Source organism: Leptidea sinapis, chromosome 3 (genome assembly GCF_905404315.1).
Source record: "Leptidea sinapis chromosome 3, ilLepSina1.1, whole genome shotgun sequence".
NCBI lineage: Eukaryota > Metazoa > Arthropoda > Insecta > Lepidoptera > Pieridae > Leptidea > Leptidea sinapis.
Genome location: NC_066267.1, coordinates 140,250 through 262,145, shown reverse-complemented (window position 1 = coordinate 262,145; position 121,896 = coordinate 140,250). Strand labels below are relative to the sequence as shown.

Sequence of the window (121,896 nt, the reverse complement as noted above, 5' to 3'; positions counted from 1 at the left end):
AGCATTTTATGTTTTTATGCTATTGTGAGTGACCCTAAGCCTTACAAAAAAAAAAAATATTGAAAATTTAGTGCGGGGTTAAATTCTATTTTTAGTGACCTACTTGATTTTGTTGAATTTTTCTTGCTGACTGTACTTCATAGAACTGTCGTCATTCGAGCCAGGTTGACCGGGTCATACACACATCAGAGCGCTTTTTTAATGGCAGCGCTTTTCAAATAAGTGCACTCCGTCCCGCAAAAATCTTTGCTGGTGCTAGCATTCAATAGGGACAACTACACTACTTATCTTCCAGCACTTGGGATATTATGTACCTGCTTTTATAGACAAGAGACATGGAGCAGTGGCTCCGCTAATATTTCCACAGGGTTCTATTATCGGTCGTTTCTTGTTTCTTATATATATTAACGATCTACCGTTTGTGGTAGATAATAGCCATGAGATTGTATTGTTTGCTGATGATACTTCACTTATTTTTAATGTGAAGTGACGTGAACACTCTCAAAGATAGTGCGTTGGTTTGAGACGAATAATCTGCACTTAGACAGTAAAAAAACAAAGTGTTTACGGTTCATTACACCAAACACAGTGGAGGTACAAACCAACGAGATTGGAACTTGTGGACACTACGGTCTGCTTGAGTATCACGTTAGATAAAAAGCTTCAGGGGATCCACATATTGCCAACTAGCAGATAGACTCCAGTGGGGTCCTTTACACAGTAAGCCGGCTAGATTATGGGTACCACAACGGCGCCTATTTCTGCTGTGAAGCAGTAATGTGTAAACATTACTGTGTTTCAGTCTGAAGGGCGCCGTAGCTAGTTACTGGGCAAACGAGACTTAACATTTTATATCTCAAGATGACGAGCGTAATTGAAGTGCCGCTCAGATTTTTTGAGTTTTTCAAGAATCCTGAGCGGCACTGCATTGTAATGGGTAGCGCGTATCAATTACCATCAGCTAAACGTCCTGCTCGTCACGTCCCTTATTTTTATTTAAAAAAAAAGACAGCTCTGCAGCATATGCCGTTAGAAAGATTAGAGAGAGAGATGACACGAATGTTGCGACCGCTAGATTAGTGTACTTCAGTTATTTTCACAGCATCATGACGTACGGTATTTTACTGTGGGGTCATGCTGCTGACATTGATATAGTGTTGCTCTGCAAAAGAGAGCTGTTCGTGCTATATATCAGCTTGGTTATAGACAGTCTCTCAAAGAAAAATTTAAAGAAATAAATATTATGACTGTTCATTGTCAGTACATTCATGAAAATTTAATATACGTTCACAAAAATCGTCAACTTTTTGCTCTTAATAGTGATTTTCATTATTATAATACTAGAAATAAGGGATTGCTTGTAACTAATTCTAGTAGTCTTCATAAGATACATAATAGCTTTAAGTGTAAATGTTTACACTTTTATATTAAAGTCCCAGCCACCACCAAAAAAATGGCTCTGTCGTAAATCCTACTACTCCACAGCTGAATATCAAGTGATCGGACAGCCTGGGACTAGATAATGATTATTTTATAGCGATAGAAATGACTGTACAATAATGTATATTTTTATTGAAAAGAGCGCAAAAAAAGAATGCTGGGAGAGGTTTTTGCGCCGCTTCTTCTCTCTCAGAGTGCCATTTGTTTCCGAAGCGTTAGTAGTATCTAGTATATTAGAAATGACATCAAAAAGAATTCTAAAGCAATCAATATTAAAAAAATACATACCTTTTTAATAGTCTAAGGTCTGATTTGGCACGGTCAGACCATCGGACGGTGCGTTGGTGTGGGTGGGCACTGCACCAATCGGTCCGCTATCGTACTCGGTGTGGTCCGGATGGCAATAATAATAATTTTGTGCGATGTACCATCGAATATGGTCCATTACCGGACCGGTCCGATGGTTCGGACACACCAAATCCGACTCACTTGGAAGCGGAAATCCTCCAATATATATTACGGAGGATTTCCGCTTAAGTTGAGTTAGCGCCAGGGGCGTGCATTCAATATAGGCAAATAAGCATAGCCTACCTCAATAAAAACCTAAATTAAAATTATATAGCACTAGTGTTATAGATAACTTAGTTTAATTTGGTTCTATTAAATAAACCATTAACCAAACTTCCATTTAACACCCACCCAAGGTATTACCTTAACCTTTGGTAGGCAGTATGACAAACTCATATTAGGAGCGACTCCGTTACATAGAAATTAATTAGAATTATTAGTGTTTGTCCATGGTTATACGACTACAGTACTGTTTACATATCACATTGAAACATTTTCCAAAAACATGTTTACGCAATTTAACAGCATAACGTAAGGTAGCCTACTGGCCTATTACTGGCTCACCGTGTAAATCTTAACGGATTATGTCGCGACTCGCGAGGTATACACTTAAACCAACGATCCCATATCTGTCTCACTCGTTCCCAAATTGCAATAGATAATAATCTGTTTCGTCTGCTGCAGAGATTAGTGCTTTGCCATAATATATTTTTTTATATCTATAATTTTAGGTAGGAATTTTTGAAGTTGTATAAAAATTCTATCCTATACCTTCCAGTACAAACATCTGACTATATCTTCTTCTATGTATATAAAAATGAATTGCTGTTCGTTAGTCTCGCTAAAACTCGAGAACGGCTGGACCGATTTGGCTAATTTTAGTCTTGAATTATTTGTGGAAGTCCAGGGAAGGTTTAAAAGTTGAATAAATATGAAAGTGTTCGGAATTAAATAAAAACAACAATTTTGTTTTTCCTTTGATGTGTCCCCCGTCGTCCGATATTTGTTTTATACGAATATGGACATATTTTCTATGAGAGAATTTATTGATGCACGGTTCGACAGTTATGCTGTGAAACAATTTCATTATGACAACATAATGCATATTTTACGAAATAATTCTTGATGTTATGAAATATTATTGACAAATTAATAAAAAACATTATTTTATTTATTATATACGAACTAATATATTAGAACAACGTCTGTCGGGTCAACTAGTATAAAATAAAAGAATGCATATGGGTACAAGTACATTATCTTACATTTCAAGGGCTTTTTCAATGTAATTTGAAAATGGCAGGGCAGATCCAAATTTCTTTCAGAATTTTGTTTTTTGTGAAAATAAATGCCAGGCATGTATTTAATTTAGTGACTAGAAATGCGATTCGAGGTATTTATATGGTGTTTACACCAGTCATAATATTCGGTAAAAAGGTAAGAAGGTAGGTAAATAAAACAAAAACTTTATTTGAACATAAAAATTAGAATATAATCATTTTCAGTAATTATTTAAAATTATACACTTAAAGTACATTTATAGTAAAATTCAATAAAAAAAATACAAGTGCAGATGAAATACAAAAGAGAAAATATTGTTAAATCGTTGGTTAAATACTCGCTCTTATTAAATGCAATACAAAAAGAAATGTTGATACATGACAAAATCAACGATAAAGTCACTCGATACTGACAAAATAAGGATTGAATCACATTCAAAAATTATCCACTAGTGACTATATAAACTTTTCTTAAACATTTGTTCATTAGCTAGGACCGCTCGTCTAACACATGTTTATATCAAGATTCTATCTAGGTAACACTTGAATACACAAATGTTCCACAGAGAATACACAAATACAAAGTCCTGTAGCGGCCCCAAATGCACTACAAGTAAATGATTTCTCAATTTCAATTCTAAAGAGGTTTCACTCTTTATTGACATCCAAGACACACGCAGGTGTCACACAAGAAACAATAGTGATACAGCATACTTCATAACCTTGATAAGCTATGATGATCATTGTACTGACTTACACATATATTGCCGTTGAGGGATTTCAGAATAAAGTGTTGAGCGGCAGTTCAGTCTTCATGGGAAGCCTATGCACATACTCTATCGCATCTAAAAAACTTTTGAGCTTTCAACATAATTTCTTTACCAGAAATAACGATTTTTTTGCGTTATTTGTGCGCAAATTTGTATAACCGTTTAGGCTGGGCACAGACGATAGACGCGTTAGGGTTTTTTTTCCGTTCGGAAATAATGTGCGCCTTGTTGAATATTTTTGATGTAAGCAGAGCATTCAGATTACCTAATCCGGTATCCGAACGTTTACGCCCAGTTTTACGGTTCCATGTTTGTGCCATAGTCAATGTATCTGAAGTCTTAACAACTAAAATGATTCGAGCGAACAAACGAAAGGGGGCAGTGTACAAAATTTACATCACATCCACTCGATACATTATAAAGCATACAATATGAAAGCGGCGGAGCATATTGAAAATCCACAAGAAATTATGTTTGTGAACAAGATGACAGCCAAGAGTGTCGCGCGTACATGCAACAACTTCAATGATACTCTCTAAAATGTAATCAAGCTTAAAAATACATTTGGAACAAATGTATAAACTGAGCTAATTATACTTATTAGTTTTGTTTTACATACACATAATGTTACGTAACAGTATAAAACCTACCTAGCAACAAGCGAGCGTCGCGCTCGACTCGCGTACTCACTAACATAATATTAATATTAACAACTGGAATCTACGAAAAATACTAGGAGTCAAATCGTTCCCGAACGCAATAATGTAGTGTTAGACGAACTTTGATATTGTTAAATAGTTCCCTCTAAAAAAAGTTATTATTATTAGTAAATCTTTGGTTTATATTAACCTCACGTTTATAGTAACATCATGCGCTGGTGACGTCACACGAGCGGCCCGCTCGCTCTCTCGTAGGCGTTACATTCTCATAATATTTTAAGTAATTAATCACTTTTTACATACTCAATGAACGTAAAATGAAAACAAACCACCTAACTATGACAATAGTAAACATTACACTAGTTGCGTTATTAATAATTAATGTTTACTGATACATTTACTGTCCTAATGCTTAAAAGTAAGATTTTATTATAATAATAAATTATGTTTATAGTATAATATATATGTATAATGTAGCTAACGCCAATTCGCGAAATAGATAAGTTTATATACTCACAAATCTTACACATTATATAAATATAAATTGAACCGATGGTTTGGGTGGACATCTATATGTGCATGCCGTCTGTTAGGTTGTCTTTACTGTTATCATTCTAAATGTACACTGTCCTCCACTAAAATGATCATAAATAGTGATTACAGCTAAAATTAACAACTGTTATACATTATACATAGATTATAAACATTTTAGATAAAATAAATACTTAAATTGATTCACAATAATTGGTTACAAAGAGTAGTACTTAAATGGCTACATATCGTTACTGTAAAGTGTTGTAGAAAATATATGAACACAAAGAGAATATTTAAAACATTGTATACAGTGATAAATGGATTAAACATATTGTGCTAGCCTTTACTAAAATTAAATAAATACTCACATACAGCACTTTTTACTGTGTGTATGTAAAAGGAATTGTTGCTTGTGGTGCTTTGAAAAGTTTATAAAAAAATAAATATCTCATTGTGACCATTTGAATACTTAATGGAATGATATTTAGTTGTTTGTTTATACTTTATAGTTAACAATAGGCCTGTAAACTCATGCATCACTACTACAGCTCAGCACTAAATATGGTTCCTCATGTGTTTGGTCCGTAAGAGAGTGAGTATATAAGCACATGTGCCGTCTGCAGTCAGACACATCCATAGAGCATCACCTCAACCTACCTTGTACACTCAATCATCAACATTATAATATAAATACTATAACATCCCACTACTTTCCTACTTCATACATGTCAATACCAATTAAACTTTTGTATACTTATACAGCTTAATCTCCATTAAAGACACATTGTATGGTCATACATTCGAACGATTATTAGTAATATATTGTAATGTTGTGTGAGAATTATATGTAGCTGATATAACATAATGGTTCGCGCAAACTGACTGTGGCAACTAGACCGAGCACAACCAAATTCAACACCAAACGCACCTAGCACCAAAATTTAGAATTGAACACTAGATAATATATAGTACAAGGACTAGTAAAATGAGTCAATGAAAATATAATAATAGCTGTATTTCATATCTATGGACTTTTTGTTACAAACAACACAAAATTGTGTTCTTGAAACTGAATTGGAGGGTAGAAATCAATTTACTTTCTATAGAAATGAAAAATTGAAAATATTTTACTTGACAAACTTTTTAATAATCAAACGGTATCTATAATGGTAAAATTATTGTAATTTAAGCAATGTATGTAAAAATATGTCCATAGTTAGAAATAAGCGTTTTTTGGATTATATTACAGAGGGAGAGAAATCGGTTTTAGTTGCTCACAGTTAGCGAGAGAACGCCTGAAGCGTGCTTGCGTCGGCAAAGCATTTATAAACAGAATATCTCGTATCAACATACTGATATGAGTCCTGGTCTCTGTGAACAGTGCGAGAGCAATCAGTTGATTGACGCTTGTGTTGGAAATATAAATCAAAAATCAATCAGGATATACTGTGGATCTAGTGATATCTAATATAGTAATGCAATGAAACGTTTCATGAAGAGGTAAAGACATTAAAAACGTCCCAATAGCCCGGGTGATGGTATGGGCGTGTTACGTTTCCCGTTCGAGCCACATGGGTGTTGGTTTAGTAGAGGCCGCAGCCGCGCAGGTTGTTGGCGATGATGACGTCAGTGACAGCGTCGAACACGAACTGGATATTGTTGGTGTCGGTGGCGCAGGTCATGTGGCAGTAGATCTCCTTGGTGGTGGACTTGTTCTTGGCCTCGAACTGTGCCTGGATGTACGCAGCCGCCTCTCCGTACTCTTGTGCACCTTTGTGTGAACATCAACATGTTTTATATAAGCACCAAATAAAAAGAATTTTCATTGAATTGATGCAGCACGATCTGAGGAGTGCGACAGACTCGCCTTGTTGCCGGACGTGTGTTTTGTTTTCTTTATTCCTGATTTTATATAATGTTATTTACGAAAGAGAATAATTTAGTTACATCGTAAAGTATTTTGAAGTGAGTGTTTGTTGTTAGTGAAGTGTGACTTCTTTTTAACCGACTTCAAAAAAGAGGAGGTTATCAATTCGATCGGTATTTCATTTTTAAGTACATATGTACATCGATTACTCTGAGATTTATCATCCGATTTACGTAATTATTTCTTTGTTCGATGCGAAATAGATGCCGTCCTATAAAAATTTTACATAGTTTGGCCCTCGTTTTCACTTTATGAACATTTATATGAAAATTTTTGTCTACCTGGATGACGTGATTGTTTTCTCTGCACGGCTTTTTTTGGAGTTTTCATTCAGGAGGATTTATTATTAACTAACACTAACACTAAAACGAAAAAAATAAGTGGTTTATTTATTTGAATATCTATATAATATAGGTCGCCCGGAATATCTGTACGAAAAACTGAAATGGCGCCATGCCTCAGAAACAAGGTATCCCATCAGAACAGGAAATATTCCAATTACTATTCCCCCTCACCGCACTTCCGCCTTTCGTGGTAGTTTTCGATACGCTGCCACTAAGTGTTGAAACAATATACAACCACGAGTTAGGAATAGTTGTTCCATATATAGTTTTTAAATTAAAATACAAAAACTATTTAGTGAACTATCAAAAAAGATTTACAAATAGGTGGCAAAATAGTGTCACTTATCTTAAAACTGGTAAACTGAATATATATATATATTTACTGAACTGGCTTTATTTTATTTTAATTTTATATTGTAATCGCAACGTTTGTATTATTTGTTGTGTATCAAATTTGTTTTCAACGTTGGTTTTTCTATGTATAAATGATTTGGGTAGGATTTCAGTTTTAAGTAAGTGTCATGCTGTAAGTATATAAAAATTTATCAAACGATTCTAAACCACAGCGCGAGGTCTCGTAATGGGCTACACTGAAAACCAGCGCTGTATCATTTGCTACAGCATACGGTGAGCGATGTCGATGATTGTATTGTTGATTATATAATTATTTTCACTGATATTAATTTACTCAGAGCAATATTGTTATGTTTTACTTTAAGGTGTATAATAAAACTATTTAAATTAATTTGTTTGATGTGAAACAAAAATATGTCTATGTCTATGTCAATTACGTGGTTGAAAGATCGGAAAGAGTCAAAATTAAATAATAAACTAAAACAATAACGTGCAAATCGACGTTTTATAAGTTCGGTAAAGCTCTTGTGATTTCTCTGGTGATAAAAGATAGTATAGGCCGCGGTGATCACATATCGTCCGGAGATACGAATTGTATGCTCTTTATAAAAAGAACCAGTAGGTATTATCCAGATATACATATAAAACGGTATGTATCAGAACATGTAAAATAATCTCGTTTATTCTATTATTACACAAAGGTAAGCCACAGCTTAAAGACTTGTAAAAGAGAGAAACAAGTACAACTCTTGTAACACCATTGGAATCACAATAGCGCTGCCGGCGTTTTAGGTGTGAGAATGCATTTTTTTTGGAGTCGCCCATAAGCACTTACGGCCGTTCCCAATATACTATCTACAGATAGATATAAAGTAATACCTTCTACTGTCAGTAATTATTAGTTGTCAATAATCTGAAGTTGTCCCAATATACCTGATAAGTCATTCTGAATTGCAATTTCCATACAAACTTCTATCGCTGGTAAGCTATACGTCGTCCCATTGGCAGACAACGTGTACGGATAAGGTGAGTTACCGTCGATAAGTTTATTGGGACAGAAAAGTCAACGATAGTTAAGATTTTTATCTCAAGTAAGAGATAGACTGAATATTGGGAACGGCCGTCAATGGTGATGATATCCAATTATGTGACATATCTCTCCATCTCATCTCACTCACTCCATTACTTTAGTTTCCTAATCATAGTTAAAGTTTAAAATTGGAGAAGATTTAACAAGGTACGTCAGTAGGTAATTATTTCTTCTGTGGTCGCTTTCGCTTTTCCCGATTAGCCGATTAGATCAACCTTACAAACATCCAGAATAATATAACTAAATAGATATTTTTGTAACTAATTTTGTGTGCTATTAAAAATCACCTTATAAGCGGGCAGATTAAGTACATATTACTTTACAAGGTTTGAATAAGTGAATCTTCTGTAGCAGTAATATTTATTCTGTGCCCATAACAACTGGGTGGTAATATTAGAATGTGCCTGTTGGTACAAGAGTAGTTCATATTTACCGGAGTACTCTGGGAAGCAGATGGTTAGCGGAGACTTGCGTATCTTCTCCTCGAACAAGTCCTTCTTGTTGAGAAACAGAATAATGCTGGTGTCCGTGAACCACTTGTTGTTGCAGATCGAGTCGAACAGCTTGAGACTCTCTTGCATACGGTTCTATGGAAGCGAAACAAAACAAATTACTAAGGTACAGAGCTATCATACCGTAAATTTTATATTACTTTCACATGTAGACTAAAACGGCGCCTATTTCTGCCGTGTTTCGGTCTGAAGGGCGCCGTAGCTAGTGAAATTACTGGGCAAATGAGGCTTATCATCTTATGTCTCAAGGTGACGAGCGCAATTGTAGTGCCACTCAGAATTTTTGGGTTTTTTGATAATCCTGAGCGGCACTGCATTGTAATGGGCATGGCGTATCAATTACCATCAGCTGAACGTCCTGCTCGTCTAGTCCTTTACTTTCATAAAAAAGAAAGATACCCAAGAAGCAGCTGATATCACACATTCAGTTTGAGAAGCACATCATCAATAAAGTGACTAAATAGTTACCGTTGTCTCGTCTTCGTGCAACACCTGGTCGTACTCGGACATGGCGACACAGAATATGATCGCGGTCACGTCTTCGAAACAGTGGATCCATTTTTTTCTTTCCGACCGTTGACCGCCCACGTCAAATAATCTGAAACCATTTGATGACATTTTAAAACAAAGCTCATTCAAATTTTATGGCAGTATTATCACCAGAGCAATTATCCCACCAGTGGGAGGCTAGATTATGGGCACCACAATGGCGCCTATTTCTACCGTCAAGCAGTAATGTGTAAGCATTACTGTGTTTTTGTCAGAAGGGCGCCGTAGCTAGTGTAATTACTGAGCAAATGAGACTTGACAATTACTTATATCTCAAGGTGACGAGCGCAGTTGTAGTGCCGCTCAGAATTTTTGGGTTTTTCAATAATCATGAGCGTTGAATTGTATTGAAATGGACAAGGTGTATCAATTACCATCAGCTGAACGTCCTTCTCGTCTCGTCCCTTATTTTCATAAAAAATATTGAACTACGGGTATATACATACATAAGTATTAATTTTAATTTCCTTATATTATACAATTCACATGCACATACAAAGTTTTGCTGATAGGAACGACGTTTAGAGTACGCATGGGTCGTAAGTTATGGTATATTCTGTTCAACTCTCACGTTGATTGTATTTGACTGTCATACGAGAATCGTGTAATGATGATTGCTTTCGTCTAAATACGCACGCAACTACCTATGACGTTCAATGTCAAAACAAAATTCAATTATAAATAAAAAACTCACTTCAACTATAAACCTACACAATCATAAATTAAAAATCTTCAAAAACTGTAAAGGAAAAACAGTTTTGATTTTAATGGAATAGAACATTTTGGCGAACGGGCCACCTGGTGGTAAGTGATCACCGCCGCAGAGATTCTCTTGCAACACCAGAAGAATCACAGGCGTGCTGAAGGTCTTTTAAATGTAGGAATGAAAATAAATTTCATAGTTTGGTTATATGCAAGGAAGGAAATCTACCCTGTACAATAATATTTTTTTTTTAATTTGGCGGCCATAGGTAGATAAGGTCGAACTGCTAGGAAACGTAATAATAGTCTATCAAACATTATTGAAATCGTCAGTGAGCAATGTTCTAGTTCTCATTGTGTGTCACAAGCCTTGTTGTGGCTAACAATTGCCGCACAAAAGAGTCTGTGTCATGTTACGCCTGTTGAAATGAATCACAGGTCAAGTGGCACATCATCGAATTTGGTATGGCTAGATCATGGTCCGGCGTCGTTCTCGGTACGGTCTGAATGGCGGCATACCATCGAATATACCGAGGTAAGCCCTGGAACCCTCAAGGAAAACGCAAACGTGGCCGCGAACTGAAAATTGACGAAGCGAATGACATTGGAAAGACATTGAGTGAAATTAAGACTGATGGTCAGGACCGATCGCTAAAGAGATGCACTGTGGATGCCTTCTGCCCCTACTAGCGGATACAGAAACTTAAGTAAGTCATCGAATATGGTCAGGTACCAGACCGTATCTATGGTTCGGCCGTACCAAATCCATCATGTGTCAACACAGGCCACAAGTATTACCGCAGGCTAACACGAGCCACAATATATTTGATAGTAATAATTATAATTAAATATATTATAACTACACTAAATATAGTATAGAAAGTTCGCGAAGTTCTGAAACCGTCTCTCGCACATTAGGACATCTCTTAATGTATAAAGATTACATTAACTTTGATTATGCTCGTGTCAAAGTAATATTCGTACTCAACCTACGAACCGCTTTCATATAACTTGAAAACGGTAAACAGGTAAAGATATTACTATATGTATCTCTTAGTGCGACACAATGTTCTCGCCGCTAAATATTATAGATATAGCACAACAAGGGCACAATATGTTATTTCAACTTGAACTAAGATTAAATGGAACTGAGATAATTTAAGTTAGAAATTTAGTTGAAGTTGCATTGTATCAAAATAATAACCAAAGTTTTCGTAGACATCTTACTATAACATTATCATACAGCGAGCTTTAAGTTAATTGAGTAATAATAACAAACAATATCAACTTAAATTGAATTACATAACATTGTTGATTTAAATATATATACATATATGTAGAGATATAGTAATTATATAATATAGAGAATAATAGAGTAAATACTTGTACTAACTTGAAATTGAGGTTTTTGAATGAGAAATGCACTTCTACGATTCCGGTGGTTTTGACTCTGGTCCTCAGGATATCTTGCTCGGTGGGCTGGTAGTCCCTGGCGCCTAACCGGTCCAAATCGTCCAGGAAACTGTTAAAGAGATACCATTATATTATTAACACTTTCGTGAGATATAATAGGCTTTATTTGTCTAAAACGGGCAAACTCACGGTTTGTCCGAATGACTTTGAATAACGAGGGTCTTTTTACGGCAGTTCCCAATATACTATCTACAGATAGAGATAAATTTATTATCTTCTACTGTCAGTAATTGGCAGTCAATAATCTGAAGCTGTCCCAATATACCCGATAAGTCATTCTTATCGCCTTATATTTGGACGCGTGAATTGAAATTTCCATACAAACTTTTATCGCTGGTAAGCTATACGTCGTCCCGTGGACAGACAGCGTGTACGGATAAGGTGAGTGAGTTACCGTCGAAGTTTATTGGGACAGAAAAGTCAACGATAGTTAGGAATCTTGTCTCATGTAAGAGATAAACTGAATATTGGGAACGGCCGTTAGACGGTGTATCCATAGATAGAATGGACCTAAGCAGAGACCTATAATATGCCCTTTTTTATTGCTGATACTTCAACAAATAATTAATACAAATATTTATTTGTTAATTATATTGGCATTGTTGTCAACGATATAGTCAAAATTTAGCATATTCTTTGTTTATTCTAAGGTATTAGCTTTATACCAAGTTTATTTGTTATTGGCCAAGTGTTATTAATTTATGCGAAGTAAAGTTATTCCAAATTCAATTTTTTTTTGTCTTCATCTTACAATTCTTACTAAAGAATTACATGACAGTGAGAAGTAATTTTAAACTTGCAGTAAGACAGCTGGTAGAATATAATTTTATCACTAGTTTACACACACACAGTACCAAGTCCTGCTCATTGTCGGTACATTTATGAAAATATAATATACTTGTAATAACAATTAAGGCCGGGTTGAACCAACTAACTTTAGCAATAACAATCATGTAAAAGTACCGATTAAGCAAAAAAAGAGTTGCACCAACCCAAGAATTTATAGATGACTTCTTAACTATAATTGGGCTGTAACCGTCCAATCTTCGCCTTATCGCCGTTTTGAATTTCTTACTAATAAGAAATTCAAACTGTAAAAATTCTCCTTAACATAATATGAATATCTTGAATATAACTATATAAAATGGCCTAATAGGTTGTTGACTGAATTAGCGCAGGTGATCTACAATTGTGTACTGTTGTTCTCTGATAGAACTGGTGTATGTTCATAACCTTTAGCGTTGTGTTGAGTGTTGTTACGATATGTTATGTCATTGACAGTCGCTATGGTACATTCATATGAAATATATCAATGTACAGTGCCGTTTACAAGGAACTGTGGAAAAACAATTAACAAAAAAACAACAGACTTCAAAAACACTATTCCAAAACAATAGATATAATATGCATTATGATATTGCGTATTTTTATACAATCTAATTTATTAATCTAATTCTAGTAATAATTAGATAAATATACCGACGAATTGAGAACCGCCTCCGTTTTTGAAGTCGGTTAAAAAGCTTCCTTAGGGGGTTATCGTCGAAGAAAAATGGTGTACTACACCCATCCCACAGACCGGCAACGCTCATGTGATTCCGTTGATGTTTCGGTAATCACATACCATAATTTGACCAATACAGCCGAGTGGTTAGCGACCCTACCTACGAAGCTAGCGGTCCCGGGTACGATTCTCGCTAGGTGGAAACATTTATATTATGAATATGGATGTTTATATGTATTTATATATGTTTAAGTAAGTATATCGTATTAAATATATCGTTGTCCTGCAACCCATAGCAAAGGCTATGCCTAATTTGGGCTAAGATAATTTGTGTAAGTGTGTCAATAAAAAAAATACCCGTACGCCAATTTGTCCTCCTATTACATAAAACGCAACATTTAATGCATACAAGAAATCTGCACTGACTTCGAAGTATTTGAGCCGCTCGTGCTTATTGGCAGACTATACAAAGCCCGATTCATTCTAAGCTGTATAAGTCAAACACATGACGCGTTCTACATCTAACAAGTCCCATATCAATGAATCACAACATTCCGCCATCAGTGATCAAGGCCGATGGACACTTACATCACAATGGCGTGATAGCACTATTAAAACGTGTTATCGTAAAAACTAGGAATATCTAGAGCGAATCGCTTCATGCTGACGAGGATTATAAACTAAGCTTCAAATTGTTTATGATTTGGTGAAGCATTTGAAGTGTCCTACCAGTGGGAAGCTCCTTTGTACCGGATGCCGGCTAGATTATTGATACCACAACGGTGCCTATTTCGGCCTGAAGGGCGCCGTAGCTAGTGAAATTACTGGGCAAATGAGACTTGACATCTTATGTCTCTAGGTGAATAATCCTGAGCGGTATCGCATCGTATAGGGCAGGGCGTATCAATTACCATCAGCTGAACGTCCTGCTCGTCTTGTCCCTTATTTTCATAAAAAAAGTACGGAATGAGTTTCCTTGTGCGGTATTTTCAGGACGATACGATATGGGTACCTCGAGATAAGGAGCATCCCACTGGTTATTGTATTATCATAGCAATTAAAATAAGAAGGAAATTCCAAGAGGTAACGAGTGAGTTTTACATAGACTAACATTATAATAATAATATCAAAAGAACATCAAATTTATCATAACATTATTATTAAATGAGATAATAAACATAATATTATCTCCCGGAAAATGGCAACCTTTTTAACCACGACGTCAATAGCCCTATTCATCACGGCAATTAAAATAAGTATTCCGATCGCAAACAATAAAATATTACGCGGTAAGAGATGTCATTAGCGCTGGTTTGCAATTCGTTACTAGTTGCACGTGATAGACGGCGCGGCCGTACAGTGGGTAAGCGTATTAGACGACACGCAACCACTTGAAACACCTCACCCATCAGTCGTAAACTGTATGACGAATCTATCTCAATGACACCGGCTCACGGAATTGAAATTGGTGAGTCAGTGGAAGGCCTCATCTCGCTTTATAGCTATGTAAATTTATGCTTACAGCAATGTATATAAGACAGCTGTTGTGCCGATATTACTTATGTTTTCATCACGGGCGTTCGTTGCTTTCACAACAAAATCTTTTTATTTTTTTAAACCAAAAATATATTTGAATTAACAAGATTAAAAGGAGAATCATCAAAGCCTCTAAGTATATTTCTAGTATTGCACTGGCTGTTGAGTGTAAGTGACGTAATGAACACCTACCACTGCAGGCGAGAATAAACATTACCCAGGATGCAGGACTTCACACAGTCGTAAACACCATCACACTAAGGCACACAAAAACCTATGTCTGGTCTAATTAGGTGCTAGCAATATTTTTTTGCCGATACGCTATTAACGATAAAAATATCTCTTTTAATTATTTTGCAGTTTGTTCTCGATGAAAAACAGTTCAAGTTAAAAAAAAACAGTCAATACTGTTCTTACAAATCAAAGGTATATTTTCTTCAAATGGTTTTTTAAAAGGATTCTTCTCAACATAAGCAGCTGTACGAATCCGTGGCCGTGTTAATAATGTAAGTGATCCAAAACTTTTTTTTAGAGAAATGAAAACAATATTTTTCATGGAAGAGGAGATCGAAGGAGCTTACATAGGGGTTATCTGATGGTATGTGATCACCGTGGTCTATACTCTCTTGTCACACAAGAGCGTGCAAACTTTATAAAGCGTACAATCAATGCACATATCAATTCGAAACCACTTTGCTACGTGGCGGGCCAGATAAAAATTCAAATATTTTTATTCCAAATAGGATGTGGGACTTATTGAACATCAAAAACTACCACCCATTCCAAAAAAAATGCCCCAGACCTGAGAAGAATGGGCGCGCAACAAACTCAGCGGGCTTTTTGTTTCATCATAAAATATGTTTACATAGTAATATTGTACAATTAAACTTATTATTTAATAGCCTGAGGGCGGTGGCTCCATTCCCAATCTGTGGCATCATTAAGAAATTCATTTATGTTATAGTAACCTTTACCACACAAACGTTTTTTAACAATTCTATTGAACAATTTGTTATGTTTTTTAAAGTGATAACCCCCCTCACTTCTAGGATTAATACACAAATAAAATTTGACAAACAAAATTTTATGAACGATGCGGGACTCGAACCCACGACCAACGGCGTTCCGTGCCGGTGCTCTAACCAAATGAGCTAACCGTTCGAGTGACGTATCGTCATAAAATCTTGTATGCTTTGTTCAATTGTATTGAATATCGTTATACTTATATTTTGAACATTTTCTGGGATCTTGTTGTAAAAGCATATACATCGCCCCACAAAAGACTAATTACTAACTCGACTTAGCCGAATAGTAGGCATTATAAGTTTGTGTCTGTTCCTGGTACGGGGATTCTATGGTGAGTCAACTCTATAGGTAGAATACCTATTGTGCGACCAACGCTTTTGTTTCCTTTTTTTCATGAAAATAAGGGACGAGACGAGCAGGACGTTCAGCTGATGGTAATTGATACACCCTGCCCATTACAATGCAGTGCCGCTCAGGATTCTTGAAAAAGCCCAAAAATTCTGAATGGCACAACTGCGCTCGTCACCTTGAGACATAAGATGTTAAGTCTCATTTGCCCAGTAATTTCACTAGCTGCGGCACCCTTTAGACCAAAACACAGCAATGCTTACACATTACTGCTTCACGGTAGAAATAGGCGCTGTGTCCATAACCTAGCCGGCATCTTGTGCAAAGGTGCCTTCCACTGGTGACTAACTGACGACTAACGGTGGTACTTTATTGTGGTTTATGGTGGTACTTTATTAATTTAAAGCGAAACGGCTTTAAATTAATAACCACAACAGCAACTTGAATTCTCGATTGGCAATCAAGAAAATGTTCACCAAGAGCACTAGAACAACGACGTGTTGGCGATTGGCCAAGAATTTCAATGCTTCGAAAACGAAACCAGCCGATTTGTTAAGTTATTCGTTATTCCAATCGTTACTTCAAGTATATGATGGTCCTAACTTACAAGAGTAAAGTTTAAATACCTCTGAGAGAAATATCTTATTTATAAAATGTACTTATTTGAGAAAATCTGTATTGGGAGATAGCGTTACGCAGTTTAAAGTTCTTTTAAAAAATTCACCAAGAGAATATCTGTACAAACGAAGTATTCAGACGGAATTGGTAATTATCAACTTCAAATAGATCCCATCAATCGCAAAGGCTTTGATGTCCCGTTAAACCATTTTCCACAAATTTTAAAACGATCTGTGCAGGTAATTTTCTGCCTGAATCAATGAGAATTTAACTATTGAATTCCGGAAAGGGAGGAGCTCAGCGTGCCTTGAACTATTTCTAATATTTGACTGCACAGTTTGTTACATAGTTCACCGAAGAACTTAGTTTTAAAGTCTTCTCCGATATTTAAAAATCAATCATACAATCGCAGTTACGAACTACGAAGCACTGTCTGCGTTGTTCGCGTGTTATTGTCGCCCGTATGCAGAAGCTACCTAGGGTGCTGGTAGCTTGTGAGCGACAACGACGTATCGTCCACTCTTGCGTAGCACTGTTGTTTACAAACCTGATTCTCAGTTCTCACTCAAAACGACCGCGATGGCTTCTCGCCGTTGTTTCTTGCTGATTTTTATGGACAAGTGTATAATTTGAATTACCTACCTATATTGTAGAAAATGTATAAGTTATTTGCAGCCCGTTTAAACAAGAGAATAGAAACAGAGATAGAGAAGCACCAACCAACTGAACAAGCAGGATTTAGAAAATGTTTTTTTACAGTCGATCATATCCACACTTTGGAACAAGTAATTAAAAAACATCAAGAACATCAACAACCCTTATATCTAGCTTTCATTGATTATGCAAAGGCCTTCGATTCTATATCCCATGATAGCTTATGGCAAGCACTGGACCATCAAGATATCCCCAAAACTTACACTAACATCTTGAAAGACATCTACAAGAAAAGCATAAGCCGTGTAAAATTTGACAGATTGGAACCAATTATCTAAATATGTAGAGGCGTAAAACAGGGAGACCCGCTATCACCTACAATGTTTATATCAGTCCTACAAGATATAATGATACATCTAGACTGGGATCAAAAAGGCATTAACATAAATGCAAAAACTCTGAATAACCTTAGATTTGCTGATGTAGTAGATATAGTCCTCTTTTCAAGATCAGCTAAACAACTAGAAGAAATGATATCAGAGCTATGTGAAATAAGCTACAGTATAGGATTACAATTAAATACAACAAAAACCAAAGTAATGTCTAACACAATCCAAACTCCTATTCAAGCTGGGAATTCAAAGACCTTAGAATATGTAGATAACTATATATATCTAGGGGAAAATATTTCATTTAGCAAATCCAGAAACAAAGATGAAATTGACAGAAGGATAAACATGACATGGGGTAAGTTCTGGAGCCTAAAAGAAATAATGAAATCAAAACTTCCCTTGAAATTGAAGAAGAGAGTTATGGATGGAAAGAAGCATCATGAATATAAAGCTGAAGGACAAGAAAAGATCAGAAAACATCCGCAATAAAACAAAAGTAATAGATGCCCTTCAACATATGAAAAAACTGAAGTGGAAATGGGCTGGTCATGTGGCCAGATCAATAGATGGACGGTGGACAAAGCTAGAGGACGCCCTAAGGAACGATGGATTGATGAGATCAAAAAAATTGCTGGAGAAAACTGGACTCAGAAAGCAGAGTCAAGAGCAACCTGGAAATTTTTGGAGGAGGCTTATACCCACCAGGGGCCTTAACTATAAAAATATTATTTAAATGTATATATTTCTTATTTTTTTATATTATTATGTTAGTTAAGGAAATAAAAAGGCTTTATTATTATTATTGTAGAAAATGTAATGCTGCTTAGGTACTGAAGCATACACATAATTATATAAGTTACCTATTTGTTATTTATAATAATTAAGTATATATAAATTAAGTATTTGTAATTTTAAATTCCTGTAAATAGTTTTTGTAATACAGGCGATATCTGTTAAAAAACGTGTTACTACTATTATTACTTGTATTTCTAGCTTTTAATGTACACTGGTAACATTCAACTGTAATAATTATGATAGTAACAAATTTTTTATTTGCGTATAAACATGGTATGTTACGATGGAACAATCTTACAGTTTCACATGTTTCGTCATGTTGAATTGGATGCAAATTCAAAGTCTTTTATTTCATGTTGTCATTTCTAATATAGGTACTAGATATTACTACCGCTTCCGACACAAATGACTTGAATATTTAATTTGAATTCGTTAGTCGGCATTTTAAACTACAAAAAAGTGAATTTAGGCAAACCAATCCAAACAAGTAACGTAACTCCTAAAAGTTTTACAGGATCGTATGGTAATGGGGAAACCATAAATAATTAGTAAAGTTAGAGACGGGCACGTAGGCGTTGTGCGCCGTTCTCGGCACCGCTGACGTCAAGACACCGTCAACATAAAATGGGTCACAAGGATGAATTACATTCGGACCAAGTACTCGAGATTCGAAATTCATTATACTATCATTATACAATAATATACTCAATTGGGTTCTAGTTGAAATAACACACGTATTATTTGAGCCAACTATCGTAGAGGAAGTTATTATTACATTGATATGTACAAATGATTATAGTTTTCTGGTTGCCGCACTTTCTTGAATACATTATAGTCGGAAATGTGATTCGAGATCAAAAATGTAAGCAAAGAAATGTCATTGTCAAAATGACAATTCAGAGATTATCAACATTTTTCTGGGTAGTTTTATAATAAACTTATTTTGATTAATAATACATAAAACATAAATACATATATAAAAAAATTACAATGTCTTTATTTGATAATGGTTACCAAACATAAAATAAATAACTTCCATATTATATTCGCTCTCTGGTTAGGGGTCTGAAGAGCTTGATGTGGACGAATCGGAATTGGTTACTTATATAAAAATTTTATCTTCCGCAGCCAACTTGTCCCCAGCAAAAGTTTGATAATTCGATTTTTCTCTTTTTACGATTTCTGGTAACTGAGCTTTTATCATATTATTTTCTTCATACTTTATATTTTTGGAGCTATTCAATAATTTGCAATTTCCGTCGGACAGTTGTGGGGTTCGATTCTAACCTTTGGGATTGGTAAGAGAAATTAAAAAAACGAACTGGATTTTAGCTTTGGCAGTCTGCCCTTTAACCACTTTTCATAATGAGCGAATTTTTCAGTGTTTTTTTGGATTCCAACATTAACAATGCTCCATCTACAAAACCGTCCTCGCTGCCTATATGAGATATTCTAAGACGCACTCTAAGGTTTTTTTTTTATTTGAGTATCAAACCACATTTTCAATGTTGCGTGACTTGTCGCGCTTGCGGGTAGCATATTTAAACTTTATTTATTTTAGGACGATTCTCATCGTGTGTAAAAATCAGGCAGATCAGGATCGGAGTCAACAGTTTGAACAATCTTAAATAATTATAAATATTTTAATCACAACGATAGTCAGAAACCGAATGAACAAAACAATATTGCGATCAGTCATACCTGTCACTACGACCAACATTTTTTATAACATTATTTACGTTTTTCTTCTGTAGATGAGCCAAAAGTTTAGAGCTTCTATCTATTACCAGTCTAAGCAAAGTTTGCACAATAAATTTACATTTTAATTTTTGGATGTTTTTATGATATATTACAAAGAGAAAACGTTGTGCAATATTTAATTATATGTACTTATATAGACGACACTTATAATTTTAAAATGGTATTTTAGTATATTTCAACGCGCACAATGGAAACGGTTTTAATTTTTTGTTGGCAATACCGTTGTTTACATTTTTGATCTCGAATTATATTTCCGACTATAGTAAGCTTGTAGAGTGTCGAGGCCAAATAAGTGGCTTTGAGTTTCTTGCGTCTTGACAAGTTTCATGTAAGATAACAACTTTTCCTAGATGCAGTAAATTCCATAAGACTATTTGGAGAAAAACAATTCTCGATTCAAAATCAGAATATTCTGAAATAAACATAATACAAATGAACACGTATAGGGTTTTCAATTCCATCATTTGGTAGCTCTTTCTGCTTTTGTGTAGAAAGGTGCGACTGTTATCAGTTAAATACAAACGTCATGCAGAACAACTCTCGAATCCTGGGTTGCAATATCAAAGTACCCGTGCAATGGAAATAATAAGAAAATATCTATTTAATTTCTTAGTGCGATATTCAAGATAGTTACAGAAAACTTCATATTTGCAGTTACAAATACAAAATTTTAGTAACAATGTCACAAATTTCAATACGTTTACAAAGTATTTTAATAAAATAAGGAATAGTCGCGTCAATCAATACTATTCGATTGGTTTTATGTTATAGGTTGGGTAGAAAACGAGATTTAATGCGACATTGATCGCGGGTCATTCACAAAAGGGGCCGTAAGCATTGAAAACCAGTGAGCAGGTGTTTGATTGACCATACATGGGCCCAGGTTGAGACAGACAATAATATATTTTATAATTTTAATTACATTTTTACATTCAGTTTGGGACTAAAAATAAAGTGCTTTCAATTGGGCAGTGGAAATTATTTAAAAGAGCACATGCAATTTTTAAATCTTTCATGAGATGTGCGAAAGCGCGATTAAAACACTATGAGCTGGAATTAGAAACAAGACTATGAATAAAATTGGTTATTTAAATATTATATTCTCAGCATATTGGCTTTTTGTAAGTAAAGTAGTCGATATTAAGGTTTTAAAATTTTGCCAGGTACTTACACGCGGTCAGTAATACCGACTTGATATTGAACAATAAGTACGGTCTATAAAGTAATAGCTCGCGAAGTAAATTACTTACAATTGTAATATATCTAAATAAACTCTTTATAATTTTAGCTAACAATCATAAGTTCAGCATTTTTGTATGACAGGATTCAATTGATTGTCCATCAGTTAAGAGTTAATACTATTAAGGAACCCTATTACAGTAAAACCCATGCAAAACATTGTTTATTTACTTTAACATTTGCTTTAATCAAATATTTGATTTGAAAACTGTTATCTCCATTATTCTCTTTTCTCATTCATATTCCTTTCTTATGGTGATCCAACCATATCCAACCGATGAAAAACTTCTACAAAGACAAAAAGGTATTTTATGATTTTTAAAAGCTTTTTAAAATATTACTTACTTTAAATTTTAGCGATATAGGTAAACGATCTATAGATAAAAAATTGACTGGAGAAATATAATACAAAATATTTAAAATAAATGATTCACTCGGGGTATAGAAAAAATACCAAAACAAAATTGTTTTTCAACTGGTTCTCTTTTTGTAGCTTATTAGTGTTTCAACATAAATAAGTACTATTGTACTTATTTATTGTTGGCCAACCAAATAAAGATTTTGGGCCAACCCAAAATCTGAGCTAAATATATTCTAGCCTAATTTTGCTGGCTAGTTACACACATAATACAATTAGTATTCATAAGAAATTAAGAAATACGTAATGACGAGACAAATTGGCCAGCTCTGGTTGCGCAAAAATAATAGGCATTAACAGTACTAGGAGGAACTTATTATTATATTTTACTATTATAATGTTGGGATAAATATTATAATTGCCTATAATAATTTATTGTTCAGCACCGCGACGATAATCGTCAAACGGGAGCTACTGAAAATCAGTGCTGTGACCAATTGTCACAGGTAACCTGAGTAGCATCCCTTTTGACACACACTGCCACACTGCTATATAATATATTGGGATTTATTTATTACTAGCTGACCCGGCAAACGTTGTTTTGCCATAAAAAATATTTTTAGAGTTAGACCGTTTCTTGGACATTTCAACATTACTTTATTTTTCTAAAATAAACTTTACTTAAGTTACTACTTATTACATCAGTTACCTGCCAATAAAAGCCCCTTCAAAATCGGTTCAGCCATTTCAGATTAGCAGGAACAAACAGACAGACAGGCAAAGATTGTAAAAAAAAATATTTTGGTGTATGTACCATATATTCATATACATGTAGTAAAAAACTTTATTTATATGTATAGGTTTGTAAAATATGTTCTATGTTAGTTTTAGTGATAATTTTTCTTATTTGTGTAGCAATGTAATGTTTCATGTGTGAGTCAAATGAAAGATATTATTAATATAAAGTTATCTAAATGTAACTCTCAAATATGATCGCAGCATTGATCGCGCGTCACCCACAATCGGGGAGGTTTCTGCTACAGAGTCAGCGAGTATATGTAACAGGTCCCGGGTGCTCGACTGGTCGCATGACACTCGCAGCGATCAATACCCCGCCGCGCCGCCGCCCACCGACCTAGCTCGCAGGGATTCGACAGGCCATTGTCATTTCACTTCTTCATCAGCGCGTTCAATAGTCGAATCAACAACGTAACTATAACGTACAATGTTACCTTAGAAGGATTATAAGGCATTTATTTTCTCAAAATTGATTCCTTTAGAATTTTTGATGTCATTTCTAATATACTAGATACTACTACCGCTTGCGAAAGAAATGGCGCTCTGAGAGAGAACAAGCGGCGCAACAAACTCACCCAGCATTCTTTTTTTGAGCTCTTTTTAATAAAATATACAATATTGTACAGTCATTTCTATAGCCATAAAATAATCACAAACTGTCCGATCATTTAGATATTAAGCAGTGGAGTAATAGGATTTACGACAGAGGCACTTTGTTATAAAACATTTAAATTTATTTATAGATAATGCCTTACCAGTGGCTGGGACTTTATTATAAAAGTGTATACATTTACCCTTAAAGCAATCCCTTATTTCTAGTGTTATAATAATAATAAAAACGCGTATAATTGGACGTAGTTCCTGCAAAACGTTCCAAGCCACAAATTATTATTAATTAATTATTAAATTTCGTTTATTTCAAAGATTACATATACATTTTTTAGTGGTTGAGACTTCCCAGTAAGTTGTCTTAGGACACTTGTATTGGGAATATCGCGCAACTTCCTTAGCAGATAACTTTTTATTTAGTAAACAATATAAAAATAAACAGAAATGATTAAAAACCAAATTTTACAATTTACAATTAATTGTGTGTGTGTGTGTGTGTGTATGTGTGTGTGTGTGTGTGTGTGTATGTGTGTGTGTGTGTGTGTGTGTGTGTGTGTGAGTGAGTGAGTGAGTGTGTGGATGTGGGTTTGAATTAGACCTTTGATTGGGTCCATCTATGCAATGCGTGTGTTTATCATGTCAGTCTGATCAGAAGATTTTCCACTTCATCATAAGCAAGACAAGTTAGCCAATTATTTAAAGCTTTTCTGCATAGATGTAATGTCATAGGATATATATTTATGACACGATTTATTTTATTATATAAGAACACTGATTGACAGCTAAACTGCCGTTCAGCAAAAGTAGTGCGAACAGTAATGGTATCTGCTACTTTATCATTTCTTCTACTGATCAATTTGGCGTGATCTAGCGGAAGTGACTTGTGGACGGCTGAAATGATGTTAAGAACATAAAGTTTCCTAATTGTCAAAAGATTACAAGTCAAATAGATTGAATCAGTTGGAAATCTTAAAGGTTTGAAGTACATGACCTTGAGAAGTGATCTTTGAGCTCTTTCCAATTCTAAGAGGCTTATCTTAGTTGCACCGCCCCATACCGGGATGCAGTAGGTGATCACTGATTGAGCCAAAGCGATGTATATTTTATTAAGGACTGTGCTATTCATAACGTGCCGCAGAGTTTTAAAAATCCACATAAGTTTTCTCAACCTGGTTATGACCAGTTCGATTTGGGAATGCCAACTTAACCTTTGGTCAATCAGGATGCCGAGATATTTGGTACAATTCAACTTTTCTATAGAGGGACAATTACAATTCAAATCGTGTGAGTTGGAGCATGAGTGGATTCTGATATAGAAGTCTTGAACGGGCTGGTATCTGTCATGTGGAGAGAAACATATATAGTTTGTTTTTGATATATTGAGTGACAATAGATTTTGGTTTAGCCAATTCGAGACTCTTTCAAGGCCCATCTCAGCCTTCCTCTGTACGGCTTCCCACGAGATACCAGAGAAAACAATGGCTGTGTCGTCAGCATAAGTGAATATACTCGCCCCGTCGATCTGGAGGTTACATAGGTCGTTAATATAGATTAAAAAGAGTGTCGGGCCAAGGACGCTGCCCTGCGGTACGCCAAATTTCACATTTTCCTTTGTGCTGTGGTATAGGTCATCCTTAACTTCCTGTATTCGGTCATTTAGGTAGCTCTCTAGGAGAGAGAGGGCTTTGTCACGACTGCCCAGGCCCTCCAATCTGCGCACAAGAATGGGAATAGAAACTGTGTCAAAGGCCTTTTTTAAATCTAGGAAAACTGCGAGACATTTATTGCCCTTGTCCACTTCTCTTACTATAGTTTTTGTTAATCCTAAAATTGCGTCTTGTGTGGAAACACCTTTTCTAAAGCCATATTGACAATTAGAAATAATATTATATTTATTGAAGTATTTAAGAAGTCTATTGTTAATTAATTTTTCTATTATTTTTGAAATAGCAGACAATACAGAGATAGGTCTATAATTGTTTACATCAGTTTTAGTCCCACTCTTGTACACAGGAGTAACAATGGAACGCTTTAGAGAGGAAGGAAAAATACCTGATTTAAAGCAGAGATTAGCCAATCTTGTTATAAGTGGGATCAAGTAATCTTTAGAGAGCTTTAGAAATTTCGTTGAAATTCCGTCCCAGCCAGGAGCGCTTCTAGAGTCAAGACTCATAAGTATGCTGTTGATCTCTTCAGTATCAGTATCAAGTAGTACAAAAGAAGATGAATGAAAATGATGTATAGAGGGACTTTGGTAGGAGTCAGATTGCTCAATAATTGTTTTAGCCAGCTTTTGTCCATTTTCAACAAAGATTCTATTAATCAGATTTACTGAGTTTTGTGGGTCAGGAGTAATATTAAGTAGCTCGATGTTTTTAGTTTTAGGAGGCTTATAATGAGTTATTTCATTTATAGTACTCCAGAGAGCTCTAGGGTGTCTTAGGGACTTATTTATTTGATCTTTGTTGTATTTTATTTTAAGCTTCTTTATGAGGTTAGTGCAATAATTTCGGAAACGTTTGTAGGTTAATTTTAGAATAAGACTCTGTGGGTTTAATCTCAGTTTAATTTGCATATTGTTTCGAAGTTTGATGCAACGCAAAACTCCGGGCGTTATCCATGGCTTCAATATTCTTTTCGACAGTTCGGATCCGGCAAACTACAGGCCTATTGCTATTACCTCCCTACTCTCCAAAATTATGGAGAGCATAATTAACCGCCAGCTCTTGGTATACCTTGAGGGTCACCAGTTGATCAACGACCGGCAGTACGGCTTTCGCCATGGTCGGTCGACTGGCGATCTTCTGGTATACCTAACACACAGATGGGCGGCGGCTATTGAAAGCAAGTGGGAAGGCCTGGCAGTTGGTCTGGATATAGCGAAGGCCTTTGATCGTGTATGGCACAAGGCGCTCCTCGCAAAACTTCCATCATTTGGGCTTCCTGAGAGCTTATGCAAGTGGACCTCCAGCTTCCTCACTGGGCGCAGCATACAGGTCGTTATCGACGGTTATTGCTCGAATCCCAAGCCCGTGAACGCTGGAGTGCCCCAAGGCTGTGTGCTATCTCCCACGCTGTTTCTTCTGCATATCAATGATATGTTGGACACCGCCAACATGCATTGCTATGCAGACGACAGCACTGGTGATGCCGTATACACGGGCCATGCAGGTCTCTCTCGGGAAAACGTCGACCAGTGCCGGGTGAAACTTGTGTCTTCTATCGAGTCCTCTCTCGAGAAGGTCGCGGAATGGGGTAAGTTGAACCTTGTCCAATTTAACCCCCAGAAGACTCAAGTTTGCGCGTTTACCACTAAAAAAACCCCATTTGCCGTATCACCGCTCTTCGAGAACACTTCCCTTAAAGCCTCGCCTAGTATCGGAATACTGGGTCTCGAAATCTCGAGCAATTGCCAATTCCGTGGCCATCTGGAGGGCAAAGCCAAACTGGCTTCAAAGAAACTGGGCGTCATAAATAGAGCACGGCAATACTTCAAGCCGGCCCACATTCTAGCGCTCTACAAAGCGCAGGTCCGGCCTCACATGGAGTATTGCTGTCATCTCTGGTCTGGCGCACCCCAGTATCAGCTCGATCCATTTGACCGCGTGCAACGTAGAGCAGCTCGAATTGTCGGGGACTCAGTGCTCTGTGAACGGCTCGATCTCTTGGCGTTGCGTAGAGACGTCGCTTCATTGTGTGTCTTCTACCGCATTTATCACGGGGAGTGTTCCGAAGAGCTGTTTAACCTGATTCCCACGCCACAAGTTACGATATCATCCCCACCATCTGGATGTGTGGCGGTCCTCCACAGTGCGTTTTCAAGGAGCTTTCTTCCTCGTACCACGAAGCTGTGGAATGAGCTTCCTTGTGCGGTGTTTCCGGGACGATACGACATGGGTACCTTCAAGAAAAGCGCGTACACCTTCCTTAAAGGCCGGCAACGCTCTTGTGATTCCACTGGTGTTGCAGGAGAGTGTGGGCGGCGGTGATCACTTAACACCAGGTGACCCGTACGCTCGTTTGTCCTCCTATTCCATAAAAAAAAAAAAAGTGTGCGATATCACTGAGAGTTTAGTGTTTACTTGGATAGCAGATTTGATCATTTCTACTAAATAATTAGAAAATATAAATTAGGGTCATTAAATATATTTAATTTAGTAACGTTAGTGGATATAAGGGTGCGATATGCTTTGTTAAAATCAGTAGTAGTTTTAATCTTGCGTTTTGACTTTTTTTCATATGTGCTCGATATAGTCAACACCACCATGTTGTGGTCTGTTACTGTAGTATTTAGTACAGCTACATAAGCTTTATTTTCATTCTTTTCTAGTTTGAGAATGACATGATCGATGCAGCTATTCTCTCTCGTGGATGTAGTATGGCCCGGTAAGAGACCATGAAAAGATAGTACATTTAAATATTCAAGCCTATTCCTACGTTCATGGGCTTTTTCAGTCTGAGTAGGTATAAGGTCAATATTTATGTCGCCTAGAATAAATATATTTCTGTGATGCGTGATAGATTCAAGACATGAATTGAGAGAAGAAATAAAGTTATCAGCTTTGTTGTAGGATGGGGATCGACAAATTCCAAGTAAAGTATAATTAGAGGTCACAATCTGAAGTCCAGTTGCTTCACAAAGAGCTAATTCTAGTATTTGGACCTGCAAGTTACTTTTTACATAAACCACCACTCCATCATTTTGATTAAGTAGTCTAACTGTATGATAGGAAGTATAATTTGTCAAAAGAGGGATTGGTTTAGCTAAATTTAGTCTGCATTCAGTTAGGATTAGAATATCAACTTCAAAGCTAAGTTGCGATAACGTTATCTGGATATCATCAATGTTCTTGTATATACTTCTAATGTTTTGAGTAATAATATATAAGTTATTGTGGGAACTACTTACATTTTTAGATAGATCTTGAATATCACATTTTATTGAGGTTGCAGTTTGTATCTCATCTAATTCGTGCAGATTATTTAAACTATCCATAGTGAGTTAATTGTGAATGGTGGTCATAAGACACTGATGTTCTATGTGTGGCCATTTTAGTGTATAATATAAACATGCATATGAGAGTGCTTTTGTTGTGTGATATCTGTGAGAGTAGTTGGAGTGTAGTTATATATATTGACTTTTTACCTTACATAATGCTTTTTAACTTCAGATTAAGATTGTGTGTTTTGAATGTCAGTAGATTAAGTTGTGGGATATATGTTATATTGTGTGTGTAGTGCATGTGTGAGTTATTATTACACAGTAGCAATTTAACATTAATAATATTGAATATACTAGATTTAAAATTAAAAGTGTCCGTTTGAAATTTAATTAATAAAAGTCACAATATATTTTTCTGCAAATCTACTAGACACTGCTCTGATCTTATTATGATTTGTTTATCTCCTTCTTTTTTCCGGAGGAAAATATTGCCATTAGCCACAAACATCACATTTTAAAGAATTCGTGTTTAAAGTTTAATAAACATTGGTGTATTCCATACAAGTGGGTTGGTCTACTAAGTCATGGTGTCATTTAAAGAGTGACAGTAGCGCTGCCATTTTTTGTCAGTCGGTTAATATAAATCACGTGACGTAATTGTGTTTTTACATTAGATTTTTTTCGTAAACGTCACATTTTTATTTTAGTTAACCCGACGTTTCATGAGCTTTCCAGGCCTCGTTTTCAGAAGGACAAGAAAACACAATTACAAGCGTTTTTATCCTTTAAAAGTGATTTATTTAAATGTGTAACACAAAATCACAGAAAATACAGATATTATTATTTATTACACTTGAATTTTTATCTTAACTTATCTCGCTCGTAAAATTACTGCAGGTACTTTACTCTTTTTTAATCTATACTTACTACAAAATAATACTCTTAAATTATTATTTCTATTATAACATTATCTTTGTCTTTGGTTCTCAAAACGCATTTAATGCATCCAATTGTATTGTTTGAAATATAACTAATTGTACACTATTATCATTAAGAGATAATTTTAGCTGGCAATTTTCATAGTACCCGTACGTACATAATCTTTGATACATTCCATTCCGTTACCAAACATTTTAATAAGAACTTCAGTGTAAGATGTTGAGATACATAAGAGAACATAACAGAACACACAAATAACTAAAAATTTAATTTAATACACCTTTACTTCACGGCACCGACTTCAAAGCTATCAATATGTAGCACATACAAAGAATAGTATTTTATTAATATTAAAGGTAAAGGTTTATTAAATTAAATTTTTAGTTATTTGATACTTTTCAGTTTTTGAAGTCGGTTTTTTAAAACATAGTTTTATTTTATTTTTAAGTTTTTAGTGTTAGTTAATAATTATAATATATAATCAACCTGAATGAAAACTCCTAAAAAACGCCGTATGCAAAAAACAATTATATCATGGAGGTACACAAAAATTTCCATAAAAAATGTTCACAAAATGAAAACTTGTAAAATTTTTATGGGACCAAATGGCATCTATTCTGCATCGAACTAAAGCAAATTTCGTAAATCGGATCATAAATCTCAGAATAATCGGTGTACATATAAAAAAATCCAATCGAATTGATAACCTCGTCCTTTTTGAAGTCGGTTAAAAAATAATTATGCAGTTTTCTTTCCCCTTTTACACAACTTTTTTTTTGCAACCAAAAAATTAAATTGCTAGAAATTAACGGTACAACTATTGGTTATTTATACAAATTAGCCAAGCTTAGTAACAATCTCTTTAGACACGGAACCGTTCTCAAGGCACGTTCTCCCACGAGAACAATCCAACTACCTTCCGCAGTGGTTTTCAGGTCGATATGATATTATGAGTATTTTAAAAAACCTATTACAAATTTCAATTATAAGCCCAACCGCCATGAATCGTTTGATATTGCAATGAAGTAATTATTATAGGCGACGGTGATAATGTCCCATCATGTGACAAACACTCGTGTTTTTTTTTTATGAAAATACGAGATGACGAGACGAGCAGGACGTTCAGCTGATGGTAAGGTCATACGCCCTGCCCATTACAATGCAGTACCCAGGATTCTTGGAAAACCCAAAAATTCTGAGCAGCTGCGCTGGTCGCCTTGAGAAATAAGATGTCAGTCTCATTTGCCCAGTAATTTCACTGGCTACGGCGCCCTTCAGACCGAAACACAGCAATGCTTATACATTACTGCTTCACGGCAGAAATAGGCGCCGTTGTGGTACCCACAATCTAGCCGGCATCCTGAGCAAAGGTACCTCCCAATGGTGTTTACTTATTCCATTAAAAAATGGTTGAATGTACAGCCTAGATTAACATTTCCTTAGTCACTATTCACTCTACAAAATTACATGACAAAATCACCTTTTATAACAAACAATTTAGATATTTCAAGGTTTGCCACTGCATCTGTAACACCGCAACGCTTATATTTTACTTCTACACAACAATGATTATCGACAGACGTTGTTAATAAAATACTGTTTTTTATGAATTTGTCAATATTTCATAACATCAAGAAATATTTCGTAAAATGAACACTAAAAATGCTCCCTGTTGTTATAATGAAACTGTTTCACAGCAGAACTGTCAAACCGTGCGTCAATAGATTCTCTCATAGAAAATATGTCCACACAAGACAAATATTGGAAATAAAAATAATTATGGGTCCCAAATCGAAATAAACACTATACTATCTCGTAAGTTTGACTGAACTGCACTCCATGAAGTAAAATAAAATCTGTTCATTAGTTTAGGAGTTCATGGAAAACAAACACCAGGACACATGATTAATCTAAATTAAGATAAGATTTTATCAAATGAGAAAACAGAAACAAGAGGTGATAAACTTTTGAATAGAACACGAGATTTAACCGATCGAGTATAGATTGCATCACCAATCGAATACAAATTTGTTGAACACGATAAACACGACACAGATAGCATAATATACAATTTTGTGACGGTACTCGAAGAAATTATTATATATTCCCAGCATTTCACACGGTTAACCAAATAGCTGTATCTTTATGAGACGTCAAATAATATTTCGCTGTACGAAATACAAGAGGGTAAATATCCAACGGAATATATAGCAAATTACAAGACAAAGCAAAGTGGCGCGACGCAACGGACGAAATCATAAAATAGGATTATCGTGAAAGGGTTTGTGGCGCCGCCGACGCGCGATACGGCTCACAGCATATTACGGAAATGGCATTACATATTACAACAATTTTACTTAATCCTCTATATTTAGTTTTTCCATTTAAGTATATACCTACTATATGTGTTAGTAACAAAACAAAATAGGCAATAATGCGTACTTTTTGGAAAGGGAGGACAAATGAGAATGAAAATTACCTCATGCTGATAAATGATAAGTGATAACTGCCACCAATTCTGACCTTTAAGACAAGTGTATATAATGCCGATCTTGAATGCTAAGGATGAAAGTTCTTTCGACAATCAGGTTGTAACTGGATGTAAGTTACAACCTGATTGTCGTTACAATCGCACTGTGGAAAACACTCACCCTAATGTTGATGATGATTTCAGTTTGTAAAACAATGTCTTAAAAGATGATATCACAAATTAAGCAGGGAATCTGGGCAAGGAAGAAAATGTTGTTTCTAGTCTCTATGCTGTACATGACCAAATCAATCAAAATTTAATAATTGCTTTAACTAACGAAACAATGCTTTGCATATCATTAATACGCAATGCCATTGTACAGCTAGTTAGTGGTATTACGTACAACAAGCTGCCCCTATACTTGAGGTGACTAACGGTTTCGAAATGTGCATGCGGTTCGTACATACGGGGATTGTGACGCAATATAATTGCAAGGGACATGATCCAACGAATAGCAATTTTCCAAGCGTTTGAGCACAATTTACGTAAGAGGCGTTCACGAGACATGTCCCAAGTCGTTGTTTTCCAATTATCAATGCATAAAGTTGAAACTACATATCTGTAGACTGTTTGCTGGCAACTCAATTATAATGCTCTTTTATTTTTGTTATGTTACAATTTAAGGAATTATTTTGTGCCTCTACTTCTACTGTGCGCACGTGTTCGTTGTGAGGATTATTAATCTAATAAAATAATAGTTTAAAAAAACTAAAAAACACGCTTTTTATAGAAAACCGAAGTAAAAAATAGAAAATAAATTTTAATAAATTTAAATTAAGAATAGTGTTACAAAAACATACAAACATACAGGTGAAGCTAATAAAATTCTCGTGTCGCGGTGTTTGTAGTGAAACTCCTCCGAAACGGTTTGATCGACTCTCATGAAATTTTGCGTGCATATTGGGTAGGTCTGAGAATCGAACAACATTTTTCATCCCCCTAAATGTTAAGGGTAGTCCACCCCAATTTTTTTTTAATTTTCTTTTCATTACGATAAAGCATTAAAAATAGATACAACTTCAAATTTTCGCCCTTCTACGATCTACAATTATTTTTGTATCGCGATTTTTATATTATTCTGTTCCATCCACAAATCCGCTATAAGGTTGCAAGATGACAATCGAATACAATAATTATAGCACCTACGATATATTTGGTAGGTTTGAGAATCGGTTGCATCTACTTTTTATACCCCAAAATTTATTTTAATTACTTTATATGGACTATATGAATTATATATTACTTAATTACGTTATAAACAGCAAGCACATCAACCATTTCATCAATACCAAGAGTCCGCTGACATGGACGGCGCAAAATTTATGCCTTTATTATAGATACGATGTGCGACAAGTACTTATTCTTTATTCTCTTGGAGCGACAGAGATAGAGAAAGAATTTGCTGCCAACTTCTCTGTTTGTAATAGTCAAACTACACAAGTAGTCATACCATTTATCGCTCAAGATTTTTTGCAAATAAAAAGGAAGTGTTCAAATGCGTCGATCATATAAGAGGATACTATAGGACATTAAAACGAAAATTGTTTTATTTTTTGAAAACTTTAAGCATAAATATAGTTCTATTAAGTAAAATGTAAAACATATGTATTTTTTTCAGCAGGCTTTTTAAATTTACAGTATTTTTTCATGGTGAAAAAATTTCTGAATGTGGCACTATTTTAATTTCTTATTTTGAGCTAGCTCCTTACTGGATAATTATTTTGGAATAAAATTTAAGTCATTCTATAGGGAAATTAAATTTCAATACACTAAAGCCGCATTATTTGAAAAAAAAAACATTTAATTTTTAAACAACAAAATTCTCTATACTACTGCGTTCGATTGCTCGACATTGCATTTTTGTTATATATAAATCTCCATATAAATCTTCTTAAGTGTGATGCGAATAATCCATGAATGAAGCCAATACCAGTTGTAATAATGTTCAACCATTTCAAATAAATACGTTCACGCAGTGAGTCACGACGATTCAAAGCTCAATGATACATAAGGAGTTCCTTGTTGCAAACAGCATCCGACACGATTTATACGCGCATAAAATCAAACAAGAGCAATCCTATCGGGTTACTGCGGAATATCGTTGATAATGACGGGCTCAAAATCGATAACACTACGTAATGTGCGGTTTGCGTGGGTTGTGCTGTCGAATATAATATGTGCGTTAAGAGAGGTCCTACGAGATTCATTCAGTTCGCTCTGAAGAACTCTTCAAAATTTATTAACCATCATTATAATATTAAATAAAAGGCATTTATTTTCTCAAAATCGGTTCCTTTAGAATTCTTTTTGCTGTAATTTCTAATATACCTACTAGATACTATTACCGCTACGGAAACAAATGGCGCTCTGAAAGAGAAGACGCGGCGCAAGGAACTCTCCAAGCATTCTTTTTTTGAGCTAAATAGTCATAATCTAATCCCAGGCTGTCCGATCACTTAGATATTCAGCTGTGGAGTAGTAGGATTTACGACAGAGCCATTTAAAAAAAAACATTTAGATTTATTCATAGGCAATGCCTGAACAGTGGCTGGGACTTTTTTATAAAAGTGTATACATTTACCCTTAAAGCTGTTATGTATCTTATGAAGCCTACTAGAATTAGTTACAAGCAATCTCTTATTTCTAGTGTTATAATAATGAAAATCACCATTAAGAGCAAAAAGGTGACGATTTTTGTGAACGTATATTAAATATTCATAAATTATCTGACAATGAACAGTTTTACCCGCGATATATACTCACTTTGCAAATAATACACTAGATACAAACTGCTGTGGTTAATACATATTCATAAGCTACCAACTATAGAACTTTCATCCCCCCTTTTCAACCCAAAAAGGTCTAAATATTAAAAACGTTAGTATTATATTTATTTCTTATCAAGTGCCTAAATAGAAATTTTCATGTTATCTTCGATAATGACGAACTTTCATACAAACTTCCACCCCTTATTTAAACCCCGCCAAGCCTATATCCTTTGTCTATCTGTGTACTCAATTTCATCAAAATCGCTTCAGTGGTTTAGGCGTCAAAGCGTAACAAAAAACTTACATTCACATTTATAATGTAGTTTAGCAATGAGAGAGAAAAACGCAGAGCAAAATAAGAAGACACATAGTTACTTTCACATTTATATTACCAGAATATATTTTGAGCTTACTTCGCGCATATAACACACATTTACTATAGTTGTGGTGCCATACAATATCTGAGAGCTAGGAACAGGAGCGTGATACTTTTTATAATTTAAACACCGCGACCGATACGACAATGATATGTCACTAAAGTGTGACAGAGAGCGCAAACACGCCACGAACAATACGAGGGGCGTTTAATAAATAGTGTGAATGGGGTCAAAACTCTTTATTGTTTACGTTACCAAAGAAAGTAAATACTGGACAGTAAAGCTGGAATATTGATAAGATTAAAAATCAATCTCAATTGAGTGCTTACCCAAAAAAAAAAAAAAAAAAAATAAATAAAGCAATATTTGTCGATGAAACGTGACTTAACCACTATGATCCAGAAGCGATATCATTATGAACTGGAAGAGACCAACATCTCCAACCCCTAAGGCGAGTCGTTCAGCCAAGGATCGGAAAGATCATTTTCCCAGTAATTTCACTAGACAAACCGAAACACAGTAATGCTTAAACATTACTGCTTCAAGGCAGAAATAGGCGCCGTTGTGGTACCCATAATCTAGCCGGCATCCTGTGCAAAGGAGCCTCCGACTGGCAAAGTGTCTGATGACATAACTTAGTTCCGAGCAAATATAAACTCTTTGAGAAGGAATTGAATAGAAAATGTTGATTCACGAATGATAATCAAATACCCATCACCGTGCTCTCTCTTCTCCTCTCCATGAAATGCTTTTCGCCGTCTAACCTGTCCGCTCGTTATCGAAATCAGTCGCTTAGGAACGTGCTGTGATTGAGCCACATTTCCCCGTACGCCGGATGAATCAATCTACGCGCACATACTAGCCGGAGTTCGTTTGATTGATCCATTAATTAGTCGATTAAAAGGTTGTTTACGATTGTGATTAAGTAGTAAATCCACCACTGCATATAAAACTTTTCGATATGTGATGTTGATAACTTATAATGCCTAGTACTCGGCTAAGTCGAGTTAGTAAGTGTTTTGTGGGGCGATGTATATGCTTTTACAACAAGATCCCTGAAAATGTTCAAAACAAAAGTAGTACAATATTGAATTGTTAAAAAACTTTTGTGTGGTAAAGGTTACTATAACATAAATGACTTTCTTAATGGTAGCCCGCGTAGTTTGTTGCGCCCATTCTTCTCAGCTCTGAGGCATTCTTTTTGGAATAGGTGTCAGTTTTTGACTTTCAATAAGTGATGTCACATCCTATTTTGAATTAAAATATTTCAATTTGGTACTCTTAAATCCATAGACTTGGAATATATTAGCGTATACACGACCTGACAACTCGATAATGTGTGACCAATTTAGATTTGTCAATGTGAGCGTTAGCTAGTGGTTTAATATTCAAAATAAACTAAGGAGCTAACTTCAAGCGTGGCTGACTCTTTACGAATTGTCAATCAAAATCGGTTACTTGTCTATATCTCCGTTAGAGGTGTCTCTCTCGCACGTTTTGTTTATAGATAGTGTATTGTAAGTCCATTGCTCAAAGCTAAGTCAAAACGGTCAATCTGCACTTCGCAACCCTTAAAACACGCAATAGGTACCCGTCAAGGAATTGAAAATGGAATTGCCAAACACATGCGAGCCTCTGATGACTTGTAATTTTTACAATTTACACCTACGTGTTAAAATTTCGTAACCCTATTAGAGGTTTCAGATGCCTATTGTTAGTACTTATTTAGCGTCTTGAGATGCGTAAGTTGGAGCAAGTGCTCGTAAGCCTCATAGAACTTTCTAGAGAAACTATTCGAAAAATACATAACTTCTTTCGGTTTTCTAACAAAATTATTCTGAATTTTCTTCTTTCATAGGCAAAAGTGCAATCCTACTAATATCATCCCTTTCTTGGCGTGTGTCCGTGCAGAATGGGATGTCACTATGCCAACTTAATGGCTGACAGGCTTGCCCTGCATGTTTCAGGTTTTTATATATATGAAAATAAGAGACAAGACGAGCAGGACGTTCATATGATGGTAATTGATACGCCCTGCCCATTACAATACAGTGACCATCAGGATTCCTGAAAGACCCAAAAATTCTGAGAGGCACTACAACTGCGCTCGTCACCTTGAGACATAAGATGTTAAGTCTCATTTACCCAGTAATTTCACTACATACGGCGCCCTTAAAAAATTTATTGAGATAAAACCTTTAGTTGCGATTGCAACGGGCAACTACTAGTATAATACAAACTTTTTGTTCCAATCGAATCAACGCAGCGTTAAGTTACGACATAGCTGAAAACGTAACACGGCCGCCCCACTGTTTCTTCTACTTAGACCTCCAGGAACTTTAGTCATCACTAGTGCGATATACGCAATGGCCAACGCGCGCCGTTTCGTGATGATGCCGGGGCCTAAGCCTCTGCCTTTACTGGGAAACTCTTGGAGGTTCGCTATAGGTCAGAAGCCGTGGCGGACCCGATCATTGGACACGACACTGTGGACGTTACGAGAACTAGCCGGCGCCGGTGGCGCAGCAAAAGTTGCCAAATTGTTCGGACATCCTGATTTAGTGTTCCCGTTTTGTGCCGACGAAACTGCTAAAATATACAGGCGTGAAGATGCACTACCCCACAGAGCTGTTGCGCCTTGCTTAAAGCACTACAAACAAGAGCTGCGAAAAGATTTCTTCGGAAACGAACCAGGTTTGATTGGAGTGTAAGAGATGATTCATTTATATAATTATTGGAAGACCAAATTCTGATATTGTTTGTGGTGACAATGTACTTTTAGCGTTGTTTTCTTTTTTCATGGGCTGATTTCATCGGCACTTATTTGGTAACTGACATTTTTATGGAAGAGGAAAAGGATAAACAAACGCACTGGTAACTAGATGTTCCAGGTGATTTCGGGAGCGTTGCCGGCCATTTAGGTTGAAGTGTTTTTTGGTATTCATAATAATATGTATACAGGTAAATGGACATTTTGAATTTATGTGGAAGAGTTTCTTGAAATTGTGGGGGCTTTCTTGGTTAAATTTAAGTTTATATCGTTTGGTGACTATAAGTACAGCTTCTGCGTCAGTCGCAAAACATTTAAACTTTCCAGCATGTTTATATTGAATTATTCCTTTTTTTATCTCTATATATATATAATGAAAATGGTCTTTGTTTGAGGCTCAATCATTCCAAATTTATCCTAGATGGTTTATGGCAATTATTTTTGAAATTCCAACGTTCCTTCATTAATTTATTTCCTTTTTAAATTCGCCCAGAGAAGCGGGCGGCAACGGCTAGTTAAATAAATAAATATACCTTTTTCCCGGTTGTAACTAGTTGGTACATATTGTAATTCCTAATAAATTTGGTTTTCGTAAACAGGCACGGTGCTCCGTGGTCTAAGTTTAGATCAAAGGTATCAAAGTCGCTAACAGCTCCGGAAGTGGCTAGATCAAGCGTACAATGCTTGGATGACGTCGCGTCAGATTTTGTTATCAAGTAAGAACATTATTTAACTTAACTATGTCAATTGTTGGTAACTCCTAATTACAATATCGATTAATTTGATACGAGTTAAATATCTTTGCAATAATAACTTATCACGTTAATGCAGAATATAAAAGTATATACAAAGGAAAACGTTAAAAGGTGGAATTACACAAATAAAATTTTAAAACAAAATTATGAACGATGCGGGACTCCAACCCGCGACGACCTCGCGCGTTCCGTGCGAGCGCTCTTCCAACTGAGCCAGCCGTCAACAAATCAAAATTTGCAAGAGCGACATCTCAAGTCAATTTCCTAATATGCAAATATTGGGGTTGAGTAGGTTATCAATTACTGTAAAGTAGATCCTGTAGATAAAGCCACAACCTGAGAGTTGAACAAAGCATACAAGATTTTATCAACGATACTTCGCTCGAACGGTTAGCTCAGTTGGAGAGCGCTCGCACGGAACGCGAGAGCCCGCGGGTTCAAGCCCTGCATCGTTCATAAAATTTTGTTTTCAAATTTTATTTGTGTAATTAATCCCAAAAGTGAGGGTTATCAATTTAATTTAATATAACAAATTGTTTAAAAGGTGAAATTTTTAAATTTACGATACAAAATACGATCGCGTTATCATTACAATTTTATGACTGTGATAGCTGCATATAATGTTATTGTCGCATAGATAACAAATTATCGCCTTAAGGTATACATAAAGAGTTCAATATACCGAGTTCTCACTCAGAGCATGCATATTCATCTCATCTACCAACAACTTAGCGTATAACGTACACAGATGGCGAGAATCACAGTTTAATGGTTGCATCCGTTTTATCAACTGTGTCTGCATTTGGTTCATGCCATCCGCAGTGTTTGAGTCACTGCGGAAAACAACAATCTCGTTCAATGAGCGAACGCGAAACGGAGCGAGTGTTTGTTACGCGAAAAAATTTAAGATTTATCTCAGTGATATATTCAAACAAATAAATAGTAAACATTGTACACGTTGGCAATTCATTTTGTATCTTTTGCAGAATGGAACACATGTTGGATGAAAATAGAGAACTACCGAAGGATTATCTTACTGAGCTTTACAAATGGGCGCTTGAGTGTAAGTACTAAGAGTTACTGAAGGATTTAAAAAGGAGGATGGCGAGAATGGACCCACATAATTTAAAAATTAAGGAATCATCGTACAAGTACCAGTTTAAATTAATTATAAACTAAAGTTTATACAAAAAATATTGACGCAAAGATATGGAAGTCAAAAGATATAAATTATTATAATTTATTAAAAAATAAGTAATCTTGCACTAACGAAACGTTTTCCGCAATTGACACATACATTTTTTTTGACATGACAGTAATTTTTTTAAGGATATTCCGACACCATCAAACTATCTATACCGACTCAAATCAGTATTTCAGTAGTAATTCACAATTAGATTCAATAAGATAATTATCGTTTTTTGATACTAAAATCAGTAGGTAAGAAGTATCTTTAAAAGAATCAATACCTGCATGAAAAAAGAATGGATTGTGAATCCTCAATTATTAGCTGTTGGTCAACCTTCGACATGTATACTATATTATCTCTTAGCAGACAGTAATTAGGTATAGACATACAACAGATACAAATTATTGATTGAATTGATTGATTAATAAATTTAGGTTATATTTTACTTTTAGGTATATCTCTTTTCTCCCACTTTTTTAGACTTACTTACGATTGGCTTTTTTCTTAGTTTTGTTACGTTCTACAATTATTAATAAGTTTCCACGATGTACGCCACTTCTTTCAGTGGGTCCCAAAATACATACATTCTAGTCATCCTCCTGTACTCAATATGTAACGTATATTAACATGTTAATTGTTGTAGCTGTTGGTGCGTGGGCCTTAGGTACCAGATTGGGATGCTTAGACGAACACGATACTACTGCAAAGGAAATTATAAAAAACATCCACGGGTTCTTTCACAGCGTGCCCGAATTGGAGCTATCAGCTCCTTTATGGAGACTGTACTCTACTGCTGCATATAAAACTTATGTGAACGCTTTAGACTCGTTTCGAATACTTTGTTTACAACGATTCACTGACAAAGGAGTCTGCGCACACGTGTCTAAGACTTATGGCGAAAAGGCAGCAAGCATATTAGCATTGGATTTGCTTTTGGTTGGAGTTGACACCACCGCTGCTGCCGCGGCAAGTTCTATTTATTTGTTATCAAAAAATATCAGAGCTCAAAAACGTCTCCAAAAAGAGTTAGATGGACATTTTCCTAGTGGCCGAAGTTTAATCAGCAAAGATTTAGATCAACTACCTTATTTGCGTGCATGCCTCAAAGAAGCCCTTAGGTAAGTGAAAATATTTACCAACTAAGTGACCTATATTCTCTATTGATTTACGTAAATTTTAGAGGTTACATAATATGGTAAACTTTGAAGTTTTTGTTTATTTAAAAATTTGTTTTCTTTTTTTGCAAATAACGTTAGTGTTAAGGAGATTAAATTCCCTAAACAATGACGTAAATTTTATTTCAAAATAATTACGCTAGCTATGGAGCTAACTCGGCACAATATTTTAATATGGTCAACAACTATTTTCACCATGAAAAACTACTGTAAATTTTAAAATCCTACGTCAATTTAGTACCTACCTACATTATTATGTAGATTGAAAAAAAAAAAACTTTTTCCATTTTATGTACTTCATAGAACTAGATTTTGTAATTAGTAGTAGACATTGTAAGATTCTTTATTTATTTTTCGGCATTAATGCCTCAACGAGAATCTTACAATCAACAAAGTTAACTCTCACCACGAAACCCCCGGTACCTCGTCCGCCACGTACTAATGTGTTTTCGGTTTTTCAAATTCAAGTTTATTCAACGTTTTATAAGGTCTGTAACGCTCTTCTCATTCCTCTGGTGTTTATGAAGAGATTATGATTATTACTAAATAATGTCCTATAGAGTCGTTGTGTTTGCCTTATCCTTTATTATGCGGATAGTAATAACATTGTAACACTGCGCAAAACACGTAGATAGCCCACACTGTTGTACAGAAAGCTAACAAACTTAGATTCATATAATGTTTTATTCAGTGGCCGAGGCGGGTTCGCAATGCAGACACTGAACAACTTAAATCTTTTGCAATTTAAAACCCACCGCATGAATAACTCAACTTTGGTGAAGAATTTCAAAAGCTAACATTATTTTTAAATCTCTTTTTCGCGTGATTTACAACGAAACACGTGACCATAAACAGACGACGTCTATGTTTGGACATAATACTTATATTATACATAGATTGTTTGTTAGTAATTTTGCAAAGTAAGCTACACATTTTAATATAGCTTTTACTTTTTTTACCATCAATATCAAGAGGTAAATGAGAAATCGTGAAACACACTCACAGGAGTCCTGAATGATTTAAAAAAGCTTTGGGTTAAATATTTATATAACCCAAAGCCAAAGCCGCTAGAAGTAGAGTATTTTATACTTTTTGTAATAACTTAGGATTTGGAAATACAGTCCCACTTAAATTAACTATAGTGTATATTTACAGAATCAAGCCTGTTATACTAGGAAACGGAAGATGCATTCAGTCTGACACTATTATATCTGGCTATGAAGTGCCGAAAGGAGTAAGTAACAATCTTGTATATCTTAATATATATATAAATTACGTGACATGTTGTTTGTCCGCGATGGTATCCTAAACTAATGAACGGATTTTATTGGGGATTCCTTCATGAAGTGAAGTTTTGTCCAACTTGAGAGATAGGATAGTTTTTATTTCAATTTGGGACCCATAATTATTTTTATTTTTAACATTTAGTTTTGTATGGACATGTTTTCTATGAGAGAATTTAGTGACGCACGGTTTGACAGTTCCGTTATGAAACAATTTATGTTGTGAAATATTATTGGCAAATTCCTATAAAACAGTATTTTATTATCTACAGAACAACGTCTGTCGGGTCAGCTAATATATATATATTCTGAATCTCGGAAACGGCTCCAACGATTTTAATGAAATTGAATATACATGGGATTTCGGGGGCGATAAATCGATCTAGCTAGGTTTCAATTTTAAAAAATTGTAGTTTTATCCGTGTTTAAATGAGAAACATCTACAATAACATTAAAATACAAAGGTAAATTTCGTCACTATATACAAGACTATAATAGCTCAGATAGGACATTGGGTGATCCGGAAGGCAAACCCCGGTTTGAATCCAGATGTCATATTAGTTTTTTTTTCTTCAAGCTTTGTACCTTCTTAAAAATCCGAGCAAGACTCGGTCGTCCAGATGTTAATGATATGTATTAATTGAAAAAAAAAACACAAACAATAAATTACACTTTTTTATAAGACCTAATACCAGACCATAACTTACCTTAGCTATTCAACAAAGAATCTCCTACGAGAAATTTTAGATTAGCAATAATGCTGTTATTTCAGCAAACAGGGAATACGCTTTATAAAATTTTCAACATTATTATCTATGTATATAAAAATGAATTGCTGTTCGTTAGTCTCGCTAAAACTCGAGAATGGCTGGACCGATTTGGCTAATTTTGGTCTTAAATTAATTGTGGAATTCCAGAGAAGGTTTAAAAGGTGAATAAATATGAAAATGCTCGGAATTAAATAAAAAGAATGATTTTGATTTGTCTTTGATGTGTCCCCCGTCGTTCAGAAACAAAATTAAAATAATAGTTTAAATTGAATAAAACTAATTAGTATTTTTATATCTTTCTAACTTTCTCAGGAGGTAAAAAATAAACTTAATTTTAGCTAACTTTAGTTGGTATATTAACTATCTATCAGATTATTTTTATGTAGATTGATAAATCCTTAGTTTTCTCACAAATTCAATTTCTGAACGCATTTTGTTTTGAACGAATTTTGTCAAAAAATAAAGTTTCTGAACCTAGCCGAACCACAAAACAAAACAAAAAATAATAGTTTATCAGAAAGCTTTAAATTGGTTGACAGACTGTATCATAACTGTGTGTGTCTGTCAATATCAAATTGAAAACTTATAAATAGCCAGTATTTCAGGAAAATTCTTTTTGTAAGCAAGCAACATCATGTGTAATTAATCGAAAATAAAATTTTTAAGTTTATTTTATACAAAAATGTAGGTCTTTTATTTATCGATTGAGGCAGTTCGAAGTCTGCCGGTTCAGCTAGTAACGTAATAAAAATTAAAAACGCTCTTCGCAACGTTCAAACAAATTTTTGAAATAATATTCAGAACAATAATATCTGACCTGTTTGAACGCCGCCATGTTCGCGAGCCTTGGATGACGTCACAAGCTACGCTCAGTGTTTGTTTACTATTAATGTTACCAGATACAGTAGTTTTATACCGATGTTCAGTATTAATAAACGTTCAAGTCATGGAAAAGCTTGAAAAAAATTGCCGGCGTACAAAGTACACATGTCAGAAGTGAAACCTGCATTGTTCATGAACCTCGAACCTGCATTTGAACTCCTGGTACAGGTTACAGCGTAGGATAACACATGATTTCAACCGCTATGAAAGACATTACTATCACCGCTACTATATTTATGTTCTCTCTTGGTGTCCATGTAGTAATACGTCGTGCGCTCATGACGTCATCGTCGGAATACTATTACGGTATACTCACGTCATACATATGACAATATATACTTCAACTAAGACCGCCTGGTACCACAACCCTGTATAATGCTTCCTACCTCATTTTCCCCCACGTTAAAACATTTGTTAGGTATAAGCCTTGCACAAAATAGTAAAAAAAGACCAGACATAAATACATTTTTTTCTAATGTGACCAGAAAGCTAGAATAATTGGACTATTGAGAACATGTTATGATTGAAAGTGATGAGTGCCATTGCGATGCCGCTCAGAATTTTGTGCTCAATCTGGAATCCTGTGCTGCATTGAAACTGAGAAATCAGTTAAAAGATTAACCAATGGCTACCTAGTTATAGAATAACTATTAACATATAATAGGAATTTTAATTCACAACAACTACATTTTTTTCATATCTAGTACTTTGCAGTCTCACGTTGTGTTCCCGCATTACATCATGTCAAATGAAGAGCGATACTTTCCATCCCCTGACCATTTTGTACCGGAGAGGTGGTTGAGAGGGACGAACACTCCAAATGATACATTGAAATGTATAGATGACAGTTCAAGACATGAACATGAAATGGCATTACATATTTGTAAGAGACAGAGAGAGATAGGCATACATCCGTTTGCATCGCTTCCCTTCGGCTACGGGCGGCGAATGTGTATCGGAAAAAGGTTTGCTGAAGTCGAACTTCTTCTGCTGTTGGCCAGGGTATGTGCGTTACTTCATTTTCTTTACCATTAATAGTCTAAAACAGCTAGTAGTTTTTGGCTCACCTTTTTTCTATCTGTCTAATGAAAATAGTAATACTTAACTAGGTTCTATATTACCGTAACAAAAGTAAGGATTTTAAAATATTTTTTTATGGAAAAAGAAGACAAATGAGCGTACGAGTCCCTTGATTTTAAGTGCATAAAAGGAATCACAGGAGCGTTGCTGGTCTTTAAAAAATAAGAACGCGCTTTTTTCAATGTACCCATGCCGTATCGAGGTAGACACCGCGCAATAGGTCATTCCATAGTTTGGTTGCACGTTGACGAGAGGAGAGTTGAGAAGAGGAACCCCAGACATCGAGATTATGTGGATTTCCTTGTGTCGTGTGTTGTTAGGTACTCTAATTTTGGAGTTCCAAATTTTCCTATGAAGATTCATAGTTATGAAGAAGACTGTAAAAGGGGAAAATGTGAATTTTGAAAGTCACATATGAAGACACCTGTCTACTTCCCACACTGGCTTAGATTCTTGGGCCGTTAAATGTATAAAATGCTATGTCATAGAATATAAAAAGCTGAGCTGCATGATTTCCGCAAGGATCATTCCAGTGCTTTGTAAGAGTACGGAGTACGTGGCGGCACATAATCAATTCTGTAACAGGCAGGGGTGATTACCCACCACAAGTGAAGACCATTTTCTTTCGTTGACGTCAGACACTTAAAAACATCAAGACGTTACCAGAATTACGTCTGCGAGAGGTGATTATTTATCTCAACTTACAGGTATTCATGAATTACGACGTATCATGGCGACACAACGAGCTTACGTATAGTGTCACCCCAACGTACGTGCCCAACGAACCACTGCAGTTTCGACTCGATCGAAGGGTGCCTAGTCAAGCTTCCAGCACCGTGACACTAAAGTGACGGTAGTTATGAAATAAACATAACATGACCCTCTCAGCGTTCATGTTGAAGTCTCATTTAATATTGTAATCATGTTAGGACGTTTTATAAATGCCTATTATCTTACCAAAATTGTCCCAATATAAACTGATTTATTGATTTTTTTTACCTTCATATAATAATATGTAGCTGTAATATGTAGAATATAAATATATTGTGTTTTAGGCTTTTTAATTTAATCCAACTACATTTTTTGTACATTCTGGGCACATATCTTGTTAGTAAGTGTTCGCGCCATTTCCTTAAAATGCCTAACCTTAAGCGTGAAGGGTGAAGAATGGGAACCACTTCATTCGTCAGCTTATAAAGCAAGATCGGCAGTGTTCGAATGAAACTTCGATTCGATTGGTATTAGCAGAGCCGCCTCAATATAATTACTAACTAGTAATCTAAGTGTTGTGTTTCGTATGTGAACAAGTGAGACATTTTGGAGCACTAAGAGCAGAGCAAGTAAGCCCCCTAGTGGTGTAGTCACGTTTTCTAGTTTTCTTCATATATTTATTTTGTATACCCTCAAAAATAAAAACTAAAAACCTACGAACAATTCGAGTTCAGTGCACAGGTACAGCAGTATCAATTAGTATAACAATAAAACATCACTCACTATTTGGCGGAGTCGTTCAGCTGGTACTCGTTGGAGCGTCCGAAGCACTCCTGCACGCCCGCGTCTGCCCACAGCCTCTTCATGGCGGCGAGCAGCTCCTCGCTGAACGGCTCCGTGTCCTCCATCCGTTGGATCACGTCGAACACCATCTTGCCATCGCTCTACAACAACGATGGTTTTATCATAGATAATTTATACGTCTAGATAGAGTCTCTTGCTGTTAGACAACCGATAAAAACAGGCCAGGTTTTATATATTAGTGTGCGTGACAAGCTACGTCTTACACTAACGATTTGTATGACAGTTGGTGTTAGTGTGCGAGAATTGCTCAAAATAGAGGTTATTTCTTAATTCTAATTATTCGATGTATTCACAACAGTCATAGTTTATCTATACGTATACATGATCTAAGGTTTTATACATGAAAGAGATGGAACACAGGCAAGAGGCTAACGTGACTGAAGCTTTTGAAGTGGTGAAACGATTGTTTCTCGAATCTCAATGGGCGATTGCCCATTGAGATTCGCAACACCAGGGGACAAGAGATGTGTTGTCGGCCTTTGAGTTGGGACAATGCTCTAACGGCCGTTCCCAATATTGAGTCTATCTCTTACTTGAGATAAAAATCGTATTACTATCGTTGAATTTTCTGTCCCAATAAATTTATCGACGGTCACTCACCTTATCCGTACACGCTGTCTGTCAATGGGACGACGTATAAGCTTACCAGCGATAGAAGTTTGACATATCGGGTATATTGGGACAGCTTCAGATTATTGACAGCTAATTACTGATAGTAGCAGGTAGTAATTTATTTCTATCTGTAGATAGTATATTGGGCACGGCCGTAAGTAACAACCGACTGTCACTGTCCTCTTGCATATGTCGTTAGCGTTCAACAATTTAATTGATTTTATGTTTTTTTATTAATTCCTTTTCTAAAGTGAGACTAGCCTATGTTACTTATGGCGTAGACACGATAACGATGTATACGAGATATTTTTACCATGCTACTACTAAACATGAAAGTATATGAAGTTCATTTTAGGTAAGTTTATACGTTACTACTTGTTCTGCACTTAACTAAAACTTTATATGAAAATATTTTCACTGAATTAATTAATATAATCATAGTTAAAAAAATGTTAAACATCGGTCACGATCATTTATCTTGAGTCGGTTTTTTGTGCTGGTAACATCTTTAAACAAGCATTTAGGTAACGGATTTTTATCACGCAGTTAAGCCACGCCCACACGTTACGATCTTTATTTAATTTATCGCCTTATAATTACTATCGTTCAATTGCGCAGAACGAACAGTGCGCGACCGCTTATAAAATAACAATATAAATCGACCGCCCAAAGACCTTATCTGTCAGGAAAAATTGATGATATTTAAATTGCAACCAACTTATCTACTATTATGCTTCAACAAAAGCGAAAGTTTTACATAACAAATGCGTCCAAGTCAATAACAGTACACGATAACTGTGTTCAGCTGATGGCTGATAGGCAGATAACGACGACATCGCACCGCGCCGCGTCGTGTCAACATAGCTTTAGCGGTGATAACATAATCTACATGTCCATGTTTGATGTTCCCACAATTTACCTTGAAAGGTGCGTACAGACTGGTGAAATGTAATATTTTTTTAAATGAAAATAAGGAACGAGACGAGTAGGACGTTCAGCTGATGGTAATTGATACGCCTTACCCATTACAATGCAGTGCCGCTCAGGATTCTTGAAAAAGCCCAAAAATTCTGAGCGGCACTACAACTGCGCTTGTCTACTTGAGGCGTCAGATGTTAAGTCTCATTTGCCCAGTAATGTCACGGCTACGGCGCCCTTCAAACCGAAACACAATAATGTTTACACATTACTGCTACACGGCAGAAAACGGCGCCGTTGTGGTACCCATAATCTAGCCGGCATCCTGTGCAGAGGAGCCTCCCACTGGTATCTAGCCGGCATCAAATGTAACATTCTACCTTTCATTGCATATTCGCTCCAAGCGTGGACGGATAGCGCATTCACTGCGAACCTCCCGCGTACGTCTGTAACCGCCATTCCGCCGCGAACGCGCCAAATGACGGGTCGCTTCGCGCGCGGCTTGTAATGCAAGAAGCGTGCGCATGGAATGTACATTTCGCATTCACAATACACCAAAACTATGAGAAATTGTTACAAAGTGTTGATACCTTTCATGATACATTGCAGCGATGTTTACGACGAATTCTTTCATTGCATGGTACGTTACATATTATGTTTCACCAATCTGTAGTCTGTACGCACCAACAGACGGAAACAGCACTCCCATTTATTATCATAGTTATTCGTTAAATTTAGTGGCCATTTTTTTCGACACAAACGTTCTCCACTCTTTTTTCCTTATTTTTTAATCCCAGATCAGAATAATTTCCAAATAAGATCAATATCATCATTTACAGTGCATCTCGTTCTCATTATCGTTTTGCTTTTTCTTATTTATTATTTGTAAGTGCTAGGAATAAATACCCAATCCTATCAAAAAATTTTGTTCGAACGTTAAATTTATGAAATTTATAAATATTAACAATGAAGATTTTTCTTCAATTAATTTAAATTAAGTTATTTGACAAGGGAGGACAACTCTTGCAATATCATACAAAATAGGCAACATTCACCAAATATAAATGTTACTGCTATAGATAATCATAATATAAAGCTCATAAATATTGTTCACCAGAATATACAAGGTATCTCAAGTAAGAAATTAGAAATTGAACTGTTTTTGAGCTGCTGTAATATAGATATATTATGTATTACAGAACATTGGCGTACGAGGCATCAGCTCCAGTTTAGTTTTAGAGAACATAAAGTAGTCAGTTCGTTTTGTAGAAGTAGGGCAATACATGGAGGTTCCCTAATTATTATTAATAATAGATTAAAATGTAAAAATAGAAGAGATATTGTTAATCTCTCTATAGAACAACTAATTGAGATAGCTTGTATAGAACTAGAGCAATTTATTATTGTAAGTGTATACCGCCCCCCCACTGCATCATATGAACAATTCCAACATAGAATGGAGGAGGTACTATCAAAATTTAGCAAAACTAGCAAGTCAATTATAGTGTGTGGAGATTTTAATATAAACTTGCTTGAACCTTCGGCCAATTGTACTAGCCTTATAAATTTATTTCAAAGTTTTAATTTGTTCAATGTATTTTGGGAACCTACTAGAATGACTTCTACAACAGCAACCTGTTTAGATAATATTTTTACAGATGTTACTATTACTAGTAAACTCATAATTAATAATCTTCAGTCCGACCATAGTGGGCAACTTATAATACTAAATACAAGATTGGACAATGTCAGACCAAAAAAGGTGACGATTATACCAGTTACAGGTAGCCGTCTTGAGAGGTTAAGAAATAATTTGGTAAATACGATACCATTTTTACACTGTGGTGAAACTGCTAATTTTCACTACAACTTAGTCTTCAATTCCTTCTGTGAGGAATTTGACAGGATTTTTACTCCAGTAACGGTGACAGTAAACAACAAACATAGTTTTAATGATTGGGCAACAATGGGTATCCACAAAAGTCGTAAACGCTTATATGACCTTTATTATGAGAAACATTACAATAATAGTGAAGAATTTAAAATATATGTAAAAAAATACTCCAAGCTCTTTAAAATAGTTTGTCATGAAGCGAAAACACGTTTCATTGCAGATAAAATTAAAAACAGTAATAATAAAGTAAAAGCGACTTGGAGTGTAATTAACAATGAAACTGGTAGATCGAATTGCCGTAACACCTCTATCTGTTTAAATATTAATAATCGCGTTATAAATTCGGAAATAGAAATTGCAAGTGAATTTAATAAATACTTCTCCGAAATCCCGATTGTCACGACCAAATACCTTAACTCTTCGCCAAAAGCAGCATATGATATGCTTAAATTACACGTACCAGTATCTTCTACTGACTTGAAATTTAAGTATGTTACAGGAAGCGATATAATAAAAATCTTCAAATTAATTAACCTAAAAAATACAAAAGACCTATGGGGCCATTCGACTAATATTGTTAAATACATACTTGACATTAAAGCACCTGAATTAGCAATAATATTTAATGAATGCATAGATGAGGGTGTGTTCCCTGACCTCATGAAATACAGCAAAGATATACCTTTGTTTAAATCGGGCAGTTCTTTTGACCCTGCTAATTTCAGACCTATTTCAGACCTATTTCAGTGCTGTCTGTTTTTACTAAAACTTTTGAAAAACTTTTGCTTCAACAGCTACAAATGCATTTTTGTAAATTAATGAACAAAAATCAGTTAGGTTTCACTAGGGGCTTATCAACAATTAATGCGGGTACTAGACTCATTGAGCACATCTTTGACGCCTGGGAAGAGTCACATGATGCATTGGGCATTTTTTGTGATTTGTCAAAAGCATTTGACTGCGTCCACCATGAAACTTTGCTCCTAAAACTAAAGCATTATGTAGTGAAAAATAGAGCCCTAAATCTGTTAAAATCATATTTAAGCGAAAGAGTTCAGATAGTCGATGTAAATGGCAAACGGTCTTCGGGTAAACCTGTGGAAATAGGTGTTCCACAGGGTTCTATTCTCAGTCCTTTCTTGTTTCTTATATATATTAACGATCTACCATTTGTGGTAGATGATAGCCATGAGATTGTATTGTTTGCTGATAATACTTCACTTATTTTTAAAGTGAAGCGACGTGCGGATATTGATGACGAGGTAAGCAATGCACTCTCAAAGATAGCGGAGGTACAAATCAACGTACTTATATATGACCAGAGATTGGAACTTGTGGACACTACGGTCTTCTTGGGTATCACGTTAGATAAAAAGCTTCAGTGGGGTCCACATATTACCCATCTAGCAGATAGACTCAGCTCTGCGGCATATGCAGTTAGAAAGATTAGAGAGTACACGAATGTTGCGACCGCTAGATTAGTGTACTTTAGTTATTTTCACAGCATCATGACGTACGGTATATTACTATGGGGTCATGCTGCTGACATTGATATAGTGTTTGCACTGCAAAAGAGAGCTGTTCGTGTTATATATCGGCTTGGTTATAGACAGTCTCTCAAAGAAAAATTTAAAGAAATAAATATTACGACTGTTCATTGTCAGTACATTTATGAAAATTTAATATATGTTCACAAAAATCGTCACCTTTTTGCTCTTAATAGTGATTTTCATTATTATAACACTAGAAATGAGGGATTGCTTGTAACTTATTCTAGTAGGCTTCATAAGATACATAATAGCTTTAAGAGTAAATGTATACACTTCTACAATAAAGTCCCAGCCACTGTTCAGGCATTATAGGCAGGCTATAAATAAATTTAAATGTTTTATAAAAAAATGGCTCTGTCGTAAATCCTATTACTCCACTGCTGAATATCTAAATGATCGGACAGCCTGGGACTAGATTGTGATTATTTTATAGCGATAGAAATGACTGTACAATATTGTATATTTTTATTAGAGCGCAAAAAAAAGAATGCTGGGAGAGTTTCTTGCGCCGCTTCTTCTCTCTCAGAGCGCCATTTGTTTCCGAAGCGGTAGTAGTATCTAGTAGTATAAGAAATGACATCAAAAAGAATTCTAAAGGAATCAAGTTTGAGAAAATAAATGCCTTTTATGTGTTTATTTAAAGCTTACGCCTGTTAACGGTCTATTAACAATTACATAACTTTATTTAGCCTTTACTTATTATATAAACTAGGCAAAGCCCGTACTATGGGTACAAGACAACGATATATTTAACACAATATACTTAAACATACATAAATACATATAAACCATCAATGACTCGGACATCCATATTCATCATAACAATCTTTACACCTATCGGGATTCGAACCCGGGACCTCTAGCTCAGTAGGCAGGGTCCCTAACCACTGGGCTAAATGGGTCGCCGAAAGTACTTTTAACATCCGACATACCTACTCATTTCATTCTTCAAACTGTAAAGCCAAGTTTACCGAAGTCCAGTGAAAAAATTTTTATAAATTTAAAGGTGACACTATACACATTATTTCACTCAATCAGATAATGCTCTGCTTACCACCAAGAATTACTGCTCTGCCACTTGTATTATATATAATCTTTATTGATCAAAGTACAAATAACATTAGATTCACCAATGTTTAGTAAGTAGGTTCAGGCAATGACCTTCAATTATATATAGTCGAGTAACATGATCAAAATACATTAAATTCTGTGTAATATTGAAATTGAAATGCAATGAGGAACAAGCCGATCCAGCCGATTTCATGAATAAGAAATAGACTCAATTGCTGACATCGATTCAGCTTGCGGAGAACACGCTACCAAAAACTATTGATAAAAACAAACTAACTTAGGATATTTTTTATGACAATAAGCGTACATTACAATGCAGTGCCGCTCAGGATTCTTGAAAACCCCTAAAATTCTGAGCGGCACTTCAATTGCGCTCGTGACCTTGAGATACAAGATGTTAAGTCTCATTTGCCTAGTAATTTCACTAGCTACGGCGCCCTTCAGACAGAAACACAATAATGCTTACACATTACTGCTTCACGGCAGTAAAAGGCGCCATTGTGGTACCCATAATCTAGCCGGCATCCTGTAAATATAAGCCTCCCACATTAAATGCCCTAAATCGCCTCTCTGGGTCTGGGACTTCCCAAAAATTATGCCCCCGGGAAGCACGGGCAACATATAATATATACTAATTACGACATACTCACGACGACCCATATGGCCCAGTGGTTCCATGCCTACTGAGCTAGAGGTCTCGGGTTCGATGGTGGTAGGTATGTAGATAGTATTAAATATAACGTAGTCTTGCATCCATAAAAGAGGCTATGCCTAGTTAGGGGCTAGACAATTTGTCAATATTCATATTATACTCACGTTTTTTCACTCGTGATAATGGAATTGCAAAAATAAGGTTAACGTGTTTCCCGACAAACAATTTAAAAATAGCAACGTATAATTTATTACTATCATTCGAGACGGGGGTACATTTCACTTTAACCAGAATTTTTCGTATTTTCGGAAACTATCTCTGGTTAAATTTTCTATCCACCAGATTTCTATAAACTGGTTATATATACAGCTACATACATAGGTTTTAATAAAACCATTGATGTACCTCGTCGCTCCTTATACTAACAAAAAATCCTAATTGCCCTTTGCTAATTGATCGATACTCAATAATAAATTAGTAGTTAGTATATCTTATATCTTTATACGGGCAACTCTTGTATTTTATACATAATCTGAATCTAGGAAACGGCTCCAAAGATTTTCATAAAATTTAGTATACAGGGGATTTCGGGGGCGATAAATCGATCTAGCTCTCAATTTAAAAAAAATATTTTTATCCGTGTTTTAATGAGAAACAGCTACAATGACATTAGACAATTTTAAAAGACTATAATAGCTCAGATGGGACATTGGTTGATCCGGAAGCAGAAGACCCCGGTTCGAATTTTCCTTCATTCTTAAAAACCCGAGCAAGGCTCGTCCGAATATTAATAGTGATATAAGGCTTTTCTATTGAAATTAAGATGAACTCATTACATAAACAAACAAAATTTTATGAACGATGCGGGACTCGAACGGTTGGCTCAGTTGGTTAGAGCACCGGCACGGAACGCCGGCGTGGGTTCGAGTTCCGCATCGTTCTGGATGATGTTGTTACCGGGAGGTCTGCTTGATGTGTTTTTATTATTATTATTTCCTTTAAAGTTAAAGTTATTATATATTTTATTTCATGAAATGCTAACATAATGCCTCTATTTATTTATGGTATGTGTGGATTGATGCATCTACTATACTCAATAACTCTTGTGTTTATAAGTATGAATTTTCTTTTTTTTTTCTTTTTTTGACTTACTCATGTAAGGCTTTCAGTTTTTGATATTTGAGTATTTTTGTTGCGTCACTTTGCATATATTGTAATTGAAATGATTTGTAAAACAACTAAAATGTAAATCTTGACTTAAAAGGGTGGCAATGAGTTTCTTGCTACTTCTTCTCATTAGCTCAACCCTTTACGAAGTAGCGGTAAATTCAATAAGAAACAATATTTTTATATATTTTTTTGACATTCATAAGTGTCATTTCTGTGACCTAAATGAATAAAGTGTTTTTGAATTTGAATTTGTTCATAAAATTTTGTTTTTCAAATTTTATTTGTGTATTAATCCTAGAAGTGAGGGTTATCACTTTAAAAACGTAACATATCATTACATAAACTTTACGCATAAACAAAGGTACTTGGGATAGAAAGTTCCAAACACATATAGATTGTGTACAAATCATAATTTGTAAACACTTTAATGTTAGGAGCACGTGCCTGATACTTTTAAATGTTCGCCTAGTGCAGGGGTGCTCAGACTTGAACTGCTGGCGATCTACCTCAAACTTGCTAGACTACGATCGATCGACTCTGAGAGGCTTTAAGTATGTGTGATGAAGGATTGTTGTCTACGTAGAGTATCACGATGACATAGATATTAGTTTTGGCTACAATAATATGCATTTTTTAGTCAAGGTAAGTGAAGGTCTTCTCTAAAATATCAATGAAAAAACTCATAATTATTCAAAATTGCGAGTTTATTGATTCTTATAAAACAAACGCATTCTAGTATCTAAAGTTCTAAACATAATGTACGGTGATGGTACGTAATTACTAATTTCCGATTTTAGTGACGTAAAACAAAATCTGTGAATAGTTCTATATCGGATTTTTTTCTCGAGATCGACTCAAAAAGCACACGCCAGCGCCCTGTCGATTGCGACCGACCGTTTGAGCACCCCTGGCCTAGTGTATGGCGATACTAAAATTATCCACTCCCAACGAATCGTCTAATTGAACCTATTACGTTACATCATAAATCCATGATTTCGTAACTGGCTCACATTTAGCCTCCAGCACAATCATATTATTTATTTTTTTTATTTATAATGTCGTATCTGGCTCACCTCTCGGTCCTTGTTCCCGTACGTGATGCCGAGGTTGGGCATCGCGCGCAGAATCGCCACCAGCGACTGTATCGTGTTGCTGTACACCACGGGCCGGTACTGCTTGAAGTCCTCATTTGTGAAGCCGCTCTCGTGAATAATTCTGAGGGCGAATTACACACGTTTATATCCTCATACAACCATAATGGATTTATGAATAAACTAGCCGTTCCCGCCCGCTTCGCTGGGCGAATTTTAAAAGGAATGAACGTTGGAATTGGAAAAATAAGTAGCCATAAATCATCTAAGCCATATAGCCGAATGGTGAGTGACCCAGACTACTAAGCTATAGTTTACGGGTTCGAATCCCGGTAGGTGCAATCATTTATATAAATTAATAAATTACAAATATTTATTTATTACAACAAAATATATAATATCAGTGTTGGGGTCTCTTTTTAAGCAAAGAGTTGCCTGTAGGAGGAGGCTCCGCTCTTCCATAGCAAAAACATAATAATTAGATGTAACAATAAACAAGTTGACCTTAACATAAATATAATTAATTGACTAAGGGAAAGAAAACTACAAACAATAATAACACTAAAATAAATAAAAATTGATTTATTTGTAATCTAAACTTAATGTGCTGTGTGTGTGTGTGTGTGTGTGTATGTATGTACATGAACGTGTGTGTGATTGTATGTATTGGTGACTGTGTGTTAGTTTGAAAGAAAACTTAAAGATTTAACCCCTTATTCATAATAGTCTGCTAACTTAAAGCATTGCTAATTCTCACTCCGTCTTCTTCTATTGACCTAAATCAGAATGAGAAAAAACACTCCTAAGCGGCTGTTTAAAGTTAGCGGACCATTATGAATAAGGGGGTTAGTAAGTAAGTAGAAGTATAGTAAGTATTATATGATAAATATGGATGTTTGTTGCCGAGTCATGGACGTTTATATGTATTCATGTCGGTATGTTTAAGTAAGTATATCGTATTAAATATATCGTCGTCTTGCACCCATAGTCGAGGCTATGCCTAGTTTGGGGCATGACACACACAATATGGATCCTTTACAATTCTTTTTGATGTACTTGATACTAACTACCGCTTATGGCGCATGAAATAAATGGCGCTCTGCGAGAGAAGAAGCGCCGTAAGAAACTCTCCCAGCATTCTTTTTTTGCGCACTTATTAATGAAATATACAATATTGTACTGTCATTGCTATTACTATAAAATAATCATAATCTAGTCCTAGGCTGTTTGATCACTTATATATTCACCTGTGGAGTAGCAGAATTTACGACAGAGCCATTTTTTAATAAGACATTTAAATGTATTTATAGATAATGCCTGACCAGTTATTCTTAAAGCTATTATGTATCTTATGAATATATAGTTATAGGCTGTAACTACTATATGACTATACTGTAATTTATAGCACCTACCTATTTGATTAAGTGAATTGCAAGTTTTTAATAAAATACTCTTTGAAGAGTTCACACGCATAAATTATAATTTGTAGCTGTTTTATTGTAAAAATGAAACGTGTAATACTTGAAAACCTTTGTAATTTACAAAATTCAAAACTCTTGGTGATTGAACAATCAAACTCCAATATCGAATTCCACCTTCGCACGACACGCCACTAGTTAGGATATTATCCCCACCATCTGGATGTGTGGCGGTCCTCCACAGTGCGGTTTTCAAGGAGCTTTCTTCCTCGTACTGTGGAATCAGCTTCCTTGTGCGGTTTTTCCGGGACGAAACGACATGGGTACCTTCAATAAAAGCGCGTACACCTTCCTTAAAGGCCGGCAACGCTCTTGTGATTCCTCTGGTGTTGCAAGAGAATGTGGGCGGCGGTGATCACTTAACACCAGGTGACCCGTACGCTCGTTTGTCCTCCTATTGCATAAAAAAAAACATTCGACTAGAGCTAGACAATGCTAAATCGTAGACTCGAACGTTGACTTTAGATATGCATATGTTGACTTAGATGATATTCGAATATCGAATGGTATCCTAACGCGCGTGTCGAATGTGCCTACAGAATCTGCATTCCAATACGTCAGCCTTCTTTTCCAAATCCGTACAATACAGATTAAAGATCAAGCTAAAAATAACAACACGTCACCTCATAGATGGTTTAGAAAAATTGCCCTCCGCAGATCGGTTATTGAAATGCCAAAGGCAGGAAATTGACTACAACATCAAAAGCTCGGCTTGCCAATTTAGAACTGCGTTTGAATATAGAAATTGGGTGCATGAGTTTTTTAAATCACTGCATTCTCTTTTTGCACATGACGCGTTGCTAGTATGCACAAGCACAAGAAAATTGATTTTGTTGCCATCAACGCGGCCAACTTTCCTTTAATTGCGAAAAAGTAGAGTAGTTACCATCTCAATTATCCTGATAAAATTATCTCGGTTTGTTACTTGGTTTTAAAATCAATGCTTATACTGCGCAGCAATGATGTTGCGATCATCTAACAGATGCGACTGTGTGAAATGTATATTTAACAGTCGCCGTAGAGGCTCCAAGAAAAAAAAGCGGCCAAGTGCGAGTCGGACTCGTCGATAAACGGTTCCGTAGCAGCAAGTAACATAATATAAAATATATTTTAGTTGAGTTGAGAATTTATATTTGAGCTGATTGAATGAAAGGTACTAGAACTCGCTCAAACCAATTTTGAGTGAAAGTTTGAAAGTGTCTCTCGCGCAAACTATTCAGTTAAGAAAAAAATAATATTAGAAACATCAATATCATTTTGAAGACCTTTACCCCACACGTATGGGTTTGATGAAAAAAAAATTGTGTGAAAGTCTTAATGCGGTTCAGAACATACATCTACTTACCAAGTTTTAGCAGTATAGTTCCTATAGTTCCGGAAATAAGTGGCTGTGACGTACGGACGGACAGACAGACAGACATGCCGAATCTACACTGGTTCAGTTTTTTGCCATTTGGCTACGGAACCGAAAAAATCGCAAACATAGCCGCCCAAAGAAGTCCTGGAGGAATACAGTTCGGGATGAAAATGTACCGTAGGTGCTCTTTGTGTAAGCTAAGGGAGATGCGATCATAAGTCAATTAAAGGCCTATTCAAACATGAGCGGTATTCGTTCACTCTAGGTAGAGGTAATATCGCGTGGGTTTCTCCCAGGTTCAAGTTCCGTGGCTAGAGCGGAATATTTCGGTGTTGTCTGTTAAAAGGCATAAAAGGCATTTATTTTCTCAAAATTGATTCCTTTAGAATGTTTTTTGATAATTTCTTATACTACTAGATACTACTACCGCTTCGGAAATAAATGGCGCTCTGAGAGAGAAGAAGCGGCGCAAGAAACTCTCCCAGCATTCTTTTTTTTGCGCTCTTTTCAATAAAAATATACAATATTGTACAGTCATTTCTATAGCTATAAAATAATCACAATCTAGTCCCAGGCTGTCCGATCATTTAGATATTCAGCAGTGGAGTAATAGGATTTACGACAGAGCCATTTTTTTTATAAAACATTTAAATTTATTTATAGATAATGCCTGAACATAAATAATAAATAAAATTCTTTATTAGTTTTAACAACAGATACTTGAACAGTGGCTGGGACTTTATTGTAGAAGTGTATACATTTACCCTTAAAGCTATTATGTATCTTATGAAGCCTACTAGAATTAGTTACAAGCAATCCCTTATTTCTAGTGTTATAATAATGAAAATCACTATTAAGAGCAAAAAGGTGACGAATTTTGTGAACATATATTAAATTTTCATAAATGTACTGACAATAAACTGTCATATTTATTTCTTTAAATTTTTCTTTGAGAGATTGTCTATAAACAAGCTGATATATAGCACGAACAGCTCTCTTTTGCAGTGCAAACACTATATCAATGTCAGCAGCATGACCCCATAGTAATATACCGTACGTCATGATGCTGTGAAAATAACTAAAGTACACTAATCTAGCGGTCGCAACATTCGTGTACTCTCTAATCTTTCTAACTGCATATGCCGCAGAGCTGAGTCTATCTGCTAGATGGGTAATATGTGGACCCCACTGAAGCTTTTTATCTAACGTGATACCCAAGAAGACCGTAGTGTCCACAAGTTCCAATCTCTGGTCATTTATAAGTACGTTGGTTTGTACCTCCGCTGTGTTTGGTGTAATGAACCGTAAACACTTTGTTTTATTACTGTTTAAGTGCAGATTATTCGTCTCAAACCAACGCACTATCTTTGAGAGTGCATTGCTTACCTCGTCATCAATATCCGCACGTCGCTTCACTTTAAAAATAAGTGAAGTATCATCAGCAAACAATACAATCTCATGGCTATCATCTACCACAAACGGTAGATCGTTAATATATATAAGAAACAAGAAAGGACCGAGAATAGAACCCTGTGGAACACCTATTCCCACAGGTTTACCCGAAGACCGTTTGCCATTTACATCGACTATCTGAACTCTTTCGCTTAAATATGATTTTAACAGATTTAGGGCTCTATTTTTCACTCCATAATGCTTTAGTTTTAGGAGCAAAGTTTCATGGTGGACGCAGTCAAATGCTTTTGACAAATCACAAAAAATGCCCAATGCATCATGTGACTCTTCCCAGGCGTCAAAGATGTGCTCAATGAGTCTAGTACCCGCATTAATTGTTGATAAGCCCCTAGTGAAACCTAACTGATTTTTGTTCATTAATTTACAAAAATGCATTTGTAGCTGTTGAAGCAAAAATTTTACTAAAAACAGGCAGCACTGAAATAGGTCTGAAATTAGCAGGGTCAAAAGAACTGCCCGATTTAAACAAAGGTATAACTTTGCTGTATTTCATGAGGTCAGGGAACACACCCTCATCTATGCATTCATTAAATATTATTGCTAATTCAGGTGCTATAATGTCAAGTATGTATTTAACAATATTAGTCGAATGGCCCATAGGTCTTTTGTATTTTTTAGGTTAATTAATTTGAAGATTTTTATTATATCGCTACCTGTAACATACTTAAATTTCAAGTCAGTAGAAGATACTGGTACGTGTAATTTAAGCATATCATATGCTGCTTTTGGCGAAGAGTTAAGGCATTTGGTCGTGACAATCGGGATTTCGGAGAAGTATTTATTAAATTCATTTGCAATTTCTATTTCCGAATTTATAACGCGATTATTAATATTTAAACAGATAGAGGTGTTACGGCAATTCGATCTACCAGTTTCATTGGTAATTACACTCCAAGTCGCTTTTACTTTATTATTACTGTTTTTAATTTTATCTGCAATGAAACGTGTTTTCGCTTCATGACAAACTATTTTAAAGAGCTTGGAGTATTTTTTTACATATATTTTAAATTCTTCACTATTATTGTAATGTTTCTCATAATAAAGGTCATATAAGCGTTTACGACTTTTGTGGATACCCATTGTTGCCCAATCATTAAAACTATGTTTGTTGTTTACTGTCACCGTTACTGGAGTAAAAATCCTGTCAAATTCCTCACAGAAGGAATTGAAGACTAAGTTGTAGTGAAAATTAGCAGTTTCGCCACAGTGTAAAAATGGTATTGTATTTACCAAATTATTTCTAAACCTCTCAAGACGGCTACCCGTAACTGTTATAATCGTCACCTTTTTTGGTCTGACATTGTCCAATCTTGTATTTAGTTTTATAAGTTGCCCACTATGGTCGGACTGAAGATTATTAATTATGGGTTTACTAGTAATAGTAACATCTGTAAAAATATTATCTAAACAGGTTGCTGTTGTAGAAGTCATTCTAGTAGGTTCCCAAAATACATTGAACAAATTAAAACTTTGAAATAAATTTATAAGGCTAGTACAATTGGCCGAAGGTTCAAGCAAGTTTCTATTAAAATCTCCACACACTATAATTGACTTGCTAGTTTTGCTAAATTTTGATAGTACCTCCTCCATTCTATGTAGGAATTGTTCATATGATGCAGTGGGGGGGCGGTATACACTTACAATAATAAATTGCTCTAGTTCTATACAAGCTATCTCAATTAGTTGTTCTATAGAGAGATTAACAATATCTCTTCTATTTTTACATTTTAATCTATTATTAATAGTAATTAGGGAACCTCCATGTATTGCCCTACTTCTACAAAACGAACTGACTACTTTATGTTCTCTAAAACTTAACTGGAGCTGATGACTCTTACACCAATGTTCTGTAATACATAATATATCTATATTACAGCAGCTCAAAAACAGTTCAATTTCTAATTCCTTACTTGAGATACCTTGTATATTTTGGTGAACAATATTTATGAGCTTTATATTATGATTATCTATAGCAGTAACATTTATATTTGGTGAATGTTGCCTATTTTGTATGATATTGCAAGAGTTGTCCTCCCTTGTCAAATAACTTAATTTAAATTAATTGAAGAAAAATCTTCATTGTTATATTTTTGTACATTAGTACTAATACATTCCCCAATAGGGGCTTGTATGTCGATTATTTTACAATTTTGCCCAATAGAGGCATGTTTATTAAATAATACTACAGAGGAAGTAGTTTGTTGACTAAGACTATAAGCTACTAAAGTAGCCAGCTGTCGCTTAACTCTAAATGGTAGGTATAGGTTACCATTGGTTATTTTCAGTTTATAATTAATGAATTTATTTGTGTCAAATAAAATTAAATTTTCATTGTTGTGGAATGTCGCATTATACAAAGTTGTATTTAATTTAAATATTTTTCTATTTTGCTCCTGTGTCAAATCCGAGGAGTATGGGAATGTACACATCATCACTTTAGATTTTGTGTTATTGGAAATATTAATTAATTTTTCTATATTTTTAATTAGGTCCTTATTTTCTAATATTATGAGAGTTATTACCAAACATTTACCTATGATCGTTTTTTCTTTTAGATTTATTTTTGGTATGGAATTTATGAGGTTATTGAAAGTTATATTGGGTTTACATATATTTATCAACTCACAATTCTTTGCAACTGCATTATTTAATAAAGGTCCAAACCCTTGGCCAATTTTGTCTGAAAATAATATAAACCTACTTGATGCACTTGTATCCATACTTTGACTAGTTTTTAATGGGGATACACTTAGGTCTTGATAATTTTCTAATGAATGTTTATTAGTTGTGCTGGAGCAGTGGCACATATTATTATTATTATTATTGTTTATAAAGGATTCAAAGCGTTCCATGTTTTCATTGCCTAATTTAATTAAGCAATCAGCCTGCTTTATATGTTCTGATATTTGCTCCTGCGCTGAATTATATTTTTGAGTAATGTTTTGCAACATTGTTTCTAGAGAAGATATTTTATTATTTAATATATTTGTATCAATTTTATGTATTGCATGGGACTCTGTTAATTCTTTATTATATTTTTGTAATTTTTTCAGCAACTCTTGGTTTTTTGACCTAATTTTGCACAATTTTTGGCCTAGGAATTGGTTATTAAGGAGTTTGCTACTTTTTGCTATAAACCTTTTGATTTTTAAATATTTCTTTATCTTTTTATGAGAATTTGTTGTAATATAATTCTTAATATTAGTGGAGCTTTCATTTGTTAAATCTACAGTTACCATGATTTGTTTTTGAAGCAATTCAGACTCAAGTATCTTTATTCGACTTAAAGTCCATTCATATTCAGAACTACATTTGTCAAATGAATTAATGATTTTATGTAAGCTGTCCCTTTCTAAGGTTAAATCTAAACATTTTTGGTGCATGTCTGCCAGCTCGGACTTAAGAGAAGAGTGTGTTTTAAATACTTTTTGGATCTCCAATTCACACTCTTCCCATTCATTTAAAAGTGTTTGACAAAGATCCTTTGACTTCTTTAGCTCCTTAGCAGCACAGCTCAGCTTGTTTTCCATTTCTTTCATGGTAGCCTTCCGGGTTTGCATAGTGAGACTTGAAGTCTTGGGAACTTGTAGGCAGTAGTTAAGTAACTGTCAAAATATAAAGCTATGTATAATCTTGTTATAATAGTGTGTGAGAAGAGGATACAGGTTTACAGAATCTAGAAATTAACTCTAAAAGTGCAGAACACAATGGTTTACTATGATTAATTGCCAATTAGATTAGTTACTATATTTTTCCTTGCTATTATTAGTATGTATAGTGTAAGAAGGATGATGGTGAATAATGTATGCGGCAGTTGATGTTGTGGTCTTCAGCTCAGCTTCCACGTTTTCGTCAAGTTGAGAGAGACAAACAGGGCCAATGTAGTGAGTATGAACGTAACTCACAACTGTGAGTAGTGTAAAAGTGTTATAAATTGTATATAGCTACGAAACGAACAACGCACTACAACACTAACAACTATTAGTTGTAAGTAAATAGAACAAAAGACTTCCCTCGTTTTTGTTGTTTGAATTTTGTAATATGACAGTTGGGCCGGTACAACTAAGTTAGTATTCCATTATCTTCTTGAGATTATTGCGATATTCCACACTTATTTTATATAATTTATTACTTTAATGTACACAATAGCAAATCAAGATTTATTGATTTCCAATATTTCTAATTATTTAAAATAAAATTAAAATCAGCTGTTAATTTTACGTCTCAGTGCCAGGGTTGCCAACCTAGCATGTTGATGTCGTGGATCCAAATTATTTTCTTACCGGGTGGCTCAAATAAAGCTAATAAAAGTAAAACATCCTCTTCATCGCTGTCAATCATCTGCTAAATTTAGATGCTAGGTAGAAAATACAACGTGCTTGGCGTGCATATTCTTTTGCTACACAGAAATTGCCGGCAAAAACTTCTCACCTTCTTGAGCGAAACTCGATAACCGCACGGTAATGCGGGTAGGCGGAAGTATTCATAAATTATAAAAAGAAATAGATCATCATAAAACCTGAACATCAAATAACTGAAGGTATACTTAAAAATGAAACAGACAGAACTACGATGAATAATATACGTCGGGTGGCTCGTTAATTAAGAGTGTTGTACAAAGGGATAAGAGACGCTCTGTTAAGCAGAGTTTTTAAGTTACTTGAATTTATAAAACGTCACTTTTAGTATCTTTTTAATATTACATAATTAGATAGAAAGCCCTCATATTTTATTCATACTAATATTATTGTAAACCCGAAAGTAACTCTGTCTGTAATGTACCTCCTGCACGGCTACACTATTATAATGAAATTCCCTCTAATATATTGTGACTTTGGAATGTTTCATTGCGAAAAGTTGCATGCTAGAGCCTCATGAATAGACAGTATGTGGTATTTATAGCGCTCTATGGCAATGCTCGTGTATTTTATGATTCCACCAAAAACCAAGAAGAATTTATAATAGCTACATTATTTTTGATTAGGACTCTGCATAATATATGAATATCACCAATACATTATTATTCGGAGAGAGTGCAGAGCTTCTACCCATTAGCCAATATAGGCATTTACACTTAAAGTTCACTTGGTCTCTTTCCATCTTTACGTGATTATGCCATGTTAAGCGTCTCTCCACGTGGAATTCTAGTTATTTTACACTGTCTAAGGCAAATTGCTGTTACTTAAGCAAACCAGAGGACAGTTTTCTTTCCTAAGAGTGAAGGTTGCGTTACAAGTTCTGTTTTTGTAGCCAGTCTGAAGGGGCGTCCAGAATTTCTCGTGTTTTTCACATATGTCAAAAAAGCAATATCATCTAAATACGTGTCAAAAGTAAAGCATGTGAGATAGGCAGATCTAATGTGTAGATACTGAACAACACTGGTCCAAGCACGATCCTTAGCTCACAACAGTTTCAAAAAGGTGCAAGGAATCTTGACCTGAACTAGCTTAATTTAATACTCTACCAAAAGAATAAGACTCTTAGCTGTGAAACACTGGGTGTGGTAGATTCATAATAAAATTGCAAAGCAAGGTTGCTTACGTACCATACTTTGCCAATGGCCGCTGATTAGCTTTTTTTTCCCTCGTAGCATTGTATAACAGAATACTAAACGCGATGTTCTTGTTCAATGGTTGAGTGTGCCTTACGAAGGCTAAACTGATGATCTGGGACACTACCGTTCTCATTCTTAACAGTTTTTAGTATTTTGAGAAAACTTCTAACTCCTTTCCCATAACTTTGAAGAGGTCTAGAAAAGGTTTATTGATCTGTATGAGGCTAATTCGTGGTGGGAAGCTTTCCGTCTTTATGAATCAATGCTTTGAGACCTTCGCAGTTTTGGGTAAGAGACTATAAAGGTCGTATTTAAAAGTTGCTAATGGATGCCGATGTTTAATCCAGTCACATCAGCAATTTTCTTTATAATTACTTAGTTTAATTTTACTTATTATTATTGGATTACGGTTTGCAATATAACAAAGCGAAAACTATAATTATGGTTTTCAGACCAGGTATAGGTCAGTGCTTCCCAGGTGTTCCTAGACCCTTCAGTCATAGTATATTTATAGTAGACGACGCCGACACAATATGACGCATAGTGTCTTGTTGAAACTACTTTTGTTTTCCGTAGGGAAGGCAAAACTGATATGATGTTATGTACCTACTTTTACTTTATTGCTTACTATTTTTTTTAAAGCGGTTAGTTCTGATTTTTACCCACACCTTTTCCGAGTCCTTTGCACGCAAATATAATTAATGTCAGTTAGTTATTCGCCGGGCGTTATACCGCAGCTACCGTTCGTTTGCGCCTCGTTTGGTAATTAAAGAGAGCCCGTCGACCGCATTACCGAGCACTCCGCCATCTTATAACCACCTCTGAAGTTTACCAGTTTCATCCATCAGTGATCGCTAGTGACCCTGAGATCGATACCAGAGCATCCAGAGTACACATCAAGAGTATCCTCCTTTTCAACCATTAAAAGATTCACATTTTTAACAGACTTCAAAAAGGAGGAGGTGATCAATTCGATCGGTATTTTTTTTAATGTATGTACACCGATTACTCTGAGATTTATTATCCGATTTCCGTAATTCTTCTTTTGTTTGATGCGAAATAGATGCCATTTGGTCCCATAAAAATTATACATAGTTTGGCCCCGTAGTTCTCATTTTATGAACATTTATATGAAAATTTTGGTGTACCTAGATGACATAATTGTTTTCTGTTTACGGCTTTTATTTGGAGTTTTCATTCAGGGTGATTATATGTTATTATTAACTGACACTAAAACGTACTAAATAAAATGACTTAAAACCTAACAATAGGTAACACATATAAATAATAGTATTTTATTAATATTAAAGGTTTGAATGAGAGGTGTATTAAATTAAATTTTTAGTTATTTCATACTTTTCAGTTTTTGAAGTCGGTTTTAAAAAAAATATACTACTTACATATTTTTTTCTTCGAAGTTATTATATAGTAAGTTATATTTAAAACCACCTCCAACCGCACCGCATCAATAATATAATTAGTATAATGTAGGTATATGCATATTATATAATATTATAATCACGATAAAATATTTTGACGTGCAAATTTTGTCCATTGTACTTTATTTAACTAGCTACTTCTCCTACATATAGGTATCATCCTAATGTTATATTACGTATAGAATTTAATAAGGAATAATTAGTTGACTATATAAAGTCTAATGGCCTTTTTTGTCCAAATGCTAATTAAATTTAAAAGTTAAAAATGATTAAATAAAGTGTGACGGATTCCGACTTGTCATAATATTTTTCTCTTGGTGTTACGTTATCTATAGGTATGTATATAAATTAAGTTTTCTCGTAGCAACGAGATATTCTTAAGGTATGTAAATGGTTGAACATAAACAATACGTAAGTATTTAAACTTATCACAGCAAGTGTTCCTATTTTTGAGTTATAGTTTTTTCCTTTCAGCGAAGGATATTTTTCGGGAAAAGGAAGTCCAAGGATCAAATCAAATTATTTTTTATTTGGAGGACTCTGTAAGCATTGAACCTATAGAGCTGATTCTGGTCTGAAATTGTAACAATTTAAGTCTAATTTAAGAATGCGGGTGGATTTAAAAAAGAGAGTTATTGAAATGCCAAAAGCATGCAATGAACTAATATCAAAAACTCAAATTGCCAAAATATAAATTGGCCGTTAATCAGCGTATCGCCTATGTAATACATTTTAAGAGCACGGACTAGTAAAAAAGAAGGACTCCGCGCCGTGATATTAGCAAGCACCTTTATGCTAGTGTGTGTGCGGTTACGGGGTATACCAGATACACAATTTTTTCTCCCTTAAATAATCATATATCCAAGTATTGTTTTTAAACATTTTCACAACGCACGACGGCATTTTTAAAATATTTTATTGCGACGCAAACTGATCTGCCTGTATTAGTGTAAGTGTATATTTACAAGTTTACCGGCTTGTTTTGGTGCCTCACTGTTATGTAAGGTGACACGGAATCCTTCTTATTTTACTCGTCCGTGTTTAAGAGATGAGTCTTGTAAAAATGCTATGGCCACATAATAGGGCTGCGACACTTGAATTGTGGAAGCTTACGTGCACTTAATGTTGTGTGGAGCACTCTTAACTTTACGCATGAACTTCAATGCTTATCTTCAACCGCAAGCACTATTCGGACGATAAGGTGCAAGTTCCAAGCAGAAGTGCTTTAGACAGCAAAAAAAAAAACAATTACTTACATCCCTAAAACACAGTACAACCCTATCGTACTTCAAATAGAAATCTGTTACCTCATCATCTACACCGACCAGTGAGAGGCTCCTTTGCACAGGATGCCGGCCAGATTATGGGTACCACAACGGCGCCTATTTCTGCCGTGAAGCAGTGATGTGTAAGCATTATTGTGTTTCGATCGGAAGGGCGCCGTAGCTATTGAAATTACTGGGCAAATGAGACAACATCTTATGTCTCAAGATGACGAGCGCAATTGTAGTACCACTCAGAATTTTTGGGTTTCTCAAGAATCCTGAGCGGCACTTTATTGTAATGGGCTGGGTGTATCAATTAAAATTAGCTGAACGTCCTGCACGTCACGTCCCTGTCATAAAAAAAACCGATCCTCTCAGTTCAATTGACAGCGATATCTTAAGATTGAATCACCAATATCGTAGTATTACACATTATTAGGCGAGATTCGTAAAGCACAAGAGAGCCATGCCGGGCGAGGACAATAGGGCTGCGTCACTCGAGAGGGCGGAGGGTCTAACGTGCAGCTGCTCACGTGCCTCGTTACAGCAATCAAGCTGTTGCGCGGAGCACTTCACCTCACCTCGCGCTAATAATGCGGCGACTGTTTCAAATAGCTCGTACTTTCAAACTCATCACACTCTTGTGCTGCTATTTTACGTTGCAGCTTATTTAAGTCTGTGTAATTAACACGAACATGTTATGAAAACATTTTTAATGTCCAGTAATGGCAAAAATATTATTGTATAATATAGAGTACCTGGACGATCTCTCGACGCTCGGATTTTTAAGTAGGTACAAAACTTGAACAAAATATAAATAATAGGACATCTGGATTCAAACCGGGTCTTCTGCTTTCCGGATCACCCAATGTCGCATCTGAGCTATTATAGTCTTGTATATACTGGCGAAATTTACCTTTGCATTCTAATGTTATTGTAGCAGTTTCTCATTAAAACACGGATAAAACTTATTTATTTTTGATTTTTCGCCCCCGAACTACCGACTACCTATAGGTATGTAGTATATATACTAAATTTCATTAAAATCGTTGGAGCCGTTTGTAATATATATATATATATATATATATATATATATATATATATATATATTTACAAACGGTTATACATATATATTATATATATTTATATACAAGAATTGCTCGTTTAAAGATATAAGATTTTATTTTTTGTCGGTATTATAGAAACCGAAGAACCTCGGGATTTTCTCTCGTGTAACTCGGATCTATTCAATGTTTTTTTTTTTAAATAATTATGCTTTCATCTTACTTCACGCGAAACTCTGATGGAATTCTAATAATATATCTTTATGGAAATTTGATTCACGTCAATGCACGTTCCTATGCAACGTGAGTCTCACCTAAGTGCCCATTTTACCGCACGTTCCGTTGCACGGTGAGTAATTTATAACAGGCTTCCTAAATAGAATTTTTTGCAATTGAGTTGAAAAAATAATTAGGTAGCAAATGTTACGTTCCCCATAATATCTTTTCTTCGAACAATCGATTTTAGCAGAAAAAGTACGTTTACATTGACCCAACAATCACCAGCTTCTAGTTATCGCTTAACAAACAATCGTGTTGACAAACGCAAATATTAGCCTTAAGCGTGTGACTACGTGTCTGCTTAATCAAAAAAAAATATTACATTTAGCATGAAATTTTGGTACTTTATTTGCTTCTAAGGCTAGGAGTAGGAGGAGAAATAAAAAGATAAAAAATAAATTTGGCGACCTCGATGTTGGATTAAAATAAAATTTAAAACCAAAACTTTAAAACTAGATCTGTTCGATCATTAAAATCTCTGATGAAATGATGATCTGAGTTCAAACCGGTGCGAGCCTGATTGGTTTTTATCTTTAGATAAATAAAATATTTTATATAAAATTATATGAATACAATTATTATGAATATTATTACTTAATAATTCTTTTACTATTTTGGCACAAATAATATAATGGTTTTAGAAATCATAAATATATAATTACATTACATAGATAGTAAATCTTATCAATAGATTTATTTATTGACGACCCATATAGCCGAATGGTTAGTGACTCTGACTACTAAGCTTGAGGTCCCGGGTTCTAATCCCGGTAGGTGCAATCATTAATATGATGAATATACTTTATATATTGAATATAATGTTTGTTTCCGAGTCATGGATGTTTATATGTATTTATGTATGTTTATGTAAGTATATTTTATTAAATATATCGTTGTCCTGTACCCATAGTACAGGCTATGCCTAGTTTGGAGCAAGATAATTTGTGTTAAAGTGTGTCAATATTATATTATTATTATATTTAAGATTATTATTGGTATAATTATTTTATTTATTGGGGTTTTAATTGGTGTTGCTTTTTTAACTTATTAGGGCGGTTGTTTATGACTAGATCAGTTCACAGAAGCCTTTCAAAAAGCCTAACACCTGAATACCTGAAGATAGTAAGTAATAATAACACTCTTAGCTGCGATCTTCTAAATTTTGGAGTGCCATATCGCTCTACTGCATTTATTTTCAAAGTTGGGGCGATCCCAGCATTGAGAGTCAAATCATCGCCGCTGACGCGTTTCTCTGACACTGATTGAGTGATACTGAGAAGTTGTTCGTAATAATATGTCATATGGACCACATAGGACGTCAAAAGAAAGAGTGTGACTACCTTCTGAACTGTCTTCTCAACCCAGGAATGTGAATCTTGCCAACAACATACGCGCTTGCTCATCCATCACTTTGACTTAAGAGGAAATATTAGCCGAGACCTTTTTTAGATTAAACAATTCTAAAACAACATTTAAGTATGTAATGTGTTTAATTACTTAAACCATTTATTGCATTAAATTAATTTGCATGCCTAGTTAAACCTGGCATGAACATGTGAAACTGTAAGATTGTAGGTACCATCGTAACATACCGTGTTTATACGCAAATAAAGAATTTGATTGATTGATAAGGACACTGGCAGCTCCGACTAAAAATCGTGAGTAAAAAACTCATAAATTAGGTTTTCGTTCTTGGCAATTTCGAGAGTTAACCAAACCTTATTGATAGTTTGGAAACTGTATGGGAAGAAATTATTCTGTGTCGAACTATTTTTATTTTCTGCTTATTGTTGTCAGCTTTGTACACTAGGCCTCTGCTTGCGGCTTATAATATTAAGCCTTTTAAGCACTTCTTGAAGTACCTACTCTAGCACTTACAAAAACAAAAATATCAAAAAAGCAAAGAGGTAGAGTACAGTGAAAATGATAATATTGATCTTATTTAAAAAGAATTTTCATCTAGGGCAAGGTTCGGGAACAGGCTGGCCGCGATAGGTCGAACGTGGAACCGCCATTAATTTTACTTGTGTTGTATAATACTGAATTTTAGTTGAAACGATACAATAAAAAGGTAGCAATGAATTATAACCCGTCTTTTTTATTCTGGACCTCGTAAAAATTTTCCCATAGTGTCCGGACTCCACCTTAAACTACTTGCCGACCCCTGATCTAGCCACTAGTTTTTCCTCTAATATTGTTTATTTGTAATAAATAACTAACTTTAATATTGCAATTGGCTCACGCCGTTTTGTTAATGTATAAAATAAATAAACAAGTTCATTTATACCTTTCTAATACGATATATATATTATATAGTTTAAACATAATCCCTACAAGGGGGATAATATTTTTTAGAGCATGACTTTTTAGGGGTCAGGCATGGCAGGCGAAAGAAAAGATCTAGCCCTGATAATGTGTTGGTCTTATATCATTTATACGTTTATATATAGACTGTCACACTTGTGAATATGTAGAATATAATATGACGTCATCTTGTTACGTATCTTGTCACGCACACTGAAATATTATTCCTGGCCTGTTTTTATCGGTTGTCTAACAGCAAGAGACTATCTAGACGTATTAATAAACTAAGGTTTTGGTCTCGAAATGTGCTAATGCACTCTAGGTATTTCTGCAGTTCTTGTATATAATCTGAATCTTGGAAACGGCTCCAAACGTTTTCATAAAATTTATTTTACAGTGGATTTAGGGGGCGATAAATCGATCAATAGGTTTCAATTTAACAAAATCTAGCTTTATCCGTGTTTTAATAAAAAACAGCTACAATAACATTTAAACACAAAGGTAAATTTCGCCACGATATACAATACCATTATAGCACAGATTAGGTGATCCAGAAAGCAGAAGACCCCGGTTCCAATCCAAATGTCCTATTAGTTTTTTTTTTCTTCAAGTTTTTTACTTTCTTAAAAATCCGGATTCCGGATATTAAGGCTAAATCGAATTGCTTAAGTAGGTACCCGATGTATCTTCGGTACTACTAGATGTAACATTACAGGAAATCAAACTATAAATTATTAAAAAATATTATGATGAGTCAGCTATAACGAGCTCGGGAAACACCAGTGAGTCACACTCTACTAAGTCGATTATTGGTTTCGTTGATACACCGTAATCCAGCACTAACCGATGTAATTAGAAATTTGAAATGAACAACAAATATTAATTAACTATTAACAAATCAAATTTGATTTACACAAATAAAAATTGAAAACGAAATCTATGAACGATTATTAAGCGGAACTCGACTGGGCCAACCGTTCGAGTGACGTATCGTTGATAAGTCTTGTATTCTTTGTTCAACTCTCAGGTTGTGGCTTATCTACAGGATCTACTTTACAGTTGATAACCTGCTCGACCCCAATATTTGCATATTAGGAAATTGACTTGAGATGTCGCTCTTGCAAATCTAAGCAGCGAGCGCTCGCACCGAACGCGAGAGATCGCGGGTTCGAGTTCCGCATCGTTCATAGATTTTGTTTTCAATTTTACTTATTATATACTAGCGGATTAATAAAGCGTGCAAGAGATCAGCAAGATAGAAATGATAAGCGTATCTATTGTTACTGTAACTGCTTTTGATTGATAAGTCGTAAAGAGTCAGCCAAGCTTGGCATTAGCTTCTTTGTATTTTTAATATTATACCACTAGCCAACGCACACATTCATAAATCAAAAAATTGTCTCACACGTTACCGTTCTGTCAGATTGTCTATATCCCAGTCTAAGTTAATGGTCTTAACAAGATAATTTTTCTACAATAGATAATAGATAGTATTATAGATAATACAACTTATTAAAAGATTATATTAAGATACCAATGATATAAAATGAATAATACTTATCCAACAGATAATTGCCAATTATTGATACATTATTATACAATTATTATGGGCAGATAATACTTAAATACATGATAAAAGAATAACACCAATGTTCATTGTAATTATTGTCTTGATAGAAATAAATATCTAAATCCAATGAGGTGATAGTAATTATAGTAAATTGTTCAGCAAGGCTTAAGGTTATATTTCACCGGGACACCATGGTGGCCAACCAGCCGCTAAAATAAACAAAATGTATACAGCTGAACATGAAAACACTTCTTTTTAAGTTACTAAATGTTATTATTAAGATAGCGATGATCTCACAGACAGACCATCAAGATAGTTTTGTGGGACCATTATTTTTTTGTTAGTTATTGTAATGTCAAAATGGAGTAAAACATTAATGAATTGGTCACACAGGTCACATGAAATGGAAAAGGGACCTTTCCATAGATGGGTGGACCAAATAACAACTGTGGCAGGCGGCACATGGACTACAACTGTGGGACAATTTATTGGGAAAATGGAGGAGGTCTTAGCCAACAATAGGCAAACAGACAAGAGATGTTATTTCTTTACTTTTGGAAAAATAAATTTATATTCTCAAATATTTCCAATTACATAACAATTCTGCACATATACAAAGTTATTAACATTGTAAGTACATACATTTTCTATTTTCCCTACCTATATTTTGTATCAGCCATCATCGGAAGAGTATGGAGAAAGTCAATGTAAGGCTATTTGTAGTGATTATTTGCCAAAAACTAAATTTTAAATAACAGAATAGACTTCTGGCCACATTCACAATGAAATCAATTGAGATGTTTGGCCATTCAGAGTATCAGACATAGATGGGTTTACATTTAGATAATTTATACACCTAGATAGTCTCTTGCTGTTAGACAACCGATAGAAACAGGTTAGGAATATTGGATTAGTTTGTGTGACAAGCTATGTCTCATTGTGCATGATTGTCTCAAATTAGAGGTTAGTTCTAAATACAATTTTTTTCAATGATCTAAGGATTTACAATAGATAAAGGTATGAATGAAATATAATTATGAGTAAAGTTAGATAAAAAACCAGTAACATGTGCTGTATCTCAGCCTGCAATGGGATTCTTCAATCATATGGAAATTAGCAAAACAATATGATATATAGCTAAATTAATGCTTATGTAGTTACTACTTACTTCATCTGTTTTACTATTGTGCTTTTTCCTGACTCTCCAGCACCTGAAAAAAAAAAACATTAAATAAATATATAAACATTCTAAGTGAAGTTTTGACGAATTTCAAGCTGACAAATATTCCAATCTTTTGAACTGTTCAAAATGAAAAATAAATCTAGCATATATTTTATATATATTTGTTGAGAGAAAGTGGCAAGACAAGCAAAAAATTCACAAGCAATGGTAGATGATAAGCTTTTCCCACTGTCATTGCATTGCCACTTGGGATTCTTGGTTGAACCCAAAATTTAGAGCCACATCGCAATTGTGTCTGTCACTTAGAGAAGATGTTGTCTCATTAGCCCAATAATTTCACTACCTATTCAAGTTCTAGACCAAGTTTTTATCGATAAATAATATTACAAGCCATACATACTTAATTATTATTAGAGATGTGCCGATCATGACTTTATAAAGATCAGTCGACTAGTCAGCCAAGCCGAATAGATATGTTTTTTAACAAGTATAATTTAATTATAGAAACTGATTACCAAAGAAAAGTTTTCGTTAGATTTCGAATCTATACGAGGGCCACACTGAAATAATCGGGAATAAGAAAAACCACATGCACAGTATAGGTAAATTGTATTTTATAATTTTTTAAAGTATTCTCCGTTCAACTTAATGCACTTTTCCATTCGTGCAAACCAATCATTAAAACAGTAGTTCCAGTCTGAAGTTGATGTTGACAAAATGGCTGATTTGTACACTTCCACAGCTGCTTCGGGGTCTTCAAACCGTTGACCGCGTAATAAATCTTTCATTCTAGCGAATGTAAAGAAATCGTTTGGGCTCAGGTCAGGACTGTACGGAGGATGGCCCATCAGCTCAACGTTTTCCTGCTTCAAAAAAATCATTTGTATTCCGAGCCGTATGGGAGCTCGCATTTTCGTGATGTTAGATGATGCGACGTTTTGGGTTATTTTTTCGGAGTTCGGCTATCATTACTGGCAAACAAACCGTGATGAACCACTCAGCGGTAACCGTTCTGCGATCCTGTAAAGGAATTGTAGCAACATGCCCCTTTTTCGAGACAAACGTAGCGACCATTTTCTTTGACACGCTGCGGGAGCGAACCACTTTCGTTGGTTAGACCTCGTCTTCAAAGACCCAAACTTCTGACTGATGTTTTCTTTCAGGTTCGTATGAATAAATAGTTTTTTACTACTTTTATAAGATTTATTCCAACATAGACATTTAAGATCTCCAAACCATATATCATACATATCAAATACCTTCCTGCTGCAATAGAAACTTGCTGTTTTTTATTGCTAGCTAGCAAACATAAACCATACAAAATTGAATGATTGATTAGTATGAGCCAAATATAAAATTTTAAAAATGTCTTCATAAGTTTTATTTTAAATACGACTTTGACTGATATATAATAAGTAACATGAGCCTGTGACTACCCCTTGTGTATGTGTCCATAGATGTAAAGTGTAAAATAATTTTTTCATAATTTTATTCTCTAAAGTCATTGATACAAAATGCAACCATCAAAAATAAATTTTCACCTGTGAAAAAGCAATGAAAATCGCAATATTAAGTTTCAGAGATGTGCACTAACAGAAAATGGTAAAAATTAGAGCTTTTATTCCTTTCTGCCACTTCCATATGAGTAGTAATCAACACACCTTAACCACCAGTGGTTCTTAAGGAACTTTCTACCACATATGGCCAAATGGATGAAACTAGATTGACTGCACAAATACCTAGAGATGATATGTGGAAAAGGGGATGTATTAACAAGGGGACCACGTTAAGAGTACTACAAACAAGAGAACATGTATGAAGGATCAAGGCAATATGTCAACCATTGCAAATGGAAGTCCATAATCTTTGTCTACCCCTCTAGGAGACAGTGTGTATGTTCTTTCATTGTACCTACACTATATTCTACTGGTTAACTGAATGCAAACATGCCAATTCTTTTACTATACCATATAATAATCCTAAAACTAGCTGAAACCGATCACACTTACTCAATGTTATAGTAATGGTATTCAAAAAATCTATAAGAAATAAATTGAAAAAAATGTTTTAGAATCAGTAGAAAAAAAAACAAAAAATAAGTAGTATATTACTTTACTACTACACATGATACTCATTATCCATTATAAATTCTGCTTTGAAACACCCAAGTTGTAATAACCTATTATCATCTTATCATTTAAGTAAATATCATATTGTTTTTTAATTTTGTTAATTTTAACGGTTATACCAAAAAAATATAAAAAGGAACCAAATATGAATATTACATTATTGCAAAAGTCTTGTTAAGCAGCAATATTCTGTACACAATTGAATCAATGAAGCGAAATGTCTGATCTTTGACCTGTACTAACTCTGTACCACCTACACTGAGACAGATTTAATTGCAATCATTATACTTATTTCTGTATGATGTAGAATACATACAATAATGGATAATGATGCCTGATAATATTAATTGTTACATAGAACTTAATTTTTTGGTTGTGGTTATTACAATATATCTTCTTCTTCATTTGCCTCTCCATTGCTCGAGGTCAGCAGTCAGTTTTTTAAACTTCTTTTATCATGGCTCCTCCAATCTATGGATAAAGAGAATATATAGATATCCATGGAGGAGGCCTTTGTTAACAATAGGCAAACTGACAAGGTTGTTAAATAATAAATATTCTAGGTTATGTAAAACATTGTAAGTCTTGTCTGAATAAAGGCTTATATTATCATCCATGCCTATGTGGAATAGTTCTTAGACTGTCTTGATGCCATTACTACATTATCTACATGGACTTATATTGATACTTTAGTTTTTACAATGTTAGCAACTTAAACATTACCCCCTTATTCATAATAGTCCACTAACTTTAAACAACCGCTAAGGAGTGTTTTTTCTCATTCTGACTTAGGTCAATAGAAGAAGACAGAGTGAGAATTAGCAATGCTTTAAGTTAGCAGACTATTATGAATAAGGGGGTTATGATTTATTGTTATATTATTATAATTAGTAGGTATTCGAATTATAAGTCCGTGAGATTGATTATGATAAATTCATGAACATTTTTATTAAAAGCTGTAAAATTAAGACATAGTTTGTAGCAATATTGTAGTCCTTCAGCTAGTTTAGTTTAAAACATGGGAAGGAATTAATCCAACTAAGCAAGCTACAATGTAATGTGTAAGAAGAATTATAGAACAGAAGAGACCTTTGTTTCTTTGTTAAGCACACTTATCTCTGAATCTAATCAGAATTGTAGAATTCTTATTGCATATAACAGATTCATATAATAATAATAGTAAAGTCTATATATACCTCTGCATTATTCTAAAGAATTGACTTTTGTGAAGAAAATTGTAAAAAAAACATTTGATATGTTTCAACTATGTGCATTTGTGTAATGGAAAATGTTATACCTAAAGTTACAATGAGTTTTTGTGTGGCAAAGGTGTATTAAAAGTCACATTGAAACACTCTGAATCATACATGTATAGGGCTGAAGTTTTTGAGAAGCATAGTACTTGTGGCAGAAAAGAGGGGTAAAGATTAATAAATACATATTAATTTTAATTGTAGCTTTTGTGTGCTGTGTTACTCTACCCTAAACTCTTGATCAAAATGTGACTGATTGGCTTTATTTATTTAAATAAACAGAATGAAACAGAGAAAGAAATAGTTAAACTAAGAAAACACATTAAAATCAGAGTCATATAATTATGAAAATGGAATGACTAATATTATAGAGCTCATTAAAATAATGACATTAGCAATAATTAAGAACATTAATCTGTAATGACTGCATATAATGTTATATTTTATTCTATTAAGTTTTAGTAGAATACAGGTTCAATTGATATTCATTTTAATATTATTAAATAGAAAGCTTAAAAGTGAATCATGTGTGCTAATTTTATTGTTTATTCAATCAATTTAAAGGTGTCTATTGTATAAAATGTATTATTTCTAGTTCTACTTAAACATAATCAGCAGTAAATAGGTATTTAACTCAATATTTTACAGGAAGATTTTGATCTTTTAATTAGATTATACTTTAGAGTAAAATAACTATTTCAAATATGGAATGTAATATTAAAGAGGCCCACAATAATTAACTTCTAATTATAATGCCAACATACTTTCATTTTAACACGAAACACTACCTGCATGTCAGAATACTGATTAGATTGGAGAAAGCCTCAACAAATACGTACATATCGTATGTTAAGTAAACCTCTTGTGACCTACACGCAGAAAAAGACGTCAGGGTTAACGATTTTATGTTATTCTTTCATAATTTCGCATAATATATCATTTCAATAGTGAATACGTGGGTGCGGTCGTAGCTCATACATCGGTAAATTTATAAAATAAAACTGTTTGTACCTAACAATAACAGCTTAATATCTTTAGAAGCTTGGATTCCATCTTCTTTCAAGTTCCTTTCGATCTGTCGGCTTCGAGCAGCCGCCGCGCGTTCCTCAGCCGACTGAGTGCAACCCATGTCGGCAGCTGTTTCTTAACCTAGTCCACCTTCCGCCCCGACTCCAGAGCCGGGCGCGCTTTCACCGCTCCCTCTGCATACGATCCACAAGCACCCTGTCTCTCCGGACCAACCGGAGCCACCCTACACGGTGTTATCTGCTAACCCAACACACCAACTTAACTACGTCACTCGACACTTTGTTAACAAATTAATAGCGCAATAGTTGTGAATTCACTTTATATTAACAATTTGTTATAACACACTCCACTGGAACTCGTATCGATAGTGTAAACTTTAATTGATTTTAGGAATTCGAACGAGATAATGGCCGCCGGATGACAAGCACCAGCTACTCTCCGTGACGACTGACAGCGACCGCGCCCCGCTCGACTGACATTCGGATACGATCGGCTTACTTCGTTCCCCCTCGCTCACACATGCGTGAATGTTAATGTTATGTGAAAGAGAATGAAATCAAAAGAAAAACCATAGACAGAAAAGCGCGCCTCCATTTAAAAAGGAGGCTTATTTTACTTTTTTTTAAATTACATATTCTACCTCTTAACTAAACAAAATGTAACGTCTGACAAATTTTATAACATAAGATATGAAGGCGGATTATATAAATCCACACTAAGCATAAAATTTATTAATTTTAGTACTTAGATTAAGATTTAGTAATACTCAGGCATTAATGCTGTATTGACGGACGAAATAAAATAGATTTTGATTAGAATGTGTATAATATAATATTATGTATCTACATAATATGTAGGTGGATCTATAATATTGTTCTCCTTGAAAAAATAGTTTAGTAGTTTATTATTGAAGTTATAATAAATAAGTAAGAATAGCTCCGCTGATACATCATTGAACTACCACACTACCACAACTTCTACAGTGTTCTGTGACCACAACGTACGTTTTGTTGAGTAGGTATTTTTGGCCATTAAAATATGGAGTCTGCGTAGTAGCGACCTGTCAAATTCAAATTCAAATATTTTATTTAAAATAGGATGAAAAGTCAGAAAGTACCACCCATTCGAATTCAAAAGTATGCCTCGGACCTGAGAAGAACGGGCGCATGAAACTCATTGTTTTTATAAAATATGGATTACAATGGCGTATTATCGTAGAGTAAACATTTGTAATTAAATAGCCTGAGGGGGTTCGCTCCACTACCAGTCCGTGGTATCATTAAGAAAATCATTAATGTTATAATAACGTTTTTTTTTTATTATTTATTAAATTTTATCAATAACCCATACTCGATGTTGGACATGAATTTGGCAATAGCAGCAAAGAAAGTAAAATCTTTAATCGTACCTCGAATTTATATTTTCAATCATCCAAATATTTCTTACATAAATAATACAAGAATAACTCCAAAAGAAAAACAAAATTTAAGGCACTAACAATAGGAATTTATCTCACCTAAAATTGTGACAGTTTTTAGGGGCTAAGTATTAAATGGTTTTGTATTGAAACATTCCAACATTTTTTTATAAAACAAAATTTATTTGCTGTACTTTTCAAGCATTTACTCTCGTTATTTATTTTCTGCGATCTCACGAGAAGGTCATTTATGCCTTTGCTGTAGAACTGTGGATACCTGTACTCAACATATCTCTGTGAAGGTATTTTATATTCTATGCGCATCATTCAAACCGGCGAGCAGTTTCAAGTTGCCGGCCTGCAACACGCAAGTTCTGGGCATTGTCATAAGATGCAGCCGTCCCTTTGTTTCTTCTGTATTTCACTGATATGTTGGATGCCTCCAAAATGCATTGTTATGCAGATACTACAGGAGATGTCGTTTACATGGGACATAAAGGTCTCTTTCGGGAAGTCACTGACAAGTGTCAAAAATAAATTGTAACTTCTATTAAGTCCTATCCTGAGTTGGTCGTGGAATGCGGTTAAATCAATTGGCATTGCGTAGAGATGTCTTTGCCTTTTTTATGCCTTTTAACATGTATCACAAGTAGTGCTCCGAAAAGCTTCTAGAACTGATTGCTGCCGCTGAATTCCACCACTACACGCTTGGATATCATCCTCACCATCCACGCCACACATGCGGCGTTCTTATATTAACATCCTTGCGCGGTGTTTTCATGCCGATACGACATCAGAACAGGAGAATGTGGGAAGCGTTTGTCCTCCTCTTTCACAAAAATATAGGTCCTGTAAAAACGGTTAAAACGGTATCTTGAGCCTTGTGAGTTCTTGCGTTATAATGGTGAAGATTGGCTAAAGAGATGGGGTTGTCTCACTGTCAGTTACACCATTCGAATTTCAGTACAATATACATCTGCTGCTGTTTGGCCGGATCTGAGGAAGTTGTAGTGAACTACACCGTGAAGTGACCACCTAACAGTTACCCTCAAGTTTCATCTGGTTGAGCCATTGCGATATTCTTTTGCTATTGTCATATAGAATCCAATTTCAACAAACATTTCGCACCAAAACCCTTCATTCCTGTGCCCGTTCAACGTGGTGGGGCAAAGGGCACCCATTTAATAATTGATCTTTATTTAGATTATTCGCTGATCTTCCACGGGGATCATTCTTCAAGATTAAGTTACCACCACGGAAGTGATAAAACTAAAAACGCACGGTGAGTTCAATAACCGTATCCTCCCCTATCACGTTGATGTGAGCAAAGAATGTATTTACTTGAACGAGATGTGGTCTCCTATGCATTTTGCGACGACTAATAATCATTGTAAAATTCAAAGTCATTTGTTCTGTGTATATTTTATTTCAGTACAATTATTTTATAGGTTAGTTAATTAATCGTTTACTTGTTAGTGTTGGTAGTTGGTGAACTAGGTACCTTCTAAGCACTAGTTTTTTTATTGTAATTTTAAAATCTACCATTTAAAGTGTCGTACCTACTTTATTATTTAGTACCTAAGTTATTGTACAATCTAGAAGAGGAAGAATCGAAATGAAAATCTGTGCAGATATTATACATATATAATACAAAGTCATGGTTATCCTTCATCTCAAAAGCCCAGTTTCGTACAATAAGTCACTAATAAATATTGGGAACAACAAGAGGTGTTTCGCACCTATTCCTACAGGTTAATCTCAAGACCAGAATCGTTTTTGGTTCATAACAAAATGAAAATAAAGGAGTAGAGTTTTTAAACACTGGAATTATTACAAGCTTTGAATGCAGACTTTTTGATAGTTTATTTTTAATTCTTTTTTTTTAATTTAATATTTATCGTATGTTCCTTCTAAATACGCTGTGGATTAATCAAGCATTTATTCAATAAAATATGATCGCTATCAATAGTTATCGTGGCTTATCATGGGTTAAAAATTACAGTAATTATTTTTATTATTTTGTATTTGATTTTAATGTGTTATAGAATGAATCAATACATTGTAGTTTTTGAATTGTATGTGAAGTTATGAATGAATGCTTAGCCTCTGATATGCCAACAGCAATGCTGAAGAAATGATCTACCGAATCCTAAAGTGGCCGTGGAAGCTGCTTTGTATAGATAAAAGCTCCCGGGAAAACAATGTATAAAACATTCGTACGAAATGGATAAAATAAAAAATACGTCACTTAAAGTCATATTTTGAATAAGCTGGTTAGTGGGTACTTCAGTATAGGAGAGGTAGAAATGATTAAAATATCTCATAGTTGTATTATATTATAACCATGATCCGATTACAAAGCAACAAGCAGCTTATTTGCGTCATCGGAGCCCTTCATTGCAAGTCGATAAGGTGCGGGAGGGGGCAGGGGTGGAAGTGCGCGCGCAAATAAGATAGCATAAGGAAAGCTTTACCAAGGAGCAGTAGTTTTATATCCTTGGCGGCTTGGATCCCGTCCTCCTTTAGGTTCTTCTCGATCTGCTTGCTGCGCGCGATGGCGGCGCGCTCCTCGGCGGACGAAGCGCAGCCCATAGCGATGGCGCGAACGGCCTGGCTCGCTACTCGCGGCAGAACCGTACTCTTTGCATTATCTCGACTCGTGATGGCGCGCAGGTCGCGCAACGCACGCGCTACTTCGCGCACGCGTGCACTGTCACAGTTCTAGCAAAGCGCTGTGTATCGCGCCAAAATCCACACTACGTGCACTTTTTATCATAAAAGATACAAAGGTCGTCAAATCGACCTTCTTTTGAGCTGCCCCAGCAGAGAATGACAAATCGCGCAGGCTCTGCAACGTCAGAACTATTGCGCATGCTCGACGCGGCCTCTATTAATTAAGGAAAATACTTTAACCTCTTTGGTTTACAAAGCGACCGCAGACTGTTGGCCATATTATGCCAATTGACTACTTGACTCCAAATTATATTTAAAATCTATATTTATTTATATCGATTTTATTCCTAAGAATAGTTTTTTTTTTAAAAACAACAATGCCTAACTATATTGACAATACTTAATATATTTTTTTCAATAAAGTAAAAACTATCACTAAGGAAGTGTACTAAGAGTACTGGTAGAATTTCCGCCTTGAATAGCTAGGTAGTGTAAGAATCAATTGTATACCTACACAATTTATTACTATAATTTGTATAATTTATCTAGATCGGTTACATAATATTTGTCTATTCTTTATTGTTCAGAAGTTTTTATTTTTATCAAACGATAAAAGAATAACAGTTGACGTTTGTAGAAAACAAACGTCACCGGTAAGCCTTAAAATGTTTAAAGCTGGTTGCCAACTGATTGTCGAACCGTGCACACATGCACCAATAAATCTGTTATTATCGAAGACATCCTCGTTTTATTTGTGGAAATTCGAAGTGATATTACATTTCAGAAGTGGGATCAATAAAATCTACTTGTAATTTCCGCGCCAAAGCCATTTTGTGGTGATAAAAAAATTGAAGATCTTTTAGTGGCGAAAATATGAATAGTGATTCCGATCGTATGACACCTACTCGTGAACAACGCCGTAGAAGAAAATCTATGGTTACGAAGTTTAGAAGTCGGAGCAGGAGTCATTCAACGAGACTGAGGCGTGATCGCAGATTTCGAAGTACGACGCGTGGCAGAACAAAATCAGAGGTTCATGTAAAAAGAACACAACGTCGTCGTCATTCCAGTTGAAGTCAAGGTTCGGACGAGCTTCGGCACAAACGGAAACGGACACGTACAGTCCGTTCACCGCATGACGAACATGGTGGCAGTTCACGCGATGAATATTCTTGACGACGTGCGAGGTCATCGAGGGGCCATGGTACACCGAGTATCGGCGCGAGCAGACGTCGATCCAGAAGCATTTCACCAAGACGTACACACGTGAGTCGTTCCGATTTTAATGATAGTACTACGCAGTTATTATTGACAAAATTGATTGAATCTATTTCTAATAACCGTTCGGAAGGAAAGAAATTCCCCATGTTAGGAAATGTTATTCCAGAGTTTGATCCCATGATCAAAGGCCAAACTATTAATTCTTGGCTTAGCAAAGTGGAGGAATGTGCACGATTATATAAGTGGGGTAAAGATCAGATAATTCACTATGCACTTCCCACACTGAGTGGCGTAGCAAAATCATGGTATCAAACACTGCCGTCAATGTCGTTTTCATGGCCTGAGTGGAAAGTTAAACTGTTAGAATCCTTTCCGCATAGTGATGATTACGCTGAATTGTTGACAGAGATGTTATCCCGAAAAGCTAAATATAATGATTCGTTGGAACTATATTATTATGATAAAATAAACCTTTTGAACCGTTGCGAGATGAAAGGAAAACGTGCAGTGGACTGCTTACTACACGGCATAGAAGATCGATCATTGAGGTTAGGAGCTAAAGCTGCGAAATGTAAAGAGCCAGAACAAGTATTGGAATATTTTCAATCGATCAAACAACAACCACGAGATTAGGTTAAAGACAATGACAAGAAACCTACCGTTACAAATGTTAATTTGAATCAAACGACAAATTTGAAAGTTAGCCGTCCGCGCGAAAATACAGGACCCGTAGTTTGTTACAACTGTAATGAAACTGGCCATTATAGTTTCAGATGTACTAAGAAAATACTCAAATGTAATATTTGTAATAAATTAGGACATTTATCAACTAATTGTCCGAAATCACCAGCTAATGATAATAATAAGTCAGATTCCTCCAAAGAAAAGTCGGTTATGAAATTAGATACGATTAGTACAAGTAACGACAAATATTTAGTTGACCTGAAACTGAATGGCCAACCTCTAAAAGGATATGTGGACTTAGGTAGTCAGTGTACTCTTATACGTCATAGCGAAGCAGAAGCGTTAGGGATTCAGTGGACAAATAATGGTCATTTACCAGTTATGCGCGGCATAGGAAACCATGTTGTTGTACCATTAGGTAAGGCTATTGTGCAAATAGACATTCATGGTATTTCAGAAACAGTCGAAAGTTATGTAGTAGATGATACAGTTGTCAAGCGCGCAGTGTTAATTGGGCATAGCTTCACTGAGCAACCGGGAATCGTAATAACAAAAACAAGCGACGCATTAATCTTCGAACGGAACTCGCCTGAGAAATTATGTTTACGGCTATCTGAAGATATTTCGATCCCCCCAAATGACATGATAGTTATAAAAATTATTTGTGAAAAAGATCGTTATTCCGGTACATTTTATATACATGGGTCCTTACGCGGATATCCGGGAAAGGAATATTATTTGATGCCTGGTGAATATACTATGACTAATGGGACTGGAGTCGTATTAGTTCGTGGTTTATCTAAGACTCCCATAAGGCTAGAAAGTGCCATGTTGATAACGCGAGCTTTACGCACAAACGATTGTAAAAGAGTAAACGTGTTGGATTTTAGTAACTCAGACTTAAATAGTTCACTCAGTGTTGGTAATGACCTATCTAAAGATAAAGTTGAACGTTTGAAGGAGACTTTACTGATGTATAATGAATGTTTTTCCACCAACTTAAAGGATATAGTCTTTACCAATATAAAAAAAATGGAAATTGAGTTAACCGATTCAACCCCTGTAGTGTATAGGCTATATAGGTTATCCTATCCCGAGCGAGAACTGGTTCGATCAATGGTTAAGGAGATGCTTGATGCGGATGTCATATGTGAATCCAATTCCGCTTCTTTTGGTTAAGAAGAAAACTGGAGACAGAGTTGCACACCGACGCCTCAAAATATGGCATTGCAGGCATTTTAATGCAGCGTGGTAGTGACGGGCTTTTAAGGCCCGTGGCGTATTATAGTTGGAAAACTACTAGCGATGAACAAAAAATACACTCCTATGATTTAGAAACGTTAGCAGTGGTATCATCATTGAATAGATTTCGCGTGTATCTGTTGGGTTTAAAATTTAAAATTATAACTGACTGTAATGCGCTACGGACAGCTATGACTAAACGAGACTTAGTGCCGAGAATAGGGTGTTGGTGGATTCAACTCCAGGAATTTGATTGTGAAATCGAGTATAGATCCGGTATAAAAATGACGCACGTGGACGCCCTCAGTCACGCTCCGGTAACTGAGCCTGAAGTTACTGCTAGACCTCATGTCATTGATGTGCTTGTTATCGAAGAAAAAGATTGGATCGCGACAGTGCAAAGTGCTGATGAAGACGTTATGAGAATTAAAGAAAGTTTATCAAATAAATAAACACAGTTTATTGCGGACGTCCACAGAAATTACCAATTAAAAGGCGATCACGTATACAAAATAGTGGACAATGGTGTTAAGTGGCTAGTTCCAAAGTCCGTTAGGTGGCAACTGCTACGAATGAACCACGATGACGTAGGTCACTTCAGCTATGAGAAAACATTAAAAAGACTAAAAAGTTCATTTTGGTTTCCTAAAATGCGTCGATTTACTAAGAAATGTGTTGCCGCATGTCTAGAATGCGCTTACCATAAGACATCCGGTGGAGCTAAAGAGGGAATGCTGCATCCCATTCCCAAACCTGATATCCCCTTCCATACCCTGCATGCCGATCTCTTGGGCCCGTTCGTTCGTTCGCGGAGAGGAAATATATACCTGTTAGTAGTAATCGACTCTTTAACAAAGTTTATAACTATTAAACCGGTCAGAGACACAAAGACAACCACGGCTATACGTATATTTAAAGAACATTTTAGTTATTTTGGGGTACCTTCGCGACTAATTACCGACCGCGGAACGTGCTTTACGAGCGCAAAGTTCAAAAGATTTACATCTAGCATGGGTATAAAGCATATTTTAAATGCGGTGGCGACTCCGCGAGCGAACGGTCAGGTGGAGAGGTTCAATCGGACGATATCGGATGCCCTAAGTACCAAATGTCACGGCAAAAATGACAACACTTGGGACGAATATGTCGGCGACGTTCAACTGGGGCTAAATACTATGATTAACAAAACAACCGGTAAAAGCCCATCTGAATTGTTATTCGGCTATAAAGTAACGAACACGTCAGAAAATATATTAAGCGATGTCATTAATGAGACAATTGAGCGAGTTAGTGGAGATGATATGATAGAGTTAAGAAATAAGACTATGGATAAAATTGAGAAAGAACAGAACGTAGCCAAAAATCGTTTCGATAAAAGAAGAAAATTACCTACAAAATATAACATAGGTGTTATTAGGATAGAAAGGACGTTGTTCGATAAGGATAGATTAGGGAAATCCAAGAAATTAATACAAAAATTCCATGGGCCCTATAAGATTATCAAAATTCTACCCAATGATCGATTTTTAGTAGAAGACACCCCTCTTACTAAAAAGGGAAGAAAAGATATGAAAACGTAGTCTCAATCGATAAGATAAACCCATGGTTAAATTTTAAAGGAGTAGATAGCGAAAACGACAGTGACGAGGATGATTGTAATAATACTCTAAATAATGATGTAAATAAAGATGATGTACATAGACCGAACAGTGATTCTAATTAAGAACTCAACTAAAATTTATTGATTAGTTTATAAATAGATTGAGATAGATTATACATGTATATTTTATGATGGTATGGGTCACGAGTGAACAGTGCATAACGTAACGATCACAGATCGCGACAGACTATACTAGAATCTGATTATTGCGGCTATTAACAACGAAAAATTAAAAACAAAAATGAAAGAGAGCGATAGTTTTCATTATACATGTGTAATCACTGAAAGCATAGGTTGTGAGCAGTTAGTGCTTCACGCATAGATAACTGCAGATCACGACAGACTGTGCGCGATTGCGAAAAGGGATTATGACCGTGATTGAGATATGTTCTGAGCGGACAGTGCCTCTTAATTGCACAGATGTTCGCAGATCAGAACTATAGAATAATAAGTAGAAAATGAATGAATTGATAAAAGTGAATGAATTGATTTAACAATAATGAAAGAGAGCGATAGTTTTCATTATACACGTGTAATCACTGAAAGCATAGGTTGTGAGCAGTTAGTGCTTCACGCATAGATAACTGCAGATCACGACAGACTATGCGCGATTGCGAAAAGGGATTGTGACCGTGATTGAGATATGTTCTGAGCGGACAGTGCCTCTTAATTGCACAGATGTTCGCAGATCAGAACTATAGAATAATAAGTAGAAAGTGAATGAATTGATAAAAGTGAATGAATTGATTTAACAAAAATGAAAGAGAGCGATAGTTTTCATTATACATGTGTAATCACTGAAAGCATAGGTTGTGAGCAGTTAGTGCTCCACGCATAGATAACTGCAGATCACGACAGACTGTGCGCGATTGCGAAAAGGGATTGTGACCGTGATTGAGATATGTTCTGAGCGGACAGTGCCTCTTAATTGCACAGGTGTTCGCAGATCAGAACTATAGAATAATAAGTAGAAAGTGAATGAATTAATATATGAATATGAAGTGTCATACTATTTGATTGTAACTATTAGGATACTGAATAAATTAATTAATGTAAGTTAATATATATTTAATTATTATGTTATATAGTGTAATTTCAAATAAAATAATATCAAAATATGTTGTAAACCATATGCGAGTATTTATATATATATTAAGTTTCAAATCAAAGAAGAAAGTATGAGAACGAAACTCTAAAAGTGCGAGGACTCACTTTAATAGGATGGCCGATTGTAAGAATCAATTGTATACCTACACAATTTATTACTATAATTTGTATAATTTATCTAGATCGGTTACATAATATTTGTCTATTCTTTGTTGTTAAGAAGTTTTTATTTTTATCAAACGATAAAAGAATAACAGTTGACGTTTGTAGAAAACAAACGTCACCGGTAAGCCTTAAAATGTTTAAAGCTGGTTGCCAACTGATTGTCGAACCGTGCACACATGCACCAATAAATCTGTTATTATCGAAGACATCCTCGTTTTATTTGTGGAAATTCGAAGTGATATTACAGTAGCGTATACCGAAATAGCTGCCAGCACTTGGGTTTCTAGGAGGTCTATTGTGGTGGATAGTTCTTTGTACATTCTAACCGCTTCAGGGCCCCATGAGCCAAGTGTCTTGACACCAAACGAAACAAAGATTAAGACTCACTGAGATTTACAAATTTGCGTCGTTTGCTGTCTTCGGCAGTCGAAGTAGCAGTCCCAGCACCAACTGAAGCAGTTTGCAGCAGTTGAAGTCTTGCACTCTTCGAATGATTGTGATGCTTCGTCGGTCCATTCAATTATTGTTTTATCACGTTTCTTGACATGGTGTAGGTAAGCGTTTAGCGGAGCTTGTATTGATGCAGCATTCGGTATGTGGTCACGATAGAAATTTAACATGCCTAGAAATCTTCTTAAACCTTCTATAGTTTTCGGTTTTGAATATTCGGTAATGGCTTTAATCTTCTCTTCTGGTGGCTGTATACCGTTTTTTGATACGATGTATCCAAGAAATTTGACTTCCGTTTGGCCTAAGTTACACTTCGCGGTGTTGATAGTGATACCGTTTTCTTCCAATCTTCTAAGAACTGTTCTTAGGTGATCGCGATGCTCGTTTGCTGAGGCTCTGAGCAAATCGTCGATGAATGGGAAAACGTAGTCTAATCCACGGAGCACTTCGTGAATAAATCGCTGAAATGTTTGTCCCGCATTCTTCAGACAAGGACACATGCGAGGAAATTCGAATAAACCCATTGGTGTGATGATAGCGATATGAGAAGGAGCCTGAGTGTCGCCGCGAGTCGCGTCCCACACCAGCGCCCTTTCCCGTGCCCAAGCCACTAAACTCTAAAGTATTTCCATTCGCTTCCATACGTGGCTGGCAATACCGTTTAGGTCTAAAATCGGCAAATGCCCAACGAATATGAAACGATTTATAACCTAGGTCCTAAAAAATCATTAAGAGAAAAATTTAAAGAAATAAACATTTTGAGTGTTTCATCTTAATACATTTTTGATAATATTCTGTATCTTCATAAGCACATTGAAGTATTTTCTAGAAACTGCGACATTCATAATGTTAACACGAGGAACAAACATAAACTTGTTATGCGTAGTAGGCAGTCGGTTGTGTCGAGTTAGTAAGTCTTTTGTTGGGCGTTGTATATGCTTCTACAATATGATCCCAGAAAATGTACAAAATAAATGTGTTACGAAATTTAAAATAATTGTTAAATAACGTTTGTGTGGGAAAGGTTACTATAGCATAAACGGTTTTCTTAATGACACCACGGACTGGGAATAAAGCGAACACCATCAGGCTCTTTAACTATAAATGTTTATTGTACGATATCACATTGTAATCCATATTTTATATGAAAAAAAAAGCCCGCTGAGTTTTTTGCGCCCTTTCTTCTCAGGTCTGAGGCAGTCTCTTTTGAATGGGTAGTAGTTTTTGACGTTCAGTAAGTGATTTATAATCCTATTTTGAATAAAAATATTTGAATTTGAATTCGAATTTCGTCAATTGACATGCAAAACATGTTATAAAATTGTCTAAATACCATCACTACTGTTATACTGAAACATGTCGGATTTCACAATGCTATCATTTATATTTATAAAAATTAAATTTAAAGATATTATGATACAAGACTTAAAGAATTTAATAATTCATTTACTTAGTACCTATGTATAATGTTAACAAATTCAATGTCATAAAAGTATATTAATTTTCATATATTATCTATTATCACATAGACTAATTCATAATAATAAATCATTTTGTATTGAAAAATTCATTTAAACTATAGAAGCACCTATTTATTAACCACTGATGCAGTGTTCTTTTAAAAACTTTTAAAGGTAAATTTTTCAATTCATTAGGCAATTTATTATATATTTTCATAGACATGCTGTAACATTTTCTACTAAAAGATGCAGTTCTACAGAAGGGAATTATGAGTCTATGTATTTGGATACCTTGTGTTTAAAAACCTTCTGGCTTTTTTTTGTATAGAAATCACACATATGTTTTTGAACAAATAGGCTTATCTCATAACTGTATAGGCATGATACCGATAGAATTTCTCCAATTTTTTAAATAGGGGTCGACAAGAATCTAGGGGGCCAAATAATTTATACGTCTAGAAAGTATTGCTATTAGACAACCGATAGAAACCGGCCAGGAATATTAGCTCAGTGGGCGTGACAAGATACGTAGGGATTTGTATGACACTTTCTGAAAACACTATCACACTAGACATATGTACCAGTACGGAAACTACCTACAAACGTTCGAAATGACACACTCACACAAACATGCGTATCGACGAGGCCCCTAAGCAGTTTTCGAGGTCAATACGAGTCGAGTGTCACGTTGTTATTTGTTTCCGCGATCTTTTTAAAAATAGCAGCGTATTGCGTGGTATACGGTTATTTGAACTCTGCTCCATTAAACCTCCAGTTTTTGTTTTTTAAACTATAAATCAGTGTAGTATATAATAATGATTTATTTTTATATTATTATAATTAGTAGGTATTCGAATCATAAGTCCGTGAGAGCGATGTGAGTATGATAAATTCGTGAATATAATTCACAATTTACACTAAGATGGCGGCTGCAATATTTATTATCATTTTTTATGTGTGTGGTTTAATGGTTTTCTAAGATGTTTTTTATATTTATTTATTTTCGACAAAAATACTTACCCACATGTGTTTGTCATGGTTTTTGTGAGTGTTGAAACCAATACCAGCTAGTGCTGCCAAAATGAAAATTCAAGATGGCGGTTGCAAAAAATTATCACGTGAGAGTTCTCTGTCATACGCTGAGTATTTCTTCTCCGCCTCTGAGAATTTCTTTGAGAAGTAACCGAGTGGTTGCCAATTATTTTCGATGTATTGTTGTAGGACGGCACCGACTGCATTGTCAGACGCATCGCAGAATATTGCGATAGGGGCATCATGTGATGGGTGAGCGAGTAAGGTAGCTTTAGATATGCTATTCTTGCACTCTTCGAATGATTGTGATGCTTCGTCGGTCCATTCAATTATTGTTTTATCACGTTTCTTGACATGGTGTAGGTAAGCGTTTAGCGGAGCTTGTATTGATGCAGCATTCGGTATGTGGTCACGATAGAAATTTAACATGCCTAGAAATCTTCTTAAACCTTCTATAGTTTTCGGTTTTGAATATTCGGTAATGGCTTTAATCTTCTCTTCTGGTGGCTGTATACCGTTTTTTGATACGATGTATCCAAGAAATTTGACTTCCGTTTGGCCTAAGTTACACTTCGCGGTGTTGATAGTGATACCGTTTTCTTCCAATCTTCTAAGAACTGTTCTTAGGTGATCGCGATGCTCGTTTGCTGAGGCTCTGAGCAAATCGTCGATGAATGGGAAAACGTAGTCTAATCCACGGAGCACTTCGTGAATAAATCGCTGAAATGTTTGTCCCGCATTCTTCAGACAAGGACACATGCGAGGAAATTCGAATAAACCCATTGGTGTGATGATAGCTTTTTTCTCTATGTCCTGTTCCCTGGTCTTCAATTGTTGGTAAGCGCGGTTGAGGTCGATTGTGGAGAATATTGTTTTGCGAGACAGATGATGGGTGAAGTCCTTGACTCTCGGAACTGGATAACGATCGGGTTTGGTTATGCTGTTCAATCGTCTATAATCACTGCATACCCGTATATCGCCATTCTTCTTAGGTACTATATGGAGTGGTGAAGGCCATGGACTTTTACTCGGTCTGCAGAGTCCTTGTTGCATCATGTTTTCAAATTCTTTCTTCACTATTTCATAACGATGAGGTGGAATGGGACGAGCACGGCAATGTAATGGAGGTCCTTGTGTTTCAATATAATGTTTCACGTTAATTTTTGGCGATGATTGCATCGAAGTTAATCTCGTGGTACCGGGGAATTCAGCGAGTATCGCGTGGTACGGGGCCTGTATATCGATACTTCGTACTGTGGGTAAGGTCGTTGACATTATTGGCGCGTTGATTTTAAGATTTGTGACGGTATCAATTAATCTTCGATTTTTTAAATCTACGATGAGTTGATGGTGGTTGAGAAATTCGGCACCTAATATTGGTTTCGTGACGTCAGCTACAATAAACTTCCACTTGTATGGTCGACGGAGGTTGAGATCGAGTTCTAATGTTTTTTCACCATAAGTAGAATGTGACAATTTATTGCAAAATACATTAAACAATGTTTGGTAAGAGTATCCGTAAAGCTAGTCCCGCGAGCTCCTTACCAACCTATATCATCGTGGGGGAAACCTGACATCCCGTTCCATACTTTGCATCTTGATGTGTTAGGACCATTACCTGAATCGAATGGGTTAATGATTGATTCTTTTACCAAGTACTGTTTGTTATACGCTGTCTATAGGCAGGACGCTACCGCACTCATCCGTACGTTTACTAACACCGTCTCTCTATTTGGGGTCCCAAAGCTTCTTGTAACCGATCGCGATAGGATGTTTGAGTCCACTGACTTTGTGGGCCTTCTTTCTCAATTTGGGTGTGAAATTCACTATATAACGCCCGAAATGCATAACGAAAACGGGCAACTTGAGAGATACGTAAGAACTGTTCTATGTGCCGCTTTTATTAGATCAAAACCAATCGACGGAGGGCCTCGCGTCCGAAGTCGTTAATTTTGATGAATCTGGATAACTTTTGCCGATCGCATGGTCCAGTACCGGCGACGCATCTTTCAAATGTCTGCCTTATCAACTTTCGATGATAGTTTCTGCGACTACCATGGTTGTCACGGGTAACGGGGAATCAGGGTTCGATTCCGGAGAGGGAGCCTGAGAAACGGCTACCACATCCATGGAAGGCAGCAGGCGCGCAAATTACCCGCTCCCGGCATGGGGAGGTAGTGACGAAAAATAACGATACGGGACTCTTACGAGGCCTCGTAATCGGAATGAGTACACTTTAAATATTTTAACGAGGAACAATTGGAGTGCAAGTCTGGTGCCAGCAGCCGCGGTAAATCCAGCTCCAATAGCGTATACTAAAATTGTTGCGGCTTAAAAGCTCGTAGTTCAATATGAAAATCCTATCGCGGTGCTCTTCAATGAGTGTCGAGATGGGCCGACAATTTTACTTTGAACAAATTAGAGTGCTCAAAGCGGGCTCAAAATGCCGCTTGAATATTTCGTGCATGGAATAATAGAATATGATCTCGGTTCTATTTTGTTGGTTTTCAGAACTCCGAGGTAATGAATAATAGGGATAACTGGGGGCATTCGTATTTCGACGTTAGAGGTGAAATTCTTGGATCATCGCAAGACGAATATCAGCGAAAGCATTTGCCAAAGGTGTTTTCATCAATCAAGAACGAAAGTTAGAGGTTCGAAGGCGATTAGATACCACCCTAGTTCTAACCATAAATATGTCATCTAGCGATCCGCCGACGTTACTACAGTGGCTCGGCGGGCAGCTTCCGGGAAACCAAAGATTTTGGACTCCGGGGACGCTTCGGCGGGCGCGGTTCGAATATTCGCGACGCGCGTGCGTCTCGTGACGCGCTCATGTCGAGTGCGAAGCGAGTCGAGATCACGTAACATAATATTTTGTTACACACAGAGATCGTTCACGTATTTTCTAAATATAAAAACTATTACCCTGAACGGTGGATCACTTGGCTCGCGATGAAGAACGCAGTTAACTGCGCGTCATAGTGTGAACTGCAGGACACATTTGAACATCGACATTTCGAACGCACATTGCGGTCCGTGGAGAAATATCCAGGACCACTCCTGTCTGAGGGCCGGCTTTAAAGAAGGCATAAAAGAATACGACGACGCCGTCGCTGTATACTGACAACACTGTTTGCACGCCTAAAAAACGTGTAAAACGAGTGACGGTCTTCGGGCCGGGCTCGGGTGAACCCCGCCGGGTTGCCGGGTCCCGCTCGATCCGTTCGAAAATGTAAAATAAGCCGCAACGCGTGGTGATGTTCGCGTGCAACGCCGTCTCCGCCTCACGACCGACGTGGGTCACGGAGACGGGCGCGGCACCGGGGCGCGCTCGTTCGCTGTCACACGCGGATATCTCGTGATTAATTTTAATTAATCTTTGCAGAGTTCTCTATGTGAAAGGCGTGCGTGGCTGCGCCTTCGGTTCGCGTCCCGTACGCTGCACGTGTTATTTCGGCCCGATGTGAGCGTGCAAACGAGTAGGCGGACTCGACGTCCGACGGGCGCTTCGATCGCGGTACGTGCGCGGGTCGACGATACGTCGTTAAGACTTATTGGCGGCGCGCGCACGACGGTGTCGCTGCGCTGACGGATATCGTGTCTGCCTCATACTTTTTATCGTTGGCCTCAGATCAGGGAGGATCACCCGCCGAATTTAAGCATATTAGTAAGAAACTAACCAGGATTCCCTCAGTAGCGGCGAGCGAACAGGGATAAGCCCAGCGCCGAATTGAGTTATGAATTCAAACAGACAAAATTGAAAGGCGCAACGAAAGTGAAGGCGCGCGCTTGTCGAGCGCTCAGGGAGGATGGAGCGTTGATCGTCAAAAATCGATATCTCGCACTCGTTTCCAATCAGCGAATGCGGGCGCGCTCTGAGCACAGATGCTGGGACCCGATAGTGAACTATGTCTGGTCAGGTCAAAGTGAGGGGAAATAGGGTATAGGGGCGAAAGACTAATCGAACCATCTAGTAGCTGGTTCCTTCCGAAGTTTCCCTCAGGATAGCTGGCGTCGACTCGTAACAGTCTCATTCGGTAAAGCGAATGATTAGAGGCATTGGGGCCGAAACGACCTCAATCTATTTTCAAACTTTAAATGGGTTAGAACTCCGGTCTGATGACGGTGCCAAGTGGGCCATTTTTGGTAAGCAGAATTGGCGCTGTGGGATGAACCAAACGTAGTGTTAAGGCGTCTAAAAAACGCTCATTGGACACCGGGCCTGGTCGATGCTCGCGCGTGTCTCCATCGCAAGGTGGTCTCGCGCGTCGCTGAATCCGGACCCACGTTCCGGCGTTTCGCGGATCTTCCTAGCCGTAAGTCCGCGTCGGTTTCGTCTCGTGCGAAATCGGCGCGGTACTGTACGACCGCCGTTCAACGGTCAGCTCAGAACTGGCACGGACAAGGGGAATCCGACTGTCTAATTAAAACAAAGCATTGCGATGGCCCTCGCGGGTGTTGACGCAATGTGATTTCTGCCCAGTGCTCTGAATGTCAACGTGAAGAAATTCAAGCAAGCGCGGGTAAACGGCGGGAGTAACTATGTGTTCGGGCTCAGGAATAATATCTGGGACTGTATTAAGGTTTCCTATAATCGCCGGTTTTGGCTCTTTAAATAAATGAATTTATGTAGGCACTTGCAATCAACCAAGAATCATGAGGAAAGAAGTAAATGCAATCCACTAACCTTTGAACACTCCCACGTCACTCAGGTGGCGGCGGCGCAGCAGCTCCAACGGTCCTGACTCTGGTGTTCCAGGTGAACGTCACTGGCGATCGCAAGCTTACAAAGTTTTATATGTAGACACTAGTATTGAACGTCAACACTAGACTTGATGATCACTGGTTACTCAGGGTAAACACGGTTTACATAGGTAGTGCTATCGACCACGCCCGAGCAAAGATCAATTGTCTCTGTCCGCTTGTCAACCCAAGCGCGACTTGTGTCATCGGATATTGGAGCACGTACAACTACCCTCATGATTCCTAATAAAAATCAGCAAGTACCGTACATACCCCCCACCGAAATCATTGTAATGATTTCCAGGTAAAGGAAAATTAAAGTATTTATTTATGTATTTAATAAAATTAGAGTCATCTAACTCTATATAAAAAAAGTATAAAAAAAAACTTATGTAATTAGTAAGATAATAAGAATTATAAAAAGTAAATTATGACTATGGATACCAAATAAACTTAACCTATTTATGTAACAACAATACCTAACATTACAAATGTTAAGTTTTAAATATTTAATGACGAAATGGTAACGGACATAACTTATTAACTGGCCGCTTAAAACAACGATTAACTGTCCGGACACTGACTACGCGAACGTCGCCGTCAGGACCAGGAAACGTTTCAATGACTCTACCTAATGGCCATTGCAAAGGGCGAGTTAAATCCGATTTAATTAAAACAAGGTCACCAACCTTCAAATTAGGTGGGGATACATGCCATTTTGACCGTTGTTGTAATGTGTGTAAGTAATCATGTGACCAAAGTTTCCAAAATGATTGTGAACATTTTTGAATATATTGCCACCTAGACAATAAATTAATAGGAACATCCTCTAAATTGTGCTCAGGCACTGCGAGCAGGCTCTGGCCAATCAAAAAATGTCCAGCTGTTAAAACTTCAAACTCGTTTGGGTTATCTGAAAGAGAGCAAAGCGGTCGTGAATTCATCACGGCTTCAACTTTGCAAAAAAGTGTTGACAATTCCTCAAACGTGAGGGACTTGTCACCTGCGCACGCAATAAATGATATTTCGCCGACTTTATGCCGGCTTCCCAAAGACCTCCCATACTGGGGGCGCTTGGAGGGTTGAACTTCCATGTAATACCTCGAGCTGAACAGCCATCAGAAATAGAAGTTTTTACTTCGTTATTACTAAGAAATTTAACGACGTCTTGTAAGTGCTTGTTTGCTGCTACAAAATTTGTACCGCAATCTGAGTATAAACTTGAGCACAAGCCACGACGAGCGGTAAACCTATCTAGACAGGCTAAGAAGCAATCCGATGACAGATCAGTGAGGACGTCAAGGTGAACTGCTTTTGTGGAAAAGCAGACGAACAAACAAAGATATACTTTGTATAACTTAGCGTTACGCCTCTTGTGCTCTTTTACGTTAAAGGGTCCACCAAGGTCAACACCAACGTGATGAAAAACCTTATTGGGTTCTAACCGAGGCTTAGGTAACGTCCCCATACTCGGCTGAGCCAACCGTGGACTACACTTGAAGCACGTGACGCAACGTGGGAGAACGGAGCGTATGACACTACGAGCGGATACGATCCAGTACCTCTGACTAATTATACCTTGTAACGTACGAGGCCCTACATGTAAATAATTACGATGGAAATGTTCAATAATCAAAGTTGTAATGTGACTACGTTTAGGTAAAAGCAAGGGATGTTTACGACTAAAAGGTAGACTTGCCTGTGAGATTCTACCCCCCACCCTGAGGAACCCTGCTTCGTCCAAGAATGGAGATAAACTTTTCAAGGTTTGAATTATTAACGTATTATTTTTAAGTGAATTAATTTCGTTGGAATAAAATTGTTTTTGAGTTAATTTAATTATAAGGTTATGTGCAGAATTTAATTCAATAGTTGTCAAAGTTTTAAAATATCTATCACAATTTTTATTACGTGAGTTGTTAATGAATCGCAAGCACCAAGCGGTGACGCGCTGCAATTTATTAAAAGTTGAAAATTTTAAAAACAATTCATGATCCGACGGTTCTTTATTACTCAACAAATTAAAACTCTCCGTATTTGATTTTAACTCTAAAATATCAGTGTCGTCCCTAACATAAAATGTGGTAATCGGCCACTGTTGAAAGTCTCTCGTGAGCCATTCTGGTCCATGCAGCCAGAGCTGTTGGTCGGCGAGGAGGGCCGCGGGTGCTGTGCCGCGCGAGCACACGTCCGCCACATTCTCGTCGCTACTAACGTGATACCAGCAGTTTGACGGCACTGCTTCGATTATTTGGGCAACACGATTGCTAACAAACGTTTTTAATTTGTAAGGTGGCGTTTGCAACCATGCAAGTACGACACTAGAGTCTGTCAGAGCTATGATTTTGTAATTAAAATTGTTATGGTTTTGTTTTAAAAATAATATTAATTTTGATAATAAAACACATCCCATCAACTCTAATCGTGGGATTGAAAGAGGTTTAATTGGAGCTACCTTAGTTTTACAAGTGAGCAGCCTAGTTTTAACAGCGTTATTCTTGTCTACGCTACGAACGTACAGACAAGCCGCATACCCGCGCGTCGAGGCATCACAAAACGCAACTATCTGAACGTCAGAAAAGTCCGTTATTAATAAATGACGCTCAATGCGGAGCTCAGACAAGGTTGACAAAGATGAAATAAACGTTTTCCATCTCTCACAAAGATCAGACGGCAGGGGTTCATCCCAGCCTTTGCTAAGTTTCCATATATCCTGCAGGAGGCATTTAGCCAAGAAAACACACGGTGCTAGAAAACCTACAGGGTCAAAAATGCTTGCTAATAATTTTAATACTGAACGTTTAGTGAAAATATTATCTTTTAAATTATATTGAAACGAGAAACAATCGTCTTTTGGATCCCACTTTAATCCAAGGATTTTTAAAGAAGACGCAGAATCCCCATCAAAGTTTATAGACGCGCACTGGTCAACTCCAACCCGAGCGAGAAGCTCAGGTGAGTTGCTCGCCCACTTCCGGAGTGTGAACCCACCGCGCTGCAATATGTCGATAACGTCATCTTGCAACGTGCAAGCGTCTTGCAGCGTGGGTGTAGATCCCAGAAGATCGTCGAAGTAAAACCCGTGCAGCAGCAAGCTCGCTGCTCGCGGGTGTCGCTTCGCCTTGTCGTGTGCCAGCTGACGTAACGTACGCACAGCTATGAACGGTGCACTACGTAAACCGTATGTATTTGTTTTTAATTCAAATATTTGTATGGGCTCATTAGGTGACTCCCTCCATAAAATGTGTTGGTATTTACGCTCAGAGGGTCTGTTAGAACGCATCTGTACATTTTTGTAATATCAGCCGTAAAACAAATGTCATAAAGTCTAAAATTGATTATTATTTTTAAAAGATCTTGCTGTAATTTTTTGCCGATTAAAAGGTTGTCATTTAATGAAACTCCATTCGAAGTTTGAGCTGAGCCATCGAAAACGACTCGAACCGGTGTAGTTGTGCTGGCGGTGCGAACCACTGGATGATGCGGAATAAGGTATTGACTGGGCTCGTCCCCGGTGTACGGCTCCATGTGACCCAGCTGCTGGTACTCGCGCATGAAGGCTACGTACTGGTCGCGGAGACCATCGTCCCGGGCGAGGCGGCGCTCCAGCTGCAGCAGGCGGCGCTCACGCAGCAACAGCGGGCACACGTACCTGCCAGTTGCGTCGCGATACGTACGCGATGAATATATATTTTCCGCTTCTTGTTCTAGGGGATCTGGAGGTACCTCACACGGTGAGGCTTCAATCTCCCAGAATCGCCGAAGACAAGTATCGATGACGTCATCGTCCTTAGTGTACGACACTAAGTTTGAAGTCATAGAAACGCTTAAATTATTTGAAGCACACGGTACATCAAGTCTCCCTGTAATTACGTACCCAAATACGCTACTCAACGCACACGGAAGGGAGGGACCGAATACGATTCGATTTCCATCATAAATGTGTGGAAAAACGTCTCCCGATAAAATAATATCAATTACAGAACGTCTGTAAAAGAAAGGCTCCGCTAAAACTAAATTATTATATTTTTTAACAATATTTTCTGAAATATTAGAAGTGGGTAAATCAGAAGTTATTTTTGAAAGGATTACGGCATCTATTGTGAATACCGGATCACAGTTATACCTAGGTTTTAGTGTACATGTCGTCATACCATACGTTTTTACATTTTCACCCGATAAGCCATAAATATTGTAAGGACATTTATAACGTCTTAAACCTAACCGTTCTAAACAATTTATAGTAATAAAGTTAGATTGTGCGCCTGAGTCGATTAACACACGACACGGCTGCTCCTTACCGAAAACATCAACAACGTTAACTATAGCCGTACCTAATATAACGGAATATTGTTTGCTATCTGATAACGATGAGTGGCAGTTGTCATTTCGCGAGTGCATGATTGACGCGTCAACAGGCGCGGGCGGCGCAGGGAGAGGGTGCCGGCCGGCGGCCGCGGGTGCACTGCTGTTATAGTCGACATGTAACAGAGCATGGTGCGTTTGTCCGCAAGTGTAACATCGAAACTCGCTGCGGCACTCATCAGCTGTATGATTTAGTTTTAAACAATTATGACAAATCCCCAAAGTATTAGCACGGCTAATACGCTGTGTTGGTGTCAGTTTACGAAACTTTGTACACCTAAAAATCATATGATTTTCGTTACAGTGAAGACATGCATAATTATTCAATTTGTTTTTGTTGTTCGTTGTTTGAGTATAATTTTTACGTGAAGTTAAGTTTTTATTATTATTAGTGTTTAAATTCAAATGTTGTTTGTTACGTTGTGTGCCATTATTTTGTATAATTATATTTGAAGTATACGTTTGTGAATGTTCCAATACTTTAACATGATTTTGCACAAAGGATATTAAGTTTTCATAACAAGGAATTGTTGTTTGATCAATGCTTTGCTCAAATAATTTGCGAGTATTTTGATCAAGTGATTTTAACGCAATATGGCAGATGACGTAACTATGAAGGTTAGGTATATTATATGAACAAATTGCCTTGTAGGAATTTTCAAAGATTTCAATAAAATTATTTAGACTTAAAGGAGATTCTTTTAAAATGGGTGGAAAAGTTAACATTTTATCAAGGTATTTACTAGCCAGCATACGTTGATCTTGGTACTTATCAAGTAGGGCTTTCCATACCACATCATAGTTCGATGATGTAATCGGTACACTTTTAATAACACTGAAGGCAGAACCCTTAACACATGACAACAAATAGTGAAACTTATCAATGTTTGATATGCCTTTTTGGTTATGAACTAAGGAGCAAAATGTCTCATAAAAGGTTGTGAAGTTTTCTATGTTTCCGTCAAAGGAGATTAACTCAAGTTTAGGTAACCTAGGACGACTATTTATTTCGGTTTTAGATGAATTATCTGACGAGTTATTTTCTGTTTTTAAGTCAAGGTTTTTAACACAACTTTTGATTTGGAAGAATAAATCATCAAAACTATCTAATTCACTAGAATTAAACTGTATTTTAGGATTTAACAAAACTTCTAGTTCAAATATATTAATTGTAACCTTTTCATATTTCTCGCGAATAGAATTAATTTCAGAGGCACGAAGTAAAAACATGTCGATGTCTACAGATTCAGGATTCGAACATATTTTCAAAGAAGTATCGTATAGTTTTTGAACCTGAGAGAATAGTCTTTGCTTAACTGTATTATGAGTACAAACTCTGTGACGAATATCTTGTTCGTCTCCTTCGACTTCAACTTTCCTGCGGGTCGCCATTTTAAGCGACGCAGTTACAATATTACGTAGGTACCAAGTTAATATTATTTAGTATAAGTATTAATTATTAAGGATTTTACTAAGTATTAATGTTACAAATAAGTAAGTTTATCAACGAAATGAATTACGTATGTGTAGGTAGACTAAAGTATCTACTTGTAACAAAAGAATTAAGATTTATCTGTAACTAGACCGATTAAATAGTAATATTAAAGTTAAATCAACGTATTCGAAGGACCTATAAGAATGAAATGACCAAAATCCGACTACGTAGGCCAATATCCGGCTCGAAGGACCAATGTTCGGGCTCAGGAATAATATCTGGGACTGTATTAAGGTTTCCTATAATCGCCGGTTTTGGCTCTTTAAATAAATGAATTTATGTAGGCACTTGCAATCAACCAAGAATCATGAGGAAAGAAGTAAATGCAATCCACGAACCTTTGAACACTCCCACGTCACTCAGGTGGCGGCGGCGCAGCAGCTCCAACGGTCCTGACTCTGGTGTTCCAGGTGAACGTCACTGGCGATCGCAAGCTTACAAAGTTTTATATGTAGACACTAGTATTGAACGTCAACACTAGACTTGATGATCACTGGTTACTCAGGGTAAACACGGTTTACATAGGTAGTGCTATCGACCACGCCCGAGCAAAGATCAATTGTCTCTGTCCGCTTGTCAACCCAAGCGCGACTTGTGTCATCGGATATTGGAGCACGTACAACTACCCTCATGATTCCTAAAAATCAGCAAGTACCGTACACTATGACTCTCTTAACTGCTGCAACGCGCTGATGCGCCCGGAAGCAGGGCCCTAACGGGCTGGAGAGTCCGAGGTGCTCCACGGGGGGGACGGGGACGCCAAAACATCCTTTCAGCCGTCAACGGCCAGAGAGCTGAACCTCGCTGCGTTCCCTGGCCTTCAAGCGAGGAGCATGCTCTACTGCTAGGTCAACAGGCTTGCCTGGAGGCTGGGCGGGGAGTGTGCATTATCACCAGCTGTATGATCCACGCCACATAGCGGGTGATGCATTGGGGGTGAGCCCCCAATGAGCTCCGATGGGGTGCCCGTTTACGGGTGCTCGAGTACAGCGGTCCTTCGGGAGGAGCCTAGCGAAAGCCGCGTACGAATCGGCTGTGAAGGGTTAGCAGCCCCCACGGCCGAAAAATCAAGAAAAGCTATGTCAAATAATGTGAGCCGTACCACGGCACTGGATTTGACCCGAGGAGTCAGAGAGCATCTCGATTATAAACCCGGACGCTGAATCTGGTTGATCGCCGAGCAGTGGTCATCTCCAGTTCACGTGTCCGATTTGCACAAGACCATTCACAACTGCTATCGGGCTGGGCGTCCATAAACGGCGGGCCCACCCGGTGCATTCGAACGCCGAAGCCGCCCCTACAGATAGGGTAAAGAGGAGGTGGAGCCATGAAGAGTTGACGATGTTGGCGCGTACTGAAGCGGGATTAAGTGTGGAGACCGGGAAGTGCACCAATATTATCCTGGCGCCTCGTCTCTCAGGTATCAGAAGGACTGTGAAGGCGATTAAGGGCCAAAGGCGCTCCGCTGCGTACAAAAGCAAAGTGCTCGAGTACGTAGGGGAGATACGGATTGCGGCCACCGTCAGGGAGGTGGAGCTGTCCCGCGAAGCACCGACGCCTGCGGAAGACCAGCCGACAACCGACTCTAGAGTGCAAACCACTGACCTTGATGACCCCTTCGCCGAGTTGACTTCGGATAGGCCAGACGCGTCGGAACTGCTTCCAAACTACTCTGTGAGAGGGAGGCGAAACGGATTTTTATTATTCTTGAGAGTAGGAAACACAGTTGAGTATTTACACCCCGGAACGGGGCGTAATATGTACTCGAGTGTCCGCGTAAACGGACACCCCATACCGACTAAAACCTCCTCTTTGCTGCTTGCATGCTTTTACAGCGACATAGGACATGGGCCGTGGAGGCCGCAAAGACTACGCAACAACAGTCGCGGGGCGTCTCCTAAGGAGACTCGAACCTCGGACCGGCTGTGTGCTTGTGGGAAAGAGAGAGAATGAAAATGAAGATGAAGGATGAAAAGATGAGATGAACACACTCACCGGCGAGTGTGGTGATGTTTTGTGTAATGTATGTAAGTGTATATGTATGTGTTTATGAGTGTATGTATGTATGTATTGTAAATGTTTGTGTGCATGTTTGTTTTTGTTTGTGTCTGTTTGTGGAGTGTGTTTGTGATTGTGTAAGTGGTGTATGTCAGTCCGTCAGTCAGTCTGTGAGTGAGTGTGAGTGGAGTGAAACGCTTACAGGACGAGGACTAACGTCTCGTCGGGTATCAAAATGTGTGGTGTATCTAGGTTGGGGGCCGCTGGCCATCGTCAGAGTGACGAGTGCCAGTGGATTGCGGCGGTTGACCGCGCCTACGCCTGCGAAGGCGGTGTGTGCGTGTCTGTGTCGGTGTTTGTGTGGGTGCCGCGTTCGCGATGGTGATGTCGTCATCAGGGTCTACCGTGACGTGCCTGGGACGTCTTATTGGGTTGAGAATGTGGTGTAAGGGGGTGTACCCACATGCCTTCCTAACCAAGATGATGGGATGGTTAGGCGCCTTGTCAAAGAAGCGTTGCGATCTCTTTAAAGTGTTAGTATAAGAAATGACACCAAAAAGAATTCTAAAGGAATCAATTTTGAGAAAATAAATGCCGTTTATGCCTTTTGTTGAGCTATCGTCGGAAGCTCTAGATCGCGGTGAAAATCTACATTTCGGATGAACCACGGGGCTCCGGTTGCCATGCCATAATATGACGGCTGACACAGGTGAAGATATAGTAAACCTATTTGCTGGTTATTTCTCCTCCCTTTATCAAGGTACCCCTATTAATGTCTCTTATGATTGTGTAAATACAGCTCACGGACACTTCACTTTGAATAATATATATATCAATGAACACGTGATTATTAAAACCCTTTTGTCTCTCGATCCCTTCAAAGGGGGCTGGCCCTGACGGTATCCCACCAATATTCATAAAAAAATGTGCAAAACAACTAGCCCTTCCACTAAAAATTATATTTTCACATTCCTTATTAACATCTTCTTTTCCCACTAAGTGGAAATTAGCTAATGTCGTACTAATATTTAAGAAAGGAGATAAATCTGATGTTTCTAATTATCGCCCCATTTCTCTACTATCTATATTTCCGAAAGTCTTTGAAAGAATTCTACATAAATTTATGATTTGGCATTTTAAAGAACTTATTTCTAACACTCAGCATGGTTTTGTTGGTGGCAAATCTACTGTGACAAATCTTATGAGTTTTGTTAATAACCTAGCTGAAAGCGTCGACAGTGGTATTCAAACGGATGTCATTTACACGGATCTCAGTAGGGCGTTTGATAAAGTCAACCATAACCTACTCCTGACTAAGCTTTTCAACTACGGTATCTCTAACCCCCTATTATCTTGGTGTAAGTCATACCTAAGTGGTAGGTCTCAAAGAGTCATCACGAATGGTTATACCTCCACGTGTTACACAACATTTTCTGGCGTTCCCCAAGGTTCTCTCTTAGGGCCTTTGCTGTTTGTCGTTTTTATTAATGACGTAATATCGGTTGTGAAGCATAGCAAAGCACTACTGTATGCTGATGATTTAAAGTTGTACAGATTAATTAAGTCGCATAATGATGGAGCGTTGTTACAAGAAGATCTTTACGCTGTTAGTGACTGGGCCAGAAGTAACAAAATGATCCTCAACGCTCATAAATGTGTTCATATTAAAATCACGCGGAAGAAAAATGTAATATCCACAACATATTTTGTTAATGACCTTGCCATCAATGAAGTAAATACTGTCAGAGATCTAGGAATTATAATTGACACTAGACTTTCATTCAAACCACATATAGATGAAGTTGTTGGAAAGGCGACGAAAATGGTTGGGTTTATTAAGCGTACTTCAAAAGATTTTAAACAGATTAATTCTGTCATGTGTTTATACAATGCATTTGTTCGGTCGCATTTGGAATATTCTTGTGTGATTTGGGACCCCTTTTACAAAATTCATGTTGATAGGTTGGAAAAAATACAACGGTCTTTTACTCGATTTCTGGTTTACAAAGACACAAAACATAGCGGTTCATAATTACCATACAGCCAGAGGCTAAATATTTTTAAATTAAAATCTCTCGAAAATCGTCGTCGTATTCAAGATTTGCTATTTTTATTTAAATTATGTAATGGTATTGTTAGTGCCCCAGAAATATTACGACAAATTGATTTCAATATACCCCGCCCCGGTGCAAGGCTTATTAATCGTGAATTCATTCATCTTACTATTCCGAGAACTAATATTGGTCTTCACTCTCCACTGCAGCGCTCTATGAGATCATTTAATGAGCTCCTTAATAATAATTTTGACTCCATGGATATGTTTGGGATGTCGGTGCTACAATTTAAAAGACTTTGCAGCAGTGTTATTTATAATAGTTTTTAGTTATATATATGGTTTATTCGCTTTACTCATATTCAACATAAGAAATAATTTCTATTTTTAACATTTATTAATCTTTAAATTACTTTGCGTTTTTTGTACTAACATTATCTTTAATGATACAACAGAGCTGTACATACCTGTAAGAAAGCTATTCTGTTCATAATGTTCGTTTTATATTTTTATTTATTTTTGTTTAGTTAAGAATAGCTTGTTGGTGTGTCTATTATAAATAAATAAATAAATAAATATGTTGGGATGGTTAGGCGCCTTGTCAAAGAAGCGTCGCGAGATCTCTTTAAAGTGTTAGTATATGTCTGCCTTTTGTTGAGCTATCGTCGGAAGCTCTAGATCGCGGTGAAAATCTACGTTTCGGATGAACCACGGGGCTCCGGTTGCCATGCGCGTGAATTTATTTTGAACTACTTGCGAACGACTAAGTAGCTCGGTCGGGTGAACGCAAACACGACGCTTGCGTATTACAGTATGGGCCGTACGATGGTTTTGTACAGCGTCACTTTGTGTTTGAGCAGAAGTTTGCTTCGCCCACACACAAGTGGATAAAGGCGACTGAAGCCAAATCGGGCTCTGTTGCATACCGTATCGATATGTTGGGATGGTTAGGCGCCTTGTCAAAGAAGCGTCGCGAGATCTCTTTAAAGTGTTAGTATAAGAAATGACATCAAAAAGAATTCTAAAGGAATCAATTTTGAGAAAATAAATGCCTTTTATGCCTTTTGTTGAGCTATCGTCGGAAGCTCTAGATCGCGGTGAAAACCTACGTTTCGGATGAACCACGGGGCTCCGGTTGCCATGCGCGTGAATTTATTTTGAACTACTTGCAAACGACGTAAGTAGCGCAAACACGACGCTTGCGTATGACAGTATGGGCCGTACAATGGTTTTGTAGAGCGTCACTTTGTGTTTGAGCGGAAGTTTGCTTCGCCCACACACAAGTGGATAAAGGCGACTGAGGACAAATCGGGTTCTGTTGCATACCGTATCGATATGTTTCTTGAAATTCATATTGCTTTTGAACGTGACTTTTATTTGTAATACTTCACCCACGGTATGGGTGTTTCATACAATTTAATAACGTCGGTCGGTCGTTTTTTAGCGCGGATGCTATTCGCGTTACCGAAGAGTACCGCTGCACTCTTGGTGTGGTTCACTTCAATCCGCCATTTTCTGAACCAATTGCTTAGTTCATCGACGGCGGCTTGAAGCACTTTAATGTTCTTGCTCAAGGTTGAGCGGTTCCAAAGAGCGGAGCCAAAGTAGAGTGCCGTATTGTCAGCGTACTGAGCGAGCTGGACATTCGGAAACTTGGGAATTTCGCTAGGGAAGAGCGAGAAAAGAGTGGGAGAGAGGACTGAACCCTGTGGCACGCCAGACCTGATAGGTATGGGTGAGGATAGGGTACTCTACTCACTGGTAGAGGGCACTCTACTCGATATCGGAAGGAGCGATCAGTAAGGTAGGCTCGTATGATGCGCACGAGCCTGTCTGGTACTCCCAGTTGATACAGCTTGAATACTAAGCCGTTGTGCCATACCTTGTTGAAGGCCTTCGCGACATCGAAAAACATGGTTGCCGTGGTAGCGTGAACTTGACGCCGTATGAGAATGTACTCGGTGAGTCGGTGAGAGAGCTGGGGACACGAGTGAGCGGTTCTGAATCCGAACTGTTTGTCGGGTATCAGGTTAAGCTCTGCGATGTAATGATTAAGACGCGCTAGAATTAATCTTTCGTAAAGTTTCCTGATTGAGTTAATTAAGCTAATAGGCATAGGCCTAGTCGCTATAGAGCTACTCGGATTAGCTTTAGGTTTATTGGGTTTTGGGATACCGATAACAATGGAATCCTTCCATTGTTCGGGGAACGCGATATTAGACAAAATAATATTAAAAATGGTAACCAATAAAGTAATAAGAGTCGAGGGTAGGATTTTAAGAACCCAAATTGTTTAAAGTGTCGGGCCCCGGGGCCTTCTTGGAGTGAAGCTCCTTAATAATAAGCTTCACCTCTTCGTAAGAGGTGGGTTTTATTTCATCGCCTGAAGGGCTCAGAGCTCTATAGCTAACAATCTCACCCAGCAATAGCTAACAATCTCAACCAGCAATAGCTAACAATGTCACCCAGCAATACCTAATAATCTCAAACAGCAATAGCTAACAATTTCATCCAGCAATAGCTAACAATCTCACTCAGAAATAGCTAACAATGTCAACCAGCAATATTTAACAATCTCACCCAGCATTAGCTAACAATCTCAACCAGCAATAGCTTATAATGTCATCCAGCAATAGCTACCAATCTCACCCAGCAACAGCTAACAATGTCATCCAGAAATAGCTAACAATCTCACACAGCCATAGCTGATCATCTCACCCAGCTATAGCTAACAATGTCATGCAGCAAAAACTAACAATGTAAACCAGAAATTCCTTACATCTCAACCAGCTATAGCTAACAATCTCAACCAGCAATAACTAACAATTTTATCCAGCAATAGCTAAAAATCTCATCCAGCAAAATCTAACAAAATCAACCAGCAATAGCTAACATTGTCACCCAGCCAAACCTAATAATCTCAACGAGCAATAGCTAACAATTTCATCCAGCAATAGTTTACAATCTCACCCAGCAATAGCTAACAATCTCAACCAAAAATAGCTAACAATGTAATCCAGCAATAGCTAGAAATCTCACCCAGCAATAGCTTATTATCCCAACCAGCAATAGCAAACAATCTCAACCAGAAAAAGCTTATAATGTCATCCAGCAATAGCTAACAATCTCACCCAGCAAAAGCTAACAATCTCAACCAGCAATAGCTAACAATCTCACCCAGCTATAGCTAAGAATGTCACCCAGCAAAACCTAATAACCTCAACGAGCAATAGCTACCAATTTCATCCAGCAATAGCTAACAATCTCAACCATCAACAGCTAACAATCTCAACCAGCACTAGCTAACAATCTTACCTAGTTATAGCTAAGAATGTCACCCAGCAAAACCTAATAAACTCAACGAGCAATAGCTAACAATTTCATCCAGCAATAGCTAACAATCTCACACAGCAATAGCTTACAATCTCAACCAGCAATAGCTAACAATGTCACCCAGCAATACCTAAAAATCACAACAAGCAATAGTAACAATCTCAACCAGCAATAGCTAACAATCATACCTAGCTATAGCTAACATTGTCACCCAGCAAAACCTAATAATCTCAACGAGCAATAGCTAACAATTTCATCCAGCAATAGCTTACAATCTCACCCAGCAATAGCTAACAATCTCAACCAAAAATAGCTAACAATGTAATCCAGCAATAGCTAGAAATCTCAACCAGCAATAGCTAATTATCCCAACCAGCAATAGCAAACAATCTCAACCAGAAAAAGCTTACAATTTCATCCAGCAATAGCTAACAAACTCACCCAGCAATAGCTAACAATCTCAACAAAAAATAGCTAACAATGTAACCCAGAAATAGCTAGAAATCTCACCCAGCAATAGCTAATAATCTCAACCAGCAAGAGCTAACAATCTCAACCAGAAAAAGCTTACAATGTCATCCAGCAATAGGTAAAAATCTCAACCAGCAAGAGCTAACAATATCAACCAGCAAGAGCTAACAATCTCAACCAGAAAAAGCTTAAAATCTCACCCAGCAATAGCCAATAATCTCAACCAGCAATAGCTAGCAATATCAACCAGCAATAGCTACCAATGTCATCCAGCATAGCTAACAATCTCACCCAGCAAAAGCTAAGAATGTCACCCAGCAAAACCTTATGATCTCAACGAGCAATAGCTAACAATTTCATTCAGAAATAGCTAACAATCATAGCCAGCAATTGCTAGCAATCTCAACCAAAAATAGCTTACAATGTAATCCAGCAATAGCTAACAATCTCAACTAGCAAAAGCTAACAATGTCATCCAGCAATAGCTAACAATCTCACCCAGCAATACCTAACAATCTCAACCAGCAATAGCTAACAATCTCATCCAGCTATAGCTAACAATCTAAACCAGCAACAGCTAACAATGTACCCCAGCAATACTTAATAATCTCAACCAGCAATAGCTAAAAATTTCATCCAGCAATAGATAACAATTCCATCCAGCAAAAGCTAACAATGACAACCAGAAATAGCTTACATCTCAACCAGCTAAAGCTAACAATCTAAACCAACAATAGTTAACAATTTCATCCAGCTATAGCTAACAATCTCATCCAGCAATAGCTAACAATGTCACCCAGTAATACTTAATAATATCAACCAGTAATAACTTACAATTTCATCCAGCAATAGATTACAATCCCACCCAGCAATATCTAACAATCTCAACCAGAAAAAGCTTACAATGTCATCCAGCAATAGGTAAAAATCTCAACCAGCAAGAGCTAACAATATCCACCAGCAAGAGCTAACAATCTCAACCAGAAAAAGCTTAAAATCTCACCCAGCAATAGCCAATAATCTCAACCAGCAATAGCTAGCAATATCAACCAGCAATAGCTACCAATGTCATCCAGCATAGCTAACAATCTCACCCAGCAAAAGCTAAGAATGTCACCCAGCAAAACCTTATGATCTCAACGAGCAATAGCTAACAATTTCATTCAGAAATAGCTAACAATCATAGCCAGCAATTGCTAGCAATCTCAACCAAAAATAGCTTACAATGTAATCCAGCAATAGCTAACAATCTCAACTAGCAAAAGCTAACAATGTCATCCAGCAATAGCTAACAATCTCACCCAGCAATACCTAACAATCTCAACCAGCAATAGCTAACAATCTCATCCAGCTATAGCTAACAATCTAAACCAGCAACAGCTAACAATGTACCCCAGCAATACTTAATAATCTCAACCAGCAATAGCTAAAAATTTCATCCAGCAATAGATAACAATTCCATCCAGCAAAAGCTAACAATGACAACCAGAAATAGCTTACATCTCAACCAGCTAAAGCTAACAATCTAAACCAACAATAGTTAACAATTTCATCCAGCTATAGCTAACAATCTCATCCAGCAATAGCTTACAATCTCAACCAGCAATAGCTTACAATGTCAACCAGCAATACCTAATAATCTCAACATGCAATAGCTAACAATCTCACCCAGCTATAGCTAAGAATGTCACCCAGCAAAACATAATAATCTCAATGAGCAATAGCTAACAATTTCATCCAGCAATAGCTAACAATCTTAGCCAGCAATAGCTGATAATCTTAACCAAAAAAAGCTAACAATGTCGTCCAGCAATAGCTAAAAATCTGACCCAGCAATAGCTAATAATCTCAACCATCAACAGCTAACAATCTCAACCAGCAATAGCTAATAATGTCATCCAGCAATAGCTAACAATCTCACCCAGCAATAGCTAACAATCTCAACCAGCAATAACTAACAATATAACCCAGCTATAGCTAACAATCTAAACCAGCAATAGCTAACAATGTCACCCAGTAATACTTAATAATATCAACCAGTAATAACTTACAATTTCATCCAGCAATAGATTACAATCCCACCCAGCAATATCTAACAATTTCAACAAGAAATAGCTTACATCTCAACCAGCTATAGTTAAATATCTCACCCAGCAATAGCTAACAATGTCATCCAGCAAAAGCTAACAATGTTAACCAGAAATTCCTTACATCTCAACCAGCTATAGCTAACAATCTCAACCAGCAATAACTAACAATTTCATCCAGCAATAACTAAAAATCTCACCCAGCAAAAGCTAACAAACTCAACCAGCAATAGCTAACATTGTTACCCAGCAAAACCTAATAATCTCAACGAGCAATAGCTACCAATTTCATCCAGCAATAGCTTACAATCTCACCCAGCGATAGCAAACAATCTCAACCAAAAATAGCTAACAATGTAATTCAGCAATAGCTAGAAATCTCACCCAGCAATAGTTAATTATCCCAACCAGCAATAGCTAACAATCTCAACCAGAAAAAACTTACAATGTCACCCAGCAATAGCTAATAATCTCACCCAGCAATAGCTAACAATGTCATCCAGCAATACATAATAATCTCAACCAGCAATAGCTAACAATTTCATCCAGCAATAGATAACAATCCCACCCAGCAAAAGCTAGCAATGTCAACCAGAAATAGCTTTTATCTCAACCAGCTAAAGCTAACAATCTAAACCAGCAATAGTTCACAATTTCATCCAGCAATAGCTAACAATGTCACCCAGCAATAACTTATAATCTCCACAAGCAATAGTAACAATCTCAACCAGCAATAGCTAACAATCTTACCTAGTTATAGCTAAGAATGTCACCCAGCAAAAGATAATAATCTCAACGAGCAATAACTAACAATTTCATCCAGCAATAGCTAACAATCTCACCCAGCAATAGCTTACAATCTCAACCAGCAATAGCTAACAATGTCACCCAGCAATACCTAACAATCTCAACCAGCCATTGCTAATAATCTGAACCAGCAATAGCTAACAATGTCAACCAGTAATAGCTTAAAATCTCACCCAGCAATAGCTAATAATCTCAACCAGCAATAGCTAGCAATATCAACCAGCAATAGCTAAGAATGTCACCCAGCAAAACCTAATAATCTCAACGAGCAATAGCTAACAATTTCATCCAGCAATAGCTAGCAATCTCAGCCAGCAATAGCTAACAAGGTCATCCAGCAAAAGCTAACAATGTAAACCAGAAATACCTTACATCTCAACCAGCTATAGCTAACAATCTCAACCAGAAATAGCTTACATCTCAACCAGCTAAATTAACAATCTAAACCAGCAATAGTTAACAATTTCATCGTGAAATAGCTGACATCTCAACCAGTTATAGTTAAAAATCTCACCCAGCAATAGCTGACAAGGTCATCCAGCAAACGCTAACAATGTAAACCAGAAATACCTTACATCTCAACCAGCTATAGCTAACAATTTCATCCAGAAATAGCTAACATCTCAACCAGCTATAGTTAAAAATCTCACCCAGCAATAACTAACAAGGTCATCCAGCAAAAGCTAACAATGTAAACCAGAAATACCTTACATCTCAACCAGCTAAATTAACAATCTAAACCAGCAATAGTTAACAATTTCATCCAGAAATAGCTAACATCTCAACGAGCTATAGCTAACAATTTCATCCAGCAATAGCTAACAATCTCAGCCAGCAATAGCTAGTAATCTCAACCAAAAATAGCTAACAATGTAATCCAGCAATAGCTAACAATCTCAACTACCAAATCTAACAATGTCATCCAGCAATAGCTAACAATCTCACCCAGCAATACCTTACAATCTCAACCAGCAATAGCTAACAATGTCAACCAGCAATACCTAATAATCTCAACAAGCAATTGCTAACAATCTCAACGAGCAATAGCTAACAATTTCATTTAGCAATAGCTAACAATCTTAGCCAGCAATAGCTGATAATCTCAACCAAAAATAGCTAACAATGTCATAAAGCAATAGCTAAAAATCTTACCCAGCAATAGCTAATAATCTCAACCATCAACAGCTAACAATCTTAACCAGCAATATCTAACAATGTCATCCAGCAATAGCAAACAATCTCACCCAGTAATAGCTTACAATCTTAACCAGCAATAGCTTACAATGTCAACCAGCAATACCTAATAATCTCAACAAGCAATTGCTAACAATCTCAACGAGCAATAGCTAACAATTTCATCCAGCAATAGCTAACAATCTTAGCCAGCAATAGCTGATAATCTCAACCAAAAATAGCTAACAATGTCATCCAGCAATAGCTAAAAATCTTACCCAGCAATAGCTAATAATCTCAACCATCAACAGCTAACAATCTCAACCAGCAATATCTAACAATGTCATCCAGCAATAGCTAACAATCTCACCCAGCAATAGCTAACAATCTCAACCAGCAATAACTAACAATATCACCCAGCTATAGCTAACAATCTAAACCAGCTATAGCTAACAATGTCACCCAGCAATACTTAATAATCTCAACCAGTAATAACTTACAATTTCATCCAGCAATAGATAACAAACCCACCCAGCAATATCTAACAATTTGAACCAGAAATAGCTTACATCTCAACCAGCTATAGTTTAAAATCTCACCCAGCAATAGCTAAGAATGTCACCCAGCAAAACCTAATAATCTCAACGAGCAATAGCTAACAATTTCATCCAGCAATAGCTAACAATCTCAGCCAGCAATAGCTAACAAGGTCATCCAGCAAAAGCTAACATTGTCACCCAGCAAAACCTAATAATCTCAACGAGCAATAGCTAACAATTTCATCCATCAATAGCTAACAATCTTACCTAGCTATAGCTAAGAATGTCACCAAGCAAAACCTAATAATCTCAACGAGCAATAGCTAACGATTTAATCCAGCAATAGCTAACAATCTTAGCCAGCAATAGCTGATAATCTCAACCAAATATAGCTTACAATGTCATCCAGCAATAGCTAAAAATCTTACCCAGAAATAGCTAATAATCACAATCAGCAATAGCCAACAATCTCAACCAGCAATAGCTAACAATGTAATCCAGCAATAGCTAACAATCTCACCCAGCAATAGCTAACAATCTCAACCAGTAATAGCTAACAAATTCACCCAGCAATACCTAATAAACTCAACAAGCAATAGTAACAATCTCAACCAGAAACAGCTTACAATTTCACCCAGCTATATGTAACAATCTCAACCAGACATTGCTAATAATCTGAACCAGCAATAGCTAACAATGTCATCCAGTAATAGCTTAAAATCACACCCAGCAATAGCTAATAATCTCAACCAGCAATAGCTAGCAATATCAACCAGCAATAGTAAAGAATGTCACCCAGCAAAACCTAATAATCTCAACGAGCAATAGCTAATAATTTCATCCAGCAATAGCTAACAATCTCCGCCAGCAATAGTTAACAAGGTCATCCAGCAAAAGCTAACAATGTAAACCAGAAATACCTTACATCTCAACCAGCTATGGCCAACAATCTCAACCAGACATAGCTTACATCTCAACCAGCTAAACTAACAATCTAAACCAGCAATAGTTAACAATTTCATCGAGAAATAGCTAACATCTCAACCAGCTATAGTTAAAAATCTCACCCAGCAATAGCTAACAAGGTCATCCAGCAAAAGCTAACAATGTTAACAAGAAATACCTTACATCTCAACCAGCTATAGCTAACAATCTCAACCAGCAATAGCTAACATTTTCATCCAGCAATAGCTAAAAATCTCACCCAGCAAAAGCTAACAAACTCAACCAGCAATAGCTAACATTGTCTCCCAGCAATACCTAATAAAATAAACCAGCAATAGCTAACAATGTCACCCAGCTTTAGCTGACAATCTCACCCAGCAATAGCTAACAATCTCAACCAGCAATAGCTAACAATATCACCCATCTATAGCTAAGAATGTCACCCAGCAAAACCTAATAATCTCAACGAGAAAAAGATAACAATTTCATCCAGCAATAGCTAACAATCTCACCCAGCAATAGCTAACAATCTCAACAAAAAATAGCTAACAATGTTATCCAGAAATAGCTAGAAATCTCACCCAGCAATAGCTAATAATCTCAACCAGCAAGAGCTAACAATCTCAACCAGAAAAAGCTTACAATGTCATCCAGCAATAGCTAAAAATCTCAACCAGCAAGAGCTAACAATCTCAACCAGCAAGAGCTAACAATCTCAACCAGAAAAAGCTTAAAATCTCACCCAGCAATAGCCAATAATCTCAACCAGCAATAGCTAGCAATATCAACCAGCAATAGCTACCAATGTCATCCAGCATAGCTAACAATCTCACCCAGCAAAAGCTAAGAATGTCACCCAGCAAAACCTTATGATCTCAACGAGCAATAGCTAACAATTTCATTCAGAAATAGCTAACAATCATAGCCAGCAATAGCTAGCAATCTCAACCAAAAATAGCTTACAATGTAATCCAGCAATAGCTAACAATCTCAACTAGCAAAAGCTAACAATGTCATCCAGCAATAGCTAACAATCTCACCCAGCAATACCTAACAATCTCAACCAGCAATAGCTAACAATCTCATCCAGCTATAGCTAACAATCTAAACCAGCAATAGCTAACAATGTACCCCAGCAATACTTAATAATCTCAACCAGCAATAGCTAAAAATTTCATCCAGCAATAGATAACAATTCCATCCAGCAAAAGCTAACAATGACAACCAGAAATAGCTTACATCTCATTCAGCTAAAGCTAACAATCTAAACCAACAATAGTTAACAATTTCATCCAGCTATAGCTAACAATCTCAACCAGCAATAACTAACAATTTTATCCAGCAATAGCTAAAAATCTCATCCAGCAAAATCTAACAAAATCAACCAGCAATAGCTAACATTGTCACCCAGCCAAACCTAATAATCTCAACGAGCAATAGCTAACAATTTCATCCAGCAATAGTTTACAATCTCACCCAGCAATAGCTAACAATCTCAACCAAAAATAGCTAACAATGTAATCCAGCAATAGCTAGAAATCTCACCCAGCAATAGCTTATTATCCCAACCAGCAATAGCAAACAATCTCAACCAGAAAAAGCTTATAATGTCATCCAGCAATAGCTAACAATCTCACCCAGCAAAAGCTAACAATCTCAACCAGCAATAGCTAACAATCTCACCCAGCTATAGCTAAGAATGTCACCCAGCAAAACCTAATAACCTCAACGAGCAATAGCTACCAATTTCATCCAGCAATAGCTAACAATCTCAACCATCAACAGCTAACAATCTCAACCAGCACTAGCTAACAATCTTACCTAGTTATAGCTAAGAATGTCACCCAGCAAAACCTAATAAACTCAACGAGCAATAGCTAACAATTTCATCCAGCAATAGCTAACAATCTCACACAGCAATAGCTTACAATCTCAACCAGCAATAGCTAACAATGTCACCCAGCAATACCTAAAAATCACAACAAGCAATAGTAACAATCTCAACCAGCAATAGCTAACAATCATACCTAGCTATAGCTAACATTGTCAACCAGCAAAACCTAATAATCTCAACGAGCAATAGCTAACAATTTCATCCAGCAATAGCTTACAATCTCACCCAGCAATAGCTAACAATCTCAACCAAAAATAGCTAACAATGTAATCCAGCAATAGCTAGAAATCTCAACCAGCAATAGCTAATTATCCCAACCAGCAATAGCAAACAATCTCAACCAGAAAAAGCTTACAATTTCATCCAGCAATAGCTAACAAACTCACCCAGCAATAGCTAACAATCTCAACAAAAAATAGCTAACAATGTAACCCAGAAATAGCTAGAAATCTCACCCAGCAATAGCTAATAATCTCAACCAGCAAGAGCTAACAATCTCAACCAGAAAAAGCTTACAATGTCATCCAGCAATAGGTAAAAATCTCAACCAGCAAGAGCTAACAATATCAACCAGCAAGAGCTAACAATCTCAACCAGAAAAAGCTTAAAATCTCACCCAGCAATAGCCAATAATCTCAACCAGCAATAGCTAGCAATATCAACCAGCAATAGCTACCAATGTCATCCAGCATAGCTAACAATCTCACCCAGCAAAAGCTAAGAATGTCACCCAGCAAAACCTTATGATCTCAACGAGCAATAGCTAACAATTTCATTCAGAAATAGCTAACAATCATAGCCAGCAATTGCTAGCAATCTCAACCAAAAATAGCTTACAATGTAATCCAGCAATAGCTAACAATCTCAACTAGCAAAAGCTAACAATGTCATCCAGCAATAGCTAACAATCTCACCCAGCAATACCTAACAATCTCAACCAGCAATAGCTAACAATCTCATCCAGCTATAGCTAACAATCTAAACCAGCAACAGCTAACAATGTACCCCAGCAATACTTAATAATCTCAACCAGCAATAGCTAAAAATTTCATCCAGCAATAGATAACAATTCCATCCAGCAAAAGCTAACAATGACAACCAGAAATAGCTTACATCTCAACCAGCTAAAGCTAACAATCTAAACCAACAATAGTTAACAATTTCATCCAGCTATAGCTAACAATCTCATCCAGCAATAGCTAACAATGTCACCCAGTAATACTTAATAATATCAACCAGTAATAACTTACAATTTCATCCAGCAATAGATTACAATCCCACCCAGCAATATCTAACAATCTCAACCAGAAAAAGCTTACAATGTCATCCAGCAATAGGTAAAAATCTCAACCAGCAAGAGCTAACAATATCAACCAGCAAGAGCTAACAATCTCAACCAGAAAAAGCTTAAAATCTCACCCAGCAATAGCCAATAATCTCAACCAGCAATAGCTAGCAATATCAACCAGCAATAGCTACCAATGTCATCCAGCATAGCTAACAATCTCACCCAGCAAAAGCTAAGAATGTCACCCAGCAAAACCTTATGATCTCAACGAGCAATAGCTAACAATTTCATTCAGAAATAGCTAACAATCATAGCCAGCAATTGCTAGCAATCTCAACCAAAAATAGCTTACAATGTAATCCAGCAATAGCTAACAATCTCAACTAGCAAAAGCTAACAATGTCATCCAGCAATAGCTAACAATCTCACCCAGCAATACCTAACAATCTCAACCAGCAATAGCTAACAATCTCATCCAGCTATAGCTAACAATCTAAACCAGCAACAGCTAACAATGTACCCCAGCAATACTTAATAATCTCAACCAGCAATAGCTAAAAATTTCATCCAGCAATAGATAACAATTCCATCCAGCAAAAGCTAACAATGACAACCAGAAATAGCTTACATCTCAACCAGCTAAAGCTAACAATCTAAACCAACAATAGTTAACAATTTCATCCAGCTATAGCTAACAATCTCATCCAGCAATAGCTTACAATCTCAACCAGCAATAGCTTACAATGTCAACCAGCAATACCTAATAATCTCAACATGCAATAGCTAACAATCTCACCCAGCTATAGCTAAGAATGTCACCCAGCAAAACATAATAATCTCAATGAGCAATAGCTAACAATTTCATCCAGCAATAGCTAACAATCTTAGCCAGCAATAGCTGATAATCTTAACCAAAAAAAGCTAACAATGTCGTCCAGCAATAGCTAAAAATCTGACCCAGCAATAGCTAATAATCTCAACCATCAACAGCTAACAATCTCAACCAGCAATAGCTAATAATGTCATCCAGCAATAGCTAACAATCTCACCCAGCAATAGCTAACAATCTCAACCAGCAATAACTAACAATATAACCCAGCTATAGCTAACAATCTAAACCAGCAATAGCTAACAATGTCACCCAGTAATACTTAATAATATCAACCAGTAATAACTTACAATTTCATCCAGCAATAGATTACAATCCCACCCAGCAATATCTAACAATTTCAACAAGAAATAGCTTACATCTCAACCAGCTATAGTTAAATATCTCACCCAGCAATAGCTAACAATGTCATCCAGCAAAAGCTAACAATGTTAACCAGAAATTCCTTACATCTCAACCAGCTATAGCTAACAATCTCAACCAGCAATAACTAACAATTTCATCCAGCAATAACTAAAAATCTCACCCAGCAAAAGCTAACAAACTCAACCAGCAATAGCTAACATTGTTACCCAGCAAAACCTAATAATCTCAACGAGCAATAGCTACCAATTTCATCCAGCAATAGCTTACAATCTCACCCAGCGATAGCAAACAATCTCAACCAAAAATAGCTAACAATGTAATTCAGCAATAGCTAGAAATCTCACCCAGCAATAGTTAATTATCCCAACCAGCAATAGCTAACAATCTCAACCAGAAAAAACTTACAATGTCACCCAGCAATAGCTAATAATCTCACCCAGCAATAGCTAACAATGTCATCCAGCAATACATAATAATCTCAACCAGCAATAGCTAACAATTTCATCCAGCAATAGATAACAATCCCACCCAGCAAAAGCTAGCAATGTCAACCAGAAATAGCTTTTATCTCAACCAGCTAAAGCTAACAATCTAAACCAGCAATAGTTCACAATTTCATCCAGCAATAGCTAACAATGTCACCCAGCAATAACTTATAATCTCCACAAGCAATAGTAACAATCTCAACCAGCAATAGCTAACAATCTTACCTAGTTATAGCTAAGAATGTCACCCAGCAAAAGATAATAATCTCAACGAGCAATAACTAACAATTTCATCCAGCAATAGCTAACAATCTCACCCAGCAATAGCTTACAATCTCAACCAGCAATAGCTAACAATGTCACCCAGCAATACCTAACAATCTCAACCAGCCATTGCTAATAATCTGAACCAGCAATAGCTAACAATGTCAACCAGTAATAGCTTAAAATCTCACCCAGCAATAGCTAATAATCTCAACCAGCAATAGCTAGCAATATCAACCAGCAATAGCTAAGAATGTCACCCAGCAAAACCTAATAATCTCAACGAGCAATAGCTAACAATTTCATCCAGCAATAGCTAACAATCTCAGCCAGCAATAGCTAACAAGGTCATCCAGCAAAAGCTAACAATGTAAACCAGAAATACCTTACATCTCAACCAGCTATAGCTAACAATCTCAACCAGAAATAGCTTACATCTCAACCAGCTAAATTAACAATCTAAACCAGCAATAGTTAACAATTTCATCGTGAAATAGCTGACATCTCAACCAGTTATAGTTAAAAATCTCACCCAGCAATAGCTGACAAGGTCATCCAGCAAACGCTAACAATGTAAACCAGAAATACCTTACATCT

General features: G+C 36.5%; 3 protein-coding genes and 1 non-coding gene across 6 annotated transcripts; 3 read left to right on the top strand and 1 right to left on the bottom strand.

Annotated features, from left to right (window-relative positions):
• Nucleotides 1-3,254: 3,254 nt before the first annotated feature.
• Nucleotides 3,255-83,221, bottom strand: LOC126979447 (guanine nucleotide-binding protein G(o) subunit alpha). Of its 2 annotated transcripts, none has more exons than XM_050828761.1 (8): nucleotides 82,882-83,221; nucleotides 74,565-74,607; nucleotides 55,596-55,737; nucleotides 46,575-46,735; nucleotides 11,903-12,031; nucleotides 9,727-9,856; nucleotides 9,180-9,333; nucleotides 3,255-6,802 (listed from the first exon to the last, which is right to left on the bottom strand). In XM_050828761.1, the coding sequence occupies exons 1-8, from the start codon at nucleotides 82,997-82,999 to the stop codon at nucleotides 6,615-6,617; spliced, it is 1,065 nt and encodes a 354-aa protein (XP_050684718.1). In that variant the 5' UTR covers nucleotides 83,000-83,221; the 3' UTR covers nucleotides 3,255-6,614. The 2 variants fall into 2 exon arrangements, with proteins under 2 accessions (XP_050684718.1, XP_050684717.1); XM_050828760.1 differs by lacking the exon at nucleotides 82,882-83,221 and adding an exon at nucleotides 78,973-79,466.
• LOC126979491 (probable cytochrome P450 49a1) lies at nucleotides 37,543-38,666 on the top strand. The gene is made up of 2 exons (XM_050828816.1): nucleotides 37,543-37,883; nucleotides 38,546-38,666. The coding sequence occupies exons 1-2, from the start codon at nucleotides 37,543-37,545 to the stop codon at nucleotides 38,664-38,666; spliced, it is 462 nt and encodes a 153-aa protein (XP_050684773.1).
• Nucleotides 38,429-46,093, top strand: LOC126979449 (probable cytochrome P450 49a1). Of its 2 annotated transcripts, XM_050828764.1 has the most exons (6): nucleotides 38,429-38,662; nucleotides 39,688-39,764; nucleotides 40,534-41,008; nucleotides 42,221-42,299; nucleotides 44,715-45,002; nucleotides 45,788-46,093. In XM_050828764.1, exons 2-6 carry the CDS (start codon nucleotides 39,689-39,691, stop codon nucleotides 45,929-45,931), a joined length of 1,062 nt encoding a protein of 353 aa, XP_050684721.1. In that variant the 5' UTR covers nucleotides 38,429-38,662; nucleotide 39,688; the 3' UTR covers nucleotides 45,932-46,093. The 2 variants fall into 2 exon arrangements, with proteins under 2 accessions (XP_050684721.1, XP_050684722.1); XM_050828765.1 differs by lacking the exon at nucleotides 38,429-38,662 and having other exon boundaries at nucleotides 39,491-39,764.
• An 11,805-nt stretch (nucleotides 83,222-95,026) lies between the features above and the next one.
• On the top strand, nucleotides 95,027-95,178 carry LOC126979662 (5.8S ribosomal RNA). Its single transcript, XR_007732861.1, has one exon. It is a non-coding gene; the product is annotated as a 5.8S ribosomal RNA (ribosomal RNA).
• The last annotated feature ends 26,718 nt before the right edge of the window (nucleotides 95,179-121,896 follow it).

What these genes read in the sequence shown, in the direction of transcription:
- LOC126979491 (XM_050828816.1), top strand. Translation starts at nt 37,543, where the DNA reads ATGGCCAACGCGCGCCGTTTCGTGATGATGCCGGGGCCTAAGCCTCTG. An exon ending in GAACCAGGTTTGATTGGAGT is followed by an intron (nt 37,884 to 38,545) that starts GTAAGAGATGAT and finishes TTTCGTAAACAG; the next exon opens with GCACGGTGCTCCGTGGTCTA.
- LOC126979449 (XM_050828764.1), top strand. Translation starts at nt 39,689, where the DNA reads ATGGAACACATGTTGGATGAAAATAGAGAACTACCGAAGGATTATCTT. An exon ending in TTACAAATGGGCGCTTGAGT is followed by an intron (nt 39,765 to 40,533) that starts GTAAGTACTAAG and finishes TAATTGTTGTAG; the next exon opens with CTGTTGGTGCGTGGGCCTTA. An exon ending in TGCCTCAAAGAAGCCCTTAG is followed by an intron (nt 41,009 to 42,220) that starts GTAAGTGAAAAT and finishes GTATATTTACAG; the next exon opens with AATCAAGCCTGTTATACTAG.
- LOC126979447 (XM_050828761.1), bottom strand. Translation starts at nt 82,999, where the DNA reads ATGGGCTGCGCTTCGTCCGCCGAGGAGCGCGCCGCCATCGCGCGCAGC. An exon ending in ACGGGAACAAGGACCGAGAG is followed by an intron (nt 46,736 to 55,595) that starts GTGAGCCAGATA and finishes TCGTTGTTGTAG; the next exon opens with AGCGATGGCAAGATGGTGTT. An exon ending in TTCAAAAACCTCAATTTCAA is followed by an intron (nt 9,857 to 11,902) that starts GTTAGTACAAGT and finishes AAATGGTTTCAG; the next exon opens with ATTATTTGACGTGGGCGGTC.